The 144179-nt window shown below is 44.4% G+C and overlaps 1 protein-coding gene and 1 pseudogene across 1 annotated transcript; one reads left to right on the top strand and one right to left on the bottom strand.

The window, feature by feature from the left end:
* Positions 1-33106: 33106 nt before the first annotated feature.
* Positions 33107-79000, bottom strand: LOC103260065 (annotated as a pseudogene).
* A 36529-nt stretch (positions 79001-115529) lies between these two features.
* HMGB4 (high mobility group box 4) lies at positions 115530-116233 on the top strand. The gene has a single exon (XM_008057732.1). It carries the CDS (start codon positions 115676-115678, stop codon positions 116231-116233), a length of 558 nt encoding a protein of 185 aa, XP_008055923.1. The 5' UTR covers positions 115530-115675.
* The last annotated feature ends 27946 nt before the right edge of the window (positions 116234-144179 follow it).

The raw sequence follows: 144179 nt of genomic DNA on the forward strand, positions 1-144179 counted from the left end.
GAAGATTGGCAGATGAGTTCATGTGGACCATATTGCAGATACCTTGGAAGTCGGAAAGCAAAGTCTGTTCATGTCATAGTTGGGACAAGCACCTGGAAGAATGGAAACACATCACTTGATCTCCCAAAGTGGAGCAAATACTGATTGGATTGGACCAATGAAGAAATGGTTAAAATCGAGTTAACAGCCAACACTTACTAAATGCTACCTCTTTGCTAGGCACTGTTCTAAGAATGGTGCATGCTCAAGAAAACCCTGCAAGGAGGTTCCCTTTATCAACCTGCATTTCATAGGTTGGGCACTGAGGGACAGGGAGGTTATGTCTGCCCAGGGATGACTTGGCTTATAAGTTGCAGGGTGGAGACAGCAGGCAGCTTGGCAAGAGTCAGGGCTCTGGGGGCCTTTTATTGACATGCTTCCCATTAGGGAGGCTCTAGTCTAGTTAATTGGTCATTCATTCATTCATTCAGTGACTTATCAACCAGGATTGAGCATCTACCAAGTATCAAACAATAACCCAACTGTAAGATATGAGGCCAAGGAAGATTCCCTAACCCCATGGAGCTTACATGACAGCAATCACTTACAGGGACTTAGTGGCTTGCCAGGATTCCAGTCCAGATTCCTGACTGGAAAGCCCATCTGGATCCTTTGTCATGCGTAGTGTGTTCTTGGTGGTCTCTCCTCTCCCATCTACCCACCTGCCAGCTCTGGGAAACACCCTCTCTAAGGATGCTCCCCTCTTCATTCTCCTGTCCTTCCCACTCGTGGCCAGGTTGCCCAGGTTTGGGTTTGGGGACTGGGTAAGTCCAGAGACTTCTTAGGTCTCTACCCTCTTCCCATCACATGAGATAAGAGGAAGAAGCTTCCTGGCTCTCAAAAGGAGAGAACCACAGCCCCTGCCTCCTTAGACACTGTCACTGCCCCCAAGGGGGCCACTGGGATACTCACTATTCATTCATAATTTACAAATACTTATTAAGCACCTATTCAGTGCCAAGCACCATGCTTGGCACACAAATGTGACCTGGTTCCTGCCCTCAAGAAGCTTTATCTGTGTTTTAAATGTCTGCAGCTTGGTGGAACAGATAGATGGTTGGTCTCTAAAATTGAGTTAAAACTGTCCTGTGTGGTGAGGTAGGATGGAAGAGACATCATAATAAACTGTCTGCTTACTTCAAGCTATATTTTTTCTGGCTGGTCTGCCCTAAGCCTCCTGGAGATTGACCACAAGGATATCATGGCAGTGTTTAACAGGGGCACAAAGGCTGAGGCTGGGCGATATCCCAGGGAATTGGAGGAAAAATTAGTATGTAGAGAAGGGAAGAGTGGCAGGCAGCTTGAAAGACTTGGAGACTCACAATACTGCCAGCCTGCTCAGACTGCCGGAGCTCCCCTGGGCAGGAGCTGGCAACAGGGTTCCTAAAGGCTGTGATACTTGAGAGAGCCTCCAGTTGAAAGAATAGGTGTTTTTGATGCCTGACAGTTCAGGGCCAGCATTTCTCCACTTTAATCTCTGGTTACAATTCAAATTCTTATGCAAAGTGGTCCTATAAAGCCCCTGCATGTCCAGTGTGGGGCAAAAGAGTGGCCCTGGGTCATGGGAGAAGAAGAAAGATGGATACAGAAAGGAACCACTGTGTGTGGTCTGGGCCACTTGGTCCCCCACCCCAGCCTCTCTGGCAGATAGTCACTGCCTACAGCCTGCAGGAGGTACCTTCACACCGTAGCACGGCACTGTTCCAGACCACACTGCCCTCCTTCAGGATGCAGGTAATGGTCTCTGAACCTTGAGTCCCAAGAAAGCCTTCATCACAGAGGAAGGAGATAGAGCTGCCCAGTTGGAGGCTGTCCCCAAACCGCTTGCCGTTTACTGGAACGCCAGGATCCGGGCACTCGTTGTGTCGGAAAGCTGTGGGATGGAGGTCAAAGACATAATCAGACAGAACTTGTGTGCAGATAGACCCCCAAAGAAAATAAGTTTCAATAGAATAGCCAGCCTTAGTCCTCCACCATGTTCCCAAGAACCTGCATGTTGGAGGGAGCGCTAGTCACCCCAGGATCTGGGGAGTAGCAGGTGCTTGTTAAAATTGCTCTCCTGACTACCTGAGCACTGAATCCAACTGCATCCTAATGGAGGATCAGGCAGTGAGCTACATGTTTCTCATGTTAGCTCTCTTACACCATGTAATGATTCTGTGAAGTAGATATTGTCACCTTAGTTTACAAACGAGGAAGCTGAGGCTCAGTGTGGTCAAGTGGCAGATCTGTCTATTCAGTGTCAAATCCATTCCATGCTTCCCTAACTTCAGACAGTTATAGGATCATTTATACTTCCGGTGAGCTGGTCTTTAAATCCTGGAACACTCACAGACACAAAGCATCATAAAGGAGGTACCCCAGAATTAACCCTCTCTGAAGCCGTTTCCTTTATTTCCTTGCCTGTGGTCAGGGCTGCCTCTTACTCTGTCCAGGCAATACACACTGTGATGGGGGCGGAGAGGAAGGAGGGAGAACCCTGCAGATGTAATTGTGCTTTTCCTCTTTTTCATTACATGGTTCTGGAAACTTATGGAATCTTGCTGGGCCTCAGTTTCCTGACTGATAATAAGGAAGATCATACTTCACTTACAAGGTCATTCTGAGATAGAAGTAAAATGAAAGTTGATGTGGATATGAGAGTGGCGAACATTTGGTGCAGCGGGTGACAGACAGTAAGTACTCATTGAGTATGAGTTCCCTTCCCCTCTCCCTTCCCTGCACAGAAAGAGACCTTTTCCTACTCCACCTCCCCCAAGCACGTTCTCTGCCCTCCTCCAGCAGAGGTGCCACAGTGCTCACATAAAATGTCTCTGAAGCTGAGCACAGTGGCTCACGCCTGTAATCCCAGCACTTTGGGAGGCAGAGGAAAAGGACTGCCTCTGAGCCCAGGGGTTTGAGACCAGCTTGGGCAAAATATGAGGTCTTGTCTCTAAAAAGAAGAAAGAAAGAAAGAAAGAGAGAGAGAGAAAGAAAAAGAAAGAAAGAAAGAAAGGAAAGAGGAAAGAAAGAAAGAAAAGAGGAAAGAAAGAATGAAAGAAAGAAAGAAAGAAAGAAAGAGAGAAAGAAAGAAAGAAAGAAAGAAAGAAAGAAAGAAAGAAGTCTCTGAATCCAGGCTTTATTTGCATCCACTGGAAAGCTGCCATCGGAGACCAGGACCCATGGCTGCATGAGCATATGCCACTTTGAGGAACCCAGGTTCCAGGCCTCTGAAAGTCCCTGTGATGGGACACTTTGCACACACAGAAACAGCAGCAGTACTGTAGACTGCCGGATCTTCCTAGAGGCACAAGGCCTGCAAACCAGGTGATCCTTCCCATTGAGATGAGCTGTGGGAGCCTCTGATGTGGAGACGATTGTTATGTTTCTGTGCAGGGCCAGGCTGAGTCTCCAATACCCTTCCTTAGAAAGTCTAGCTCAGCCCAGACTTCAGTCTCCTAACATTTCTTCCTTAGGAATTATGACCATGACATTGCCCTGGCTCTTAGAAATCAGGGGCGGGAAGAACCGTGGTGCTTGGGGCTCAGAAGTCCAGGTGTTTTCTGTTCAAAATGCTATCAGTCACACACACACAGAAAGGCACTGATACACGCACACATATGCACACGCAAATGCACATCGCAGGGCCATGGAGCTATTTCCAACAGCTAGGAGCGAAAGTTCTGAGTCAAGGATTTAAATACTGCCTCTTCTACCTGTGTCCCTTTTCAAACACTTTCCTTGGCTTATGGAGTTTTTGTTGTGAGGCTCCCAGCAATGAGTTGAGAGTGCTCAGTGCAGGAATTGGCACACAGCAGGTGCTCAATAAACAATAGCTGCTGTCATTATTGTTCATTATGATCCATGTGGAAGAAGGATTGTTTATTCCCTAGTAAACAGCAGCTACTGTCCTTGTTACAGGAGCACATATTTTGAGTCAACATAAGGAAAAGCTTGCTAGTTATGGGGAGAGCTGTCTGGTGAGGTGAGCTCCCTGACGCTGGGCAAATTCAAACTCAGTTGTAAAAGAGATGGGGTCTTGCTGTGTTGCCCAGACTGGTCTCAAACTCTTAGTCTCAAGCGATCCTTCTGCCTCAGCCTCCTGAAATATTGGGATTACAGGCATGAGCCACTGCTCCTGGCTAGGCTCAATCTATCAATACAGAGTCTATCATCAGTCTATTATCAACTGAGATATGAGAGAAGATTAACATCCTGCAGGGGAGACTAGGCTAATTCCCAAACACTTGTCCACAGACTGTTGTTCCACTGGCTGCATCTGAATCACCTCAGAAACCTGAAAAAATGTAGATTCTGGGGCCTCGTTCCTTTAGAGATTCTGATTCAGCAGGTCTAGGAGAGAGCCCAGATTTTAAATAATTATTTCCATCAATTCATCCAACTGTATATCTGTATATATGCACAGAAAAATATCTGATATCTGTAATAGCATTCACCAAATGTTGGCAAGAATCATTTCTGGCTGGGGGGATTTGGGGCAGAAGTTAACATCTTTTCTTTGATCTGTCCCATTTTTTGTTTTTCTTTCATACTGGATATGTCTCATTTTGACAGTGGTGGAGACACCTTGGAGAGAAAGGCCAGTAAAAACTTAATCCTCAGGTTAGTCTGCTGCCTTCAAAGTGAGGCTGCCCCTCTGGGCTGCCAGCCTCTTCCCCGCAAGGACTCAGCATTTGCTCCTTTCCTAGAAAGTGGGTTCTCACTAGGATCTGGTTTCCTTGGAGACTCAGTACACATTTTTGCCCCTAAGTTCCTACATCTACTTTGAACCAGCGGAGCTCCCAGCCCTCACCATCCTGGATAAGTGTGCTCCTTTGGGATAAACTCTTAGCCTTGTTCTTCCAACTCTCACAAGGGTGAGAAAGATCATTTTGTTATTCATTGATCCTTCCATTCAGTAAGCATTTGCTGATCCTTATCACACATTGGTGTTGGGCAGAAGGGAGAGAAAGGAAGTACTACATACCCACTCCCTTCTATGGGGAAAGTGGGTATGAAAATTGATCAGTTAAGAACCAGTCCTGCCAGTACTAGCCCAGGCAAATTAGGCAAGACAGAACTGGGCTCTCACTCTACTTCTTCCTGTTGATAGATGACGAGAACAGGAATCTTCTGGAGGGGACACACCCTGAGAAGGTCAATTGCTTCCAGCAAGTCTGGTGTCCCGAAGAAGTGTAGTGACAAGAATGGGGCTTTAACTTGGTTGATCCCTTGGAATCTGGGATTCCCCAATGGCTTACCATGTAGCACGTAATATCTTCAGCTCAACTGGGTCCCAGGGACAGGAAGGACAAGAAGACAAGGCCTCTATGCCAAGAGTGGGAGTGGGAGCCAGGAGATCGATTCTGTAAAGGGCACTGAGGGATAAGTCCTACCATATGAGCCTGTGGGTATACGACAGAGCTTGCCTCAGGGAAGTGCCCTTCATAGGCAACCTCTGGGAAAGGACCTGGTTCATTGGTCAGGAAGAACCAGCTCCAGTCCCACTTGACTATTTGTTACTGACCAAGTTCACTGGATTTGTAGATTCTTATGACCTGATAACCACTTCCTGCTATCTTTGGTGGCTTGCTATTTCCAGTCTCCAAGTTTTAGTCCCCCACACCCTCTATAAAATGAGATACAGAAGTAAAACTAATTGCTGCAGAGTGTCAGGCTGCTTCTAGAGAAGGGATCCAGGATGGAAACTGGAGGTGACAACTTTCAGGTAGTGGACCTGAGAGGGACTATGAGGAAATGCTAAGAATTGGCTCCAATAAGCCTCAGAGCCAAACAGAAACGCTGCTCCAAACCTTTATTTCTGATTTGACTATGGGAATGGAAACTGGACAAAGCAAATTGAGCAGCCCCATCAGGAATGCCAGAGGTCAACCGTAAGTAGGTGCTCAGGGATTTGGGGGAGCTCATCAGAATAGGAATCCAAGCTAATGAGAGAATGGCAGTGGCTGTCTTTCCCTGTCTTTGCCTCCCAAAGTTCTGTCTGGGCCCTCTAGGAAGAGAAGAGTGGGAGGCAAAAATGGGGTTCCAGGCTGCTTTTACATTATACATCACACCTATGAGAAATAAAGGAGCCAAAGAGAGTGACTCTCAGCAAAGAGCACCCTGCCCAGCAGCTAGCACTTTATGCTTCTTCCTGGTCATGCTGGGAACTCCACACCTGAGCAGTGCAGCCCAGGGAACTGGCCACCCATATCAACACTCCTTCATGAGAACTGCCTCAGTCATCTCTGGAGGCAGACACTCAGAGGAATGGTCAGCTGGTGACACAGGGAGGACTCACTGGTGAAGGTGATGTTGAAGCCTCTCTTTCCTGTGGAGTGGTCAGTCTGGAACTCAAGTCGGGCCACATGACCACTACTTGTGATGGAGGAGGGGAGCTGGTTTCCTGAGAAGGTGCCCAGGACTGGGGCCTCGGCCGTGGCGCCATCCTTGATGACCAGGAAGTCAAACTGAGGCTCCACGTCAATGTCATTGAAGGCCAGGTGGATGCGGCTCTCAGGCCTGGCCAGGATGAGCCAGACGCAGTGGAGGTGGTTGCCATAGTCCTCTGGGTAGTTGGGAGACAGGACGACCCCAGACGGGCTGGTGAAGTTGAAGAAGCAGGAAACTGCAAGAGAAGAGCAATGAAGGTCAGTAAGCGTCCCCAAAACTCCACCCAGGTCACTTAGGGCTGGCAGGGGGAGCATCTTCTTCATCTAAAGAGCAATAGAAAAAAAGGGTGGCACAAGGATTGGGCTGGATAAGCTGAGCTCTGAGCTGTAGGCAGGAGACATGCTGGGCTTCATGCTGGACTTAGTGCTGGGAAGGGACCCTTTGGCTGGTCTTCTCTTGGCCTGGGTAGCACGCTTATCCAGACAGTATCAGCATGCTTTGGGTCCCTTGGGTGGGGAAAACCAACATTCAAGTCTACATGTAGAGTCACAGTCTCTGACTTCTCTCAGCTTGGTTTGCAGCAGTAGGAAAGGACCTTCACTTAACGACACAGTGGTGGTAATTCCCCAGGCAGTACCGGGGTGGAGACAGTCTGGGTCCATTTGTTTCCCTTAAATGTTTTGATGGGAAAATGATTCTGACTACCTCAAGCTAGCATTCTATGCTAAGGAGGTGCTAGGAGCCCCGTCTTTCAGAGACCAAAGCTTCTGAAGAAACTGGACAAGGGAGGTGACGCCATCTCATCATGATGCCCTGCCCACATCCTGTTATCTCTTCCCTACTTCACCCAAGGGCCCCCCTTTCTAAAATCTCTTATTTTAAACCCTTTTCATGCCAATTACTTGCAGACCTTGGAACAAAGGTGAGGCAAGGAAAGCACTGTAAATGGAAAAACAAACAAGCAAACAAATACAAAACCAAAATTATAAAGGAAAATTATAGGATGAACAAAATAATTGCAACAGCTATGACACAGAGAAAATATCAACACTGAACTAGAGCTTTTACAATTATATAAGAACATCACCAAAATGAGCACAGAGTATGCTTAGAAGATTCATGTGAGAGAAAATAGATTAATATGATAACACAGTCCATTTCACTGGAAAAATAAAGAAAAAATATAAAATCCAATATTGTTGAGACTTCATGGAAACTCACACATGCCTTTATTGTCAGTTGCAGAGTAAAATTGATATAATCCTTCTTGAAGGGAATATATGAGCTCTTATCAAGAGCCACAAAGCTATTCAAATACTCTGACTCAGTAATCTCTAGGAATTAATTCAAAAGGAAAAGAGCCACCTAGACAAAGATGTTTACAGCGACATAATTTTATTACAGAGAAAAAATGCGACCAAACTATATGTCAGCCCAATAATGTGAGGTAAATTATAGCCTTTAATGTGATGCAGTTTGAGCGTAATCATTAAAGTGATAAATATGACCCTGTAGAAGAAATGTTAAACATCATTTTAAGTAAAGCAGTAGATCATAAAATTATATGTGTGCTTTTGATTATAGCTATTAAATATTTGTTTATATATGGATAAAGACTGGACATGAGCCCCCAAATAAAATTGTGTTAGGGTAGTAGGTTTCTGGGTGATATGATTTCAAACATGAAATAACATTTAATTTTTCTGACTGCAGAAATGTTATAGGTTCATTCTAAACACGTTTTAATGCAAAAATTTTACAAAGAAGCTTAAAACAAATTTGGATAAACTTTTAAGTCTCTTTACAACATTTATTTTGAGGTTTGGTGTTAAAATTAATACTTAAGTGAGTACAATATTTGACTTACTAATTATAATGGAGTTAAGATGAGAAATAATAAAATCATGTTTACCAAAGAAAAAATCATACAAAACAAAGGGATTAGGGACTCCTTGTGGTGAGTTCCTTCCTAATTCTCCCTGACCCTACCCATCTCCCTCTTTTCTGCATGAGGTATTTATTTTCCAACCTGCTGTTGCAAATGTCCTTCCATAAAATTCACCAAGGTAAGCCTGGTTTCAAAGGCATATTCAGTCTCATCCCGATAATTCCCATATGTCTTAAGTATAGAAAGAATTTGAGCCAAGGGAAGAAAAATACATGAAAAAGCTTTTACACAATGCAACATATAGTTAACAGTAATGATTATCATACATTGTCAAGAATTTACTAAGTGAATGCACCATTCTAAACACCTCTGTCAATGACTCAATTTAACCGTCACTATAACATTACGAGGTAGGTACTATAATTAACCCCACTTAAAGATAAAGACACTGAGGCACACAGAGGTTAAGTGACTCAGGGCCAGTAAATGGTGGCTCCAAATTCAGATCCATGCAGTTTGGACCAAGCCATGGACCAAGCTCTTAGCCACTCCCCAAGACTGTCTCTCAGTATGAGAACAATACTGGCTGCTGGGCCAAGGTGCGCCAGCAGAGTCCTAGGGGTGTTCCCTGAATCTGCCGAATATCCATTTGTCAACTTCAAACATCATCTCAACGCTGAATGGAGGGGCTCTGGCTGGACATGGGTATCCCTCTACAGCATCCTCTCTTCAGCTGTGAGATCATTCCATTGGGAGCATAATGCAAATAATCAGAAATCATAACCTGAAGGCAACTGTCTTGAAGACAGGAGGAAAATCATGTGGTCTGCAGGAGAAGTCCAAGGTGAACTGAAGACAAAGAGAAGCATTGCAATTTCTGATGTGATAGCTCTGCTTATCATTCTTTGAAATTATCTCACTCACATGTTTAGTTGATGACGGGCAGTCCCTCCCCCTCTCCAACACATACACAAATACTCCATGAGAGCAGAAATCTTGTCTGATTCTGCTAAATCGATAATGGCTCCCATAATGTCTGGCACTTGTAGGTGCTCAGTCAATATTTGCAGAATGACTCAATGAGTATCTAATAGTTGATGCCATCTGAGTATCTAATAGTTGATGCCTCACAACCCCATCCTACTCCAAACCTCAATCAACAGAATCGACTGAGGTCTTAAAAACAGAGTGTTAGTTCTGGAAAACAGGAAAAGTTACTGTGCTGTCAACCTCAGTACACAATATGCAGTACAGACACAATCCACATGTGTCCGTAAGTAATTTAGAGCAGGAGAGGGTGTGACCCAGCCAAGTTTTTGAGCAGAAAGCTGCTCTGAAATATCCAAGGCCTAAAAATATATGTTATTCACATAGTATTCATAAAACACCACGTGAAGATGTTTTCTACTCAACCAAAATATAGATAAAAATGAACTCAAGTATGGGAAAGTTGTAATTAATAAAAAGTAAAAAACAAAAAATAGAAAAAAAAAATTGACAATGATAAAATGAACCAATATAGTAATGAACTTGAATAAGTGCTATAAACATCATTACAAAATGGAACACAACTGTAACAAATACTCCTTGGAAGAGAAGTTATAAGATATGACTCCTGCCAAACCCTAGGGTGAAATATCCCAGATTATACTGATATAAAGAGTAAAGTTGAAGCAAGGAGATATGCTAATTTGCTCATCTTGCAAGAAATTCTGTTTTATAGTTTCTGTGGTTAATTAGAGAAATAGAGGTTGAAGCATGTTTTTAAAAATGTAAGATATAATTAGTAATAGAATATAACATAGCTTATCTTCAAAATTACCAAAAGGGGGGAAAAGCAAAGCAGTCAATTTAGAAAAAAAAGAAAGAAATTCAAAGGAATCAACAAGGAAACATAAGTGGGGAAACTAGAAAGTAAGATGCTTAAAAAAAAGACAAAATGTCATTGGTGACAATAAATGTACACAGGTTAATCTCCTAGTAATATGTAACCCTCACTTTGGGTCAAGACATACTGCTACAATAAAGTGACTCTGTATAGTCAAAAGTTAAAAAAAAAAAAAAGGCCAAGATAGTTTAGACTTTTCATTAGAAGAGGGTTAAATTTTACCAATGCCCAGATCCCAAAGATTCCTACTAAATTGATGAAGTGGACCCAGGGCATCACAGATTTTAGAAGTTCCCCAGGTGATACTCAATTGCAGCCAGGGTCTGAGAACTACTAGTGGACACAAATGTAAACAACAACAAAGGAGTTTTAATATTAATATCTGATCCTTGCACATTGTAATATTACACCTGACACTTAGATGATTCTTTTTTCAGACCAAGAGTCTTCTGGGCAGCTACCAAGAGATGTTTCTTTTTGCACCTGGAAAGAGATGTGGCTGATAAACTGATACTATTAGAACAAGAATGTGGCCCTATGAAGCTCTATCTTCCATCTCAAGAAAGTACTCAGATCTGTTGCAGCAAGGGCAGGAAAAGAAAGCGTGCATTGTCCTACAAGGATCTAGTCTTTCTTGCTGTGAAAAACTATGTATGTATGTTATATCATAATGTTTCTATTAGAGAATAGGAAGAGCCTACCTCTTAGTGTCCCAAAGGAGGGACAAAAGAAAGTTGTAATTGGATCTCATTACTATCGAAAAAGAGAGATCAGCCACCTTTCCCCACTCAGAAGTAGTCACTGGGTTGTGCTCATGGATCTTGACCTTGGATATAGCTTTAAGTCAGAGGGCTTGCACATGGCTCAGATGTTTGAAAAATAATAAAGGTGGAAAAACTCACTGACAAGTGCATGTGTCATTACTCTGTATAATATCAGATTATTATTTAATAAGACCATGAGTAGAAAATAAAAGGGGTTTGTTGAAAAACCTCCCTTCACTATATTTGTCTTTTGGTGTTGTCACCTGCTAGCTTCATTGCTTTCAAAATTATAATTAAGTTATTTGGGACCTGATGAAACAGAGGACGTCTTCACTAATCCTGATAGAAACCTAAAACAAAATCCAAAGATGACATTTAAAACATAGATGATGGCACAATCCAAAATGAAGATATGGCAGTTATGACACTTTATGCCCCAAAGCACTAAAACAGATGAAATAAAATATAAACCCAAAGTCAAGAAGCAAGTAAAAATAAAGAGGATTCCAAAAAAGTATGAGTGTGTGTGTGTGTGTTATATACAATTCTGTAGTCTTTAATCAAGGAACACAATCTTCTGTACAAATGCCATGAAATATTACAAAAATTGACCTTGCATTAGGCTATAAAAGAATCCCCATAAATCCTACCACACACCAATGGGCTACATTTTTGTCATAGTACAAATCAACTAGAGATCAATAAAAAAAGACAAAGAAAAATCCAAAATCACTTAAAAATTTATAAAACTCTTCCCTAAATAAATTCCTGAATTTAACGAGGAAACAAAACTGCCAATACAGACAACTTATAATTATGATAATACTAGGCCAAAGCTGCAGTAAGGAGAAAATTCATAGTTTTGTTCATAATTAAATAATAAAGAAATAAAATGAGTGTTTTTACTCAAGTTACAAATAAAATAACTGGATAAGATTAAGAAGAGAAGAGAGAATAAACTTAGAAAAGATGAAAGCAGAAAAAATAATGGGCTTCTGAAGAGGTCAATAAAAGAGAAATTTCTGATTGGTTTACTCAAGAAATAAAAAAAGAGACAATACATGTACACAGAGATGGGAGGGCATGATGAAATTAAGGATAAACCAGTTATAAAAGAACAGTACGTATAACATGCTAATAGTGTCAATATCTTGACAAAATGGATAATTTCCCAGGCAAATCTGAATTATCAAAATTAATGCAAAGGGAAAAACCTAAGGACACTGGAAAATACTTAGTGGGAAGGTGGTTTCATGGCCAGTGTATTAAAAGTTTAAACAAACTTCTAATAGCCAAGTTATTTAAATTAATCTTGATACAAATACTCCCATAACAATAGTATGTATGGATACATACACAGGATCATATCTACCTACTCACATACTGACACACCTATAGTATACAAAATATATATAACATTCAAAGTACTAGTAAATTAAATTCAGCACTAAAATAACAAACAAACATGACCTATATAACAAAACAACAAAACTTTACTGATAGAAAATTTTAAAATGGAGTGATAAACTATGTTCCTGAATAAAAAGAGTTCATATTTCTAAGATGACAATTATCCTCAGATAACGATACAAATTTAACACAACTCCAAGGAAAGATTCACATCAATTTTTTTTCTGAATGCTTTTTTCTTAAAACCATTTTAAAATTCATCTGTTGGAAAACAGATAAAAATAGTCATTCTCTCTTTGAGACAGACAAGGAATAACAACAGATAAGGTGCTAGCCACATTCTAATAGCATCCTGTATCTTAAATTCATTAGCCATCACAGCAACCTTCTGAGGTGGGTATTATTATTAACCCATCTTACAAAGGCAGAAGCTGAATCCAAGTGTTCAGATAACCTGCCCATAGTCATCAGCCTGTAAGTGATGGGGCTGTGATAATGTCAGGCTGGTTCCAGGACCCAAGCTCTCAACCATGACACCCACTTCCTTTCCAGGGAAGCAAGGATTGCCAGCTCAGATATTAAATATTAAAACATATTATAAAGCTGCAAAATATAATCTGTATTGTATTGGCTTCAAACAAGAAAACAGTGGAACTGAAAAAGAACGTCTAGAACAGACCCAGGAATATAAGAACAGTATGTGAAGAAAGGGGCTTTTCAAATGAGCAGAATGAGGGTTGATCATTCAAAACATGAAGCAGGGAGAAATGGCTAACCAGTTGTTGATAAAATTAGATTTACACCTCAATCTATTTACCAGAGACATACTAGAAGAAAACACAAGGAGTATTTGTATAACCTCAGATGGGGAGGTGCTTTATTAACATGATACCAAGACTAGAAGTCATAAGGGCAACTATTTTAAACTACAGAATGGAAATCTTTTGGGTTTCAAAAATCATAATAATGAAAGTTAAATAGTAGGAAACAAATTGAGAGAAAAATATTTGCAAGTTATTACAGTTAAATATTTACTATGCTTCATTATACAAGGTGGGTACCCCCAAAAACCTCAATTTATTTCTTAAAAACCATGTATTTATTCTTACATGTTTAAACCTTAGTCACCTTCAAAGTACTCTTTGATGCAATACACCTATTGAGACACTTTTTCTACTACTCAAATTAGCTTTTGAAATCCTCAATTTTGATGCCTTTTATTGCTTCTGCTGTTTTTGTTTCACCTCTTCCACATCAGCAAAACGTTTCTCTTTGAGGACTTTTCTCATCCAGAGGAAACAAAAATAAGTTGCTTGGGGAGAGATCGAGTGAATAGGGAGAGTGGGGCACAGGGCCATGCAATTTTTGGTCTAAAACTGCTGAATACTTATCATGGTGTAGGCGAGTGTATCATAAATCACCCATCACGAAATGGGAAAATGCACTGAAAGAATCTCCACCAAAAAAAAAAAAATTCACTGAAACTGCAGCCTCTCACAACAATGCTAACTGGCACACTGATGCTAATGGGTTTCTACCTAGAACACTTACCTATTGGGGAAGCCTGTACTACAAAGGGGCCCACACTCCAAAAAATAATTCCTGGTTTTTTTTGCCATACTCTCCCGTATAAGAAACCGTAATTCAATAAAAAAGATAGGGATAACCCATTTCGGGCCCCTTCTCTTTTTCTAGAGAGCTTTGATGTTTAATAAACTCCTTCTTTCATTCAAAATAAAATAAAAAAGATAAACACTCAAAATATAACTCTTAATCAAGGAAATTAAGAGGCAACTAACAAAAGAATAAAGTTGTTCAATAAAGATGTGGAAAAATGTACAATATTATCAGAAAACAACAGAGTTATTGAGTTGGCAAAGAAAGAAAAAGTAGCATGGAACTTTTCTAGAGAAAGAAGACAAGCTGGCAGGGCAGATTGGAACCAAGTAGTCAAGAGGTAAGAGGATAGTGTCATGCAGACAAAAAAGAAGGGTTTCCAGAGGAGGAAGGGCCACATGTTTGAAAGACTGTATCTTCTGGGCTAAAAATGATCCATTGGGTGTTAGCAACATTAGGCTCGTCAGCCTGCTAGGTTCAGAGCAGGTTCAGAGACGTGGGGGACACAGATGTCAGAGTGAAGTGGAATGGAGTGGCATACTGGGAGGTAAGGGATGGACATAGCAAAGGCAGACAAACATCCTGTCAAAGGAGTTTGAGTATAAAAGAGAGTCTCAGCCCGCAAGATGTGAAGTGTTTAAGATATGAGGGAGACCTGAGAAAATGTCAAAGTTGATGGAAAGCAACTGGCAGAAGGGGAGTGGCTGAAAAGATAGAAGAAGGAGGATGAATGGCACCAGGCATATGTGCTTGACAAGGGGAGAGGTGAGAGAGACTGCAGCAAAATCTATGAAACTGTAGGTTGCAACCTAATTGGGACTGGTCATGGAACTGACACGGTGGGCCATGAGTTTCATGTTAAAAAACAAACCAACAAAAAAAAACAAAAGGAAGAGAAAAGAAAATATCTGAGTTCACTATGGGTAATAAAGGTAAGCACTGTAAAATGTATGTTTCAATTATGTGTGCAACTGTATACAGAGTGGCAAAATAAGCACACATTTCTAATTATGATGTGAAAGGTGTTTGAAGGTTCCTGATCTAAAGTCTAAATGAGGGCATATTAAAAACATGGAACCAACCATGTTGCCCATCGAAGCTGGACTGGATAAAAAAAAATGTGGTACATATACACAATGGAATATTATGCAGCCATAAAGAAGGACAAATATATAGACTTTGCAGCAAGCTGGATGGATTTGGAGTCGAACACACTCTGTGACTTATCACAGAAACAAAGAACAGAGTTCCATATATTCTCACTCATAAGAGGACCTTGAACAATTTTAATGCTATCAGAAAGCGACTGGCAGTAGGGGAAACTGTGTGTGTGTCGGGTGAGGGATTGACAGTTGAGGGAAACTGCTAGGGGAGGGAGGGGCATACCTCATCAACAGGGGTACCTGCATGATCAATGTTTGCATACGCAACCCTGAATTGCACCCCACATCTTTATAATAAAAATTTTTAAAAAAATGAGGGCATATTAAAATTTTTTTCTTGATATGTGATCTATAGAGGATTATTATTATTATTATTATTTTGGAGATAGGGTCTTAAATCTGTCACTCAGGCTGAAGTACAGTGGTGTACTCAGAGGTCACCATGACTTCCAACTCCCAGCTGGCCTCAAGAGATTCTCCCACCTCAGCCTCTTGAGTACCTGGGACTACAGGCATGTGCCACCACACCTGGCTAATTTTAAAAAACATTTTGTAGGATGGGGTCTCATTATGCTGCTCAGGTTGGTCCCAAACTCCTGACCTCAAGTGATCCTCTTGCCTTGGCCTGTCAAAGCACTGGGATTACAGGTGTGAGCCACCACACCCAGCCATGGAATAGGACTTTGATGGGAGAAATGGTTGATCATCTTTCTGTTATAAATGATGGGAAGATTAGAGGAAGGGAGAGAATGGGCATGGGTCTGCAGGCTTGGTATCATTGGTATCTGAAAATTCTGGACATTGCTTGTGAGGTGGAAGCCAAGATCATTCTTGAGAGCAAGATTAGAGGAGTTGAAATTGTTTGGGATAAACTCCATGCAGAGGTGGAGATGACATTGACTTGAGAAACGCAGATGGATTGCCAGGCCCTGTTGCAGGCCTGATTGAGATCGGTGTCCATGAAGTTATAGCAGCACCAATTTCTGGTTGAGCAATTTTCTCCAGCAATGCTCACCCAAGTAGAAATGGCCCAATCAGATTGTTCTTGCTTCATTGTATGTTTCTGATCAGTAAACTGAGGCAGTGTTGCTGATTAATTCTATATAAGAGCTAGAAGCAGAGGCTTTACAAATCCACACTTGAATTTCTTTTGCCTCTTTGTGCTCAGCTCGGTGTATGTCAAATTTCATGTCAGTTATCTTAACATTGTTTTTGGCGCTGGAGTTGGCGAAAGTTGTCACCTAGCTTTCTTGGTCCAAGGAGGCTGTGTGAGGTTCTCAGGGTCACCTGTATCAGGGGTGAAGCTGGTCATGGGGCAAGGCTCATCCTTATCATAAACAAGATTAAGCTAACTTTAGGTTCTGCTCTAAGGAGAATACTGAATGAAGGTACCTTCTCGAAGCTCGCACATATTCCAAAAGGATAATTGGATAATACACACACACACACACACACACACACACACACACACACACACACACACACACATTTCCTGAGCACATGGGATGAAATATATATCTCTTGAGCACATGGAATATCTTCTTAAATTAATATTTGATGTAATCCAGTCCAAAAACTATGAATTTTGCTCATTTATTCATTTTAGAGACAAGGTCTTGTTCTATTGCCCAGGCTGGAGTGCAGTGATGCAATCATAGCTCACTGCAGCCTCAGTCTCCTGGGCTTAAGCTATCCTCCAAACTCAGCCTCCCAAGTAGCTGGGACTATAGGAGCAAGCCACTGTGCCTAGTTGACATTTTTGTTTTTTAGAGACAGGGCCCTGCTACGTAGCCCAGGCTGGTCTCAAACTCTTGGTGTGTGCTCAAGTTTTTGTGTTTCTTTTTTTCTGTTCAATCTCCATATCTTGAACCAGTAGGACTATTTGGTCATTGGTGTCCTGAGACTAATTAATTAGCAAGGCAATTAACAGAGCAAGCCCTCTCTCATTCTGGAAATTCTTTTATTCTGTCTTCCATGACACGCTTACTGGGCTTTTCACCTCTAGCTCAGACTGTCCTGTGACAGTCTTTTGAAAGCCTTCCTCTTCTGCTTGATGTTTACATTTTGAGACATGAAAGAATTGTCTTCTGAATGAAGAAGGACAGACTTCTTTTGTGAGCTCCAGACCTGTGTATCCAAAGGTCTCTGAAATGTCTCCACTTAGCTTGAGTACTGAGGGAGTGATAGAGCACCTACTGTGTGCCCGTCGGTGTTCTAGGTATGGGCTCAGCAGCCACCAAGACAGATAGACAATTCCTCAATTCTCACAAGGTTTACATAGAAAAAGAAAAGAATGAGTGAAATGAGGGGTCACAGATGACCTGTCTGAGGAGGTGGCCTCTGGATTGCGGCCTGATGATAAGGAGCCCACCATCCTAAGGGAAGATCACTCCAGGCAGAAAGAATTGCAAGTGCAAAGGCTCTGGGGTGGGAATGAGCTTGGTGTATGTGAGGGACAAAAGGGAGGCCAGCATGGCAGAGCATGGAGATGGATGAAGCAGGAACACAAGGTGAGCTGAAGAGAATGGCAAAGGACTTTTAGACCATGAGAAGCAGTTTGAATTTTATCACAGCAATTTCAGCTAAATATGCCCCAAACTGAACTCCTGGTCTTTTCCCCCAAATTCGGTTCTCCTAGGGAGGACCAGGGTTCTCTAGGACCTAGAATGTTCCCTGGCATTAACATACGATTCAGCCTTGCCATCACCTGGGAATGGGCTTTCCCTAAGCCCTCTTCTCACTCCCCTCCCTCGCATACTTTATGCCATTCCCTTGCAAATAAATACAAGTATCCCAGACCCTCCTGCCACACTCCAGACTTGATACAAAACGTCTGATGTACATCTCTCCTGGAGAGCCTGCTGACACCTCGAATGCATGTCCAAAATCGAACTCTATTTTCCTAAGCTTCCTTCATTCCTTATCTCCATGAATGACAACACCCAGTTGCCTAAGCAAAATATATCAACCCCTTCTTCCTCACTCTCATATCCAAACAGTAACTAACTTCTGTTGACTCTATCTCCTCAGTATCTCTTGTACTTGTCACATCCTCTTCACACCCCTATTACATGGAGGCCCTCTTCCTATTGCAAGTCTACCAATCTCCCACTTTAAATCTCACTCCTTTTGAATCCATCTTCCATATTGGCTCCAGGGTCAATTTTGAAAATCACAAATTCTTGTGCTGTTACATCCTCACTTGAGACTATTTAAAGACTCCCTGCTGCACAGAGAATAAAGTCTAGACTCCTCAAAGGGGTACAAAAGACTCTCAATGACCTAAGACCCTTGCCAATCTCTTTTATCTTCATCCCCCCTCCATTGCACCCCACATTCCAGTCAGATTAGATTACTTGCAGTTCTACAAATGCGCCAGGCTAACCCCAAGTCTATACTTTTGCCTAGACAATTTCTTTTTTCTAGAATGTTCTCTTCTCTCCACCTGCAAGACTTTGTTGAGTATCATTTCTGTTGAGCCATGTGGGTCCCTCCTGCCCCCATTTATCCTTCCTAGCTGTAGTCATAGAGTCTGTTTAATAGGCTTACCCCACCCAGAGCCTAAGCCACCCTTGGCTACAACTCCACCAGCTTGAGGGCTGTGGAATAAATCCTGCTGCTAATAGGCCCTGGATGGCCAAACATCTTCCAGAATAACTCTCCCACCCGTACCATGCTGCCTTTGTCTATATAATAGCATAAATACTAATACTACTAACAATAAGTACAACAAAAATAGGAAATTAGTACTTACTAAGAATCTGCCACACAACTGGCACCAGAGATACAACAATGAAAAAGACATATACAGGTCTGCCCTTAGAAGGTTTATAGCCTAGTGAGGGGCCAGGCAATCAACAGATATGTGTCACTTATTGTGGTAGATGACACCATAACTGGGTAGATTAATTGTTCACAATCATTTGTTCTTTCCCTGTCCTTGCTTTATATCCCATTAGGCCTCTTCCCTACCCCTATTGACCTTGACTTGGTCTTGTGACTAGCTTTAGCCCATGGAATTGTGAGTGGACATGACATAGGCATTTCCAAGCAGAGGCTTTAAATGTATTTGGGTGGTTTGGCTCTGTCCTCTGGTGCTTTTGGCTTCTGCTTTGAGAACAGGATGCCCTAGACATAGGTTAGTCTTTCAGCCTAGGTCCCAGACTGGGATGTTATGTTGAGCCCAGCAGAGTCCTGCAGAGCTGGAACTGACTTATAGCCCTCATGGAATATGAGCAAGAAATAAATATTTATTGTTGCAAGCCATTGAGACTTTCGGGCTGTTGATGCCAAAGCAAAAACTGAATAATACACTTATGAAAAGAGGTATGAAGAAAAATTTTTAAAATGAAGAACTGGCCATGCTTAGTGGCTCAGCCTGTAATCCCAGTACTTTGGGAGGCCGAGGTGAGTGGATTACCTGAGCTTGCAGGTTCAAGACCAGCCAGGCAACTTAGTGAGACCTTGTCTCTACAATAAATAGAAAAAAAATTAGCCAGGTATGGTAGCATGTGCCTGTAGTTCTGGCTACTTAGAAGGCTGAGGTGGAAGGATCACTGGAGCCCAGTAGGTCAACGCTGGGGGGGCTGTGAGCATGCCACTGCACTCCAGCCTGGGGAACAAGAGTGAGACTTCAACTCAAAAAAAAAAAAAAGGATTGCTCTTCTGGATAAGGTGGCTAGAGATGGCCGCTCTGGGGAGGTGCGTGCTAAGGAATGATAAGAAGGAGCCATCCTTGTGAGGGACAATCCAACATGGAGAACCAAAAGTGCAAAGGCACTGAGGTAGGAAAGAGTTTCAAGTAAAGAGTGACATGGAATGAAAGCAGAGAGGTAGGAAGGGGTTAATTATATAGAGCCTCATGAACCTTTTGCTAAAGGATCTCCTTCAGCATCCAAATCACTCACCGAGGCCCAATCCCTTTCTTGGCATGAAGTCTGGAGGGTCATGGTTAGGGTGGCCACATAATATAATTGCCCAAACTGGACACTTTTGAGAATTAAATGTGGCACTATTAATAATTACCTACAGTAAAAGATTTAAACTAGGATTGTCCTAAGCAAATCAGAATATATGGTCACCATACTCATGGTAGTAGCTACTCATGAAAGTGGCTTCCGCTTCAAGTTCCTCACTTACAGCCTGGTCCCCTCTGGAAATGGAATCCTAAAGTGAAACTCATTGGTAGGGGTCTGACAATTGCTAGTTCTTGCTCTCTATGGCTGGACCCTTTTCTCTGTATCCCACAGAGGTTGGGTAGGTTCTTGGTATGAATTACTTGACAGCTTATCAGCACAACCTCTGGGAATTATCTACAGCCTAGAGTTACCCAGCAGCCATTGATTCTTGCTACACCTCTAGAAGGATGCCTACTCAAACCAATCCTGGTGCTTATCCCTGCCTTTAGACCCTCTGCATCAAGATGCTCAGAAGTCCTTGCTAAGGCCAGGCTCTGAACTGGGCTACCCATGTATTCCTCAGCTTCTCATGGCACCAGCTTACAGGACAGATTCTGATACCTTATGGAACAAAGTATGAAGAAGGAAAGCCCCCTGCTCTGTGCTCAGGAAGTAGCTAAGTCCACACTCCTAGGGATCAGCTTTTACCTTGACAACAGACCATTCTTTCTATGGAGTCAAACCATGCCAAAATTGGAGAAAATGTGAATCCTTTAAAAAAAAAAGTGGGTTTGTATGGATTTTTCACTTACTAGCTGTACTCTTTGGCAGGGGAAGGGAAGCTACTTTATGTCATTGACTCTTTTTCTATGTATATAAAAATTGGTTGAATAACTTCTAAGTTATAGCTTTGTTGTGAAGACTCAGCACAATGAAGCCTATGAAGCCTGTGCCAGGTGGGTGTGAGGTAGACATTCCGTCTTGACTGATTTCGAAATAAGAGGCATGTATGTCCCCACTCTGTTGCTGATGGCTGTGTCTCCCTCCTGCTTCTGCTCGGTGTATCTCCTAGTCTAAACCAGCTTACTGAGGCAGCAAGAATGGTGTCTCCCAACTCTTACCCCAGCATTCCCTCAACCAAGCAAGACCCCGGACCAAAGGATTTGTTTTCTGGTCCTCAGTCCCTCTTTTCCCCAAGGAATGAACAGATAACTCCAATTCCAGAAGATTCTGACAAAACTCCTCACTGACTGACTGGTTGCCAACTGTGACTTGGTGTACCACCTTCTGTAGGCAGATCAACATGGGAAAGAAGATGCAAGGGCATCAGCTGTGAGGAAGTATCTGGTATTGAACAGTCCTTGAGTGTTGGGTAGACTGTCAGGCTTGGGTCTTGCTGTGGGATTCTGCTGAACTGTGACATATGGGTAAGAGATGGCAGCCCTGATGACGCAGTCTTTCCATGTCTCAAGCAAAATGCCTCTTGCTCCTGTGAGAACTGCCTGTTCCAAGTCCCCAGGATCCCTGAGTGATACTGATAGGGTCCTATCCTTGCTGTATGAATATATCCTACCTGGTCTCTGTACCCAGCTGGGGGTAGCTTCAGCTGCTGTTATTAACCTGGTAAACCAGACACAGGAGAAAAGTATCTGGGCATGATGTAATCCAAGAGCCCAAGTCTTCCTATTAGCCCAGAGTAATTCCAGAGAGGGTATGAACCATATCTTCAAAGGCTGGAAAGAGTGCCCAGGACTACAGCCCAGGCCACTGGGTGTTTGAGACCCTCAGGGTCCATTCTCTTCACCTGGGCCCCTGAGCTCCTTCAGAGAACTTCACTTTTCTAAGCCTGTTTCATCAGATCTCCTTCACTCAGGGAGTCTAGAGCCAGCCATGGTCCAGTCATGCCTCAGACCACCACCCACTGAAGACTGGGAAAGAATACTTGGTGGCTGTTTGCTTTGATCATAAGGAATTATATTGGGGGAATCACAATAATCCAAGGGAGTTTACAGTTAGCCTGAGAGAGCTCCCTTCAAGGCAAGGGTTCCAGGGCAAGATAAGAGTCGATCAGGTAGCCACAGCCAGCAGCTCTGCTCCTGAACCCACTTCCCCAGTGTACTCAGAAGATTGCCTTTGGACATAAGAACTGGAGGAAGGACCAGTAACCCAAGAGCAGTAGCCCAAGTCTCTACTAGAAAGCCAAGCCCTGGAAAAATACACAGTGTCTTCCCTGAGAGCCATAGAGTCTGAGGATACCCACAACACTGAGAGCTGACAGCGATGTCCAAGTGGGATGACAAATCTGCCAAGAGGCTCAAAGGATGGGGCAGGGATACTGGTAGAACTTCAAGCTCTGGCTCCTAAACCAGCAGCTGGGAAAACAGACTCTGGTTGGTGAAACTCTGTGTCTGCCTCCACAGCTTTCTGAGTCAGACAAGACAGAGCACAGTGGGGAAGGCACACATTTACAGAGAAAACAGACCCTGTTGGCTTGAACCCAAAGATGTAAGCTTAAGTGAGAATGACAGAGATACTATACTCCCCCACAAGCAGAGGTCACAGGATCCAGTCTAATCATGGGATTAGACTGATAAAGTGTGGCCAATTTTTCCAGCCTCCATTCTACCCAGGTAGCTGTGGTCCTAATATACCTTGGCCTGGAGACTCTTAGTTACTGGAATTGGCCTTTGGACTGGGCCTCGGATTAAGCTGTGTTTGCAGTTTGGTTTTGGACAGATTCCTGGGTTGGACTGGACTAAAATTTTGCCTGTGCTACAATCTTCCAAGAAGACTTCTGAGAATCTGCCAAATAGAATACATTTTTCTTCCTCTACATTCTGGTAGCTCTTTGTGACCACATCTATTACTGCAATAATTCAGAAACTGCTTTATAACAGAAGTATGTGTTTATCTCACTCATTAGACTATGAGTTTTTGGGAGGCAGAAACCATGTTAGAGTCATCCCCATTCCTCAACCAGTGCTGAGTGCAATGTATAAGTAGCCACGCCCCTCCACATTTTGCTGCATTTAAATTAAAGGAAAAGCATCAAATTGCAATGTTAGAGTATTAGACCATGGATCCCATTTCTTGTTGGGATGTCAACATGGGGGTCAACATTCCACAGACCCCAGGAAACTACGATCATCAGAATGACTGGGTTATGGCAGCCTCCGCCTGGCTAGCTTCATAGCAACAACATATGATCACAACATACCACTACGTGCATCATAGTCCCATGCCTCATGGGGCTCCATCTTGTCAAGGGACCAAACTTCACAGAATGACACAAACTCCCCCTCCTCAGGCAAGTAGCACACAATAGGTATTCCATACTAGTGGTTCATAAATATGGCCTATCATCTAGATCAACTAGGAATGTTTTGGAACTACAACTCCTAGGTCCCATCCTGGACCTACTGAATTGGAATTTGTGGAGGAAAAGGCCAGGGATTCTGTGCATTAAAAGGCTTTCGTGTGATTCTAATGATTAACTGGGCTATGGTCCATCTTAGACTGGGCAGGGCAACCACAGACATCTCCTTCTCCTATAAATTATCTGCTTATTTAAGCATAAAGGTAAAAAGTAATGTTGACTCTACCTCCTTGGACGTTGACAGGAAATGCTGGGAGCCTCCTTTGTGAGCCATACCTTCATCCAGGCTTTGCCTGTTCTGACCCTGGCCAGGTACACTGAAGACAAGTATTCCATGGGCTTAGTTCTTTTTTATTGAAAAATAAAACGGACTTCTTTATTTACACATTTTCAATAATTAATTATATTCATAGCATAAGAGTGATGACTAAATGCAATGGAATGTTGTCTGTGGGCTCAGTTCTTAAGGTCAGATCCTGAGCCAAGTCCAGCTAAGCATGAGGGGACCCTGAGAAGTTCCATCCCCACAAACCAGTGGGGTGAGGTATGAGTGTGGCTCCACAGGGACACAGTCACTGGGGGGCTTGTGAGAGGCTCCGTATACCCACAGGCCCACTGACTCAGGATCCTCCCCTCCTGCTGACCCTCCTTCTTCAACATGTGTGTCCCAGCCCAAGGACTGGGCTTTTGCTCTGGTTCTTGGTTTCTTCTCTAGTCCCTGCCGTAAGTAAAGCCTTTTCTGAAATAATAGCCTCTGACTGGGGCAAACAATAGCCTCACCCAAGCCCTGGGTGAGGACTTGATTCAACCCAGAAGCCTCCTTCCCCCATGAAGTATCTGCTTCTTTAAAAATGAAGGTATCAAGTTATGTCTGTGACCCACACTGGTAGCACAAGCGTCAACTCTACTTCCTTGGATATTCTGATAGGCAACGTTACCATGACATCTTCCTTTGAGACATCCCTTCATCCGGGGTCAGTTCTCTTAGCCCTAGACTCCTTCAACTCTGGCTGACCCTTCCCAAGCTACCACTGTGGCCCTGGGACGCTTCACAGCCATGACTGGAGAGTCCATTCTCCAGGACAGGTGCACATACAGACCCCCACACTTCCTGCTACCACATGGACTTTCTGTTCAAGGCAGTGATCCCTTCTAATTACAGGAACTTCATCTGAAGAGCTGGCCACCCCAGCTCTGCATATGACTAGCAAAGTGAGTCTTCAGTGTCTAGGTACTTGAGAACTGGGTAACAGAGGGAGATGGCGGACACCCCAAGTTCCCTGCTTATTTCCTGGCTATCTGTGGGTCAATGGGACCTTGAAGGAAGACTAGAGAAATGAGGAGGACATTATGTCAAGCAGAGGAAGCTCTTATCATGGTCATATCAGCCCTTATCATGGTCCTTGACCTGATCACAGACAGTTGCCAGGAATATTATCCCCTACACTGAGGCTGATGATTTCAAACCTTTGCAGATCCCAATTCTGCCTTTGAACATTTGAAAAAGGCAATTTCCAAGGACTCTAGCTATTGTGATCATATTTTTTGGGCCAAAGAAAATGATGTTTGAAATTGCATTTGTCCTGGAAAATCTGGGATTATATGTTTACAGGGAATATGAGGTTTCAGCCATGGAGAGGAGGGAAAACAGGGCATGCTTCACCTGTGCACAGGGCACTGAGGTCAAGGTGGGAGGGGAAATGACAAAAGTACCTGCTTATTTAAGAATAAAGGTAGCAAGCAATGTATGTGACCTATATGAGGAAAACCACAGAGCTGTTATATTTAGAAAAATGGAAGTAGACGAACAAAAAGAAGATGCCATGTATCTGGATAGGAAGACTATGTATTATAAAAATGCCTATTTTCTCCAAGCTAATTTATAGTTTAATAGGAGTGCACATACAAAATCCCGATAGGATTTTTTTTTTCCACTCTGACAAAATGATTCTAAAATTAATCTTGAACAACAAACAGATGAGAATAACAATGAATATTCTGAAAGAGAAAATAATTAAGGGAGGAAGGAGTTGTTTCTAGCTCTGCCAGATATTAGAACATATTATAAAACAACAATTAAAATTATTCAATACCGGTGCTAAGATAGAAATAGAGCAGCAGAACAAAGTGATGACTCAAGAAATAGACTTAACTACATTTGAGGATTCAGTATGTAATAAAACAATTCATTTCCCTCAAATCAAAAGGGAAATGAATTACTTAATAAATTGTGTTGGAAAACTGCATAATAGTTTGGACAATATTATACATTCATCTAAATAAACTCCAGATGGATTAACAAATTATATTTTAAAAAATCAAATTACTGACAAATAACCAAAAATAGAATGAACTGTTTCTCAGATCTGTGGCAGAATGATAACTTTGTCAGCTTTGAAAAGAAATCACAAATATTGAGAGATTTGTGTATATAAAAATGTAAAGCAACTGTACAATGAAAAATAGCAAGAAAAGGAAAATGAGACTGGGGAAAATATCAGATACCACAAAGAGTTTCTATCCACAGTACAGAAAGAGCACCTTCAAATTGGAAAAAAAACAAAACACCAACACCCTGGTAGCCGCGTGTCAGTACAGACAGTCGCTATACAGGGTCTGCAAACAGCAAATGCTCCATGTCCCTGCTAGACAGGGCTGGACCCAAGTTGGCAGGAAAAGGCCAGGACTGAAATCCCCATCCAGTGTCCTGTGTTGGAAATCCTGGCATTCCTGCTCTATACCTCTTGTCCCAACAGGGACTTGCCTCTGGCTCGTGACTACCCAGCAGTCTCTCTCCAGACTGGACTCCCATGGATCCACCTCCCTTCTTCACTCACATCCATTTGGCAGCAACCAACCCCTGCAGGAACCACTGCAAACCCAAGTACTAAGATTGGCAGTACAGGCGTGCATGTGTGTGTATGCGCATATGTATGCATCAATGTATCCAAGGAACATCTCCCTTTTGCATAGGAACAAACCGTATGGCTTCTCCCAGAACCCACTACTGTCACTTGGATGTCTTCTCTTCCAGCAGAGCCCCAACTTTGACCTCCCATCTTTCAGGTCCAATTATTCTAACAGAGACGACGTCAAGTCCATGTTCTATGAGAAGCAGGGCTGTTGCTTTTCTGCCCAGCACTGCCTGCCACACTGCAGGTGCTCAATAAATATGTGCTAATAAAAGAATGAACCCAAATGTATCTGTATCACCACTGCTTTCTCACTTCAAAATGAAATTGTAAATCACAAGAGACCACTTTAATTTACATACTGCACCTATCTCCTCATGGAGAGAGCTTCTTGAGGTCAAGGACTGTGCTCAATTCATGTCTAGATTCGGAGCACTTATCATAACATTTGGAACTTTATAGTAGTCAACAAGGGTGTGCTGTAGAGATAAATTCAACTTATACCTATTAAATTAGCAATTTTTAAAAGGTCACACAAACACTTGAGGTTTAATGAAACTGATGAAGGTTACAAGCAATATATGTGACCTATATGAAAAAAAAAAAACCCACAAAGTTATCTTTAGAAAAGTGAAAGTAGATAAACATAAAAGAGACATATATTATGTCTCTGGGTGGGAAATTCTCACATTATATGACTCAATCTTAAAGGTTTCACTATTGGCGTTATGAACGAATACAACATTTTGGGGGGACCATTTCAGTATGTATCAAGAGTTACAAAAATGTTCATGTTTTGTCCTGATAGCATCACTCCTGATTTATTATTTTTTTTGAGAAAGCAGGATTTATTGAGAAGACAGAAAAGCTTCCACTGTAGGAAGGGACCTGAGGGGGTTACCCAAAAATTTATCCTAGGAAAAAATTAAAGGGAAGAAAAAAGAAGCCATATATATGAGGATGTTCAGTATAGCCTTATATAAAATAATTGAACTTAATTGGTTGAATAAGTCAGGGTCCATTCACTAAATAGTTTATCCCATAGGTCTTAAGAGTGATAACTATGAAAGACGGATAGCAACATCATAAGATACATAACAGAATAAGAATTTTAAAACACAAAATGCAAAGTGGTACATTCACTTTGATTAAGACCCCCATGAAATATATGCGTACATGAGTAAGAATCAAAAAAGAATAGACAAATTTGAAATCTGTTTTGGTTTAAGGGAGGGAGAATAAGAGTATTTGATTTATTTAAACTTTTAAATTTATTTAAGTCATTAATTTAAACTTTTAAGATACTAGAAAATACCAAATTTCTGTTTTGAGTATTGGCCCTTGAGTGCCAGACACTTATTGACATAGAGTTATACCATATTAACAAATAAATCAAGATTGACAGGTAAATGGATAGGTAGAAAGAACGAATAGAAGTAAAGGTTAGGAAAAGATTTCAACAACAGTATATTGCATATTGACACAGTTCCAGTAAAGATCATAGATCTATCCTTCGTGAATTTACCTAACTCCTGTCAACCTTTGTTACTTAATGAAGGCAACTCAGTCAACAGTTTGCTTCTGTACTCTGGTCTGTATTTTTGTCCTAAGTCTTCCTTGTCCTTACTTCTGCAGATGACCCCTCAGATTCTGGAAATCTGTAATGAAGAGAGTGTAGGACATGCTGTAGAAACTCAGGTTCAAATTGTTGCCCTGTCAATTAACAGTTCAAATTCTGGACCACCATTGATTTAATGGTTCTATAGCCTTTGCATTAGTTATCTTATCTCTTGGAACTTGTTTTCATCTATAAATTGAGAGAATTAATACTCCATAAAATTGTAGGGAGGATTCATATCTTCCCAGTGATGTAAAACAGCTAATGAATATTAGAAATATCAGCATCTCTTCTACCCCATGCTGTCTCACTGCCATAATGCTATAGACTTTAATCATAGCCTTACTTAAAATGCAAATCCACAGGATTCCTTATATTTGGCATTTGACAAAACTAAGTTATCGTGGACAAGTGGCCATTAATATGGGAAGGTTTCCTCCCCCCAGGAATAATTGGCAATGTCTAGAGATATTGTTGGTTGTCACAACTGGTGCGGGGACAGATGCTACTGGCATTTAGTGGGTAGAGGTTAGGGGTGCTGTTAAACATCTTACAATGCACAAGAAAAAAAGATTTATCTGGGTTGAAAAATCAATAGTGCTGAGGTTGAGAAACTGTACTCTAGAGTAAGAGTCCATGGCAGAGACCAGCTTCCTGAGGACCCTATGACTCAATTCATTCTTTTGTCCAGAATTTAGGGGGAGAGGACAGGATGGCACTAGGAGAGGGCCATTTCCTGTAGTATCCCTGTTTAGTACGTCCTCCTTTCCCTCCCAACCCTTAAAAGCCCAGTTCAAGCACTGTATCCTCTGGGACATTTCCTGGGGCATCCAAGGATCCAATTCTCCCTTCCTTGACCTCTCGAGATTAGATTGTTGATTTGTAACTTCAACTGTGTATATCCCAGTAGGCTCCGCCCTCACATTTCACATATGCCATATATATTAAGAACCAAGCAATTAGGCTTCACACCTTCTTATGGTGGTTTACAAAATGGCGAAGGAAAGCGTGCATTTGCTCAGTCTTGGCATATCTCTGGTGAAACCTGTTTTGAAACTTCTATTGAAAGTGGCTGCTAATGGACTGATAATTGGTTTTCTGGCTTCCTTAGAAAGTGTGAAACATTCTGCTAGCCTGTTGACAAAGCATCAAGTATTATACAAACCACCATCAGAGTTATTTGTATCTTCCTTCTCATTGTTTGTCTTGTGGAGGAATAACTAGATACAGTTGTATGGGAAAGGCTCTCCAATCTTTTGCAAGGAAGGGGGTTAATCAGGCAGAGCTTATGGAAGGTAAAGAATATGTGCAACTTGGTTAAAGTCTTCTCACCAGGACACCCAGGTTAATCAAATTTCCCAGGCAGAAACTGAACAACTCTGAATCCAATGCATGGTGTTTGGCACAGGGAAAACACTCAGTCAATATCTTGAATGATGGGAAGTGGTACTACTTCCTGCTGACTTTGAGCAGGGGTCCCTGGAGATGTGAATTAACCAAGGTGGACCAGAGAGTAGAGAACAGAAGCTGGCTCCATCTTTTCTTTCAAAACACTTTTCATTGTGAGATATATCATCTTCTTAAAAACCTAAATAAAAAAGACTATCTACTGAGCATCCACTACTGTGAGGGCAGCTCAAAGCCAATGAAATGATTCTGATGAACTTCTGGTCTCAGGCACACAATAGGTTAAATCATCTTCAAAGGAGTATAAAACCAATTGACAAATGTGGACACGTTTTGTCCAACTCAAAAAAGGAAAACAAAATGACTGAAATGTGGAGAAAATATTTCACTGAGGCCTGGTGCAGTGGCTCATACCTGAAATCCCAACACTTACGGAAGCTGAGGTAGAAGGATTGCCTGAATCCAGAAGTTTGAGACCAGCCCAGGTAAAACCTTATCTCTACAAAAATGAAAAGAATTATCTGGGCATGGTGGTGCACACCTGTAGCCTCAGCTATTCAGGAAACGAGGCAGAAGGATTGCTTGAGCGCAGAAGTCTGGGACTGTGGTGAGCTATAATTGTGATTGTGCCACTGCACTCTAGCCCAGGTAACAGAGTGAGAGCCCAACTCAAAAAAAAAAAAAAAAAAAAAAAGATTTCACTGAAAGAAAACAGCTTGTACTGAACTTGGAAATGGTTATGGGGATAGGGAAAGAAAAACAACTTTGGGGAGAAAATTTACTGTAAATTTTAATAAAGAGATTTTTAAAACTCAAAAAAAAAAAAAAGAAATGATTCTGAAGTCTCTACTTGCTACAGAAAATGTTCTGGAACGTCAAGGAAGAGTGTATTTGTGTAGTCTTGGCAGGGTAATGTTTTAAGAGAATGATGCACTGTTCTGCACTTCTTCAGACAAGTGTTCAAAGAAATTTGAGCCATCAAAATAATGTCTCCAATCCCCTTCTAACTCAGAATAAGCAAAGAGCAGTATTGTTTGCTAAGTATTATATTAATATTTATTGTGACTAATGTGTTACAAAATTTAGGACACTTATACTGACCTTTGCTAGAAGAACTTTTTTAATGTACATTTATGAACATTTTATAAAACATGAAGACCCCTTACTATTTTATATTTTTTAGATGAATATAGATATTGTCCCTTTTCTATTGATCACACACTATGATATATTTGATCTAGAGTCAGGAGCAGAATACCAAAATTTAACACTGTTTCTCAGTCAAAGTATGACCTACTCTGTAATAATTCACTTTAGAAGTAGCTTCCAAGCATTCATTGTGGTAAATGTGAAGACTGTTCATGTCACAGTGATCTTTTTCTATAAATATGATAGTAGAGGCTTAGAATTTTCTAAGTCACACTGGAGTGTTGCCCTGCTAGATAGATCAGTAATGAAAATCCAGAGAGCAGATGCCCTGGCCTCTGTCACAAAGCTGAGCTAGGGCCAAGAATCAGGTCTCCAGTTTTGAGTCCAAAGTTATCTCAGTGTACCAGGCTTTCTTATTACCATCCTCTAACTACCAATTAGACTGTGAGCTCCCTGAGGGCAAAGCCCAGGACCTGTAAAGACAACAACTTATGTGCTGGGTACTCAGAAGAGAGTGGGCAGATGGCAGCCCCTCGTCTGCATGAAACACAAATGCGACCTTGCTACGTGGTGCACAGGCATGGTGCCATTTGGCTCTCTCTGGCCTTCTCCGCAGAAGCCAGCATCCTTGAGACTCATGCTGTGTTCTGTTACACTCTAATGTCCAGACACACTTGAGTGATGGAAGTGCCTGGGGATGACATCCTTCTCTACCCTAGAATTGTCTAGAAGAAGAAGTGCCACAGACCCCCAGAGTGCCTGCTTCCCAGTTCTCATCAATAAGCCCCAGGCCCCTTGTCCTTGTTTTAAACCACAGGGAGCAATGATCCATGCTTGCTGCGATGACTCTGTCCTCTTTCCTTCTCAGCAGTGTCCCGCTCGCTGGAGGCTGCCAGCACTGCTTGTGGACACCAAGAGTCTGTTGAGCAGCACCTCAAGGTCTTCTGCCCTTAGTGAAGGCTTTACAAAGACATTCTAAAACTACTACTAAGATCCAAAGGATCAAGTCAATTCTTGGAAGACTCAAGTGACAGCCCCTCAGGTACCATTCTGCTATCTGTCCATCTCAGCTGGGGCGGGCAACCATATCATGGCTGGTTCTGCTTCCCTCTTCAATCCTACCAGCTCTCTGCCCCAGAAGCGGGCCCTTCTCCATTTTAACCTGTTTTGTTCAGATGAATTTCAGAGATTAAGCCCCTATAGTGCCCGAGGTTCCACAGTCAGTGCCTTTATCTTCTCAGGCTTTGCCTCCAGCCTGCCCCTGCCGAGCCCTGCTCTGTGCACCCCTGCCTGGGCTTGGTCTCTCCAACGGGCTGAGTCTTTGTGTTTGCTTGCCCTGAGCTGCTCCCAGCTAACCGTCCCTGCTCCTTCCCATTCTCATGGCTCCCAGCATACTATGAGGCTAATGCGATTGGGCTCTGTATTCTAACCACACTGGGGAGCAGAGATAGACAGATATCATGCGATTTAATTTTTATTTAATAAGAATGATTTGTTCAATGTGTATCTAAGAGTGATTTGATCTTTAAACCTCTGAAGAATTTTTACATAAACTCAAAAGTCATAAAAAATGCTTTGTCAGACAAAGTGATTTTTTTTTCCCATTTGAAAAGTACTGTGGTATGACCCAACTCACCAACTCATACACCAAACTTTCAGTCATCACAGAGACCCTGACAGCCTCCCAAGGTACTCCTCCCCAAGCTCCAAGGGACCATCATTCTTTAGTGTGCAGAACTCAGATGCCATGAGTAGTTCACCAAGGTGGGTAAAGGATCTGAGGGTCAGGCTGTCCACCTTTCCGTAAGATAAGCAAGTTGAAGAGATGGAGGAGGTGGGATGGCAAGGAATGGGAGAAGAACATGTGACAGCCCAGAGAAGCTGGAACCTTTGATTTCCCAACATAGGCCACGCCTGGGCCTCCTTTGACTACACACAGACCCTCACCCTTGCCAATACCACAAAGACTGAAGACTTAAGATGTCATTTGCGTCGCAAAGTATGGTCAGGCCATCCAAGAGGAAGGAAGAAGGTTTCCTTGTTATTGCCACTGAACAGACCACTCAACTCCAACCCCTTCCCCAAAACATCAACAATCCAAAGACAGCTTGATTCCCTATCCCTCCCTAAAGGAAGAAGAAGCAATATAAGAAGAAGCAATTTTAGGAAACTTTTTATATCCTGGCAGGGCCATGGTTTCCCATAGTACCAAAGGCTGGTACAGAGTCTATAGTCTTACACTCTTGCCAATACCTTCCACCCTGCTTGATTGGATGGTGTCAATGAGAGTGAGAAGGAAATGTCTGAGTCTGAGCCTGATGGGCTAAACCCCAGTGGTCTCTACTTTGTTCTTAAGGATCATCAGTGGAGGGTAAGACGGCATTGACAAAGGTCCCCAAATGTCAAGAGAAATCATTCTCAGTACTGAAGTCTACATTACTGACAGAAATGAGGACCCAACCAGCAACGTTCCCAGGAATAGGAGAAATCAACCAGAGTGAAAGTTCTGCGGCAACCTGCAAGGTTCTGGGATGGGGCCCCAGGGCTAGCTAGGAAATGGGCCCCCTGCCTCTTGGTGAAGACCCTGGTGTGGCCTCCTTCCTGCTCACTTACACACGCAGCCTGGCTTCTTAGCCGACCACTGGTTATTCTTTTGGCACGTGATTGCCTTCTGCCCCACCAGCTCAAAGGCGGGCTGGCACTCAAACTTGAGTGTGTCACCGTGGCGAAACCGCGAGCCTTCCCTCCGGCCATAGGCAGGTATGCCAGGATCACCGCAACTGCCCTGCTCGATCTCTGAAAGAAAGGAAGATGAGAAAACAGAGACAAAACATGACTTTATACACTCTTGGAGTTGGAGGACCACATGACATGTTCTGCTGCCCTTCCGCCATGAGTCAGTGCCCAGAGTGCATGGAAGGACTCTTAATGTTCTAATAGGGGATGAGATTAATGAGCAATCCCGCAATGTAGTTTCAACATTTCATCCCAGGTTGAATGGGCCTTCCAGCTGTCAAGTGACTGAGTCTTTCTGTCCACATGGTATACTAGATGCTTGGATATTTTCATTCCAGAAGGTAGGTCCACATTCCTTGTGGGTTACTTGTCTCAGGAACTAACAAGGCCCAAAGTTTGGAGACTTCCTCACTGAACTTGATTCTGAATCTGATTGCAAATGTCAATTTGACAGTCTTGAGCACAGCCTATTCCTGAGTAGCACAGGCAAGCACAAGATGACAGGCAGTTGAGGCTTTGCTGCCTGCCTTTGTCCCAAACCAGAGATTAAATGAAAATAAATATTTGCTGCGTTCTGATGTGGAAGCACTTTCATGAAGATATTTTTTAAATTCAACTTGAGACGGTAGCAGGTAAAATGAAACAAATGACTCATTAAGTATGCATTTAAAATTCACCAGTCAACAGTGGTGAGTCAGACACAGAGTAGCTTCCCTGAGATTGCTCTAGGGGCCTGGACTCAGCAGACATGATGGGCTGGCTGCCTCACCAGAGAGTCAGTTGGGACTTAGGTGCTTCTGGGAAGGAGTCTACCCTGGCTAAGTCCCTGGAATTTCCTCTGGAGTCTCCCTACTTCCGGCCATGTGGTGCTTAGTGTTGTGAGGGATGAAGAAGGATATGGGTTGGGGTGGGGGTGGAGAGGAGGAGGAGGAAGAGGGAAAGGGGAGGTGCTCTGTTCCCAAGGAGGAAGGCATCCTGCAGGAAAGACAGGAAGTCATGAAGGAAGTGCCAGATGGTGAGGTGAGGACTGTAAGAATCCTGTGATTTGGGAGAGAGGGGCCTGGAGTCAACAGGGAAGGTTTTGGACACCTTCCCAGGATTCTCAGGACAAAGGGACCCTGCCTTTTCTGCAGATACCATTATGAGCTGTCAGGAGCCACAGTCCCTGAAGTCGGTGTGTGTGATTCTGATAGGGATAATTCTGCAAAAGCTTTCCTCCCACAACCATGGGGCTTCTGTGGGCTGATCGGGGTCCTATATGCTAGTCCCTAGTCCCATGGGGGCTCTTGACTTCATATTATCCCAAAACCCAGGGACCCCCAGTCTTCTGCTGAGAGCTGGCAGGACAAGGCATTCTGTGGCTGGGATTGTGTGCATATGTTTGCGTGTGTGTGTGTGTGTGTGTGTGTGTGTGTGTGTGTGTGTATCTAACTCAAACATGAAGGGTCTTGGAGCATGGGAGTCTGTGTGACCATGTACCAGGTCTGAGGATAAGCCAGCCACCTACCTTTCACCTCACACATCCCCTTGGCCTCACCCTTTACACATACATCTGCTGAAATCATCTGAACCCCCTTTGAAGCTGGCTTTGTTCATGCTCAGGGATGTGGGAGGAGATACATGGAGGCAGTCCGGGGGAGGTGGCTCCTTTGCTCCAGGGCATCTGAAGGAAAGGAAGCAGGTGCCCCTGTGACGAGTCAACCTGAAGATGCAAGCAGTAGGACCCTCCTTCTTCCAGATGTCCCCAGATGGGCCCTCTGGAATGTGAGGGCCATCACTGCGGTCATTCCAAGACCTGATTAAAGTTACACGGTATTTGGAGACTAAGTTGAATCCTGCGGCTGGAGCGCAGGACCCAGGTGAAGCCCCTCCCTGATGTAGAGGATGTATATATGGGTTACGTCTGTTGTGCTCCTGCCTACAGCAGCTGGTCTGAGGTTGTGAAGGGCTCAAGAGAACAAGTGTCCTGAGAGGGAGGAGGGAATCTGCTCAGTCCTCCCGTCATGTGGGCACAGCTCTGCCCAGAGTAAATTGGTTCCCTTACCCTAGCCCCAGCCCTGAGTCAGGGAAGGCTTCTTGGAGGAGGTGATGTCTGCGATAAGGCCTGAAAGCTGTGGAGGAGCCAGCAAGGTGAAAAGAGCAGTGAGTGGGAAGCAGAGGAAGGGCCCTCCGTGTGGAAGAAAGAACCCATGCCAAGTTCTGGAGGCAAGACTATTTATAGGACTGCAACATAACACTGACAACAGCGACCTAACAGTTACTACCACAACTATGACTAGCATCCCTTGCCCTGACTGTGTGTTGGCAGCCATTCTGAGTGTTTTACATGTATCAGCTCACTTCACCTTACAGTAACCTTGTGAGCTAGGTAATACTTCTCCCACCTTAAAGGTGAGGAAGCTGAGACACAGAGACATCTTGTAATTATCCAAGGCCACAAGGCTAGATAGTGGTGGATCAGAGATCCCAACTTGGGTTGTGGGACTCCAGGGTCCTTAATCAAGGTGCCACACTGCCTTTCTACAAGTAAAAGTACTTTTTACAAGATGACAGAGGCGAGGCTAGAGAAGCACCCGTGGGCAGGACCAGTCCATGAAAGGGCCTGTGCAATCTGCTAAGGAGACTGAACTTCAGACAGTAGGCAGTGCGGAGTCGATAAAGGGTTGCATTCTACTCAGCATTGAATGTTTTTTGTTTGCAATAGATCACTCTGACTGCTGTCTGGAGAATGGTCTGAGGGCAGCAAGTTGGAGGCAAGGAGACCATTCAAGCAACCAACAAATATTTGAATGCTTAGTGTGAGCCACCATGTGGGGGCACGACGGAGACCAAAGTGGATGCAAGCTCTGCCTCCATGGAGCCTCCTCTCTAGGGAGAGGCTCACAATATGGGAGATGTTCTGATGCCATCCTGAACTGGGCACAGGCAGAAGAGACAGAGAGAGGCAGGAAGATGGGGGAAGTCTAAGGCAGGAAATAACCATAGGCTATGCTGGGACTGAGGGCTAGGGGTAAAGGAAAGGCAGGTGTCTACAGTGCCTGAAGGGTTTGGCCTGGGCACACGTGTGTGTGCTTTCACTGAAGTGAGAGTGCAGGATGAGGAAAGGTATAAATGGAGGGTTATCGGTATGGCATGCTGAGTTTTAAAGGTCCCAGTGTGACTGGTGAAATATCTAGTAGCAAAAAGCTACATGGTCTTAAGTTCAGATAGAAATCTAGTGTCAAAATTACGCTCGTAGATCACACAAGAAGCCAGGAGAAGGATGAGGCCACTCAAGGAGAGTGAGAAGAGTTGTTGGTCAGGACAGTTAAGGACATTGTAGAGACCAGCAGAATGCTAGACTAAAATCCTGGGGAGAGCAGGGTCATAGAAGCTTAGAGAATGAGTTTCAAGATCAACAGCCTCAGTTGCTGCAGGGAAGTTGAGATACGATTGAAAAGCAGGTTGCAAAAAGAGGTCAGATGGGTACTGGTGGGAGTAGATGGAATGTACTCATGGAAGAGGAAGGTGGCCCAGGGAAAGGAGATGAAGGAAAGGAAAGAGATGAGGTAGCAAGTCATGCAGGATATGGCTGGGGTGGTTAACATATTTTTAAGATGAGAGAAACTTGACCATATTTAAATGTTAGGGAAGAACAAAGGGGGGGGGGAGGGAGAGAGAGAGAGAGAGAGAGAGAGAGAGAGAGAGAGAGAATGAATGGTTAACTGAAGACACAGAGGAGAATTGAGGACTTGAGGACTATCCTCCCACTCTGAAGCACGAGGTACCAGAGAAGGCAGGAGGCAGGGGATCTGAGAACAAACATTGCGGGGATAGCCTAGAGACCAGGAGGGGCACTCCTTCCCTTGCGATGGGAGTGAAGAGAAAGGTGGCAGCAATGAGTTTCCAAGGTGGGGTGGCAGGAGGTCACGGGGGCGGGGGTCCTGTAATGACATGGGCTCTATTTTCTAAGTGGAGCAGGAGGAGAAGGAGGAGGTCATGGTCTTTTCTGAAGGTGAGGGATTAACTGTGAATAAAGGATTTGAGAATGACAAGAATGTCTGAAGTCATCACTCTGGAGAAGAAATTGTGGCTCGGTGGATTGCCAGACATCTTTGGATGCATGCTTCTCCACCCAGGGTGGAGATGACTCATTTGTAGGGTTACCACCTAGCAGGGCTGTGTGGCTTGTCCCAACAACCCTTCATAATTTGGTTCCTGCAGAAATGGAGAAAGGGGCAGCAGGATTGATTGAGGGTTGGGATTGGGTTTAGAGACATGGAAGGACAATGCGGCAAAGAAACTGAGGATGCTGTTAAAAGGATGGCTGAAATGTTACCAAAGGGGCTTAGGCTAAAGAAGGGAAGAGGCGGAAAGAGCAGAGAAGTTAGAGACTTATAAAGAAGTCAAGGAAAGGATGAGGAGCAGGAGTAGAAGGAGGGATGTGCGAAAGAGCTGAGTGCATGGAGCTGAGATTTCAGAGGGACTGGACAACCCAGTCAAAGTGGAGCACACTGGAAGGAAGTGGGAAGGTCAAGGCCCGAGAGACAAGGTGTAGCAAGACTTGGAACAGAGAGGAGGAGACTGGTGATAGTGAGAAGGAGAGGTAGAAAGTGGCAGAACTTAGCAAAAACATGGAACCAACTGTGTTGCTCATCAAAGCTGGACTGGATTAAAAAGATGTGGTACATATATAAAATGGAATATTATGCAGCCATAAAGAAGGACAAATATATGGATTTTGTAGCAACTTGGATGGATTTGGAGTCAATCATACCCAGTGATTTATCACAGAAACATAGAACTGAGTTACATATGTTCTCAGTAATAAGCTGACCTTGAACAATTACAATGCGATAAGAAAGCAACTGGCTAGCCGGGCTCAGTGGCTCAGCCTGTAATCCCGCGCCTTTGGGAGGTTGAGGTGAGTGGATTGCCTGAGCCCACGGGTTCGAGACCCGCCTGGGCAACTTGGCGAGATGTCATCTCTACAATAAATCAAAAATTAGCCGGGCGTGGTAGCATGCGCCTATAGTTCCAGCTACTTGGAAGGCTGAGGCGAAAGGATTGCTGGAACCCAGCAGGTCGAGGCTGCGGTGGCTGGGAGCGGCCACTGCACTCCAGTCTGGGTGACAGAGTGAGACTGCAACTCAAAAAAAAAATTAAAAAATTAAAAAAAAAAGAAAGTGGCAGAGCTGAAGACAGAATCAGGTTAGGGGGGCAGGGGTTTACTTGTGAGTAGAATGGCATTGGTCAATGACCACACCAGCCCCTGTCAAAGTGGAGTTCATGAGGGGTAGGGAATGAGCTGGAGAGGGCTACCAGGTCATGGTGGCCTCAAGGGGAAGCAGGTTCAAGGGAACATTTGGCAAAGAGGTCCACGGCATGGGGGGCATGGGGGGCACCAAGACTGGGTGGAAGGGAGAGGAAGAACAGAGCATCAGATGAGGGTTCCGGAGCTCATTCCAGGAAGGCAGAGGCTGGCTTCCATCCCTCTGACACCGCCTGTCCTGGCCTGAGTTTCCCACAGAGCCCAGAGTCAACTCCTGCTGGGAACACAGGAACCTATGGCCCTGTCTTCCTGCAAAGGGTTTCCTGTGTTCCACAGCCCTGCCTGAAAGACTCTTGACCTTGGTACTTCTGGTCAGCTGCTGATCAGAATTGCAAATAGATAAATGAAATTCTGACTTGGAGGAAAATCACATATGCAATTTCCTGTTATCTGGTTTAATATGTCCATTTTATTAAGTGTTTCTCTTCTGTCTCTCCCCACTCCCACACCGCTCTTGCCTATCAAAAGCCAACTGGGAGATGGGAAACGTGAGATGATCTTTGCTAAAGGCTTCAGAATGACTTCATGCCTGGGCCCTGCCACTCAGCACATATGCCTTCTCTTTTCTTGCTGTTTCATCCCTGTCATCTGTGATCAACCTCACTGTCTTCTCCCTAGGTTTTTCCATTCCGAATACCAAATTGGAATCCTCTTTCAGGACAATGCTGTATGGAAGGGACTGCGTCATGTGTCCCTGTAAATTCATTGACTATCTGATTGCTCCACTAAAGGAGTCACCGCTTGGGGGAAGACAGGGATTAGCTGCCTTTCAGATGGGAGTACCTCACTCATCCCCTCACTGACTCATTGCTCCCTCAGCCCTCTCTTCCCTCCATCATATGGCTGACTCCTCATGTCAACAGACTTCAGCTTAAAATGTCACCTCCCCCAAGATGCTGTCCCTGGCACACATCTCAGATATTTCCCTTTTTTGCTTCTTTCTTGGCACCCCATTCTTCCCTTCATAGCACTGACCGCCCCTTGAAATCACTCATTTATTCATTCAACAAGCACTTTATTGGCTGGTATAGTAGTAGAAAAGAAGGGTAAATGTGTGTCCTCTGGAGGCTTGCTGTCTACTTGGGCACCAGGGACAATGTGATTCACCAACCTGGACCCTCGTGCCTAGCTGCCTGCCAAGTAGGCCTGTTTCCTGTCTTCCCACCTCCTAGACTGTAAGCCCTGGGAAGGCAGCATCCACTACATATTGTTGATTGTGGTATACCTAGCACTTATTCTGTGCCTGGAACACAGAGAATATTCTGTGCCTGGAACACAGAGAATATTCTGTTTAATGCATGAGTTCAGCTAATATTTTTGCACAGAAACTGCCAAATGCCATGCTAAGTACTAAAAATATAGAGTGGCCTGGCCCCTGCCCCTGTCCCTGGAGAATGCACAGTCAGGGGTGTGGAGAGGATTCTAACATGAGTGATGAGGGCACTGGAGGAGGTGTAGACCTGATCACACAACTTGGGGGACAACAGAGGAAGCAGCTGTGGCCTGTGGCTGGGAGCACTGGCAGGCTTCATGGAGGTTGTCCAAATCTGGGAATTTGCCTGGTCTCTGCTCTGTCCTTCCCCTTCCACGGCTCTCACTAGTCCCTCTCCTGTTGGCTCCTCTTACTGAACACCTACCCTCTGCTCTCCATCCCACTCTCCCTGCCCAAGTTTAGCCCTTGCAATTTTTCACCTGGATGGCAGTAGTGGTCCAGTGGGTCCCCTGCCTCTTTTCCCATTCCATACTCCACAAAGAAGCACAAGATTGATCAGAAATAAAAATCTGATGATGACTGTGCCCATTCATTAATTCTTCCTTGGCTTCCTAAAATCCACAGATTAAAACCCTGACTCTTCAGCATGGCAGGACTCTCGCCCACCCCTCCCACCCCAGCCTCCTCTTTGGCCTGAGATTGATATGCCACAACACGGAGTGGTCTGCAGGAAGGTGGAATAGTGCAGTGGTGACCAGCAAGAGTTCTGACATCAGGATCTAAATCCTGGCGCTGACACTAAGGGATAGGTCTTGGACATATTACTTATTTCTCTGAGCCTTAGTTTCACCATCTGTAAAATTGAGATGTCAATAATAACAAGGTTGTTGCGAGGATTAAATGAGCTCACATACATAAGATGATTGTCAAAATGTCCAGCATGTGAGGTGTCACCAGTCACTAACCAGTTGGTGTTTCCTCATTGTTATTATTACTGCTGCTGTTTGCAGAGCCTAGCTGGCTCTCACATGGCTCTAACTTGCCACTTACAATCTTCTCTTCCTCAAATGAACACCTCCTGTGTCAGTGCAAATGCATCCTGGTCTGGGACCCTCCCTCAACTTGCCCAGGCAGACTTAGGAGTTCTTTCTCTCCTGCTCCCAGCCCCCTTGGACAGGTCCGTTGTTGTAGTAACAGTGTTGGGCACATAATTCTCCCCGTTAAATGGTAAGCTTCTTGAGGACCAAGACAGTGAATTTCTGAATTGGGGCATTCGATAAAAAGGATGGAGGAAAGGATGGAAGGAAAGCAGCAGGAAAGGAGAAATGGAGGTTGAGAGCACACAGAGTCTGGAGGAGAGCTGGAAACTCATTGTAGTCAGAGGCTCAAGTGATGGTGAAGAGAGAAAAGGCCAGAGAGACGGTTAGAGGGAGACCGTGAAGGGCCTGTCTGAATGAGTGATAAGTCATTTAAGCTCTGTCCTGAAGGCTGTCAGCTCCTCAGAGCCAGGGGTCTCTCCCTTCTGTTCCTCATATCTCCAGACTCGTTGTTCAAACTCTTCAACTAGAGAGTGAAGAGGATGTCTTTGGTTCCTTAGGATGACTCCTTGAGTACACCAAGACCATTTGGATTTCCTCAGAACCACATCTCATTCCACTTTTCTACTTCTGATGACAAGAAAGGCACCAGGAGGTGAGAGACCATGCATCTCTAGGTATCCCTCTGAGGACTGATGCATCTCTCTGCCCATGATCTCCACAAGTGGGATGGATGAGGTGGGTGACATCTTTCCTTCCCAATCTCCTTCCTCCACTGTACTGTCATGGGTTTTGTCACTGGCTGAAAGAGGTTGGGAACAGAGGTGAATATGAACTGTAGTGCATTTAGGTAGCCCCCAAGCTCTCTGTGTTAGCCCCAGACTGGAGCTTACTAGTTGAAAAAGCCCATATATTTAGCTCATATATTTGTCTCATTGATGAATTACTTCCTGCCACATTTTAATGTTGTAGCATCCTCTGCTGTTTGCCAGCCCAGCTCTAAGGGCCAAAACATACTGGATTTCACTGGGTTTTTCTGAGAGGAGACAGCTGCTGTTTGTATCTAGCTAGACTTGGGCTCCCAGTGCTTGAAAAACCTTTAAAGGTATCATGGAAACTCAATGAGTGCCTTAGGAATATGCCTGGTATTATTCCTGGCCAAAGTTGGAATGTTCAGGCTTCCCAGGTTATGAAGTCCAAACAAGAAATAGAAGTGCACCAAAAATAACAGAAAAGAGGCTGAAGATAGACCAGTGCTTGGTGTCCGACAAGAGGAAAGGCAGTGTCTGGGAAGGTGTGATGTCAATCATCCTCTCAGCTGCCCTTGTTTTCCTTTCAAGCCTGGCTCCAACACCAACTTTTTCTGGAGGCTCAGCAGTGCCCCCCACTGGAGTGAAGTTCTAGAGAAGGGATGTGGCACTACCTGCCGAGGGCAAGTCTAGGTCCTCTTCTCCCCACTTGCTTTCTTTTTTTTTTTTTTTTTGAGTTGGAGTCTCACTCTGTCGCCCAGACTGGAGTGCAGTGGCTGCTTGCTTTCAAACTTCAATCCTATGGAGGTTTTGGCCTCAACCTTTTCCCCATGTCAGCTTTCTAAGCCAACCAGTCCTTTCTCAAGGATTTCCAAAAAACTCCTTTTCATCCTTCAAGCAAATCTTAGTTTCAGATACCAGCTCCTCCAGGGAGCCTTCCCCGATGTCCTCAAGCAAGATTAACTACCACTCCTTTATATTTCCCATCTGCTAGCACTTACTCTATGCTACTGAAAATGGCCTGTGAATTAGGTGAAGGCAGAGATCTTCTTGCTGTCCTTGTAGCCTCAGTGTCCTGAACAATCTGCAACTGTCACAGGCACTGAAAAATGTTGACCAAACAGATGAGCTCATTTCTAACATGAGTTCCCTGGACTTTTGGGCAACCTTTCTGCATAATCTCTTGCTCTGCTCCTCCATGTCTCCAGGGCCCAGGCCCCAGCTCCTTCCTCCCCTGGGCCAGTCTCCCAGACCTAGTATTCACAGCCAGGTTCCAGACTCTGGTGAGGAAGCAAGGAGACTTCCAGATTGATGCTAAAACTTGTTAGCAAGTTGTGTGTAATTTTATAATGTTTCTGGTAAGTGCTAATTGCCTGTTCCTTAAATATTTCTTGTTCTACTGGGAAGCAAAGCAATTGCAACTATGAATGCATTTCCCACAGCTGGGCGCCCCCATGGAGGGAGACTAGCTCAGAGTGCTCAGATATTGATAGATCATGAGTTCCCTCCCCCAGCCTGACCTGGGATTGTGACAAGCAGAACTGGAAGGATTTCTGGGAAGTAAATGTCCCAATTTTCCCACTGGGACTCATACTTTTAAGGAGGAGTTGGGGTGATACTGGAGTGCCACTCATCTGTCACAAGGAAGACTCTCTTTCCCTGAACTGGGGCAGAGAGGGTAATGGTGATGTTGTAGCCAGATGTGCCAGGGTAGGGGTGGAAATAATGGATGTAGGAGGTCTTTGCCCTTGGATGCCTCATGCCATCCTGCAGAACAACTGCATCCCAGCTACCCTTCCATCCCTAAGCCAAGATGACTATCCTATATGGAGCTGGAATAACAGGGGGTTAAGATGAAGGCAGAGGTAATCCTGCAGCTTCAGGCAATGGTGCAGGCTGGAGAAAAGCTACAGGCCTTGGGCAACTGAGAAGGGAGCAAGCTTCCAACTGAGTGTGTATGAAATGCCAGGCCCTAAGCTTTCATTGCAGAATCCTCATGAGACCCTGGAGAGATAAACACCCACCAGTTCCTCTTCACAGTTGAGGAAGCTCAGGCTCATTGGTGAGGAAGCACCAGCACACAGGGAGTCAAAGGGAGAGTCTGATTTTAAACTGGGCTTGCCCAACACCTGAAGCTCATGGGAACAGTGGAGAATGCATGCGCTCTTGGCACCTGAGCACTGGGAGGTGGTAAAGTGGACCAGAAGGGAATTGAAAGGGTGCCAAGGAGGGCACATGATTGTGCCTGTGTAAAGCATTAATTAACCCCCTGTTATTCCAGTTCCATATAGAATAGAAATCTTGGCTCAGGGATGGGAGAGTAGCTGGGATGCAGGTGTTCCGCAGGATGGCATGAGGCATCCAAGGGCAGAGTTTTCCCACATCCATTATTTCCACCCCTCCCCCAGGCACACCTTGCCACAACATCATCGATACCCTCTCTGCCCCAGTTTAGGCAGTTTAATTCTGGAAACTTTTCTGAGCATATCCTTTGTGTCAAGCACTGGGCTATGCCCTGTAGGACTAGAGAGATTAATAAAACTGTAATTTCTGCCTTAAATGGATTCACAGAAGCCAGAACTTGGTTTAGAATTATTATGATGGAGAACTTTGGATGTCATGTGAAAAATTTTGTATTTTATCTGCTGCCCCAGGCCTGTAGCTCTTCTCCAGTCAGCACCATTGCTCAAAGCTTCAGAATTACCTCTGTCTTCATCTTAACCCCCTTGTTATTTGAGCTCCTAGGGAATTCCATACAGGATACACATCTTGGCTCAGGGATAGGAGGGTAGCTGGGATGCAGGTGCCCCATAGGATATCAATGAGAAGTTGTCATTTAAGGATTGGTGTTTTTAATTTTTTTGTTTTTGAGTTGGAGTCTTACTCTGTCACCCAGGCTGGAGTGCAGTGGCATGCTCATGGCCACCCCAGTGTCAACCTACTGGGCTCTGGTGATCCTTCCGCCTCAGTCTTTCAAATAGCCGGAACTATAGGCGTGTACTACCATGCCTGGCTAATTTTTTGATTTATTATAGAGATGAAGTCTCACCACATTACCCAGGCTGGTCTCAAACCCATGGGCTCAGGCAATCCTCTCACCTTGGCCTCCCAAAGTGCTGGGATTATAGGCTTGAGCCATCATGCCCGGCCTGTTTGTTTTTAAGTAGGTGAGGATTGTGCCATATTTGGATTCTGGGGAGAGCACTGTGTTCCATGTGGCAGATGGGTGGGGGAAGGTAGGAAGAGGACTAGAGCCAGGGATGCCAGTTAGGAGGACTGTGCTATCATTCAAGTGAGAGGTGATGAAGAAGGGACTCAACAACAGCAGTGATGCTGACAGAATCTGGGAATGGAGTTAGAGATGGGGAGAGGGATAAGGAGGAGGGAGAGATGAGGCCTAGTTATGGGGTGGATGGTGATGCTGTTTGCTAAGACAGAGGATACCAGTGCAGGTCGTGGGCGTGGGGCAGAGGTGGTGAGTTTGGCTTTGGATGGTATTATGGACTGAAGATATGTGTTCCCCAAATTCATGTGTTGAGGCTGTTAATACTCAGTGTGACTGTATTTAGAAATAGGGCCTCTAAGGAAGTACTTTGGGTTAAATGTGGTCATAGAGTGGGCCCTGATGTCATAGGATTGGTGTCTTTAGAAGAAGAAACACCACAGAACTTGTGCACTCATATACACATTTTTTTTCTCTCTCTCTCTTTCTCTCTCCCCTCCCCTCATGTGCCTGCATCAAGGACAGGACATGAGAGGACATGGTGACAAGATGGCTGTCTGCAAGCCAGGAAGAGAGCCCTCACCAGAAATCAAATTGACCAGAACCTTGCTCTTGGACTTTTAACTTCCATAACCATGGGAAAATAAATTTCTGTTGTTTAAACCACCCAGTCTGTGGTATTTTGTTATGACAGTTGACTGTACAGGTGGGTTGGGTTTGAGATGTCTGAGTGGGAAGCCATATATGAATTTGTAACAGATAGACTAAAATGAAAATGGGAAACAGATGCAGAAGCCACCAGAATTTAGGTCGAAGTTGAAGTCATGGAGTAGATGTGCTCAATTGCCGAAGGTTCTAGAATAATGGAACTGAAAGCTAAGGACAGACCCTGGGGGGGGGGGGCAGTGAGAAACCATACGGGAGCTGTGAAGGAACATCCAGAAAGGTGGAGGAGATCCAGTAGAAGGAAACTCAATCTACCTACCTTTTTACAGCAGAGAGAGCTCCTCACCATGTAGGTGTGAGAACGACAGACTTGAACCCTCAAATAAAAAACCAAAGGTGAAGGGACAAGAATGAAAAGGTGGCCTACCCGATTCAACCCTTCAAAGAGTCTTCTTCCCAAGAGACCACGTTCCAATGCTCTGTGAGGTGTCCAGGCTACCTGTGAGCTAGATTCTTCTCTTGCCATTTCTGCCTCTACACTCCGCACTGCAGTCACAGGGAGCCACCACATCTCTCAGCCAGTCTGAGAGTGGGAGTGCCATTGTAAGGCAGGGATCTAAACCAGGGCCTATAAGAGCAAGCACAGGCCACCTGGAGGTAGGCTCAGGCCTGGCTTGGAGAACAGGAATGGTGGAGAGGAATTTTGGTGACCCCCAGGGGGGAAGGTGCTGTTTCTATGCCAGGCAGTGTACAAGGAACCTTCTGAGATCTCATTTCATTGCCATGACAGTGCTATAAGGTCAGCATTATTATTTCCATTGTATAAGTGGGGAAACTGAGGCTCAGGGGTACCACATGACTTTCCCAAGGTCACTCAGCTGGAGCCACACTGGATTCACCAGGTCTGGTCCAATACCAGAGTCCCTTCTATCTTCACAGAACCTGCTGCCTCTGTGCTCAGAGCCTGATGTAGCCCCTGTGGGTTAGCTATGTCTCTAAGCACCAGACTCTCCTTCCTAATTTGTCACAGCTCCAAGGAGAAGTGCTGGGGCACCCAGTCTGTGACTTGCATTCACACAGTGGCTTTTACATCACATCCAGGTTGCTCGCTGTTATAATCATAGCATCCAGTATTGGTCACATAGCAAGAGCTTAATCAATACTGGCCGAATGAAATGGATAAGTGAACTAGTGGACAAAAATCCCAACCTCTATTGACATGGAATCCAAGCTCATGACATATGGTCCATTTGACTGGGGCAAAGCATTGCTTCTACACAGATTTTATAAGGAGCTGAAATTTCTGTAACCTAGGAGGCTCTCAATATAGGGGAAAAATCATGGGGCTTAGAAGTCAGAGAGACACAGGCTCAAATCCTAGCTCTGCAACGTCTCACATTTCTGTGTGACCTCGGGCAGGTTACTTCACCCCTCTGAGTCTCAGAGTCTTCATCTATAAAACAGCAGCCATCATAGAGTGTAAGCACTGAATGAGATGAAGTAATGTTTTTCAAGCAATGTTTAGCTATGAATCCCTCTTAAAAGAAGGCTTACCCAGAGTAAAAGAGAAGAAAGGAGAAGAAACGGAGGCAGGGTCAGAGCTCTCCTTCCTAGGCATTTTCTACTTCACCTTGGAGGTTCCTGGGGAGTACCAGAACACTATTTGAAAACCTGTGGTGCTGGGCACAGTGGCTCATGCCGGTAATCACAGCATTTTGGGAGGCAGAGGCAAGATGACTGCCTGAGCTCAGGGGTTCAAGACCTGCCTGGGCAACTTGGCGAGACCTCAACTCTATGATAAATACAAAAATCAGCAGAGTATGGCAGTGCATATGTGCATGTGTACCTCCGTACTTGGAAGGCTGAGGCAGAAGGATTGCCTGAGCCTAGCAGGTTGAGGCTGCGGTGGCTGTGATTGTGTCACTGCACTCCAGTCTGGGTGACAGAGTGAGACTCATGAAGCTTCTGGCACATAGTAGGCTTTCAGCAATTATTATGTCCTTTTCTTTTCCAGTGAAATCACACCAAACAAATCTAATTCTTCTCTTCCACATGACAGCCCTTCAAATATTTGGACACAGCTCTCAAGTCTCCCGAGTTCACTTTTTCCCTGAATAAACATTCAGGGGTCATCAGCATTTCTCACAAGGACTGTCTTAAATCCTCTCCTTATTTATGTCAAGCTGAGGTCTCACATTTAAGCTCAATTCGTTGATGCCTGATCAAGGAAGAAGAAAGCACAACGAACTCCCTAAGATAAATTCTAGTAGTTAATTTTTTGAATCTTAAAACATGACTTGATATTTATTCTCACTTCATCTTATCCTACTAATTTAGCCAACAGCTCTACCCCATTCAGCTCTTTCTCACTCTCTTTGATGATGGGTATTGTCATCCCTTTCAAGTTCATGCTAATTATGTCATCTCCAAACTATTGGCAAAATATGGACAGATTAAGGGCATGCAGATGACATTGGATCATTCCTCCCCACTTCTTGGAACATTCACTGCTGAATATCCAGAGAACTTCAGAAATGGAGGGAAACTTAGAAACTCTGCATCCAACTCCACTTCCCTTTTCTAAGTGGTGAGTGACAGAGCTTGGACCTGAGTCAGGGTCTCTTGATTTCTTGTCTGCTCCTCCTGTTCTCCACAGTCGCTTATGCATGACTTCATGCACCATGACAGCCCAATCACTGAACTGCCTATGTCCTGGCTCATTAGTTACTCACTCACTGCTTTGCAATTTGCTACATTTCTTATATTCACATTTTTAATCTAACAATTTTCACAGGACCGCCATGACCTAGGTTGTATTATTATCTCCATTTCACAGACAAGGAAACAGAAAAGTTCCACAACCTGCCATGGAGCAAGAAAAGGACAGAAGCAGGCTCAATACTCAGTATTTGTCACCCTGTAAGTGTTCTCTGTCTGCTGTTCTGCCTCACCTAGACACATGCATCCTATTCTTAGAGCAGTACATCCATCTTTACCCCAGAGGCCATTGTGGCAGGAAAGTGTTTGTGTAAGAAATATGAGTTAGCCTCTCATTATGTGCTGACTTGTGCCCCACCCCCACAAAGTTATGTTGAAGTTCTGACTCCTCATATCTATAAATATGAACTTACTTGGACATGGAGTCTTTGCAGATGTAGCCAAGTTAAGATGAGACTATACTGGAATAGAGTAGGTCTTAAGCCAGTGTGCTGGTGCCCTTATAGAAAGAGGAGAGAGACACACACCCAGGAATGTGGATGATGAAAAAGGCAAAGATTGGAGTAATGTGGCCACAGCCAAGGAACACTAAGGACTGATAGCCACCATTAGAGGCTAGGAAGACCAAAGGAAGGATTATATCCAGAGTCTCAGAGAAAGCATGGTCCTGCTTACACAGCTTCCAGACTGTGAGAGAATAAATTTGCACGGCTTTAAGCCAGCCATCCCTAATACACTAACACATATACTGTATTTGGAAACAACAGTGGTCCTGGAGCAAGAGGGACCTATGGTACACTGGAGGCAGGGGGAGCAAGTGTGTGAGTCACACGAAAGGCATGCTTTCTCCCTCTTGTGCCTCCTGTCTCCCTAGTAGCCACCTAGTTATTTTGAGAACTTAAGACTCACTTTCTTGATAAAGCTTTTCTTGGTCCCCTAGAAAGGACAACAGCGCTCTTCCCTGTGCTCCCTTTGGCTCTGAGTAGCCATCTTGTTGTAGCACCTTGTTTGTTTCCCCTTCTCTCTCACTGCTAGAGTGTAAGTCCTTTGAGGGGAAACCTAGACTTGATGTATTTGTCCCCCTCATGCTGGTCTAGTATCTGATCCCTAACAAGGCTTAACTTGTGGAGTGGCTTAGCAGTCATTGGTCAACAGGAGGTTTGGAAGTACACAGAAGGGTGATGATGGGAGTATCTCTTGGGGTCCAGAGTTTGCAGTTCCCTTAATGCCTGTTCCCAGCAAAAGGTGAAGACACTTGTCTGCATCCTCCTCAGGCCACCAACGATGGCATGTGCCCATTCCTAGCTCTATGAACAGTCACTCACTCATCACCATGACACCCAGTAAGGTAGCTTGGAAAGCTATTGTCCCCAGTCTAAATATTTTCAAAATAAACGAGGCCTCTTAAAAGTCTACATGAGTCAGGTATGAACTGGGATTGGAACTGATGTGTATACCTGATACTGGATGTCTAGCACTGTAAGTGATTTATCCCAGATAATTCTCGAAACAACCAGGGAGTCCCACTGAACAAAGAAGGAGGCTGGGGCTCAGAGAAGTAAATAATGTGCCTAAGGGGAGGAATTTAGTGTAGGGCAGGACCAGGATTCAAACCCAGGGCTTTCTGACTCCAAATTCAGACCCCAAGTCTCGAACTCCAGGATGAATTTCATCTGGCTCCCTAAGAGCAATTACCTTCATAAGAAGCCTTGAATCCCAGGGAGCTGCCACTGCCATCGGTCTGGAAGAGGAGCCACATTTGATGGTTGGTGCTGACAATGAGATCTGGGACAGATGTACCTGTGAGGCTGGCAGAAGAGAGAGATTTAGAGGCCTGCACCCCACCATGGCACCCGAATAGAACAACTGCTTGGCTAATGACATCTAAAGGACTATCTAGGAGTCAGGTCCACACAGGGGCAAATTCTGGGCCCCATGTATTTCTGATCATGGGCAGAGCTTGAATCTTACCTTTGGCTCCTTATCCTAGACTCCTGCACTCACAAGGGACATCTGTGTCCTTGCTTGCTCAGGCATAGGAACAGCTGGAGCCAAATCTAATCAAGGGGGTGTCTACACCCTCACAATCTTTGATCTTTCATGTGAATTGTATTGCAGAAAAGATACTCCTACAGCTGTCTTTTTGGGTTTCCCATTACAGAAATTCACTTCCCCAATTAGAATCCAAGCCATTCCTTTTAAGGAGATGTCTCCCTCCATTCCAGTAGGAGAAGCAAGACTGAAAGTGTGGCCATCATCTGAGGGCTGCATTCCTTCTGAAGAAGAGCATTTAAGCATGGGGAGAATTCTGATTCAACTCACTTTACCAAACACCTACTCAAGTCAGACACTGCGCTGACCAACTTCTCACACATTATCTCATTTAGTGCCCTCATCACCAGTGAAGTAGGTGATGTCACCTCACGGTATAGGTAAGAAGACAGAGGTGCAGAATGGAAGGTGACTTTCCTAAGGTCAACCTGATGGAGCGGCAGAGCCAAAAGTCTCCTGTGCAGACCAGGGTTTCCAGAAGAAACCTGGCTCTACCCTTCTGTGGAGAACAGACAAATCGCCAGCACAGATCATGGGGTGAGGAGGTGCAGAGGGAGTGACTGAATTAATGGGTTCTAATCTCTGCTTCACTCTGGGATCTCAAAGCTTGGGGGGGCTGTTGAGATGGTAGTAGTGAGAGGAACATCATACCATGAGTGTCATAGGGGTAGAGCTAGGACAGACCACCTGGGATACAACAGCCTGGTCATGTGATGTCCCTGAGCTTTGACATTCTGTGAAGAGTAAGGACTGAGGCCAGACCTATGCTGACTTCTGCCTCTGGGACTCTGGTGAGCAAGGGAGAAAGCTGAGATCTGTGTTTTTTCTCTCTTTGACTCAAAAAGCCCATCCATTTTGCATGCATTTCCCTGAAGGTCTGAAATCTATATTGGTGTAAAGAGATCTGGGGGTGGTGGGAGAGCTGAGGGCTGCTAGGGAACAGTAGGGAGATCATTCAAACTATACTGATCCAGAGATCTGGGTACAATCCCTAGCTCTGCCACTCATTTGCAGTGGGACATTGGGTAAGTGGTTGAGCCTCCCTGGGTTTTTTTTACTCCATGGTAGATGAGGGGATTGTGTTGTTTTGTGATTCCCAAAAGTCTTTTCAGCTCTGATATCCTAAGGTCCTCACTATGTCAAAGCACAGTGGGATTGTGGGAGGAAAGAGAGCTGGGATCCGGGCCTCTTGGGCATACTGAGTTGATGTCCCATACAGGGCAGCAAACTAGGGCAGAATATGAGTGATGGGGAAGCACCAAGAGAAGGGGAGAAATGGGTGTGATGGTTACTTTTATGTGTCAGCCTGGCTAGACCACTGGGTGCCCAAATATTTGGTCAAACACTATGCTGGATATTTCTGCAAGAGTGTTTTGGATGAGATTAATATTCCAAAAAGCAGATGGTCCTCCCCAGTGTGGGTGAACCTCATCCAATCAGTTGAAGGACCAAAGAGAACAAGACAAAGACCCTTCCTTGAGTAAGATAATTCTTCCTCCCTGACTGTCTTTGAACTGGGACATCAGCTTATTTCCTACTTTTGAACTTAAACTGAATTACCACTCTTCCTGGGTCTTGAGCCTACTGGCCTTCAGACTGGCACTACATTGACTCTCCTGGGTCTCCAGCTTGCCAACTCTCTCTGCAGATCTTGGGCCTGTCAGCCTCCAAAATCACACAAGCCAATTCCTTACAACAAATCTATCTATCTATCTATCTATCTATCTATCTATCTATCTATCTATCTATCTATCTATCTAATCTACCTACCTACTTACATATGTATGTATCTATCCATCTTGCTCTATCTATCTATCTATCTATCTATCTATCTATCTATCTATCGTCTATCTATCTATCTATCTATCATCTCCTAGTGGCTCTGTTTCTCTGGAGAACTTTGACTCATACAGTGGAGGAGGTGGAGGGGAAGAATGCTTTTTGGCCCCATAGTCCACTCCTTTGTCTTGAGAGATCCTAAGTCCCAGCCATGTCACCTGACTCAGCAGGTACCACTGGATGAGATGAGTCTTATAACTGCTTGGATACATCATCTTCAGGTAGGTGTGAGAAGCTCCCACAATAGTACAGCCTCTAGATAAGTCAGCTGTTAATCAGCATCAGCACCAGAGGGTCACAGCCTGGAGCTAGCCTGGTTGGGGGAGGGAGGGTGGCATGGGACACAGTCCTTGACTGAAATCAAAAGACATAAACTTGAGTGCAGGTTCTACTACCAGCCTTCTCTGAAAGCTTTGCGCCTCAGTCTCCCTACCTGCTCATAGGGGATATTAACACCTTTCTCACAGGGTTGCTGTGGGGCTTAAGTGAGATAACTGAGGCAAAAGTTCCCATCACAGTGCTTGAGGGCATAGCAGATGGTCAACATCGATGACTTCCCACCTCTCTCTTGGAAAGGAGAGGGACATGGTCAGGTTTGTCTGTCTCTGAAGCTGGGACACATGTACCCATTTACCAAATGGAAACATTTCCAGGTTCTCACGTCAGGTTACTGGTGGTGGGCAAAGTAGAAACTAAATGGACCTCGAAAGCACAGGACCAACTTAGTGGAATCCCAGGATGGTCTCATATTTCCCTCTCTTTTGACTAGACCACTTCATGCTGGCCATTCTCAGCTCAGAAAGTATGATCACTATGTCTATATGGTCCTGATTCTATGAAACTATCCATTTCCCAGATAGTTCTAAGCAAGCAGGAAGGTTCACAACACACTTCTAATGTCTCTGACTGAGGTCAGGCTGCCATGGACAGACGTGGCCTGAAGTTAGAACTGTCCGGTGGCAGATGCAGGGTCTGCATGGAAGCAGCCAGGCAGTGGATAGCTCCAGGCTCATATGCAAAACTGCCATCTCCTCTGCCTCCTAAGAGACTGCTTATTCTGCTCACTTTCCATATGAATTCCCAGTGAGAATCTGCCCAGTGCTCTTTTCCCCTTGGTTGGAGTAGAGAGAGGTGGAGGGATTGTTGCTGAAACAAGGAAGGCTGCAGGACACTGTCCTTGCTGCAGTGTGGTCTAGGGACCATGCAGGATTTGGCAAGCCCACCCTTTCACCCCCCCGCCATTGTCCACACGCCATGCCACCCTCCAGACCACATGTTTCACTTACATGTAGAGAACTGTCTTCTGGTCCCCATCCTGCCCACCGTCCCCAACCGTCAAGGTGTCATAGCCCCTCTCCAAATCAAACTCCTCAAAGGCAAGCTTGATCACCTGTGGAGGAAGCACAGGGTTAGGAGCAGGCAGGAGTTAAGAGGAAGACTTCTAAAGCCTTGAGGAGACGAAGCATTTTCTTTGTTAGGACCCAATCCTCAGAGTCACTGGTGATACCATCCTACACAAACTGACCATTTCTGTGCCACTTTAATGAGTGTGAGCTGTTTTTCTCCAGGATGTGTAGTCTCCAGGTCCCCCTGATGTTTCTGAAGATGTTCATGACACATCTGGCCAATTCAGGGGGCCGTCACAGCAACCAGGCACATCTGGCCAACTGCGAGATGATTAGGCTCTTTTTTCATGCCTTAGTGCACAGAAATCCCCATGGGCTTGGTGGCAATTTTTCAGACCACATGTGGAATCTCAGCTTTCTTGCCCCCAGGGACCTACAAAAGTTTCTCTCAGCTTCTCCTCTGCCTGGTTTCCCCATGCCTTTTTATTGTTTATTTGTTGAAGAAATGAATGTTCTCAGAAGGAGATTTTGACAAGATTCCTTCCTCTTGTTTTAATCCTGCCTTCCACAAATATTTACTAAGCACTCACCATATGCCGGGCTGGGAGGTGGGGTTTCAACAGTGAGCATGGCACAGTACCTGCTCTCAGAGAGAAGGGGACACAGAAAAGTAAACTGATAACCACAGCACTAGGGGGTGAGAGATGCTACAGCAGGGCTGTGGGAGCAGAGAGGAGTCTGTGGTTCCCCCAGCCTGGGTAAGAGGGCTACTTGAGGTGGTGTTGTCTGAGGAAATACTGAAGGCTGCAGCAGACTCTGAAAGGCCAAAGGGGGATGCTGGGAGAGGGAGGGGGACATTCTTAGAAGGAGTCAGGAGCACAGGATCTGAGCTGTGGCAGAGATGAAACATCCCAGAACAAGTTGTTTCGTGTCTGTGGATAGCAGATCCACAAAATGAGCATATCTGCTAGCTGCCTGACTCTGGGAGACAACATGTCTGGGCCCTCAGTGCAAGTGACTCAGGAAGGTCTAGAACGTGAAAAGTTTGCCAGAAACTTGGTCTAAGAGGTCTCATGTCCCTACTCCAAGGAACTGAGGTTTATTCTGAGGGAGAAGCAGCAGAGGAGTTTAAAATAGTGAGTGACAGGGACACATGGGTGATTGAAAAAAGATCAGTGTGGCTACTTGTGTGGAAGTGATTGGCAAGAGTAAGGTTGGGTAGTGAGGACACTGGCAGACTTTTACAGTAGAGCAGGTGAACAATGGAGGGTAGCAACAACAGAGACAGAGAAGAGGGCAGGTCTTATGACATTTAGGGCTTTGTGACTGGATAGATAAGGAGCTGAGGAGAGGGTGGGATCTAGAGTGAGCTGCAGGTTTCTGGCTTGGGCAACTGGGTGGGCAAAGGATGTTGCCATTCATAAGGACAGGACACACAGAGGCACCTGTTCCTAATGTCTAATGTGAGTCTCTATTTGTCCATTTTAATCTGGTTTTAATCTGATGTGATTTTCATTCCCTCTGCAATGGAGAGGCTGAAGTCAGTCCTTTGTTTTCTATTCTACAATCCTAGGAGTAGAGAATGCCTGTGGATATTTTTTCCTAGTTGTTGTGACTGCCACCTTCTGCAGGTTTCCATCCAATCAACCAACCTAACACCCATATCCTGCCAGAAGCCTGCAGAGCCTCACCCGAGGTGCTTCCTCAGGTATCTCAGAAGCAAATGGAATCTGCCCTCATTCTTAGGCCTGGATACCATCTATATAGGGGCCCCATGCATGGGCATGGGATTCACAGAGCGGAGTATTTCTGGATAATAACACCTGTGAAGAGGTGAGTGGGTCTGTAGATAGACACAGAGGAGGAGGAAGTGGCTGCTAGTGGCTGGGAGAAAGGGTAAAGGAGGCTTCCTGGAGGAAATGAAGCCCAGGTTACATTTGGAAAATGAACTGGAGTTCAACCAATGGATCTGGAAGGGAAAGCAATACAGGCAGAGGAAAGAGCAGAGGCGTGGAACAGTGTGACTTGTCCAGAGACTTCTAATGACTGCAGAGTTAAGTGATAGGGAAGCAGAGGGTGGTGATGTGAGAGACATAGGAGGAGCCAGATTATGGAAGGCTTCCGGTCATGGTGAGAATGTTGAGCTTTGTCCTGAAGTCAACAGGGAGTTATGGAAAGAGTTCTAAGTAAAGGCATAATGTAAGAGTTCAGTTCTAGGAGCAGTGGCACTGAGTGTCAGTTGAAACCAGTAGCCCAATGACTGAACTGAAGCAACAGTCTAGGCGAGGGAAGATGGGGACCTGCAGCAAGAAGTGGTTGGGGTGGGTTAGCAAATAGGAGTTGGAATTTAACTCAAGAATGAGTGGGGATTCCCTGGCCCTTCTAGGTTTTCCATCCAGAATGTTCCCTGTTAGATAATGGCATCTTTGTGGGGTCATCCTTCCCATCTCTCTCTCTCTCTTTCGTCCTGACACACAGAACATTTCCTGGAGTCTCACTTCCTAACCTGACACATAAGGAGGAGACCTCCACATCTGCTCCCTGCTGACCTGCCTCCCACCACACCCCCACACAGCCTGTGCGACCACTTGCGCTCCTGGGCAACCTGTCATGGCAGTCTGCTCACAACTCCCATTTGCATAGGCTCTTCCCTCTCTTGGTCCCTGCTCTAGTGCATTCCTCCTCATCCCTGAGCTAATCCTAAACTCTGACTAACTTTGACAAGGAGAGGCTCCCTGCCTGCCTCCTCCCTCTCACCACTGTTTCAGTACTTACCTGTCAGACCGGGATTGATCTGTTTACTGTTCACTACACCGTGAACTTCTGGAGGGCAGGGGTCAGGTCTCACAGCCTCTGTGCCGCCAGTGCCTGTTGGTTTGCCAGGCACATGCCAGGGCTCAGAGAGTGTTGAGTGGGAGGACACTTTGCAAATCTCCTGCTTCTCCAGCAGAGATGGGTTGCTAGACTCTCAGATCCCTCTCAGCAGCTACCATTTAGAACAAAGGATGACCAACTTTTTCTGTGAATGGCCAGATAGCAAATATTTTCCCCTTTGTGCACCATATGATGTCTGTCAACTACTCAATTCTTTTGGTGTAGCATGAACATGGCCATATACAACATGTACATGAGTGGGCATGGCTATGTTCCAATAAAACTTTATTTACAAAACAAGCAATGAGCAGCATTTGGCCCACAGGCCATTGCTTGCTGATCCTTGGTTTAGAAGATTCTTGGCGACACTTAATCATAGTCTTTGGTCCTTTTCTCTTATGAGATTTTGTCACTATGAGTGTTGACACCTGCGATGTGCTCAACTGTGTTCTTTGCGCTTTACACATATCCACTCATGTAAAACTCACAACAATAGTTACTGTGATTACCTCCATTTTACAAATGGGAAATCCTGGGCACAGAGTTCAGGCAACTTTCCTGGGGTCACACACCTAAGTCTAAGACAGGGACTCATAGCAGGCAGCCTGAGGCCAGGCTCTTTGTCACTCTGCTCTATTGCCTTATGCCATCCCAGCAGGGTCTCAGATCCACAAGCTCAGGACTCTGACTTAAACCTCTTTTTTCCTCTCAAGCCTTCCTCAGCTCTTTTTCTGGATCCCAGGAGGGGTTCAGCAAACACTTGCTGCACATAAAATACCACAAGGCTGGCGGTGCCTTCTATAGGAGGGAACTGGGCTGTGCAGAGACCAAGGGTCCTGGCCACACATTCTCTCCACATCAGGCCCTTCCAGTCAGCCCCAGGACAGAGGACACTCCTCACCCAGCCACCTCCAAAAAAGGTAACATATGATTATTAGGTCTGAAATGGGAAGATATTGCTTTGGAGGTCAGAACCCAGAGCCATAAAACGATTCACATCACTGGTTAGAGCCGCCATTGATGAGAAGCACATTTGAGCATGCCGACCCTGATGTAGAAGCTAATTACACCGCGAGGACTATTCACTGTACACAACACTGTGGCTGCGGGACGGGTCCCCAGTGCACAATGCACTGACACGTTCCTTTTTCCTTTTCTTTTTTTTTCTTCCTCTGCTTTGGCCTTTGTTTAAAGATAGGCTCCTATAATGACTCATTAACTAACATGCAGATCAATCAAGCTCACAAAGCGGCTTTCAGAGGCAGGAGCAATGGCAGCACATGAAATAGGCATGATCAAAGAGGCACATTTGTATACAGCTCAGTCACCCAATTTAAACCCATTAGATAAATGAATAAACAAACCCATCATCTAGGACATAATTACTGAGCACCTGCCATGTGCCAAGTACTGAGCTAGCTGCTTCCCATATGTTATCTTGCTTGCCTGACAATTTAGAGCACAATCTAAATGCCAAGGACATGACACTGATGGTGGGTGCTGAAGGATTGCAGAGAAGAGAGAGTAGGAAGGACGGCCTGTGGAGGGATGGAGAAGGCTGTGGGTTCGGTCCAGGTAATGCTGTGAGCAGTGAAGGGCTGGGAACAACAGCCTGGCCAAGTCTGTAGTTGATTTTGCCTGCAGCCTGAGCAGTCAGTCTGGCCTTTACAGTCAAATTGATGGAAAGCTATCATTCAGCATGAAGGGAGGACTGGAGGTAGAGAGACCAGCAGGAGGCTGTTGCAGGGTCCCAACAGCTCAAGGAGGAATTAGGGGGATCCTGAGTGTGTATTCATGGTAGAGGTTGGGGGGAGTCCAAGTGAGTAGATCCCTTAGAACACATGAGACTCTTGGTGAGAGGGACCAAGGAGGAAGCCCATCTAAGGCCCTGGAGAACATTCCTCACTTGCCAAGCACCGTCCAGGATCAACAAAAGGACTGGGCTCCTGGACCTGCCAGCCTGTGCTCAAGGTCTGGGTAAGGCTGAAGAGGATCCGCCAGCTCAGGGGAGTATGTGGGAAGCTGGAGTCCCAAGAGATCTAAACTGAGGCTGTTTGTCTAATGACTACTTTGCTACAACACCCTCTTGATCAGACTCTCTGCCTCAGTTGCCCATCCTTCACTCTGTACCAAATACTCTCAGTACCTCCATATCTCCTAGAGCAGGGTTCAAAAACTATGCTCTCAGGCCAAATCTAGTCCAAAGCCTGTTTTTATATGGCCCCTAGAACTGAAAAACGTTTTTACATTTTTAAAAGAGTAAAAACCAAAAACAAATAAAAAAATCCTGCAACAAAGACCTTCCTACATGGTTTTCAAAGTCTAAAATATGTATTACCTGGCTCTTTACAGAAAACACTTATTGACCTCTACCCTAGAGCAATGGTTTCCAAACTGGATTCTCAGGCACCCTAGGGTTCCATAAAGGTAGTTCGAAGACCACCAATAAAAATGGAAGAGGAGCCAGAGTGGGCAAGGTCCTGCTTCAACCAAAACAGTCCCATATTCCTCCTCAGAGCACTTCTCTGAGCTCCCAAGGGCTGACCTTGACCCATTCAGCCTGTTTACTAATGTTGCCTCCAGGGTGAATATTAGCTTCATGAAAGAAAGGGAACTCACTTTTCCTGGGCACAGCCTGAATGGTGATTTCTTCCCTGGGTCTTGCTGAGGCCCCCAGGCAGGGCCAGAGAATTAGTTCCTTGAGTGGGGAGGAGGGGAGGCTGGTGAAAAGGCTGGTGGGACAGCTGGAGACCTGAACCCTCAGGAGTTCAAGAAGAGAAACTTCTGGCATCTCTGGTGAAGGCTTCTGAGGAAGTTGAGAAACAAAGTCTGGAGAAGGGACTGAGAACATTCAGAAGGTCTGGAACTTTGGTCACAATGTGAGGTTTGATTTTGGTGGTTCTGAGAGCAGTGCACCCTTTCAATTGTTCATTGACTCATTGATTCATTGATGGACTCATTTGCTCACATGTTCACCTATTCATTCAACACTTAATATGCAGTTGTCAAGTGCTGGAATGCTGGGCTTTGGAGAGGCATGGGCAGGTAAGGTAACATGGCTGCTGCCCTCAACCCCTCACAGCTTCCAGAGGGGCCTCAGCAGCCCTGAGTACATAGAAAACAATATAGCTACAGCATGATGTATGCTTAAACCAGGCCAGCACAGGCAGAGCACAAAATCCTGGCTTAGGAGGGCAGGGTCTGTCTTCAACAATAAAGGTGTACAGGGATGCCAAGGCTATGGCCAGTTCCAGGGGTGGATGAATGCCAACATATGCCATGAAATGAAGATAAGAGTAAAAGGGAAAGGAATCAGGCTTTGGACTTGGAGACGGCCATTAAAGGGTCCCTTGGGAGCCACCCAGTCATGAGAAACAGGATGTGGAGGTACACAGGGAAAGCCTGACTACCAGCATCTTGCTCAGGGCCCTGCACAGAGAGGGTGTGAGAAAATGTTTGCTGAATGAATATGTGAGTGAACAAAGGTTCCCACAAATGCATCCCTGACATTTGTACTGGCTGGTTATCACTTGCCTAGAGAGCGATTTCTCAATTTTTCATTTCTACAAAGGGAAGGGTGACACTGATAATCCCCAAGGAGTGAAGAATCAAAACGCTGTTATCTTTGGCTTTGAAGTTCATGAAATAAGCTTTCCTTTCCCTCTTCCTTCCATGACCCTCCCCCACCCTCATTCTCTCTACTGCCTAGCTTTTTCTTCTTTTCTAGCAAAGGTGGATTAACTTTTCTGATCAAATCAAGCGAGGCTCATATGCAAATTGGATCATATGTCTTGTGTTCATGCTGAGAAGCTGCAAAAGGAAGACAGATGTGAACAGGTAGGAGGCACCGGGGCGGGTCTGGGTTGCACCCTGACTGTGTCTTCTTCCCTGAGGCTGAGCTGAATGGGCCTAACAGGACAAAAGGCTGAACCCCAACCCCAATGCAGGCAGAGACGCACCAGAGGAGCAAATCCTCCATCAATTACTGACATATTCAAGCATTGCTGAGCTCCTCTGTGCCCAGCACTGTGCTAACTGTGGGAGAAGTCAACAAAATGCCATCCCAGCATTCAGGGCATTCAGGTGCTATGGGGGAGATAGACTCTAAACAGAGCACAGTATGATACGTGTATAAACAAAAGGTGTTGATAAAGTGCTGTGGGAAGGAGGAAGGAGCCAGACCTGGTGGACTGAGGAAGCCTTCTCAGAAGAGATTGTATGGACTGTGTCTCAAAGGGGGATAGGAATTTGCCTGGAGAAGAAAAAGCATACTGGGACTAGAAGTGCCTAGACAGAGGCTTTAAAAGGCCAGATGTGTCTGTGAGCCTGAAGGAAAGGATGGGGGTGGGCTCTGTCTACTTTGCTGGGGGAGAGGGTTGTTATTTATCACATAAGCTTTGCTGTTCAGAACCACCAGGGTGCTCTTTAAAAATAAGTTCCAGGCACCCACCCTAGACCCACTGAAACAGATATCTGGGGAAAGAGCTTAAGAAACTGTTTAAAGTCTCTCCAGACATTTCTGATGGAACTTGGGAAATACTATTGTAGGCAGATATTATATTAATATTAGATTAATATTATAAGGATTATGACAGCCCAGATTTCCCAGGTGAGGTTAGCTCTGCCCAGGGCCGTCCCCATTCAGGCAGGGTATGGAGGCTGCATATGGTTAGGCTGCATCACTCGCTCTGAGCCTTCTTTTCTCTGTTCCTTGACTCTGCTAAGAGTCCAGGAGTGTTTTCATTTGTTTATTATTATTTTACTGAGTAGAGATATACTCTAACCTCTCTCTCCAACAAGACTATAGGTTCTTACTGTTCCTACAGTGGAGAGGTGCAACCTACAAGTGCTCAGTTAATGCTGATGTCTTGACGTAGGTTCTTGGCCAGTCCCACCCCAGAGCATCTCTGCTTCTCTTTGGGCCTTCTTTGTATCTTTGGAAAGGTCCTAGTCACTGGGACATTCCTAGCTCCCTCCCAAGCACAGCTAGCAGAGGCTCTACAAGAAGGATGGGATTCCAGGAAGGGTCCTCATGTCAAACACATCCAGGTGACTGGGATGCATAATCATTTCATGATTATGATTAGATAAAGGGGACACGTGTCCTCTCTATGCTCCTGTTGGCACATCTCTTGACCCCTCTCTCTTTCTCCACCTGCTCCTTGCAAAGGGAGCCTGGCGTTCTCAATGTCATTGCTTGCTCTCTCACTCTGGAATCTCCCACCTCTTACCAGCCTCTTCCTCCTATTTCTCCTCTCTCTCCATCTGCCTGCTTCACTCTCAGTTCTCACACACACTTTGGTTTCCAATATTTAAACACACGCCCAGAGTAGCCCCCAAACTTTCCCTCCATCGTATGCATCCACACTCCTTCCTTTGCATCATCATGAAACCTACAATAGGGCTGTCGGCACTCTTGGACTCCATAGCCTCACCTCCCATCTGTTTGCCCCACCCACTGCAGTCTGTTGCTGCCCCAGCGTTCCACTGAAAGGTCTTCTTCCAGGGTCAAAGCCAGTGGTCTCTTTTCAGCACTTTTCCAATAAGACATTTTCATTACTACTGTGATCAGACACATCCTACTTGGAATGTACTCTTGCATCATGACTCTCCCCCTGCCTCTCAGACTGCTCCTACTCTGTTTCTTTCTCTGGTCTTGCTCTTTCACTTAAAGGATGACTTTCCCATTCTAAATCTTCTTATCCTCTTCACTCTTTTCAAGAAATACTATCTGTTTCTTAGGCTTCTATTCTTACCCATGGGCTGATAAGCTAGCATCCAAATATCTCTCTGGAACCCAGATTTATCAGAAGTTTCCAACCAGTATATCTAAATGCCATTGAATGGATCACAGACACTTCCAATGCATCATGTTTCCCTCTTGAGGGAAGCTTAGTGCTTGGCACAGGATAGGCATACAAGAGCTAATATTGTTAACAATAGTCTAACATTTCTGGTCTTAAAAGCCTCTGTTTTAAGATAACACCCAAACATCTTTGCCAAGCAGGCGGACTCATCATGACCTGAATCCTGCTTACCTGTCCGTCCTTACCTGGATCAGGCATATTAAATTACTTTCAGTTCTAAGAGGCTGTTCCAAATCGCATTGTCTTTGCACGTGTCCACTCTGATTTCCGAGGTTACCCATCCTTCAAGATCCTGCTCAAATATTACCTCCTTTGTGGAAACTTCCTGACCCCTAAGTTAGTACTTCCTTCATGGGTTTTCCCATGGCCCTCTGAAAAACCTCCGTCAACACTTATCTGTATTCCAGTTTTCTATTTACATGCCTGTTTTCACTCCCATGCACACATTCCTCAAAAGTGGGGCCATACCTACAGTCAGTGAATGAATGAATGCTCATCCCATAAAACATAATGTGAGTTGAGAGAGACTGTGCTTTTCAGAGAGCACTAAGATCTGAAAGTGAGGCCTGGGACACACCTGACTCTCACCTGTGGACCAGTTCTACAAATAGGGCTAGGAACATAGCACCCATTTCCCTGCTGTTTGCTGGAAGACAGCATCTATTCCTCAGTCTTAGACTTTGAGCCTTCACACTTAAACTCCCCTTGTTGCATTGCTGTATTGTATGTTCCCTGGCTCTCCTCCCACCTGGTTCCAGGGCAGAACTCTCTTCGGCCTTTCAGGGCTTCCTCAGCACTACCTAAAGCCCACCAAGGACCCATGGAGATGTTGGGAATACCCTTTACACACCATAAGGGGGTGTTCTTCAAAGGGGTTCTCTTTAGGAACCCAGGCTGGTATAACTTTTTTCAGGACATGTGGGGGAGTGATCATATGGGGTCACCGACCTCCACATACTGGCCAAGGCTGGGCCTTTCTGGAGATGAATCTAATTGTTTTTGTAGAAAATCTCAGGCCTCACCTACACTTCTCCCTATACGCCAACTTCAAGTTAAAAAAAAAAGGCAAAACAAAACAAAACAAAAATGGAGATAAGCATCTTTAACAATGTCCAAGAAAGAGCCTTCTAGTTAACAACTTAATATAATCTCATAGTAGTAAGTCCTTCTTCTGGTCTAGCTTCCATCCTTACCCCATGTGGCTGAATCATCCTTCCCCATTGACTAGTTCATCATGAAATGGTGTAATCAAATGAATAAAATATAAATCTCTCTTTGTAAAATGCTGTGCAGAGAAAATATGCTTTCAGTGATTCCAGCACTGTGACTGTAGGCACTTAGGCCAAACAATTTTAAAGCGTTGGCTAAAATTTAAAGAGAAAAATAAGAAGCTTTTCACAAGTTAGTAAGTATTATGGGCTGAATTATACTTCCCCCAAATTCATATGTTGAAACCCCAATGTGACTGTATTTGAAGATGGGGTTTTTAGGGAGGTAATTAAGGTTAAGGGTGGAATTAGTGTCATTTTAAGAGAAGGAGACATCGAATGCTTGGAGAGCTTACTCTCTTTGTGTTCATAGGGGAAAAACCATATGAAGATACAGTGAGAAGGTAGCCATCTACAAGCCAAGATGAGAGCCCTCACTGGAAAACAAATTTGCGAGCACCTTTGTCATGGACTTCTAGCCTCCTGTACTGTGATAAAATAAGTGTTTGTTGTCTATGCTGTCCAGTCTGTTTATAAGTCCACAACACAGTAAATGTAGGGATTCAAAATATGACTTAGAACATGAAGTTGACTGTGGCCTTCAGTGCATTTTTCAAATTTGGTAAAGTATAGCTTTGGCTTTCAGGGACTCATGGAGAAGAGAAAACAAGAGACAAAGGTCAGGGCTCACCAAGGCAAGGACTCTAATATGAACTCCTGCATAGAGCTGGGCTAATTAATGCTGCATTCGTAGTGTGAGGGTGAACTAGATATAAATCTTTCTTTCTTCTCACCTGCAACTACCACTCTTTGGGTGAATCTAGGGGCTGATTGTTTATCTCAGACCTTTGCACTAAGATAAAAGCTAAACATTTTCCCAAGCTAATGAAAGATACAATCCATAGATTCAAGAAACTTAATTAATTCAAGCAGTATGAGTTCAAAAATATTTATGCCTAGACACATAAGAGTGAAACTGGAGAACACTACAGACAGGGAAAAGACTATACAAGAAAGAAAAAACTTCCACTAAGAACCCATAACTATAAGTTAGCCTTCACATGGGTTTGCAGCCTTCATATTGCTTGTGTGGTTAGAAACTTTCATACTGAAAATTTAGTGTGAAGGACTTTCTAGCTGGTAACAACCCTAGCACCAGGTGGAGGCAAATGCAAACCCACTCTGAAAGAAACCATTTCCATCCAGGTCTCAAAGAATTCCCAGAGACAAAATTTATCCTTATAACCATATAGCTTAAAAATTATAAAACAAAGAAGGAAATATGGTTCTGGGAGCAAGAACTGAGAAACAAACAACAGAATCAAACTTGCAAAAAGACTTCAGATATTATCATTAACAGACACAGAATATAAAATCAGGATGTTTAATATATTTAAAGAATTTAAGTAGAATCTAAACATCAGAGTGAGCAGCAAGAGACTATACAATGTGACCAAGAATGTTTGAAAAAGAACCAAGTAGGACTTCATAAAACCAAAATCATATTTGAAATTTTAAAAAATGTTCCATTTATTAGAGATTAGACATAGCTAAACAGAATTAGTGAACAGAATGAGAGAACGTATGAGAGAGGTTAGGAAACATAGAAGATAGAGTGAGAAAGATGAACATGTCTTGTTAGACTTCTAAAAGAAAAAAGGAGAGGTAATAGTTGAAAAGATAATGACTAAACATTTTCTCAAGCTGATGAAAGACACAATTCATAGATTCAAGAAACTTAATTAATTCAAGCAGTATGCATTCAATAATATTCACCCCTCGACACATAAAAGTGAAACTGGAGAATGCTAAAGACAAGGAAAAGACCATACAAGCAGTCAGAAGAATGCCAAGCAAAGGAATGCCAATAAACTGACAGTAACAATGGAAGCCAGAAGACTTTGGACACTATCTCCCTGTGCAGAGAGAGAATATAACTATCAACTGAGAATCAAATGTCCAATACCAGAGTTCTTTCATGAACAGATGGAAACAGACATTTTAAGACAGACAAGAAGAAAATTTGTCATCAACAAGAAAATAAATTTTAAAGCATGTATTTTGAACAGAAAGAAATTACAAAGAGAAGGACTGATATACAAGAAGGAGTGGTGAACAAAGAAGTGATAAATATATGAATAAATCTACATAAACATTGGCTTTATTAAAAATAACAATAATGACTTGTGAGAAAAAATAAGGTAACATGAAAATAGAGTATGAATTGGGAGGGGATAATTAAAGTCACAGTGTCCTAAGACCCTTGACTTTTCAAGAGAAACAGAAAATTATTATTTAATGCTAAACTTTATTAAGTACAAATATTAATATTTCTAGAGTATTTTGGGGTAACCTTAAATAATAAAAATTATTGTATAATTAAATGGTCTAAATTCCCTAGTTAAAAGATAGTTAGACTGGATTTTTAAAAATCCAGCTATACACAAAACACATAAAAAGCACAGAAAGGTAGAAAGGTTGATAGTAAGAGAATAGAAAAGACTTGTTAGACAAAGACCAAAAGAAAGCCAATGTAATAGCTGGGGGGTGGAAACTTTAAGGTCAAAAATATTACTACAGATAGTCACTACACAATGATCTTTTAAACAGTTCAGTTCACCAGAAAAATAAATTATTTTCAACTTTCAAGCTCTCAAAACATAGTCTGAAAATATATAAAGCAAAACTTGAAAGAACTTTAAAGAACAATAAACAAATGCACCATCACAGTGAGAGATTTTAATGTTTCTCCCTCTGCTGTTGACTGATCAAGAAGACAAAAAAAATCAATGAAGATATAAAAGATGTAAACAAAATTAACAAGCTTTATGCAACAGACATATGAGAACACAAAAGCTGCAAAATACATAGTTTATTTTTTCAAGTTGACACAGATTATATGTGAAAAATGACCACTTCTAGTCTAAAAAGTATAAATTTTAAATAATTCAAATACAGACCAATGTACTCTGATTGCAAGATTTAGAATCAGTAACAAAAAGACAGTCATAAAAAAATTATTTGTTTGAAAATTAAGAAATATTTCTAAATAACTCATGGTTGAAAGATGAAACAAGTAATAGAAATTAGAAAATATTCAGAATGAAAATATAACAGAAATGCACACAAAAACCTGTAGGAATGTATCCAAAGTAGCCCTTAGAGGAAAATTTATAGCCTTTGATGCTTAAATAAGATAGAAAAATATTTGACTAAGCATCAAAAGTAAGATGCTAGAAAAAGAACCGGAATATACTCAAGTATAATCAAAGGAAGGACATAATAAAGATAAAAGCAGAAATTGATGAATTAGAAAATAAATATATTAAAAAGAGTATTAACAGAACCAAAATTGGTTCTTTGAAAAAACTAACAAATGTGAACCCTCTGGCAATACTGATAAAAATATGATACAAGTTAGAAACATGAAAAAGAAGAGAAACACAATAATAGGTATCATAAAACAATAAATATTATGCACAACTTTATATCCAATAAATGTAAAATTTTAATAAAATGGATTCAAGGGAAAAAAAAGATGACCTAAACAATCCTTTAGTTACTACAGATATTAAATCTGTAGTCTAAAATCTTCCAACAAAGTAATACCAAACTCAGTTTTGCTGAACAATTCCAGCAAACTTTCGAAGCAAAAGTTATTAAACCCTTCCCCCTATAACCCCAAAGGATAGAAAGAGAGGAAACACTTCTCAAATCATTTTATGAGACTAGCAATACTGTTATACAAAAACTCTGGCAAAGGCAATATGAAAAAACATCAATCTCACTAACAAAATAGAAGCAAATTACCAGCTTAAATGTTAGCAAATCAAATATAGGCATGTACAAAAATGGCAATACTAAGTGACCAATTTAATTTTATTCTAGGAATGTAAGGTATAATATTAAAAAAAAATCAACCAGTGTAATTCACTACACTAAGAGAAAGAGGAGAAAAATAATATGATTGCATCAATAGATATAGAAAGTATTACATAAAATCTAATCTATTCTTGAAAAAGGCTCTTAGTAAACTAGATTTTGAAGGGAACTTCCCCAGTCCAAAAAGAAATATCTGTAAATTAAAAATAAACAAACTTCTGCTAATATTATACTTAATAGTGAAAAAATTAAAACATTTTATTTAACATCAGACAATGATCTGAGAATCCACCATCATCACAATAATTTGACATTATACTGGAGGTCCTAACCAGAACATTAAGGCAAGAAAAAGAAAGAAAAAAAAGATATAAGAATTGGAAGAAGCAAAAGCATCCTTTTCTGCGGATGATGACAGTCCATGTAGAAAACTCTAAAGACTTCAGATAAATTATTACAAGATAGTTGCTATATATACAAAATCAATTGCATTTCTAAACAGGTAGAAAATGCAATTAATCAGAAAGGTACAAAAATCAGTTACATTTCTAAACAGGTAGAATATGCAATCAATAAAAAAGGTATAACTTATAATAGCAACAAATATAAACTACCCAGGAGTAACTATATTAAGAAATGTAGAAGATCCATACTGTAAAAAATTATTTAAGTTTACTGAAAGCAATTAAAGAGGGCAGAAGTAAATAGAGAGGTATACCATACTCATGGACTAGAAGACTCAGTATTAAAAAGATATCAGTTCTCCAATTGATCTATAGTTTTGATGTAATTAAAATAAAGATTCCAAAAGGTTATTTTGTGGATGTGCAAGAAAACAAACGGTACAGAAAAAAAAAATAAATAAAAACAACTAAACAGAAAATAAACATATAAAAAAGATGGACATAGTAGCATAAAGCAACATACAATAACATAGATAAATCTTAAGGACATAATTTTGAATGAAATTGATTAAGAATATATACAACATGATTACACTTAAATGAAGTTCAAATGTTGGCATACTAACCAACATAGGGATACATATTTAAGAGCTAAGTATAAAAAAAAAGCAAAGGAATAAATAGACACACAATTGAGGTCATGATTCTTCTGAGGGTGTAGGAAATGGAATGGGATTGGCGACGAATGCATGCTAGTAAGGTAATTGATTTTTTTTTCTTAAACTGCAGTTTGGCTGCTCAGATGTTTGTTGTATTGGTGTTCTTTATCTCTTGCTCATATTTTATAAATTTGCTTTTTAGATACTCTGTATTAATAAAAATAATTTAAAAGAATTGCCTGAAGAGAATCTATCGCCAGCAAATTCTGAATTTGAAGCCCCTTGCAGACCAACTGTTCCTAACCAGGCCCTCCCACAGGATACCATCCCCTTCCCCAAGAGCCTTACCTTGGCAGGGTTGAGTGCTGTGATGATCCACACACAGTGTGCATTGTTGTCATACTGAATGGGGAAATTGGGGGAAGTGATGATGCCCGAGGGGCCTCGAAGGTGGGCATCACACATGCGGGCTGCAGAGAGGAGATGAAAGACAAGCTTTTGAGTTTAGATCAAGTCCAGTTTCCCTTCCTGCCTCCTACTCTCAGCCCTGAAGACACTGAATCTGTGCAGTCCCACTCCAGACATAAGCTTCTGTTTTTTGTTTCCTTCCCCCACAGTTCTTAGCAGGCTCAAAGGGAAGTCACAATGGCCAGATCACTGGGGTATGGGAAGACCCCACATGCCCCTGTCCTGCTGCTTTGTAGGCAATAAAGAACTTCCAAGGCAGGCTAGGCAATCCCCCTGCACACTCCCACACCAGACTCCACCATGATCAAGCAGCTACTCTTCACCAAGAGGGTGTGGGCTAGTGGCACTCATGTTGACCTAAAGCTAGGCGAGTTCTGGGCACCTATGGACACACTTAAACAGTCCACCCTTTGCTCTAGTGACCTGTTTGTGTTTCCCTACTTGCACTCTAGTTCTCCAAACCAACTGAGTGTGCTGCAGACCCAAGGCTGCTTAACTAGGAGTCTGACCTCATTCAGGTTCTGCTGGCCCTCAAGTCCTCCCTCTGAGATCCCTCTACATCTCCTGAAGTGATGTCTCAGGATATCCTTGTCAAAGCCACCCCATTCGGTTTCAGAGTGTCTATAACCAAGCACTCTGGCAAGGCCCTTGACTCAGCTCAGTGCCAGGCACCCGGGGTGACTTCAGTGCTTCCCAAAACCTTCTCCATACTCAGCTCATGCCTGAAACAGGATTTGACTGGAAGCATAAAGATTCAAGGTGAATTAGAAGAAGTGCTCTACTCAAGTAGATATAAAGTGTTATCAATCACAGCTTAATCTAATTAAGCTCTTTAAAATAGCTTCTAAACTAATTAGATTAAGTAGTGATTGATAACAGTTAAGATACTACATTGTACCTAGGTGTTTGCTTTCTTTAAAAACGTGCGCTTTAGTTTTAGCCACTTCATTCTTTAACGTTAGTGCTCAGCTATTTTAACGGGTTCTATGAGCCCGTTCTGTGGCTGCCCACATGGCAATTTATCCTAATTGCAGGCAAAGTGCCTCACAGTAAAGAAATAGTGAACAAACTCAACAAGCCTAACTGTACAAAATGAAAGTGGTGTCAAACTTGGTTTCCTCTGATGTGGCCAAATATCCTAGAGTCCCTCACCATGTGTGTGGAAAGGGCCATGATGAACTTGACCCAGGACGCCCTTCCTGGGAGTGTCTGGGAAGCAGGTTCCATAGCTCCTGGACAAATGCATCTCTTCTCATTTCATGCACTCATTCCTGTGCTCATTCATTCTGACATTTCTTGAGTACCTATTATGGGCCAGCCAGGGTGAGGGGAGAGAAAAATGTCTGATACTACCCCTTCTCTCTGAAGGACCACGGCAAGTGGTAGGAACAGGCGGGTGTGAACACAGTCACAATCCAGCAGAGCAGGTGTTGTCAGGGGGTTATCTGCAAGGGCTGTAGGGTCAGAACTGCTCCCTCCTTCCTGCTGGCTCATCACCTCCTGGGGGGAAGTTTCTTCCGAAGGCTCACCCCAGCCCTGCACCTGAAGGATCTGCTTTTCCCTCATCCTGAGCTCAGCTATCAGTTGAATCAAGTTTGCACAGATCCCTAGAGGACCTCCCCCACCCCAGCTCCTCTCGTGTGCATCTGATTTTTCCTTTCATTCTGTGCTAAGAAACACTTAGGTTCACAGATTGTATTTGCTACAAGAGGTCTTGAGGCAAAGATGCATGGTTGAGGCTCCGGGTGGAAGTCAGGCTCTGGGGCTTACCAACTTAGTCTTCAGGATCTAAACCCATTTTAGGCCTGAATAAGTCAGAAGACTAGAAAACCTCTCAGATTTTGTCTCTTCACCTATAAAATGGGGCAAACAATACACCTCACTGAGATACGATGAGTATGAAATTCTATGAGATGATGAATGTGAAGATTCAGCCCAAGGCCTGGGACACTGTTAATATTCCCAATGCCATGTTCATTCTCTCTCTATGCCCAGATTTTTTCTCAAGGCTGAAGATCTTTTGTCGAATTTTCTTGAAGTTTCTTGACATAGGCTCCCCCTGCCAACTGACAGCATTACTAAACAAATTAGAGTAAGATAATCAGAACCAAAACTTTGATCCAAGTCCATCTTTGCAAAGAGGACCTGTAGATTCAGAGTCTCATCCTGCAGAGAACCCTCACAAATCTCCATCAGCACCATCTTATGCCTCTTCCGGAAAGTCAGATTTTGCTGCCAAAAGCCCTCAGCTTCAGACTCAATTTATCTTGCACTTGTTTCCAAGAATTAGATGGTATTTACAGTCTGTTGAAACATGCTGAAGGTAATGAGAGAGAACAGGCCAAAAAGGCATTTACCATTTTAAGGGCTTAGAGGGTTTTAATTAAAATATTACAATCTGCAGATAATTAGCACGGAGAACCTTCAACTAGGTTCAAAACGGAGCATTAGCTACTTTTTCCTTTGCTGTCTGGGCAAGGTCAGGGATTCTGCAGACAGAAAGACTGCCCTCTGAGCAGCCAGTTCCTAGGATTCTACCAACAGATGGAGAGCTCATCACAGCGACCCAGATGGGCAGGCAAAATGGTAGGTGCTCAGACAACGTCTCAATAAATGAATGAACTTCTGTTACATTATGCTTCTCTATTTGTCTTTCCCATCAAATGCTCTTTGGATCATTTTTAGGAGGAACTTCTCTGAGACCTTCCATGCCTAGCTCTGCAGTCACTCCCATTTTTCCTCCAGACAACACTATAGCCTATAACAGGGAATAGTGTCCCAAGGGATGATAGGGAGACAGCACTTGGACCCACAGTTGGTTTCAGTTCCAGCACTGAAACAACTTGCCACCAAAGAAGGAACTGCTCCATATGCAAGTGCCCTTGGTCTTCTATCTTCCCCTCAAATCTTATGCCTACCCTGTTCCACACTGCTTTCCCTTGCTTTTCCTCCTACTGACATCCCTTGCTGCCCTTTCCATAGTTCTCTGGAACCACCTCCTACCGTCAATTCTAAAGCAAACAAACCTCTGCTTGTAGCTGTGACACCTTTCTGAACCTTCTGCTCCCACTGCCTTGACTGGAGCCTGGTTCCTCCTCCCAGGCCATCACTTCTGCAGCTTTCTGTACTGAAGTTCTTGCTCCCACCCTCTAGGTGGGTGTTTGCTGAACCCTGACAAGGACACAACTTGCTCTATTGAGACCTCCACCCTGTTGACACTAATATTTTCTCTCTAACCACCATCCTTTCCTGTCTTTTCTTCTGTTCTTACCCAACTTAGTTCCCATGGACCACCATTAGGGTCTTTTTTCAAATTTGTCCAAGTCCCTTGCTTCTTTTTCTTTTACTCAGTTGCCTAGAAGACATGAATTGTCTTTCTACCTACATTCTTCATACCTGTCCCCATATGGCTGAGCTTTGCTGGAAAAAAATCTCATAACTAGCAAGGTCTCATGGTGTCCTTATGAACTCAAGATTACCTATCTCAAAGAAATCCTAGCTACTGCCCAGAGACTCTGCTGTTTAGCTCTGTTAGCTCACACTCCCATTCTCCCTGCATTCTACATGCCCCTCAACCTTTCACCCTTCCACTTACCTCCCCTTACTCTCAGTTGATTACCTCGCCTCACTCTTTGGAGAAAACCAAAGCCACCTGGCAGACACATCCTTTCTCCCACTTTCTCAAAGAACAATCCTGTCTGCTTATGTGTTCGATTTCTTCTTCCCTCCTGTTCCAGCAGAGAGATGTTCCTTCTTTTGGAGGCTAACTTGCCCTTCTCATGAGAGCTGGCACCCCACCCTTCTTTAATCCAAAGGCCAACCATGTCCATGGCTACACATAGGACTCTGCTGACCTAGGAATCAGGAAAGTCTAGCCCTCAGATCTTACACCCAATCATTCCATTCCTTCCCTAACTGCCTATGCTCTCAGCAGAGTGACTTTGGTCTCGATGCACCTATGGTCCTACCTCATAGGCCTGTCCAGCTCTTCCCCTCTACCAACCCCTTCCTGACCCTTCTTTCACCACCCACTCTGGGCCTCAGACAACACACCAATACCTTGAGCTCCCTCAATACTCTCATATCTGTTGGCGAAATGCCTATCTTTGGTCAATTCTACCATTCACCTTTTCTATTCCTAATCTTGGAGGCCTGGGAGCTGCCAGGAGAAGTTGATTCATGGTTTGCCATGATAATTGAAGCTTCAGTCCAAGTCAGTCATCTCCCCTGTCTTTTTTCAGTTCCTTTGCCAATTTCTTGCAAAGATAACTTTAAAGTTTCAATCCTTGGTTGAGCCACAAAGTACCCCAAAGGTTACTTTTCAGTCATGAGTATACGTTTCCTCTCTGGAGTATTCGACCCTACTGACCCTCTTCATATTCTTTGGCTTCAATGATGCCTCTTGGCTTTTCTCCTATCTCTCTGACTGACTCTTCTCAGATTCCTTCTTCTCCAGTAACTTCTTAAAAGTAGTTGTTTTAAAGGGTGTGTGGGAGTTCTTTGTACATGAATTTCCACTTTTCTGTAGATTGAAAATTATACCAAAATCAAAAGTTACCCCAAAAAGTGGGGAGTGGAGGGTGAAGGGGGAGTTGGTCCACATGGTTGACTCTGAAGAATGTCCAGATGCATTTTCAAGTAGAAGTAGGATACAGCCTTTGGAGTCAGGGTGTGACACTCAGCTCAACAGATTAGCTTTGTACCCTTGGGCAAGTTGGCTGACCACTCTAAGCTCCAGTGAAACATAAAATACGGTTATTGCCACTTTCCTCATAAAGGAATTATGAAAAATGCCTAGTGCGATGCTTTATACAAGTATAAATAGTTTAATAAATGGGAGCTTTATCATGAGGCACATGTAGGTAAGGGATTCAGGAACATGCTCAAGGCTGGAGCAATGGGGCATGTATCCTTGCACAGTCAGTGGGCATCATCAGGGAGAATAAGTGCAGAGGAGAAGACAGGAAACAGAAGACAGGAGAAGAGAGAAGAGAGAGGAGAGTGATGAAAACAGAACTCTGGACAATAGTGTTTAAGGGGTATTCCCAAGAAATTGATCCAATGAAGGCCACCAAGGAGACAGCCACCTGTAATTTTCATTGCATTGAATTCAACCTGGGTTGTGCTGTACTTCTCAAGGCTCACTCCCATTTTACAGACAAGGGAAACGATTCAAAACATTTCAGTGATTTCCCCTGTGACATATGGTTTGTTAACAGCAAAGTTGAAAGTTGAACTTGGTCTCTGAGTCCCAAGTCTGGTGTTCTATCCACCAAAAAGGCTTTTATTCTAGGTAGCTATATAGCAATAGATGTAGACACAAAGGAAAAACAATATATGGTTTTTTTTGTTAATTATGAGAGTCTTATCGGGGGTTGTACTCAGTCCCTCTCCCCCATCTACACTAATCTGTGCTCACAGGAAACCAGGTCTCCCGGTTTTTTTGTTTTTTTGTTTTTTAGTTGGAGTCTCACTCCGTTGCCCAGACTGGAGGCCACCGCAGCCTCAACTGCTGGGCTCCAGCGATCCTTCCGCCTCAGTCTTCCAAGTAGCTGGAACTACAGGCGCACGCTACCATGCCCGGCTGGTTTTTATTTACTGTAGAGATGAGGTCTCGCCAAATTGCCCAGGCGAACCCGCGGACTCAGGCAATCCACTCACCTCAGCCTCCCAAGGCGCGGGATTACAGGCTGAGCCACCGAGCACGGCTTCCTGGTTGTTAATCTGGTCTTCTTCATTATACCAGTGGTGTACAGTGTTCCCTGGAGTCCTGGGAGTACCAGGGCTCAGGGCTGCTGAGAGTGGTGAGGGAATGGGCAACTCTAAATCCTCTGCCCCCACTTTAATCAGAGAAATTCCATTTGTATCTATTTTATTTATTGGGGTTCTGAAAAAGACTTATTTTTAAATATTGGGCTCCATATAGAAAATAAGTCTAACAAGCCCTATGTTAAATCCTCCTGCCTATACCTGGGGCTGAACAGACTTAGTTTAACAGTGTTTCACGTTGCCTTCAATCTCCTTTGCATGATCAAAATTTTCTGGGAGTCGTATGAGAAGCTTATTTCTTTTGGTGGGAGGGAAATAAAAGAAAGACTTGTGAATACCTCATTTCAAATTCCAAAATGAGGGCACAGTCCCATATTGTTCATTCATTTCAATCACTGAGTCATTCAGGTGGTCCTCAAACATTTGTCGGGAACCTATTATTTGTCAGGTACCGTGTTTTAGTAGAATTAATTGTGTGGAAAAATGAATATTTCAAATCAAATCATATTTTAAATGTATTAAAGGAAAAATAATACCATTATGTATGGTGGCAAATCCATTTTAGAATGTGATCTTTTGGTAACCTGCTTATTAGTGGAACTTCTTGGAATTGAAAGAGTTTTGCTCTTTTTTATCCTTAAAGTGGGGTTCACCTAAACTCTCCTAAAAATTGCAATTAGAATAGTAATTGCAATTCATTGAAAAAAAGTCTTAAAAAAAAATTCTTAAAAACTTCCAAAATAAAGAGACTCAAATCTAACATCTGCCTCAGATCTTGGCCTTTAGGGAAGCCAAGGACAGATCACTCAAGTTCAGGAGACTTAGCTGTCTCTCTTTCTCCCTCGCAATGGTCTATGGGAGAAGAAAAAAAAGAGGGGGAAAAAGGTAGGACGGCTAACCAGTGCTGAGAATCCACCACCATCAGTGCTGATCACTTTCTATAAAACTAATTGTTTAAATTTCCAGCCAGTAGGCAGGGAAGGTTTTGTTTTCCCTGTTCACAAATGAGGGCCCTGCAGCTAAAAAAGATAAAGGAACCCGCCCAGGGCCAGCAAGCTAATAGGTATCAGAGTTGTGATGTAGATCAAAGTCTATGTGACTCCCAAACTGTGTGATTGCAATAAGATTGGACAAGACAGCGAGGAAAGAGGCTTCTAAAAGAAACTGCAACATCTGGAGGCTGAGGTTTGCTCCAGGGCTTAGGGAAGCTATAGGGAGACTGCCCAGCAGGTTAAGCTAAACATGTGTGCACATAAGTCTCACAGATGCCCTGGCATCACTTCTAGAAAGCACTGCCTCATCAAGTCCTCAAAGTGATGTCATGAAGCCATGTTCTCTTATCACCACCTTTGGGTAGGAAAAAAAAAAAAAAAGATCCTGAGAGGTGAAGAAACTGGCTCAAGGACACCCAGCTAAAAAGTGATAATTGTTGGATTTGACTTCCCCATTTTCACAATGGTGAGGATGGAATGAGTGGAAACGACCCGGAGAGATCAGATCCCCCCACTGCCTACAGGCATTATTATGCTGGTTTCTCAAAAGAAATTCTGAAACGAAAAATTGGCAAGGGTCCCTGATCCTCAGACTTGATAATTCTGTGCCTCTCTGCACAGCTGGTGTCTTGGCTCCCTGGAACTGGAATAGTGTGCTATTCAATGATTCATTCATTCCACCAGCCATTCAACATGTGTTATTGAGCACCTACTATGCACCAGGCCCTGTTTTAGGCGGTGAACAAAACAGAAGTCCTTCCCCTATACACTCTTATTCTACTAACAGGAGAATTTTTGTTTCCTTTTAGCACTGTCCATTTCATAAAGTGTTTACACATCCATGACTCCATTTGATCTCCACATTAAATGCAAGAAGGGAAAGGTAGATACTATGAGCTACATTTACAGGTAAGAAAAGCTTAGGGAAATAGGTGATTTTCCTAATTGCTGGGAGTTATAACAAGAATTCTTTTTGTTGTTTGATTTTTAGAAAACCTAATAACTATGTAGAATCTTTGAAATAATATAGCTAAAATCAGTGGAAATTCAAAGCACATTATAAGTTGTAGGTCATGGCTGCCTCAAATTTGAGTGCGGATGAATAAATCTAAGGCTTAGTTGAAAGATGTTTTCATGACCCTCTTGTAGATTACTCCATTTTTGAAAATGGAGTGGTTTCAGCTCCAACTTTATCCCGTCCCCAGTATAATAATAATCTAAATTATTTTTTCTAGATGCCTCTTACTCTGCATGAATTTCATCTTGATGCATATACTTAGAGAGAGAGAGGCAAAGAATCTCCTTCTTAGATCAGAAGGACCTAGAATGTAACTTTATAGTGGGAAACATACCTTCTCTTCCAAAGGGGCACTCAAAAGGGTACCTGATGGCTTTTATTTTATTTGTTTATTTTTAACCAGAATGAAATTTTGTTGTGTGAAGTTTAAGAAGTATGGCTAGTATTTCTCTGTACAAAGAATACAACAAACATTTTAAAGATAACAGAGAAATACGAGTCCTGTGACAACATTTGATACAAGTTGAACCATTTACAGACACACTGAATTTTTTTTTGTAAAGTTGTGGGGTACTATTTTTATTTATTTAAATTTTATTTATTTTAAAGATGTGGGGTACTCTTCAGGTTTAGGTATTCAAATGTTCATTATGCTGGTACCCTTGTTGACAAGGTGTCCCCCCCCCGGGCAGTTTTCCACTACTGCCAATCCCACCCCCGCCTCCCCTGGCAGTTTTCCAAACTATAACTTTATAGTGGGCAACATACCTTCTCTTCCAAAGGGGCACTCAAAAGGGCACCTGATGGCTTTTAAAGGCTATCAAACAACTTAGTGCCCAGGGCCTGTCTTTGCTGGTATCCTGAGGAATAAGGTCAGAGACTTTGCTACTACAAAACCAGCTGGTGCCCTGCCCCATGCAGGAGTACATTCAGCTCTGATATTTTAAGATTATCTGGGGGCTGTGGCTAGGCCAGGCCAGCCTTGGCTCATGTGATGCCTGGGAATGTGGGCGGCAGGGCCCTTGAAAATCAGATGACCAGGCGTGAAGTTAGGAGAATCCCACAGAGTAGCCTTTTGATACCATGGTCCATGTCTCTTCTGCATAGCTGAGTGACAGGTGTGGGAAAGAAACAAGGGCCTGGGATTGAGGGTTCTGGATGTACATGTGTTATGATGGAGGGATTCAAGGTGACTGTATAAAAGATGACTTCCTTTCCTATCTATGTGTGGTTGTAATAGCTAGCAATCTGTTTCATACTTGCCTCTCCCTTTAGAGTATAAGATCCATGCAGGACAAGGACCATGCCTATCTTCCCTACCTTTGTATCTCTGATCCTAGTATAGGCCTTCATACTGAGAAAGTGCTGATTAAGTGTGTTAATTAATGAACAAATGCAGGGAAGGAGGGGAACCAGTCTGTATGAAAGCCTGGGCCTCAGATATGGTGAGTAGGGCTTGTCCTTCAGGTCCAGCACAGCTCTCTGGCCAGCCTCCCTTCCCTGGGGCACCCTCACCTCTGCAGACAGGCCTGTGGTCACTCCAGGCTGCAAACATGTCGCTCACTTTCATACAGGTGATCCGCTTGGACCCTTGCAGGTCATAGCCCTCGTTGCAGGTGAACTGGACGCTGGATCCTAACCTGGGAGACAAGTTGTGTCTGTAAGCTCAATCTCTGGGTCTGCCAAGCCCCGCCTGGAGTCCTTCCTGGTTCCATGAAGAAGCACCACACTTAACATCATTCTCCGTCTGGCCCTTACTCTCCACTCCACTGTTTTATCTCTTAAAATCTCCACTGGAAGAAAAATCTGCTCTTCGTTTTCTTTTTTTTTCTCTCTCTCTTTTTTTTTTGGACCATGTAATGGTTTTAGGATTGAGGTAAAAGGTGACTTTGTGAGCAAAACAGCAATCCTCTGAGATAAGTATCAGGGCAGCTGAGAGTGGGTAGAGGACACCCATAAACTTTAAGGAAAATAGATAATTATGGGAGGATGCCTGAATAGTCAGAAACTTTGCAAAACATACGGTCTCAGGGCCCTAGGGTCTCCTAGATTGTCACAGGTGTGAGTTGCCTCCAGGCATGTCATTACTGAGATGCCAGTCCATTGCACCCTGGGGACATAGGCTTGCTGGCTAATACCAGGAGTCTACAGCAGCCCCCTAAGGCAGGGCACCACTCTAAGGACTGGACCAGGAGAGAATGTTAAAGGCCAAGCTCTTCTCCAGAAAGTGTCTATTTCTGTAACCATGCCATCCCCCCATTTCCACCTCCATGAAGGCCAGCCTTGCCTTTGCCTCAGCCAGGTCACCCACCCTTCCTGCAATCAGAAATTTCCCAATTCATTCTTACCTGAAATCCGAGCCTAGTCTTTTGCCCCTTTCGGGTATGCCAGGGTCTGGGCACATATTATGTCCTTGGGACACACCAACCTGAGTTACTACAAGGCAAAAACAACAACAACAACAAAAAACAAAACAGCACATACAGAGATGGAAAGTCACAGCAAGGCACCAGTTGGGGTGGTGTCTCAGGGTGGTAGGTGGAGGCAGAGACAGAATGAGACCCTGCTTTGCTGGGGCTGTTGGGTGGCTGAAGGAGTCTGCTGGCCTGGGGTTTCCTGTGTGTGCAAGGGGGAGAGTTGCTTTTGGCAAATTCCTTTGCCAGCAAAGTCATCAAGAGCATGTGGGCTCAGAGACAGCCCCCCACCAAAAACCATCCAGTTCCCCCACCCCACCCCAGCGGCCGGAGGTGGACTGTCCACAGCCCCCAGTGTCCTCCCCACCCTGTGTTTCAGACCTGGGCATGGAGAATTTAAATGAGATGACCCCCAACCTCAGCCCCCGATGAATACATGACTCAAAGAAAGTTAAATAAAAGGTGGATGCATGATCGGAAACGGTAAAGAATGTAAGAGAAAGCTGCAGTCTGAAGTTCAAACCCGGGACTTTAGCTCAATTACAGACATTTATTCTGAGAAACCTCATCCCATCAGACACTTCTCAAGTCAGAGTGGGCAGCAATCAGAGCACCCCTACCCAATGCCACTGGTCAAGGGTACAGAGCAGAGATGGCACCTGTGATGGCTCTGGCAGGTGGTGTAGTGCTCTGACACTTGCCAATGCCACAGTTCTGTTTACAAAAACCGTATATACAATTGTGTTGGCTCAAGGAGAAGCTTAGTCAGCGGGTGGCGGATAGACACATGATGGAGAGGGTAGGCAACCCTCTGGCCCCTGCCTGTTACTTGCTCTCAGGATGCTAATACTAATGAGACTGGATTCCTGGCTTTGAGGATGACCAGGAGCTGGGGCCAGGCAGACAGCCTGCTCAGAGGAGTTCTGTTCAAGGACTCACCAGTCTCACGATCCCAACAGCAACTCCTAGACAAGGGATTAGAGGGCATCTGAGCAATATTTTCCAAGCTTGCACACTTCCCTCTCATCCCACTCAATGTCTCACAATGTGAGCAAAGTGCTTTATTACCCACCCCCTCACATAAGTACTTAACACGCATTTATTGAGTACCCATTGTGTACAAGGCTTTATTTTGGTTCCATGAGAAATGCCAAGGGTAGTTAGATATGACCACTGTCCTCAAGGAGCGTCCAGTTGAGTGAAGACAGGAAAAATGGAAACAAACTGTGAAACCACATGGGGAGAGATGACAATGTACCACAGGGATGTTCTGGGGAGGACTAGTTTCATGTTGCCGGGAGAAGTGTGAAAGACTGCCTGAAAGAGATGGCCTTGAACGTGGACCTTTTGAGGCAGCAGAATTTGGAGGCATGGCAACGGAGATGGCAAAGGCAGACAGGCAAGCATGAGGAGTGAAGTGAGACTGGAGGCTGCCCAGTGTGCTGCCGAGGAGCGAGGGTGAGGAGTGGCAAGGAAGAGTGGAAGGTGAGGTTTCAGAGACCAGACTTTCTGGGGTTCGAGGCTGGTCCTGAAAATGATGGGGGAATGAAACCGCTGAAGAGTTCTGAGCAGGAGAAGGTTGTGGTGAGGTCTGGCTTTCTCAGGGATAGGCCAGTGACTCAGAGACAAGTTAGGAAGTTTTGTGATCATCCAGGTTGAGGACAACAAAAGTCTGGTAGTGGGGCTGGATATGAGACATGGGAATGGATGTGGCAAAGGAAGAATCACCGGGGCTCCTGGAGGACCAGGACATGGGAAGGCAGCAGATTTCCAGAACCTGGGGACCTGCAAGGATGTAGGTGGTCTGATGGAGGTAGGGAAGATGGGGAGCCTGTTTTAGACTCCCTGAGTCTGATGCTTATTGCTGCAGTTAGAGGCCTGGTGTAGACCATGCTCAAACCTCCAGGTAGCCTAGGGAATGGCTGCATGTGGAACCTGAGGTTTGGACAGACAGCATGCTCAAGCCAGACACCAGGTATCCTCTTGGTTGTATGCAAGGCCTCCTGGGTAGCTTCCCTTTCTTCAACATTCCACACTGCCAGGTTAAAGCCAGTCACCTCCACTAGACACTTGTCCCCCAGCCCCATCCTCTTCCTTGCCGAGCCTCTACCTCCAAAGCATTCATATCCTGAACTTAACAAAGTCACCGTTCCCACCAGTCCAGACACCTCTGGCTAGGATGGTAAGATGGAAGTGCCTCAGTGTTTTGCAAGTAATGGAGGAAAAAAGATAAGTAGGGTGGGGAGTAGGTGTTTAGGGTACCCAGGGAGGGGAGGAAAGAATTCTGAGGTGTACTTGCTGGTTTATCTGTTGGTAAGCTGGCCCCTGATATAGCCTCACAGTGATTCATTCCTACTGTAGACTTCCCAGCTAAGCACCCACCTTCTTTAGGTCCCGCCTAATCAACCCTGCCCTCAGACTGCACCCATCCCAAAGGTACCGACCACCCCATGGGAAGAACACAGCATCCTTTAGCACATGAGGAATACACAGCTATTCCCTTTTCCCTCCTCTCATCCTCTTATTCAGTACTGATACCACCCAGGGAGCAGAGACAGAGTAGAAGGATGCCTCATGAGAAGAGAGACCACAGCAAAGCCCACCCACTGAGCCACAGCCCCAACAAACAGAGCAAAACCCACCATATCCCAGTTCATCAGCCAGCCCCATATGAAACTCAGGCCCACCCAGGAAGTCATGAACCCAGTGGTGACACAGTTCACACCCGGCCAGTGTCCTCTTTCAGGGAAGACTGAACAGGTGACGGCAGTCCCACAAGGACTTTTGAGCTTCCCCAAGAAACAAGCAAACTTAAGTCTCAGCAAACAGTTAACTGTCTGAATTATGGAGGCAAGGGGCACTCCCCGCCTTCTTTTCAAAATTCTAGACTTCTCTGCCTATTTCAAATGAGCCGCTTGTGTTTACAGCATTGATTTCCTATTGGCTAGCGAGGGACAAGAATGGAGGGCATCCCTTACTCCACCCAGGAGGGCCACTATGGTAAGAAAGAAACCACAACATGGGAAAGGCAATGCTTTCTACCCAAAGAGTAGGGAGACACACAGGTGGGTGGTCAGAACCCATGGCCCACCTACCCAGGGACTATCTGGTAAAGGCAGAAGGCCGGGTCCACTCCTCCCCTGTACTTCAGGACAGCTGTCTACAGGGATTTGGGGCAGAACACAAGTGCCAGACACCTGCAGATATGTGGCTATCTGGCTCAGAGGCAGCTTGAGTCACACACCCATCTCTTCTGAGGAACTCTTAGAACGGAGACTAATACCTTCTTGGTAGAGACATGTATGTGTTTTTTACAGTATTTGCATTATTTCATTAGAACAGGGTTTCTTCATCCTTCGTGGGGAGTCTTGGACATCTCTGAGTAGCTAATGAAAACCATAGAAAAAAGGCACTCACAACATCACATGTAATGTTCTGGCTAGTTCATGGGCCTCCCTAAGTCCTAGGTCAAGAAGGTCCATCTTAGGTCCAACAGAACCCCTGGGAGAAGGCAGTGTAGGGTTTTGCATCCCCGTTTGATAGATGGGAAAACTGAGACATTGGTGCCTGGGGTAACATGAATACTGGAGGACACAATTAGGATACACATTTGGTCTCCAAATTAGGGCCATTTCCTTAAGTTTGCCTAGAATTTGGCTCCAAGGCAAACTCTGAAATTAATCTTATCTGCCTCAGTTCATCTGGCCTCCTGTGGCTACAGAACGAAAGAGTCTATAGGGTCAGGGTCATGGCTGGAGCCTTCTCTAAGAACTGGGGTCTCCTAGCTTCTTGTTCCTCCCCCTGAATCTCCTGGCTGCCCTCTGCATCCAGCCCCATTGGGAAGGTGACCAGAGACATTGGTGCCCAACAGCCAGTGGCATCCTGACTTGAAAGATCAGAAAAAATTCCCACATCTGGGCTCAGTTCTTTAGGGCCAGAGACCAAGCTGCTTCCTCCCCAACCTTCTCCCAGCCACACACATTAGCACAGGAATCACCAGTGCTGCTCTGTACCCATCTCTCCTCAGGAGGAACTAGCATCTCAAGGCCAGTGAGCACACAGAGGTGAGATGGAAGAAGGAGACAGGGAGGGTGGGAGGAATGAGTCAGGCATAGGAGGAGGAGCAGGGGGAGAAAGAAGGGGCTGCAGAGAGGATAAGAAGGATGATGTAGAAAGTAGGAAGAGGAAGAAGTGGAGGGAGAAGGGACACAGGATGCAGGAGGGGCAAAGGAGGAAAGGAGAGGGAAGACCAGAAGGCCAGGCATTTGGAAGACCAAGGAAGGCTCCTACGCTTGCCCCAGAAGGAAAATGAGGGTTTCTGGAAAATCCTCCTCTGCTTTCAAGTCCAGCCTTGTGGGATGCCCAGAACCTTTTCCAACCCTTGCTGTGCTCTAGCTCAAATGCCTCTTAGAACAGGCCCCAACCAGATGTTTCTGGGGTCGACATTCCAGACCATTCCCCCACCCTGGACCTCTTTAGTTTTCCAAACACCAGTAGCAGGAACATGTTCTCAAAGATGTCATCCTCCCCGTGCCCAAGCAGAGATCCCCCAGCACTTCCCCAACTGCCTGAGAGGCAGGATGCCCCCTCCCCAGTTCTCTCTTTGCCCATCCAGGTCCAGGGACACTTGGAGGAAGTTTCTAGGCATTTTCCTCCCACCCCTTCCCAATCTGGCCTTGGGAGCTCAAACTGGGGCTCTGCAGCACCCAAGATCTCAGCTTAAAGTTACCCTAGAAAAGGAGCCAGAAGGAAGACTGTCTTAGCAGGTGGAAGTGATTGAAAAGGAAAAAATAAAGAGAGAAATGTAGCAGTAATGACTCCCTGGACTGCAGTTCAAATGGGAAGTGAGGGAAAAAGAGGAAAGAGGAGGGAAATGGGAGGAGGAGAAGGCGAGGACAGGCCCCGGGCTGCTTGCCGGCTGCCGGGTCAATGTGTCCAAGCGCAGAGCCTCGGGATGGAGGGAAGCAGGGTTGAAGGGAAGTCATTCCAGCATCATCTGGCTTCCTGCGGTCACAGTGCCTGCGGGTCTGAACTCGAGCAAGAGCCCAGCAGGCGAGCGGCGGGCGGACACTTACACACAGATGTCTTCTGGTTGTTGTCTTTGCTGGGCATCAGTTTCACGCCTCGAGACTTCAACTCAATCTGCTTCTTGACTAGAGAGGAGGGAAGAGGAAAAAGAGTTTGAGTTGTGGTCTGTGGCAAGGATAGGGGGTCCCTCGAAAATGATCTCCTCTCATGGTTGGAACATGGGGAGTCAAAGCCAGGATCTTCTGTGGTCTGGGACATACCGAGGGCAATGTTCAAGTGCAGAAGGGCTTCAGACATGGAGGAGGAGCTGCTCTCAAGCCTGGCCCTCTGGGAGAGGAAGAAAAAGTGGTCTCCTGCCTGGTGGGCTTCAAGGGCCTTTGGGACTCCCACAGTGGCCTCTCACAGATGTCTGAGATTTCACTAGAACTACTGAACGTAATCTATTCCTTAGCAAACTTCTCACGAGAATCTACATGTGCAGCCTTGGAGCCTACCCTCTGCCCTTCTGTTTCTCTGAAGACCCTGCCCTACCTCGTTTCTGAGTCAGCCCTAACAGGGTATAAAAGGCTGAACTATAGGTCCACATTGTCACCACTCCCTGTATTCACACCCTTTGCAATGTGATTTGTAGCTCCTCCCATTATAGAGGTGGAGTATATTTATCCCTTGACTTTGGCTTTGTCCATGTGACTCGCATTGACCATTGAAAACTCGGAGGCTTTGACATGCCCAAAGGCTAGGTTAGACTTGTATTTGCCATCATTGTATTTGTATTTGCCATCATTGTAAGGAGACATGGCTGATCCCAGGAGGATGGAGACACATGGGGCAGAGCCAATCAGCCTAGCGAAGCCCAGCCTTCATCAATGGGAAGTGAGAGAAAAAGCTATGGGCAGGGGAAGCTGAGTCCTGGAGGTCGCTAGGGGATGGTGCCTGGCTCAGGTGGGTGCCTGATGGATTAAATATGGCTTTGACCCTGTCACTAATTCTGGACCTCACAACATCAGAAATTTGCCCACTTGCACACAAAGGGTACCAGAGCCAGAACTCCACAATTCCAGAGGCCATTCCTCTGTACCCATCAGCCTCCTTTGGTCTGAATGCCCTTTGTTCCCCAAGGTCTTCTACTGGCCTCCAAGGGCTTCATCCTGTCTCTGTTTACACACCTTGGTATATCTGCCCAATCTCTGATCCCCTATGTCATCCTCCAGCTGGCCCTTGCCTGCTGACTTAGCCCTACTTAGACTGATACCCTGCAGTGGTGACAACCATGACCAGGGTGCTTTCAAGTTCTTTACTTAAATAAGCATCCTTGACTCCTCTCTCTCACACCCACACATGATCCATCAGCAAATCCTTCCAAATATATTTCAAATGCAACCACGTCTCACAACTTCCATGTCTATCACCCTGGTTCAAGTCTGTAACACCTCTCTCCTTGATACCATGGTCTCCCATCTTCCACCTTGGCTCCCGTATTGTCTGTTCTTGGTACAAGAGCCACAGGGATCCAGTTAAAATGTAAATCAAACCATATTACATCACTTAGCAGAACTCTTCTCCCTTAGAGTAAAAGCCAAAGTCTTTAAAATATCCCACAAGGACCAATCTGCTCTCTGCATGACCCCATCTTTGCCTTCCCTCACTCTTCTCCAGTCTCATGGGACCCCTGATGTGCCTACAGTATGCCAGGCATTCTTCCATTTTAGCCTGCCAGTTCTCCAGAATGCCTTCCCCCGGATACTTTTATGGTTTGCTCTATTTTTTCTCTTGAACTGTTTGTGTAAACACCACTTCTTCACCAAGGCCATCCTTGATGATGTCATTAAAATGATAGATACCTCCAATCCCAGTTCTCTTTGCCCCCTTCCCCACTTGATTTTCCCAACTGTCTAACATAAATAATTTAGTTATTTTTGCCACCTCGCATTGCAGTATAAGCTCCACAAAGGTGGGTTTTTCATTCATTACTGTATCCTCAATGCCTAGGGTAGTACTTGCTGGACTCAGTAGTCATCTCAGTGGTCCTTATACTTTCAGCAACCTCGACCAGAAGTTATTATACCTACTTGATAGATAATGCAATCAGTGTTCAAAGTGGCTTAGGTGACTTGCTGTAGGTCTCACAGCCAGGAAGCAGCTCTGCTCTCGCCAGAGCCTTGGCTTCTTTCCTTGTGACCTATCCCAAAAGCAATCCCAGGGGCATTGTCAACCTCCCCCCTCCTGAGCTCAGACCCTGAACACTCAGGTATTTGCTCTGGCCTTGAGGTAACATGACAGTCCCCAAACCGAAGCCCATAGTCCACAGTAATCAGATGTGCAAGAGGGCCATCTCCCAGACCCCCCATCTGGCTACATCAAAAACTTCCCCAAGAGTTTGCCCTCTGGCAAGTCTCTAAGCTGAATGTCTGACAAAATGCAGTTATTACCACAGAGTCATAGTCTCCCAACATGCATTCAAACCCTTTTTATAAATGTGCATTACTCTCCGTGTGTATCCAGCAGGAAAATTTCCAATGAACACTAACGTGGGCCCATTATCAAACAGAGGGCATTAGTAGGGAAACATACATTATTCAAGCCTAGCTAATACGGTGCAGCAGGGGAAAATCTCTGATTCACCATCCCCAGGAGAACAGGAGCGGTCCCAGCACTGGGAGAACAGTTAGAGCCTGATGCCCTTGATGCCCCAGCCCTGGGGCTGCAGTGGTATGAGGGGTCTCTGTGACCTGACCCCACTTGAGGTCGTGTCTTCACAGTCTCCTCATCTCAGGTTCTAGTGTCACTGGAGGAAGGGGAATGAGGAAAAGGACTGGAGCACTGTGGAAGCCATTCCAAGGAGCAATGCTGCTCGGGTTTTCCTTGTAGCTGCAGATGGGGGACCATGAGATGCAGGTAGTCAGGCGGGAGGCCCTGCTAACAGAGAAAGAGCTCCTCTTTCTCTCTTTTTAAGGTTGCATTGAGGAAAAGTCTCCTGCTCCTTGCTACTCTCAAGGGCCCAGAAGGAACTTTTCTAATTTCTGTGCCTACCCTCTCCACTTGCCCCTTCCCAAGGAAGGACTGTCTAACCTGTGGGTCCAGGCTTTATATTCACTGGGCTGCTTCTAGTAGTGGATGATATAAGCATGCCTCCTGAACTGGAACTAACTTCTGTTCTTCCTCTTTTACTTCCTGCTACTTAGCATAGAATAGAGTTTGTCAAAGTGATGAGAATTGAATGAGAAGGAACTTGAAAAGTCACAGGGGGCTCCTTAATGTCCATATAACATTGTGACTGTTCACTCCTTTGAGCAGAGTCTGAGAGATTACATTATCCATGTGGCCATCACATGGTCATTGGATGAGCATTTGAATCCACAGACAGAGTCTTTGTACTCCTCATGGTAGCCTGGAAAATGCAGGAACTGCAGCTCTTTGGGCAGGGGTTCCTCATACCCACAATATAACCTCTAAAATATATACCTCCAGGTCTGCTGGCCAGGGCCCAGGCTCTGGAGAGGTGGATGCTACAGTTGACCCACACCACATGGGAACTGATGGCTAGTTCATGTAAGTTCTGTGGCCAGGGGGTAAGCTCTAAGATGAGATCATCACTAAGGATGTTAGCATTAAGAAACCACCTCCAGATGCTGGGGCCTCAGTTTCTGAGCCATCTCAGGGTAGCAGGAATTAAATATAGCTAACTTGTTTTTTTAACAATCTGCCTAGGTGGGTGGTGAGCGATTATGGAATGTGGAGCACCATGGGAAATAAGCTGCAAAACGAGCTCACTGTAGAGCTAGCTCGGCAGACAGAGTAGAACAGGGTGTGAAGGGTCAGCGGACAAGGGCAGGCCCCCTTCTAGACCTCCAGAGTGCATGGCTGGCAGACCCAGTCAGAAAGGAAGGTCGCACTCAGGAAGTGTCAGTTCTCAGTAAATAGTGAGAGCCAAGAGAATTTCTGGGATATATTCATCCATGTTGTTTTTACAGTCATTCATTCATTCATGGAGGGCACACTAGCCTTGTGCCTACAATAACACACTGAACCACTGGTCTCTAAAACAAGGAGTATATGACTATCAGTACAGTGGAGATAAAATGGAGCCTGGGGTTGACTCTACGGTTCTGGCTACACTCGAATGCACATCCCACTTACCCATGTGTGTTCACATATCCATGCACACGTCGTACATTCCTGTTGACAACAAGCACACTCACAAGGACATATCCAAGCCATGTAAACACATGGCTGCAAATATTCATATACAAATACAAGTCACACACATATATTGTACATGCCTTTCCACTGCATGTGAACAAAGTCAGGAATCCCAAGAGAAAAGTGCTGGCTTTAACTGGTTGATGGAAATCTTACTAGGTACATTCATCTCCTCAGAATGATAATGACTACAGGAGACTGCCAGGCTGCTCCATTCATCCTTTATATTCTGGTTAATTACAAGACATTTCCCCGCTGTTGTAAAGGTTAGCGGGACACATGGTACACATTTAGCTAGAAAAATCTGGCAATACAAATGCCTCTTTAGTCTGCAGCATAAGTTATTGGGCCAAGCTAGTGGGAGACAAGGGCCTGTTAGGGGAGGAGAGAGAAGAGGGAGGTCTAACTTGTCTCCAAGGCAGTCAAGAGGTATACGGAATCTGCAGCTTCTTTTCATCCTATGATTCAGACTTCCCTCCATGAGGGTGAGCCCATTCACTAACCTTGATCACTCCCCTTGCCCTGCCTCCTCGCTGTCCTGCTGGCTGCACCATTTTTCCTCTCCCTCTATACACACTCCTACAACAAATCCAGAAAATTTCTCCAATGTATATCCTTCTTTCAATGTTCTAAGCACTCCTGCCCAAGATCATCCTCTTTTGCCTGAATTTTGTCCACAGATTCAACCCCTCTAACTCATCTTTTTTTTTTGAGTCAGAGTCTCACTCTGTCACCCAGGCTGGAGTGTAGCGGCATGCTCACGGCCACCCCAGTATCGACCTGCTGGACTCAGGCAATCCTTCTGTCTCAGCCTTCCAATAGCCAGAACTACAGGTGTGCTACCCTGTCCAGCTAATTTTTTTGATATAGTGTAGAGACGATGTCTCACCAAATTGCCCAGGATGGTATCGAATCCCTGGACTCAGGCAGTCCTCTTGCCTTAACTCATCTTTTAAAAAGTTGCAGAAGGTGATCTTTCAGAAACTGAAATCTGATCTCCCCTTTTTCCTACTTGAGAAATTGTTGGGTGTGTATCCTCTATTCTGCCCATTTCTTGTTGCTGGGGGGCTGCCTCACTACCTGGCCACCTACCCTGCAGAAATGCTTCAATAATCCACAGTCCTTTCCAAGATGAGGCCAGAATCTGGCATGCTGGCTCTTCACCTCACTCATATTTATACCAAAGATGTCAAATCTGGTGCAGATGCCTAAGATCTAATGCTTCAAGATGTAGACCTGCTAGCAGACGCTATAGCCATGACTATAAAGCCAAAGGGAAGAACAGTGATTCCCAAATAGAGCTAGGAAAGCCTCAAAGTCATAAAAGATGTTGCACCTATTGCAGGTCAATTGACTTACAGGATAAATATAAAATCATTGGCATCAGGCTTAATCAGGATGCCACCAACACACAGATGAAGAGACTGGAGTGGCACCACCACCGCTACTGTGCTGGCAAGCTCAGTCACTGTGAAAGGCTTAGTGAAGATCAGCAAAGGTGTTAATCCAGTGAAAACCAGGAAAGGTGTGATGCTGTGCATTGATGCTGTAATTACTAAACTTAAGAAGCAGCCTAAACCTGTGACAACTCCTGAAGAGATTTCTCAATTTGCACAATGTCTGCAAATGGAGATAGAGAAGTCAATAACATCATTTCTGATGTAATCACCAAGGTTGGAGGGTGTCATCACAGTAAAGGACAGAAAAACACTGAATGAAACTGAAAGCACCCAGATTGACCAAGATTGTATCTCTTCCCACTTGAATAACACACAAGTATCTAAATTCAGAAAGGTGAAGTCTAGGATGCTTAGAATTTCCAGTGTCCAGTCCATTGTACCCACTCTTAAAATTGCTAATGTCCACTGAAAATCTTGGTCATAATTGCTGAAGACTCTCCTTTTTTTGCACCATACTCAGAGATTTGGGGTTACAGCACTCAAGCTCAGTCAAAGCTGTTACTACTGACGATAAAGTGTTCAGAAAAGAGAACTTGACCCTAAATCCTGAAGATGTTCAACTTCATGACTTAGGAAACATTAGAGAAGTCATTGTAATTAAAGATGATGCCATGATCTTGCAAGGAAAAGGTGACAAGACTTAAACTGAGAAACATATGTAAGAAATCATTGAGCAGTTAGATGCTACTATTAGCATCTATGAAGAAGGAAAACTAGATGAACATCTGGCAAAACTTCAGATGGAGTAGCTATGCTGAAGATTGATGGGAAAAGTGACGTGGAAGAGAATGAAAAGAAATAAACCTAGACACACTGGAATGCTGCAGGAGCTGCTGTTGAAAAAGATATCATCTGGGTGCTTTGTTTTGGTGTATTTCATCCTTGAATTCACTGCTCCAGCTAATGAAGCATAAAAAATTAGTATAGAAATAATTAAAAGAACACTCAAAATTCTGGCAATAACCATTGCTAAGAATGCAGGTGTTGAAGGATCACTGATAGCTGAGAAAATTACGCAAAGCGCCTCAGAAGCTGGTTATGCACCATACTCCGAGATTTTTTTTTTTTAATATGGCAGAAAAAATAACCATCGACCCATCTGAGGTTTTAGGAAGTGCTTTGTTGGATGCTGTTGCTGTGGAACAGCAGAACTTGTAACCACAGCAGAACTTTTAGCCACTGGAATTCCTAAAAAGAGAAGGACCCAGCACTGCAGATGGAAGGCTATGTTGGGGGTGGCATGTTGCCATTATTAATGGGTGTGCAGTGCTTGTCACTAACAACTCCAGTGAACTCAGCTAGAGAAAAAGGCTAGAGGAAAGATGTTTAAGGGAATCACTGTAGCCATTGCTTACTGATTTCAGTGGTCTGTGCAGTCTCTGCAGTGCTGTTCTCTCTACTTGGAACATTATTTTCCCCCTTCTCTGCCTGGCTACCTCTTACTGTCAGGCAGCCAGGACCCCACTTGAATGTTACCACCTTCCTGGGGCTGTCTACATCTCTCAGGTAGAAGTCATTGCCCTCCTTAAGACTTTCTTCAGATCCCCTGTTGAAGTCCTTATCACACTGCAACATCATGTCTTGTTCTCCTAGCTACTGTGCCATGAGCTCATGTGACTACATCCTGTGACTGACACAGAGCCAGACGCACAGAAGCGTCCCGATAACAGTTTGATGACTGAATGGATGAATGACTGTTATTGGAATGTGTGCATTAAATTCATTTCCTGGCAGAAGGAGTGGGTTACATTTGAAGGCTGGTGAGGTGAAGGGTGCTACATCTTGTGTTCATGTGTCAGTGACAGACTCACTTTTGACTGAACTTATAAGCTTAGCTTTGTGGGACTTGGACTCCTGAACCAGGTAGCAACAACTATGTAATTTTTGTAGAGACCACTGGAGGTCCAGAACCTGGAAATGAGGCTAGAAAAAGTATGGCAGCTTAGCAGGCCAACAAGAATAGGACCAAAAAGTCAAAGGACCAAAGGATGCCTGAGGTTCTATCATTCTGGCCTGAGACTGCAGGGTAAGTCACAAGCAAGAACACAACTTGTTCAGTGGAAATCAGAAGCTTCAGCTTGTTACTATAGAAAGTCTCAAGCATCTCAGTAAATGCAAATTGTTTTCAAATGAATAAGTTTATCTGCAGGCAATTGAAATTCAATGCAGGATTTCTAGAAGGCAGAGGAGCCAATGGTTTTCACTGTGGAATATCTTCTACCTCGCAGTCACCAGGGCAGACTTGGCAAGAGAGGCAATGAGGGGGCCAGCAGCACCACGTTGGTATTTGGTTGAAGCAAGGGACAGGCACCGGAAGATGACCATCAGGTCAGAGTAGACAGCAAAGGGCAGGCATCAGAGGAGGAGCAAAGGCCCCAGCTCTTTCTCTCTCACTGTACAAGGTTTCACCATCATAGCAGGGAGTTAAGGTGTTTGGTGCATATGAGGGTTGAGGGTCCCATTTCCTGAGCACCTCCCAACCACCAGGTATTTTACCAGGGTCTCCTTTCATTTCCAGTAGCCCTATGGGGTGAATAATAGTCCCTTTCTACAGATGAGGAGGGTACTAATGAGGGTGCTGTTCTCCCTGCTGGGGGAGCCCCTCACCAGTTGTGATGATCAGCCACTGTGTGCATTAAGAAAGGCTCTTCTCGCCGCCACTCTTTGTGTCTTGAAAAAAACACCAAGAAAGCAATGTACATCCTGAGAAGGACTGGGAACATTACGCACCTGAAGGCAGAGGGATTGATTACACAACCTCAGTGGGGAAGGAAGCTCAAGGAACTTTTAAAGTCCTGTGGTTGCCAAATGTTCCAGCTACAAGATCTTACCATTTTAACAAACTCTTTGGTAAATACCCATGATACAAAATACTGCAGATCAAAGAGAAACTGCTCAGGTTGAAGTATGGATGGAAACCTGGAGTCCCACCCACTCTGTCCCTATATACCAGCTGTTGGGAGATGGCTTCCAAGGAACCCATTTTGAAACCCACTCTTTTGGCCCTATCCTCTTGAGTTCTACACATGGGGAAGAGAAAGGTGGTCTCAGCCTCTAATTTGGCTCAAACTTTTCACATCTCTGTCTCCATCCCAAACCCTCTTCCCTGAGCTACAGACCTATGGAATAGTTGATTGCCTACCAGATAGTCCCCAACCTCCGAAATCTCAGTACTACCCCAAGATCAATGTGTACCAAGCAAGGTTCATTCCCCTTCTGTCTCTGCCCCAGACGTCCCTGGTTTGTGTGTGCACGTATATAATTTTTTTATTTTTATTATTATTTTTTTGCCCACTTAAGCTAGAAACCTAAGATTCATTTATGGCACTTTCATCTCCTTCACCCCCTTCCCCTCCCACTCCAACCAAATCTTACCAGTCACGAGCCAGTGTGGTTTACCAGGAACTAACTCTTTGGTCTGTCTCTTGCTCTCCATATCCGCTCCTGCTTAAACGCTGGTCCTCGTCATCTAATTCTCCAAAATGCTTAGCTATCTCCCAGTTTTGATTCTAGAACCAAGACCTTCCTAAAATAAAAATGTGATTGTGATCACATCTCCCCTCTTGTTAGACTCCTGCTCACCTCTCATCTATGACGCATGGGATCAAGTCCAATTTTACCAAGGCTTTCCACAACTAGACCCCTGCCCCACTCTCCAGTTTCAGAAAAAAACACCAAGAAAGCAGTGTACACCTTGGGAAGAACTGGGAACATTCTGCACCTGAAGGCAGAGGGATTACTGCTCCCCCATTCCTCTACCGCCTGTCTTTGCTCTAGGTGACAGACTTGTCTCCAAGTTGGCAAATTTCTTCCGTAAAGGGCCTGTTAGTAAATATGTTAAGGCTGTGATCACCCATCTCAGTCAGCTCAGCTCTACCTTGGAAGTGCTAAGGCAGCCATAGACTTGCAAACGAGTGAGTGCAACTGTGTTCCAATAAACCTTTATCTATGGACACTGCAATTTAAATTTCATACAATTTTCATATGTCATGAAAGAGTTTTTTCCTTGATTTCTTTTCTTCGGCTGTTTAAAAATGCAAAACCCATTCTTTGCTGGAGGGTCTTGCAAGCAGGTGGAGGGCTGGACCTCGCGTGTACCCCTGCTTTAGACACAAGGAAATGCCTGTGGTTCCTTAGACTTTGCAGCGTCATTCTTTTGTGCCTTTGCCTAACCTGGCACACTTCTTCCTAGTGTCTGTCTGGTATGTTTCTGAGAGCCACATTTAAGTCCCTGCCTCTTTTTTTTTTTTTTTTTTGGCTTTCCTTAAGTCCCTTAGCAAAACAAATTGCCCTTTTATCTCTAGCCCTGGAAGTCTTAATCAGGCCTCCGTTACAGCGCTTATCATGCGGTACAGAAGTTACAGATTTACGACTGTGCCTCTCTTTAACCTGTTCTCCTTGAGAGCGGAGATTGGCCTAGTCGTGTTCATCTTCCTTTGCTGTCACATGGTAATGTCACACTGAAAATGCTTGTGAAATGGAACTCAGAGGCCCACCTTCCCACAGTCAGTCTAAGGCAGAGCTCAACTAGAACTCAGACCTTCTGATACCTAACAGTATTAAACTTGTGTCTGCTGTGAATATCCCTAAGTTCTGATTGGACGGAGACAAAAATTAAATGTGTTTTGTTGTAGGTTATTTTTTATTTAAATTTACTTTTGTTTCCCTGGGAAAAAAATATGTATCAGTACAATTAGGGATTGGTAATTATTAGCTCTGAAGTGCCACAGATCACTTGAGACACAAATGTCATAAAGCCCAGTGTGGGTGAAGCTGATCCTAGGCTGATGATTCTTCCCCTGCCCTTCCAGGTCCATCCCTCAGACTTCTCTGCTCTGTTCTGCGCCCCAGGAGACTGACCTCTTGGACTGCTAGAGAATAAGGGAACCTGCTGGTAATGCCAATCAGCTTCCCAGGGCACAGAGTAGGAGACAGCAGGTCCTCTGTTCCCCTGCTCCTGGCTTCCTGTTGAGCTGGCAGATGGGAGGCACAGCAGATGGGAGGGAGGAAGAGAGAGGTCAGTCAACTGACTCCCCTGGCCCCTCCTCCTGCACTGTGGGTTGGCAACGGTCTTCTTGGCTCCAGCTCTTGCCACCACCTTCCCTGGCCCCTTTGAGCACCTAGTGGTGGTAAAGGCCACCCTGCTGCTTAGTCCCCGGGGACCCCACCATTCCTGTGGGTCCCTTTAATTCCACCCTCACCTCTGTACATTGTCCCTTCACTAAACCCTCTTCTGTTAAAACCATTCAGGATGCCTTCTGTCTCCTGCTGAATGCCAAACTGAAATCTGTCTCTGCTACTGTTTCAGACTCTACTTGCAACGGCAGAACTTAGGTTAGTCTTTAGTGGTTCCAAAATTTTCATTCCTTTAGAGCAATAGTTCTCAACTGGGGTTGCTTGTGCACACAGGGGACACTTGGCAATGTCTGAAGGCTTTTCTTCACTGTCATGACTGTGTGTGGGTGACAGGTGTTACTGGTGAGACCGGTTACCGGTTTCTGTGTCCCTCCTCCTGCACTGCACCTAGCAACTAGTGGGTAGAGGCCAACATCCTATGATGCACAAGACAGTCCTTCACAACAGAATTATCCAGGCCACAATACAGTAGTGCTGAGGATGAGAAACCTTGCTTTATGGCATCACCAACTGAGTTACTAAAGGATCACTGTGGATTCTTTCACTATGCACCTGCAGTCTGGAAAGCACTGGAAAAAGTGAGTTTCAGGGAAGAATCACTTATTAACACAATCACAGGAATTAAGCATGCAGACCCAAATTAATCTTGCTGGGCATCCAGTCCGCCCAGCTGCAATACACTATTAATGAGACCTGAGCCAGCTATGAGCCCTCTCTGTGGCTCTTTCCTCATCTGTAAAATGGACTAATAATAGTACATACTCCACACAATTACTGTGAGGATTGAATGAAGTAATAAGTGCCAAGTGTCTAAAGTCTAAAAAGTTCTCCATAAACACTGACAAGCATTACTAATATGTAAAACTCTGTTCTGGGCTGTGCTAAGGATGAGAGAGAGAGAGAGAGAGAGAGAGAGAGAGAGAGAGAGAGAGAGAGAGAGAGAGAGAAAGAGAGAGAGAGAAAGAGATAGGGCCTGTTTTCAAGAAGTTCACAACTAAAACTATTTTTCTGACTGTGAGTTGTTCCCTGCTATAGACTTCTGAAACCAATTAATTTAGAGGTTACAACTAGCATTAAATAATAAAAAAGGAATTTTTAGGGTATATCATATTCAATAAGGGTAAATACCACTTGGTGACATTTTCCTTCCTTCTATAGATGTATGTATATTGTAGGTTATGATTAATAAATATATATTTTTTACAGGAGGGGTGAGATGAACAAAACAAAGTTTAAAAGCTACTGATTCAATAGGAAAGGAAAAACACCCAAAGCACAGTAAGAGGAGGAGAGGAGGCCCTGGGACTTGGCAGAAAAACTTACAGAGGCCTGTGAAAGAATTTGAGCTTCACCACATACAGGCTGTGTGTCCCTGGGCTAGTTACACATGCTCTTTGAGCCTCAGCCTCCCCAGCTGAAAACATGGGATTAAAAACACACATATCACTGTAGGGAGGACTATGTGCAGTCATTCACACACAGTGTCTAGTACAAGGCCTTGTGTGCAGTAGGTTTGCAATTGACAGGTGGATCTGTGTTCCTGCTGCCCACTGCTGGCATCAGATCTTAACCTATTACAATGGCAAATGGGTTCTCAGTAATTTGAAATATCAGAAATACCCAGCACTTATTTAATCAAATAAAATGATTACATTCATCTCTGCTTTCTCTTTGGAAAAACACAGCAGGAAGATTTATACAGTCATTCTGCTCACACAAAGAGCCCACCTCAGCAGTGGAAAAAAAAGTTTCCAGGAAAGCTTTCAGGCAAGGCTTTGCTGAGTTAGTCAAGCCAAGGTGGTTTCTTGTTCACGTTCTAGATATTTCAAATGCGTCTGGCTACCCAAGCCTAAGTGAGACCATTCGTGAAAGGTTCAGATTTTGAAGGTAACACTTCTGCCTCCAGGCATGATTTTTATCCCGGTTTCCAGTCACACAGCCTGGCCTAGGGACCTCACCTCTGCCCCGTGTTACCTCTAGGTGGACCAGGAGGCACTTGGTCGCAGAGCCCCAGGGTTTCAAACAGGGACCTATACTTCCTAGGTGTGCAGTATAAGTTTGCTGTCAATCCATTAAAACCAACATCACTTTAGGAGTGGTAACAGTTAAAGGCTTAATGAGCAAGTCATGAGGCCAACCGTTGGTGTTGGTGTAAATTTTGAGTACTTCAAATAAACCCAGTGTTGGAAAGGAGTGTCCTCATCCACTCCTATCCGTCCGCTGGATATTTGGATCTTCTCCATTTGCAGAGAGCTCCCCGCTTCTGGGTTAACTCACTCCTTTATAGAGGCAGCTCTTGGGGTTAGGAAGTTCTTCATTACTGCGGCAGAAATCTGCTTACCTGCAATTTCCACCTGCCATTCCTGGTCTGATCTGCTGCCACTTGACAGTTCTTCACTGATCGAGCATCAAAGCTACCATGCTCCCTAAAGTGATTCTACCTATGTTTGTAAAGTACTCATGTTCTAGATAAAATGAAAAAGAGTGGGAATGTGGACTATGGAGGTTAGCTAATGGAGGGTGGTTACGAGGGTGGGTTCTAGACTCAAAAATACAGGCACTCACATGTTCTCGCTCATGAGCAGGGTAAACACTGGGTACATGAGCACAAAGGCAGAACAGTTGACCTTGGGTACTGCAAATGGGGAGAGGGGGGATGGGGGACAAGGGGCACATAACCACACACTGGGTACTATGTCCACTACCGGGGGAGAGAGAGTTCACCAGAATTTACTTATGTAGTACATCCTCACACGTACCCTACAACTCTAAAATAAGAATATGGATAAATTTTAAAAAATTAAAAAGGCAGGTAGGCACTCACATGGCTTTGGAAATTGGCTCAATTTTTCTAAGCCTCAGTTTCCTTGTCCATAAAAATGGGGTGGGAAGGGACAGTATTTTCTTCACAAAGTCATAATGAAGATTAAATGACATGCTACTTGTCAAGTGCCAGTACTGTGCCTAGCTCTTAGCAGGTATTGGGGCTACACAATTGGGGAGATGTCACTCTTACCAGGGTAGGTGCAGAGATGTAGATGTGTAGACCACTGGTCTGCGAATAGCAACAGACAAGAGAGGTAGGGATGCCCTGAAGCCACACTGGACCCAGTCAAGGGACAGGACGAGTCCTCTAGCTGTTATCTGCCACCCACTGAGGAAGCCCCCAGTCCTGGACCCCGCTTACCTTGGTACTGGGCGCTGAAGCCGCGCTGCCGGTGGTTGCCATCGGACGTGAAGTGCAGCCGCAGCCAGTTCTTGCTGCTGATCACAGGGGCTGGGAGGCTGGATCCGGTGAACCTGTAGGGACAGGAAGCAGGTGGGATCAGAAACCAGAGCCAGGTGGGACAGGGGCATGGGCATCCAGGAGATGCCCCACTTCCTTGCATGTGAGGGCTTTAGCACAGCCCTGGAGCAGAAGGGAGGGCTGAGCTGCCCTAGGCACTCCAGCGGCCAGGGACTGGGCAGCTCCTCCAGGGCCTTGTCCCACTGCTGGGCTTCCCACAGATGCTGAGAGGAGGGGAATGTCCCTTTAGGCCAGCAACGCTGGTTAAGCATCCCCGACTTGCATCTCCTAAGCCTTCCATCATGTTTTTCTCTTTTTCTAGGTCTTTGTCTTTTTGCCTGGACTGTATCTATCTGTGATCCTTTCTCCTGCACCATTCATGTCACCCAAGATATCTTCGGGCAGCCCTTCAAGTATCACGTTCCCGGGAAAGCCTTCCCTAGTCTCCTTGGCTTTGAAGCCACCCAGATTTGGGTTCAGATCCAGATTTCACCAGTATGAACTTGGAACTGTTACTTAACCTTTCTGAGAATGAGAATATCAGCCATATGAGTTTGTGGAACTAAATAAGAAGTCTTACAGGCAAAGACCATCTCAGGATATGGCACATATTAGCTCAATAAACAACTTTCCTTTCCCTTCCTCTGTGATGCCTTTCCCTTCAAATTATAATCCAGTTGTCTAGGGGTGTGTCTCCCTAAGATAGCTCCTAAAAGGGGCAGTGTAGTCTAGTGGCGAAGAAACTTGAGCTCTGGAGGGATCAACTGTGTGGTCTTAGGAAAATTACCTAATGCCTCCAAGACTCAGTGACCATATCTGTAAAATGCGAGTAATAATAACTCCTCTCTCAAAGGGTTGCAAGGATTAAATGAGATAATACACAAAAAAGACATTAGCACAGTCCCTGGCCATAGCAAACCCTCCATGATGGCAGCTGCTGTTTTATTCTTCATCTTGGCTCCCAGCACCTAGCATTATACTTGGTACAAAGTAGCATGTCAGCAGCAAACAGGTGGCACAGTCTTAAAAGAATAATTCCAGGAGTTTGATGAATTACTCTTTACAAAGGTTAGTGCAGCTGTGGGGAAACCACCAAAGAGTGGGTAGTGTCCTGGGGCACTACCCTATATAGCTATTTCTAGACAGGGAGCTGCATCGGAAAAGCCACCATACAAGACCCAGATCTTCAGTGGGGCTGTAGCCAGTTTGTAAAAATTCCATTACTTCCATTGCAAGAAGCAAAAAATGAATACCCAGCATTCACTCTCTTCTTCCCCTCCTTCCCTCTCCTGCTAATGCTCCTGTAGACTGAGCCCAGTTGGAAGCCAGAGGGCAAGGGAGGATATTGATGCAGCCCCACAGGTAAGTCTTCTCAGGCATGGAGCAGGGAGGAGGCAGCAAGGAAGAGGATCTTGAGGTGCAAATGAAAGAGATCCAGCATAGTGGGTCTTCATAAATATGTATGAAACAAAAGAACTACGCAAGGAGCTTCACATACTGCAAAACGGAATTCTTACTGTAATGAAAATGCTGACACACACCAACTTTAGGAATATAACCCATATTGCTAGGGTAAGAACTATTATAAAAACCAATTACTGTATTTCACCAGATCCCATTTAAAATAGTTTATTACAGACTGAGTCATTTAAGTTTTCTAAGGAGCCACAATGTATTGTGGGTTTTTTTTTTCTCCAGGCCAAATTCAATTCTATCTCAATGACAAAGCTTGGAGGCTATTTACATAAGGAAAGTAGAAATAGGGAGAATTTACCTGAATAATTCAGAACCAAAGACTCCTTCTTGCAAGATGGAACGAGGGGAGGGTGCTGAGGTAGGGTGAGATTACCCATCAAGACTGGAACCAGAGTCAGAGAGCTTCCCCAGCCCGTGAGATCAGGGGAAGACTTATGGCTTTAACCTCTGCTTGTACAGTCTGGAGAGGCCCTGAGGGACATCTCCCACCTCCCATCCCTCCCACACCTTTACCCTCTCCCAGAAATCCTGTTCATTGTTAGTTTCCAAGGCTTAAGCTCTCTGGGCCTTTGTTGTCCAGGCATCTTTATTCTGTTCTGCCCCTGCCTCTCTGGGCAAATGTTGGGCATTTGAGAGTTTTCTTGACATCTACCAAAGAATTGGCCTACATGGCAGAATCCTCACATCAAACTCTGCCACTGTGATGGCACCATGACTTGTTTAAAACCCTCAAATAAAAGGAGAAAACTACCAATATGTGCAACAACATGGTAGACTCTCAGAAGCATTATGCTGAGCCCTGAAAAAGTATATACCGTAAGTTCCTTACATAGGAATCCTCAGGTTGTGAACTTTCAAAGTTGCGAATATGCATTCACATGTCCAATCATGTGCATTATTTCATGTGTCTGGCTTACATTGTCACATGTGTGCATCCTCTACAAGTGGTTGTACTTTTGTGTACTTTATTGTACAGTACTGTACATTTGTTTTTTATATGTTATTTGTGTGAAATGCATTAGAAACCTATTAGGGTACAGTACTATATAGTTGATTGTGTTAGTTGGGTATCTAAGCTAACTTTGTTGGACTAGCAAACAAATTAGATTTATGAATGTTCTTGGAACAGAACTCGTTCATATGTAGGGGACTAATTGTACTGTGAGTATACACTGAACAATTCCATTCACATGTAACTCTGGAAGAGGGTCTAGGGAGGGAAATAGATTAGCTGTTGTCAGGGGTGGGGGTGAGAGTCAAAGGTAGGCTGGCCTGGCTGGGAGGGAGTACAATGGAACCTTCAGGGGTGAGGGAAATGTTTTATATCTTGAATGAGATGTTGATTAGATGAGATGTACGCATTCGTCAATGCTCCAAAGAGCTATATGTTTAAAGTGGGTAATTCACAGCCGAACATAGTGGCTCATGCCTATGATCCCAGTGCTTTGGGAGGCCAAGGTGGGTAGATTGCTTGAGACTAGGAGTTGAAGATCAGCCTGGGTAACATACTGGAACCTCATCTCTAAAATAAATAAATAAAATGGATAATTCTATTTTATGCAAATTATACCATAATAGAGTTAATTAAAAACAAATCAAAACAAAATAAACATTAAATGACTCCAATCCTTGCTGTGGCTGCCAAGGTCTTAAAAAAGTCAGTGCACCTTCACCTTTTCTGCCTCCTTCTCTTTGTTCTTTGTGCTCCAGCCACATGGGTCTCCCTGCTGTTCAAAACTGGGCAGGCCTGCTCCCGCCTCAGGGCCTTTGCACTGGACAGTCCCTCTGCCTGCTAAGCTGGCTCTCCTCCCAGATCTCAACTTGGCTCAGTCCCTGGCTTCTAGACTTTGATCAGATGTCACCTTCTTAGTGAAGCCTTCCTGGTGTGACTTCTGCCTGCCTTTTCACCCTGAGGGCACACATGCGTGCAGGCACACACACACACACACACACACACACACACACACACAAACACACACACACACACACACCGCTCTCCAGTAAAACAGAAAAGCTTGCAGGTACTGAGGCACACACTGCTCTTTTGTGCTTCTCTGCCTTTGCACTTTCTGCTCTTACTGCCCTTTCCCATTACATCACTTGACTGCACAGAGAGGTAAAGAAACTTGCTCATGGTCACATAGCTATTAAGTGGCAGAGGTGGGATTTAAGTCCAGGCCATACCATTTCAGAGCCTGTGTACTCAGTCACTGCATTATACTGACATACACATGCAAGAGAAGGCAGTGGCCCGGTTTAGGCTGAATTCCATTCTGTTCCTTTCCCCCTCCATCCCCCGCCTCCCCCCAGGATCCTCTTTAATTTTGTTCCCTCTTAGAATCATAATTAAAGGAGAGTAACACAAAGAGAGATTCTCCCCTTCAAACCTTTCTGTCCACATTAACTTCACTATGGGGGGCCTGGGGAATTCCAAGTTTGCCCAGAAAATTGCTATTGCAGTACAACATAAAATGTATTTAAGCAATTACACTCCATTTTTTTTCTTTTTGGTAAATTGACTTCTGTTAAATGGGGCTTCATTAATGGAATCTGGCTTGAGGAGAAAAAAAAATCACTCCCTTGAATGCATGTAGTTGATTATAGAAAAAGTAGCTTTGAGTTCCTGTGCAGGAAGCTCTGAGCCCTTCTCTTGGTAATAGGAGTGCTCAGAGCAGACATCGTGGAAAGCATTTCTTCTTAAGAAGCATCTTGTGCAGGCAGGATTTTGGGGAGCTGAGAGACACCCCCCCCAGATGACAGCAGTGACTGTAAGGATTGCTGCCTAGTTGTAAGTTGAGGGGGAGGAGTGTTAGGAGAGCTTGGTTTAAATCCCAGCATCCTGAAAATGGACATCTTCAGAACATTCATTCATGCACTCACTAAGCACATGCCGTGTGCAAGGCACTGTCTTGCCAGTAGGGGCCACTCCCTCTGTGGCTCCCTAGACATGGGGAGTCTCTGAAGCCTGTCATCTGTAAGATCCAGCTGCAGTGTCTTCTTCCCTGCATGGCTTCAACTTCTCAACAGTATCTAGCCTCTATGTTCCCAGAGCACCTCCTGTGGGCATTATCTTTTAACTAAGCTATGCACATGGCCCGGGCCTGATTCAGAGGTGCAGCATGCCAGTAGCAAATATGACCCATCCCCCCATCTTCAAGGCTGAGGAGGAGAATGTGAAATAGATGAAGTGCTCACCACCTCACCCCGCTCCCAAGCCCTCCTCCCTCCCCACCTGCTGTCCGCTCTCCTCCCTGAGGGATGGAGAGGACATTATGACACAACCAGGGAAAATGTCTTGGTCAAAGGTGGGCAAATGGCCCGAGGCCCCTGTTGGAGGCCAATTCTTGCTCACCCTATTCTAAGCTACTTCTCATCCCTGAAGCAAGCCTTTGTTGACTCAGCCTTAGCACCCAGCCTCACCACAAGACTTTCTGTAATCAGTTTTCCTTCAGCCAAATTCCTAGGACACTTGCTTTTTCCAAGTCCCATGAGGTAATACATTCACCAGGAACCAGGCGGATGCTGGGGACAAATGCAGGTCTCTTTTGGAGATGAGTCCCTCCAGTCTCCAGCCCTATCTTTGAGAAGAGACCCCTTGGCCTTGAAAGGCTTTCTTCCCAGCAGTTCCCAGGATTGGTCTGTAGAGATTCAACTCCCAGCTATACAGTACAGGTTGGTTACCGTGCTCTGAACAGACCAAAGCTTCCCCCAAATCATTCATGCTCTTCACCGTACCTTCTCCCCTTCTTCTGCATATCCTCCCAGTCACTCAATCCAGGCACCATCCTCAACTCCTCCCTCCTTTGCTCCCACAGTCAACTGTGCCCTAGTCTTCTCCACCTCATGACCTCACCATTTCTCACCTGGGATATGAACACAGCCTTCTGACTTGCCCTCTGCCTTCATCCATCTTCCAGACTCCATGGGGAGATTTAACCTGGTCCCTGCTTTGCTGAAAACCCAACAGTGAAGGGTGAACCCACTGGCTCCGGAATAAAGTCCAAACTTTTCAATGTTCTTCTGCTGCCGTGACATGCACTTTGAGTTCCAGCTCCACAGAGTGGTTTACGCATCCTGACATGTGGGGAGTATTTCATATCTCCACGCCTTTGCATATGCTGTTCCCTCTACCTGGAATGCCCTTGCCTCTTGCCCTACCTGACTCCCTGGGAAAATATCACTGATTCTATAAGCCTAGCCCAATGCTTCCTTTCGCCATCTCCCCCTCTCCCTGTCCCCATGTGTCCCCTTTGCAGCAGGAACCTGCCCCTGTCATTGTCCTGGGCATATCCAACTGTAGTCATCTTTTGATCTGACCATCTCTCCAGTTAAAAGGCAAACTCCATGGGAGCTGGGATGGAATCTTCTCTGTCTCAGTGTCTCCAGCAACACAGCACAGTGCCTGGCACACAGGACAAGTCGGTTCTCTAGCATAGGGATGGCAAACTATGGCTTGCTGCCTGCTTTGCAATAAATTTTCCCTAAATCACAGCCATGCCCATTTATTTATTTTCATATTGTTTGGCTGCTTCAACATTACAACAGAGCTGAATGCTTGTGCCAGAGATGATGGCTTGCAAGGCCAAAAATATTTATTTTCGGACTCTTTACAGAAAAAAGTTTGTTGACCCTTATCATAGAAGCCTCACAGATGATGTACTTGGTTGGTAAATTAAATTTTAATTTCTATGCAAAGAATTATAAAAGGACACACACATAGCTTCAACATTTCATCATAATGTAAAATACTTAAGCAGGCATTTATTTGCCAATCAGTTTAATGCAGGATCAAGGCCCTTCCTTTGACCACAAGTTTGCTCTCCACATTGTCTATCTTATGTAAACTACAACCACAGGGTATCAGTCACCATTTCCAATCTTGCTACAGATCACCCAGCCAACAAATATTGATTGAGCATCTACTATGTGCCAGGTACTGTGTGAGGCACTAGGGAAGCTGTGCCCCATGCTCCTTGTCCCCACATAACTTACCCAGCAGGGAGCAGCTGTCTCAGCCACTCACACCTAATATTTAGTAAGCAACTCTTTGTAGAGACTCTCCTTTGTGGAGTCATTCCAAAGCATTCCATTTAGTTTCCATAGATGCAACTGTATTTCCTTTCACACTCATATTTCATCAGTTTATGTGATATTTAATCTAAATCACATAATTACAATAACAAGTATGACTGGCATTGGGAGACTTGGCAACAAACCCAATCAAATTTCAGAAAGTGCAAGACTCAGTGGAAGAAGGGTACCAGTGTCAAGGGTGGGGGTGGAGGCAGCCTGGGTCTACTGAGGCCATGGGGTGCCAGATGACCCAGGGAGCTGCTTTGGTGGAGATGAGTGAAGGGCACTTTCATTATTTATATCTTCTAAGTCTGTTTCCCAGCTATGTGTGAATCCCATTCTGGACAAATAGCTGGTTACAGTCTGTTCTGAATGTTTCCAACAATCTAGTACATAGCTCCTGGCCAAACTCACCTCCCTGCCAATCTTGGTCCCCCCCATTCCTTTCCTCACTGCTTCCTACCCATCCTGCAGGCGTATCAGCCCTTGCTCCAGGCGACCTGTCTGGTTGTTTTCTCCCAGGTCCCCCTGGGCTCCCTGCACATGTCCTACCACAGTACTTGTCTCACCATGCACTGCTGAACTGTGAGCTCCCTGAAAACAGGAGTTGTTTCTTGTTCACAATTCTTTCCTCAGCACCTTGCAAAGCACCTGACACAGGAAAGGGCTCAGTAAGTATTACCCAGTGGAAGAAGGAATGATTGATTGAATAAATGAACAACTGAGAGCCTACTGGTAAAAGCAGAGGGAGCGTGCGTGGAAAAGCAGAAGAAGATGCAGTGAGCAGGTGAGCCAGGGGACCATAGAAAGGGTCTCTAACCATGCTGGCTTCACCCAGGTTTCCACTAACCACTCCTGTCAGGAAGACATGTTTCCTTACTCCTAGGCCCTCAGCTCTGGCTGTGTACCACTCCCCCTTCACTTAGCAGCTGCTGGAATCTTCCTGTGGGACTCTTTCTATGCTACCCATCCCCAAAGCAGCAAGAATAGGGTCTGGTAATCAGTGTGGGCAAATGTTCCTTCTTTCCCAGAAGCAACTCAATAAACTCAACAAATTATCAGAGCTCTTTCCTGCTCAGCTAATTGTTAGCTCCAGGGAACCCACACAAACCACATCAGGTAAATGTTTTTCCTCCAGATGCACGGCCCTCTGGAGGACATGTGTCTGAGCCTGGGATTATTGAGGGGCAGAACTCCTGGATGTGTTTGCCATTGGAATGAGGGCTTCATTACTGACAGCCTGGGTGCTGCACATTGGGTAGTCGCACATTGAGAAGGTCTTGGAGGCAGCTTGGGGTGTCAGTTTCCTTCCACTCCCAGCTCAGCCACTAAGTAGGCAGGGCTGATGGGTGAAATGTTTCCTGCCTCTAGGGAGAGGATGCACCCCTTATGCCAAAGTGACAGAACAGGGGTTGGGTCTGATGATGGAGATTCATGCTGGGTGCCAAGCTCTCAGTGAGGGGACTTGTGGTGAATTCCAGAAAGCTTTCTGTGGTGCCCAACTATCTCCTTTTCTATCTTCATGTCTAAATGAGGCAGTTCCTCTTTTTCTGAGCACTAGAAGCTTTTGGAGATCAGTCTCTCTCCTTCAACCCACAGTTTCTGAAAGGGGCAGCCGTGTGCATCATGTGACCTGCAAGCCACAGCTGATTGGATCATGGTGGACAAGTGACACAAGCTGGATCAATCAGCTGATGGGGCTCCTATAGCCTGGATTTGAGGTAACTTGGCAAAGACAAGGGCTGAGCACTAATTTGATGAAAATAAGGCCCCACAGGTTTGGCTCTCCAGGGAAGAGTTGGGAAAGGGTGTCCCAGCAACATTTCTTCCGCTTCTCACTTCTGTTGCTGCCTTTTCACTCTGCCCCCATCACTCTTATACAATGTCCTGCACCTTGTACATTTGTCTTCCTCCAGGTCCTGACTATGACAGCATCTAAGAGCAGTTTCTATCCTGACCAGCTGTTGGGCCCTTGACTGGCTGTCCCCTGTCCCCAGCCCTAGCAAGTTAAATCTGAGCTTCAAGATGACAGCCTGTAGGATGTTAAAGCCTACCCCCATAAGGTTGGCCCAGAAACAGGGTACAGGCCTTGAGAGCCTGGCGAGCATGGCATACCCATTCTACTCAGACCTCTTCCCCTTCCTGGTTAAGGTCTCTGCCTAAGTGGAGATGCCACCCATCTGGTTCATCACCTGTTAGGTTCCCTACAGAGACAATAGGTTTAAGAAGTTTAAGAGTTATGGGTCAGGCATCTGAAACCAGACAGTCGTGTATTTGAATTCATGCTCCAATGTTTCCTAATTGTATGAATGCGGGCATGTGACATAGCTTCGCTGAGCCTCAGTTTCCTCATCTGTGCAAAGGGATTCCTGTGAAAGGCTGTGCTTATGCATACAGTGTCCAAGACTGTGCCTGACACTCAGTAGATGTCTCACAAATGTAAGATATTTTCCTCCCTTGCTTGGGAATGAGAAGAGCGGGTGGGATCTTATCAGTGCCTTGACCCTCTGAAGGACACAAGGATTAAGCAGACCCTAGAGCAGCCTGGCTTGGTTTTTCCCAGGGAAATGAGGCACCCACTCTGGAGACAGAACAGTGCAGGGGTGAAAGGACAGAGCATCCTATGGCACCCAGAGTAGCCAGCACTCTTGGCCATCACCCTCCCTCTTTCCCTCGGGCTACTCCAGCCTGGTGTCCCCCAGCTTCTGCTTCCTCAGCCTAGCCCATCTTCTGTCCATTACTGGCAGACATGACTCGAAGAAGGCTGCTCCCTGCCATGGAGAGTGGCACTGATTGCCTTGCAGAGGCCTCTGGAGCTTACCTTTGGATATTACTTCTTATCCAGAGGAATAATGGCAGATGGCTTGTCAAAGAGTTGCCCATGGCTGTGTGTGTTGCCACTTGATGGCCAATCGAGGTCTAAGCATCATCGATGCTCCCTGTCCCTTCAGGAGGCAGCTAGCCAGTCCTGCCTGAGGTCAGCAGCTCTGATGCCGGGGTAAAGGAGCCTCCCGGTGGCTGAAGAATGGATAGGCTAAATATCTTGGGCAAACTGGGACCCAGTGAGCAATGAGCAGTGGCCTAGAGTTCCACAGAGCTGAATTCTGATCCTGCCTCCATGTGATCTTGGGGAGATGGCTACACCTCTCTGAGCCCCTTTCCCAGTTTATATCTCATAGTGCAATTGTGAGGATTAAAGGTGAGGCAGTGATATTCACAAAGCTCCCACAAAGTCATCAAGACACAACAGTTACAATTCTTGACTACACCATGTCTCAGTGTAGCAAGGGAAACTTGTGGGCAAAGGGACTAACATTTAATAAGTAGAAAGCAATTTGAGGTAGCAATTTAGCACTTGGGCCCTAGAGGATACTGCCAGGGTTCAAGTCTCATCTTGAAACTTGCTAGCTGTCTCACTTTGGGCAATTATCTGACCTGCTTTGGGCCTCAGTTTTTCTATCTAATAAGGATAACAATAGCACCCACTTGTTGTTAAAGGTTTAAGTGAGATGATGCATACAAAAGCTCTCGGCAAACTGCCTGGCACATAGCAAGTGTCCAAAAAGCATCAAGAAATGGGAGAGAGGAGAGTTCCTGTGTTCTCATATGGCTCACCTCCATCCCACTGGGTAAATATCTGATACTTTTAGTTTCAAGCACCAGAAATCCAGATCACAACAGCCTAGAAAAGGAATGATTGGCTGCTGTAGCCAAACCATAGGAAGAGTGGGGTTGTAGCTGGCTTCAAGGATAACCAGAATCAGAAACACGGATGCCACAGAACCCTACTCTCTGTGTCCCATCTCTGTCTTCTGGCTCCCTACTGAACATGGCGGTTGTTTGAGGCTGGAAGCAAGGCCACTCTTAGTAGCCCCCTGATTCAACCTCTCACTTTCTTCACCAGAGAGAAGATGAAGATCTCTTCCCTTGGTTCTAATTCAACAAAGCCCATGGGAGGCCTCTGATTAGTTCAGCTGGGGGATGTGCTCACTCTTGGGGCCAAGGATATGGTCCCCTCTAGAGCCCCTTGACTAGTTTGGGGACAGATCTCCAAGAGAAGGAATGGCTCACAAGAAGGGAGGAGTGTAGGCAGACAAGACAAAAGATGTTGACTGTGGGTGAAAGAGTCAGGGATTGCACTGAATCATCAGGGCCACTCTCCGGCTGTGTGGTGTAAGGGATGTGTTTGTTAAGTCCTGTGAGGGGAATTCACAGATCACTGTGCAGGGCATCCCCCAGGGTCAGTCTTGTTCTAGATCTGTCCCACATCCTGTTGGAGGTAGCCATGCATGCCTGTCCCATACCATGCTGATCCCATTCTTGTGCCCAATCATCTGGCCCATTTCCTGCTCATCTGTTCATTGAGCTGGGTGCTGATACTTCACCCAGCTTCAACCAGCCTCTACCCTCGAGAGTGGACCCAGGCTCTGTGAGTACCTTCAGATACTGAAGTCCTGTGTGCCATCCTGAACAGTTGACCTTTTGAATTCAGAACATCCCATGACCTGGAGATAAATTGACTAGCTCTGTCTGGAATGAGGATCAGCCCAGATTAGAAAAGACTCACCTGCATTCCTTTAAATGTCAAGATCTAGACAACTTATTATCCTTCTACCTTCTTTCCTCCTGAGGCATTTGGCCTTGCTCCTTCCCAGTTCCTTCCTTTCCCTGAACCCAGCCAAGGGAGTTCCTGAACTACCAGCAGAGGCTAAACGCATGAACTGGGGAGTCAAACAAGCCTGAGTTTGAAGCCTGGTTCTGCCGCCCATTGCTGTGTGGCCTTGGACAAATTAATCTCACTCTCAGTCTTCCACAGATGAGGTAACTATGGCATGATCATCATTTTTATTAAAATATCTTGGTCACTTCTGATTGGATAACAGTTCCCGGCATGAGGTCAGTGCTAAAGAAGCCTTGTTGGCTGTCCGTGGCCTGGCCTTTCCCCTCCTGCCTGAAGAGTTCAGATGCTGCCCTTGATTACCCCTCCTTCCCAAGACATATCTGTACCCCAAATTCTGCTCACCACTGGCCATCAAAGCAGCCATGTTGCTTCTGCAACTCAACAACTATTTATGGAGATGTATGCGTGTGTACATCAGCAACTGAATACACTGAGAGAGCATGAGAGTGAATTAATTGGTAAACGAATGAGTGAATTAGTGACTTAATGAGTCAGCAAGTCAGTGAAGAAGAATGTATAGTATCACATAGATCATATGCTCTCCCCTCAACTAATCTAATATGTGGGGATTTAAACATTTCATCTTTAATTATTTTATCTTTATTAACTCTAGAGGGGTTAACAGCGGTGCAGGAAAAGTTACAGACCACCAGCTGGATAAGAAAGCTAATCTGTTAGTTTCCCATTGCTGCTTTAACACATAACTGTAAATTTCATAGCTTCAAGAAAACAAACTTACTATCTTACAATCCTGAAGGTAAGAAGTCTACAGTGGGTTTCAGTGGGACAAGATCAAGGTGTCAGGAGGGTTGCACCCCTCTGGGGGCTCTGGGAAGCATCTTTTTGCTTGCCTTTTCCAGCCTCTAGTGGCCGCTTGCATTTCTTGGCTTGTGGCCTCTTTCTCAATCTTCAAAGCCGGCAGTGTAGCATCTTCAAATTTCTCTCTGTCTCTGATTGTCTGCTTCTGTCATCACGTCACCTCTGACTCTGACACTCCTGCCCTCCACTTATAAGGACTGTGTGATTAGATCAGGTCCATCCGGATAATCCAGGATAATCTCCCCATCTGAAAATCCTTTGAGTAATCTCATCTACGAAGTCTCCTTTGCCAAGTAAGGTAACAAGTTCACAGGTTTCAGGGTTTAGGATGCTCTTGGAGAGTCATTAATCTGCCTACCACAGACACCTTGCTCAGAGGGCAAATACAACCCATGAGTCCCACTCCACAGAAAAAGAGGCAGGAGGGGGACAGAGGAAGTTTCAAAGCATCTATCAAATAAATGCCTCTGCCAGGTAGTTTTGCTCTTGTTGTGGCCTGAGCACTGGGATTTTTAAAAGCTTAGATGATTCCAGCATGCCCCAATGTCTGAGAAACATATTGCCAGGTTGACAGAGATATACCAGGAGCATATGCTGCTGCAATTGAGGGTAAAATCTGGTCCTGTGATTCTTGGAGGTGACGGACTAAGAGCAGGTGTCCCAGACCTGATGCACATTGCTGTGGGCTGGGAAGATTTTCTTTTCTGAGAAAGGATTTATTGAGAGGACAGAAAAGCTCCCACATTGGGAAGGGACCCGGGCGGGTTGTCCAAGATGTTTTTTTAAAAACTTTTTATTTTGAAATAAGAATAGAAGCCGAGTGTGGTAGCTCACGCCTCTGATCTCAGCACTTTGGAAGGCCAAGGCAGGAAGATTGCTTGAGCCCAGGAGTTTGAGACCAGCCTAAGTAATACAGGGAGGCCTCATCTCTACAAAAAAAACATTAGCTGGGCATGGCGGCATGTGCCTGTGGTCCCAGATACAGGAGGCTGAGGCAGAAGAATCACCTGAGCCCAGGACATTGAGGTTGCGGTAAGCTGTGATCATGCCATTGCATTCCAGCCTGAGTGACAGAGACTCCCAACTCAAAAAACAACAACAACAACAACAACAACAAACAGAATAGAGTTGCATAGATGGTACAACAATGTTCTGTAGAGCCCTCACCCAGCTTTCCAAATGCTAGCATCTTACATAATCATGGTCCATGCATCAAAACTAAGAACTCAGCAGTGGTAAAATACTGTTAACTAAATGAAGCACTTTATTCAGATCTCCCCAGTTTCCCACTCTGCCCTTTTTTCGAGTCCAAGGATTCGATTTAGCATCTCTCATTGCATTTAGTAGTCATATCTCTTTAGTTTCTTCCAATCTTTGTCACTTTCTTAGACTTTCCTTAGGTTTTCAAGACCTTGACATGGTTGAAGAGTACTGATCAAGTATTTTGTAGAATGCCCCTTGATTTGGGTTTGTTCAGTGTTTTCTCATGAGTAGACCTGGGCTGTGGCTTTTTGGGAAGAATGCCAATGAGAGGTTCTCATTATGGCATCATAAAAAGGGAGGTGTGAGATCAACACGACCTGTTACTGGTAACATTTTCTCAATTGGTTGCCAGTTTTCTTCACTATAAAGATACTATTTGTCCTTTTCCATGTTCTATTCATTAGTACTGATTTGCTAAGTCCAGCCCATGCTGTCAGGGAGGGAGAGCGCCAGCTGTTTCTGTTCCCATTATTTCAATTTGGTTAATCCTCATGGCTTTATTATCACCTCACTACTTTTCGTGGTTGTAGTTGTAATGAGCTACACTTGCCCAATGTTACCTAGCTAGTGAATGGCGAAGCTGGAATTTGAACTTAAATGTGTCTGGCTCCAAAGGCCACAATCTTTCCATGTCATGCTATTGCCACCAAGTAAAGAGGATCTCACAGTCTCCAAGGTGGGACCTCTCTTCCAGCCTGCCTGATAGTATTTTTTCAAATCAATCCATGGAGTGTGATCCATCAGTGGGTCAGGGTATCAGTCTGTGGGCTGCATTTTAAAACACAAAATAAAGTAGAGGCAACTATAACAATAGAAGAGTATGTCACACACACACGACACTTTTTATCTCTAACCTTTCTGTATTTTTCTACCTCTATCCTTGCAATGGGGAATAAAAAGAAAACACCCCCTGTAGGATTGTTATGAGGATTGAATGAATTGACATACGGGATGCTAAAAAAACCCGTATATACACTTAAATATGATGTTTTCTCAAAAGATGGCATTAATCAAATGAATACTAGTGTCACCATGCAACAGGCAGGGCAGTCACAGAAAATGGCAGATGCACGGTTGAGTGAATATCATACTACACAATGCTACCATAATTTAATTCAACTTTGAAAAATAATACATAGATAACATCTCTTAAAATATGTATACATTTTTTGGCACCCCATACGTAAAGTGCTTAGAACAGAGGCTGTATTAAACATTATATAAATGCTACATATGTATGTGTATAAATGAGTAATGATGTAAAATGTATTTTTTATTGTAGACTGCAATTGAAATGTATGAAAATACTGTACTCACATCTCTAGACCATGAGTCAGCGATTTATGACCCCCAGCCTATGGCCTGTTTTTGTAAATATATTGGAATTAGAACCTAGCCACAGGCATTCATTGACGTATTGTCTATGGCTACTTTTGAGCTACAATGGAAGAGTTGGGTTCTTGCAACAGAAACTCTGTGATCCATAAAGACTAACATATTTCCTATCTGGCCCTCTCAACCAACACCCTGCTAGAGGTCATCTCATAACCCAAGGAAGATTAGATGCCTCCTCTAGGCATGTGGTCTTGTCGTGTACTGTCCTCCTGGGCATGCTTGTCTCTGCAGACCACTCTAGGTTGTGTGACTTCTGGGTCTCCAGAAGCTCATTACCCTTCTCCTTTGAACTGATGCCTACATGATGGAAGGCTGGAAAATGGTACTTTGGTCAGGGTTCCAGCAGGAAACAGATGGCTGCTCAAATTAGTATAATTCAAGGAGTGTTTAATAAAAAGACTATTGACAAAGGTGAGGGCAGAGTGTAGCAAGGTCACAGATTATAGGAAAGCAGCATAGAATTCAAAGGCTAATAAAAGCAGAGATCTTACCACCTGAGCCAGGAGGGGAAGGGGAGCAATGTCTGAACCTAGATGGAGCAATGTCTGAACCTAGAAGGAGAAGGTCATTTAGAGAGAGGATACCTCAAGAGAAGCAGTGGCCTTTAGTCCAGGGACAAAGAGCCAAGTGACCCTGCAGGGAGGGAGCCAGGAGAATAAACGCTCCATCTTACCTTCTTCCATCCTTGATCTCCTGCTGAGGGTCCCCAGTGGACAAACAGAAATGGAAGCCAGAGGATGTGGGACTCATTGATATGGCCCATACAGGTCAGCTTCCCAGTCAGAGAAGGTTGAAAAGAGAAAGCTGGAGGAAGGATCTGGAAGGGCAAACCTTAGATACCCAGCATACAGTACTGGCTCAGAAAGCCAGGTTTAGGAATAAGCTCCCCTAAACAAGGAATTCCCCTGCTTCTTCTTCAAAGTTGGGAGTTTGACCCAAACACCAAAAGGTTGACATAGCATTTACCTTTAACTGCCTTCTCTTCCTGTATCTGCTTGCCTCTGGATGGTTATCACAGGGTTAATCTTCCTGAATCTTATCATCTGGGAAGGGCAGAAGGTTATGGACAGAGGCAGATAAGCTGCTGTGTGTGCGTGCGTGCTTGTGTGTGTATGTGTGTATGCGGGGGGGTACCTGAGCCAGTCTGATTAATAAGTGTAGACTTAGTTAAAGTTCTTCCTCATGCCCCATCTTTTGATCTCAGGAAGGAGTTGTGTTCCATTCATCTCTGCAACCCAGCTCATGTCCAACAAAACAGGAAGCCAACCTCTGACCCCTTGGGAGAAAGACCCAGAGTGAGAAAAGCTACCTAGGCTAGAGTAATTTGTCCCCATTGCCAGACTCCCCTACTAGCCAAGACTTTCTTGATCAGCATCTGATGTCTTATAGGCCCCCCAAATCTAGCTACAGAACTTCAGCTTGTTAACTGGAGGGGCTTCTCTGACTAGTCTAAAATGCTCAATTTATGAGAAATTACAGTTTCACTAGGAGGAAGAGGATGGCTTAGACTGCCCAGCCACCTCATAGCAGAGGTGGGGCTAGAATTCAGGATTGGAGACACTAATCCGTTTCCATATTTCTTTCACAGAAGGTAAAAGTTGAAGTCAGACTTAGAGGCCTGGGAATAGAATTGGCAAAAAAATCAAAATGTGGTCTAGTCTTAGGCAAGTTTCCTTGTTGGGCTCAGTTGCTGAGATGACACATATGAACCCTTGGCCCCACCCAGGAAACAGTTCTATGTAGGCAGAATGAAGCATAGGCTTAAGTCAGGCAATCGGGGCTCAAAGCCTGCAATTCAACATGTTAGCAGTTGTTTGACCATGAACATGTTACTTTTTATGTTCATGAAACTCAGTTTCCTAGTCCTATAAACTTGAAGTTATCACCAACCACTAAGTTATGTTAAATCCAGTGCCATATAAGCAAGAACCTTGTAGTATCTGAAGGCCAAATAAACATTTTTCTTTTCTTTTCTTTTCCTTCCAGTTGGAAGACTAGTGGAATATTTGCAACAACTTCTACAAAAAGCTAGAAGCCAACTAGTTTGTAGCTGTTTATAGTTTTGTGCTTTAACCCTCAGAAACCGGGACCCTTCCCATGAGAGTGGGAAGGTCTCCTCATGTGCTAAGAATTCAATCTCATTTTCATGAACTCAAGTGTAATTAACAAAATCTCAAAGTTCTCATCTCTCTTTCTCCTCAAATTTCTACAGAGAAATGAAGAGTTCAGACTCATAGCCCAAGTGCTCTGGTTTTAAATTAGACAACTTTGTCCTGACAGGAATCAAGTTGCAGCTGTCATACCTGATTACTTTTAGAGTTACTACTAAACCCTTTGTATGGCATGAGCTGCCACTGTTCAAGGCAAACAGAAAGACTTCACATTTTATCATGACAGCCCTGGAGCCAGCCGCCTCCTCGTGTTCATTATTTCCAGCCTGTCTTTGGAAGGGATGATGCGGCATCCTGACAATCCTATAGTGAGGAAGGCAGACCCCATGGCTTGTTACTACACCTGAAAGATTTAAAGCCCCCAGAGCTGAGAAAAACCCACTGCCTCTAGGAAGCCAAGGAGAGCTATTTCCCAGAGGGGAAAAGGTGCTTCATGGCCTTCTGTGGATGAACCATCATCTCTCATGAAAGGCAAAAATTGACCTCAAGCAACCAACCAATAAGAGTATCTGTATGCAAATACACACAGGTGTTGGCCACTGGATTGGCCAACTTGTGGATGATGTCACAATTTCCTTCCTCTGACCACACAATGCCACCACTACTGAAAAGGTTGACTCCTAACTACAGTTCTTGCAGAGAGAAAAATTCACCACAAGTAGAGCACCTTCTAGATTGCTCCTCGAGTGCGAGGACAACAGTCTGCTGTCTAAGTTACTGCATCCAGAAAAAAATGACCTCATGAACATGGGAAAAGAAATCCAGCCAAGGCCCAAGGCAAATGTCTCTTCTTACATCCACTTTTTTCTGAATTACAGAAACAAATTTAAGGAACAGCAGCCAAATACCTACATTGACTTTAAAGAGTTCTCTAGAAAGTGTTCAGAAAAATGGAGATCCATCCCAAAGCATGAAAAGGCCAAATATGAAGTCCTAGCCAAGCTCGACAAAGTCCGATACCAGGAAGAAATGATGAATTACATGGGCAAGAAGAAGAAACGGAGAAAGCGGGACCCCCAGGCACCCAGACGGCCTCCATCGTCCTTTCTACTCTTCTGCCAAGACCACTATGCCCAGCTGAAGGGGGAGCACCCAAATTGGTCAGTGGTGGAGGTGGCCAAGGCCACAGGGAAGATGTGGTCTTCAACGATGGACATGGAGAAGCAGTCGTATAAACAGAGAGCAGCTGTCCTGAGAGCTAAGTACCAAGAAGAACTCATGGCCTACCATAAACATCGCAGAGCTAGAAAGAAGTGCCAAATGTTGGCTAGGAACCAGCACAGAGGGAATTCTGTGTAAGTCAAAAGCTGATGGATACAACTGGAAAAAATAAAATGCCATTCAACTGTATTGCCTGTCCCTGGTCTCATGTGTGGTGTTAGAGGAGTGTAGCTACTGCTTTGGAGAAGTGAGTGGCCAAATGGAGGAAGAGTGGAGCAGGGAAACTGATCCTAAGGAGGGGAAGGGAGAGGAGGAGAGGGGAGGAGCTGGCTTTAAGAGATGCTGGCAGCAGTGTCCAAATGATATGGTTTGGGCCAGTGGGTGGGAATCTCCAGTCATGGAGGTATAGTGGTGATTAGGTTGGAGGACCCTACTTGGATCAGGTGCAGCAACACAAGGCCTGGCTCTGGTGAGAAGGGTGGCAAGACTGAGCAGACTGCTGGGACCAGAAGTCCTAGAGTTTATTTAGTTCAGGCTCCCATCTTAGGTCCTAGTGGAGAAACATGACAAAACACTTAGTCAGGAGCTTGTCTATGATTTTACAAAAAGAAAAAAGAAAAGAAGTGGGCAGTTCTGACTAGCTCCCAGGCTTGGAGTATTCAGTCATTTTTCAGTGGATGTAAGCATGACATACAAACTTATAGCCACCTGGCATCCATTCTTCCTCTTGGTCACAGCACCCTGACTCCCTTTGGTGACTGATGCTCACTCAGAGGACAGAATCTTCCTGACTACAGTAATTAACTCAGTGACGGGCATGTGACCCAAAATGGTTCTAGTCAGATCTCAGGATTTGTGTAAGGAGTCTAGGGGAGAGTGCAGCCCAGGGGCCTGTTGATAGCCCTCTGCCATCTCACAGAGCCTGAGAATGAGCCAAGATGGTGGAGTCCCTGTGGCATCAGAGCATTCTTCTAAACTTTTCATTGAAGATGAGCTGCCTGTTTCATTTTTTACCTAAGATGATTTGACTTAGTTTTTCTGCTACTTGACTATAATTTGACATAAATGGAATTGTGCTATAAGTGTCTGTACAGTAACTGGATTTTTCAGGTAACAATATACTGCGGGCAACATTTCATATTAATCAATAAAGGCTGAAATGGAATATTTTGAAATAGTTCTTTTGACTTCTTGACATCAAAAAGATCGGGCTAAAATGCAAAGCTGCTTTTTTATCATCAGGTTATGCATGCAATAGTCCTCCCTGACTCCACCTCCTAGGACCCCATTCAATGATGGAAGATGTACACATTCTACTCTACTGCACTATTTGAACTTTTACTTTAAAAAACAAAAGTAAAAATACATATTTTTGAACAGCTCTAGAATTGTGTGAGCCTTTAGGGGATGAGAGGTATATAATGGAGTGGTTTAGAAATTCAGGGTCTGGAATCAGGTGATTTATAGGGGATTCTCATTTGCTACACTCTGTTCTGGGTATGGGGAGGGACATCACGGACTACTGTTAAGCTCCTGCCCTGTAAGAACTTTCCTTCTGATGGGCAAGATGGACTTGGGCACAAATCACAGCACTATAAGGAATGGTGATGAAAGTGAATACATAAAGTGCTGAAGGAGGGAGCGGGGTCACCCACCAGGCCCATCGCTGCAGGCTTCATGAAGGAAGCAGCCTCATTCCACTTGACAACCTTGTATGTGTGCTGGCAAAATTCCCATTTCCCATTCCCCACAGCTGCTATTCCAACTTGGCTCTGCTTCCCTTCCAGCCCAACCTCCACCCTCTCAGGAGACGCCCTCATTTTCTGCTTCATTGAGAAAATAGAGATCATCAGACATAAGTGCTCTCGGTTTCCTTCATTCTCAAAATGCAATCCGTGCCCATCCTCTCTTGATCGTGCCATGTCTTGACGGGGAGCATATCCCCCTCTTCCTCTTGCTACCCTCTCCCTGCTTCCCTCAGGCCCTTGCTCCTTACAACAAGGATGCTGGTTCTTTAGTCTCAAAGCCTGTGCAAGTTAATTTGATGGTGGTTCCCATGTCAACCTTGGCAGGACCTAGGGCAGGTTATCATTCCTTTGAGCCTCAGGTTCTCATCTGTGCAATGGGATAATGCCTATCTTACAGGTTGTTTTAGCAATTAAATGAAGTAACATATGGCAAAGTATTGTGCACAGTCTTGAACACCTAAAAAGTACAGTGGTAGACATCCTCTGGAGTGGCTGTTCCATATCCTCTCCCCTTTCCTGGTGTTCATAACCTTGTATAATTCCCTCCCATTAAATGTGGGTTGAATCTGTCACTTTCTTCTAACCAACAGAATTTGATAAAGGAGGTGGGATGTCACTTCTGTGATTATGATTATGTAATAATATATAATACTCCATCTTGCTAGCCATTTGCTCTAGAGATTCTCCTTGCTGCTTGATGAAGTCAGCAGCCAAGTTTGAGAAGCCCATGTGGCAAGGAATGGCAAGGAACTGCAGGAACTCTCTAGCACAGGGTAGCCTCAGACCAACAGCCAGCATAAAACAGAAGCACTCAGTCCTACAACCACAAGGAACTGAATGCTGCAGCAGCCACATAAGTGAGGAAATGAATCCTTCCCCAATTGAGCCACCAGGTAAGAACTCAACTCTGGCTGACACCCTGATTGCAGTCTTGCAAGACCTCAAGTGATGTACCCAGCAAAGCTGTTACTGGACTCCTGGTCCGTGGAAACTGTATTAACATATGTTTAAATGTATAAACATTTCAAATGTAGAAATGTATGTTGCTGTAACTGTATAAATGAATGTTTAAATGTATACATGTTTAAAGTATATAAATGTAAGTTGTTTTAAGGCACTAAGTCTGTGGTAATTTGTTACAGAGCAATAGAGAGCTAATACATTACTCAATAAATGCCAGCTTCCTTATAATTTTAAAAAGAGGCTGTCATTAACCTTGTTTCTACCTTAGCCTCTACCCTCCTATTTAATTTCCTTTCCTTTGATACCAACCACTTATTACCAACCTCTGGAAGGTGGAGGAGCCCCCTCCCACCCTCCAGTGGTAATTAGATCCTGACTTATACTACTCTGTAGTGGCTCCATTTGGGTTGTCTTGTTTCCAGCCTCAACTGCAGGCTCTTGGTGGGCAGCAGCTGTGTGATGTGCCACACTCCTCTCTTGGAAGAGGGCCCCCACACAGCCTGGCCCCAGCCCTCATGCCACCTCTTTCTGGTTTCCTGTGTGATTAATTATGTGAATGTGGGTGGCCAAGACAGAATTTTGACAACAGTTTGCAGTGCTCCTGCTGAAAACTAACTCCATTAACAGTCTTTTATGAAAAAGACAACAGGAGGGTGTGAATCTGCTGGCTTCTAATGACTGCAGCGTAATGATAGTGGAGGGAGAGGGAGGAAAGAAGTAGGAGAAGTTGGGGGGAGACTGGACCTAAGATAATAGATGACAGAAAAAGGAGGCAGAAACCTGGTGTGGTGCCAGTCTTCCAGGTCCAGTTGGCCTCAGGTGCCCCTGTCCTTGAGAAGAGGATGGAAGGCCCATCACTGTCTTGGTGACTGAGTCACCCTCTCTGATCCTTCTCTCCTAGAACATTTTCCTGTATTCATGTATCCATTAATTAATTTATTCATTCATTTAACAAATATTTATGTAAATTTCATGCCTGCAATATAGCAATAACTGTTCTGGTGCCAGGGATACAACAAGGTCTCTCATCTCTCCCATTCCAATGAAGGGGAGACGGTTAATAAACAAGCCGACAAATAAACACAGCAGATCACTTTTTGATAGTGTCAAGTGCTCAGAGTAAAATAAACCTAGGTAATAAGATAAGCAATGACAGGTAGGATAGAGGGCATTTAGAATGGGTGGTCAGAGGCTCTCTGTGGAAACAGCATTTGGGTTTAGATTAAAGAACAGAAGGAACCAAGCCTGCCAAGGTCTGGGAGAAGTCCTCCAAACAGCAAGTGCAAAGGTCCTGAGGCAGGAATGCTTGATATGTTAGAGGGAAAAATGGGAAGCCAGAATGACTGGAGGTGTGAACAAATGGGGCAGGGGGAGGGGGAGACGCTGGAAAGGTATAGGCCTTGGCAAGGGGTTGTACTGAAATCTAAGAACAACGGAGAACCGCTGAGTTTTCAGTAGGGAGAGCTGTTGCTTCCATCTTTGACTTCTTGTCACTGCTCATTTTAGAGTCTTAAGAAATTACCTGATATCAAGAAGGGGATGCCCTTTTCCCCGAGGGCTGCTAGAAAGAGAGACAAGCCTAGAAGACCAAGCACATGACATCTTTCCCTTCTGGAGGAGAGAAAGGCACCTCCACTCAGTGTTCCCTGGAGCAGTTGTAAGCTAAAAACCAAATGTGAAAACCACCTGTGATTCCTTTTCCCAGAAATGGAGGGAATAGGGGGGCATGGGAGGCAGAATATTCCAGGGGAACCCCTCTTCCTAGGTCTCATGTTCCCATGGGGAATAACTTCTGCTAAGCCAGTGATTCTCAACTCTGAGCTTGTGTTACAATCACCTGCAAGGCTTATGAAAACAGATTGCTGAGCCCCACTCCCAGAATCTGATTTATAATTTCTTGGAGTTGGGCCAATAATTTGCATGTCATACTGATGCTGATGGACTCAGGACCACAGAAGAATTCTTCTTCTTTTAGCCACTCATTCACTCTGCAGAGGCCTGACTCGTCTGACTGGGGAGTTTGGGAGGAGGAGCTGACCATGCTCAGTTCTCCCTCTCTCTCCCTCTCTTTATCTCTCTCTCCTCCCACCCCCAACTGCATAACATACCCAAGTAGCTCTCTAATCCATTCATCAGTAATAAAGGTGACGTGCTGATCCTCATCTGTCTTTCTCTTGCATTGGCCAATTGATTCTTCACCTGAGAGGGGAATAAGTATATGTATTGGCTTTCCCTCAAACCCCAAGGGAGAAGTTGATCCCAGTTGCAAAACAATCAACTGGCATCTGGGTCACACAGCAGCACTGGGATCTTATAGTTGGTTTCAGCCCCCACTAAAGCATCTATTTTTGGGGGGCAAAAAGGTCCAGTTCCTGGGCCTTTATGACTGGAGGTCAGGTCCATGAAAAGGATGAGGTGATCAGGATGAAGTCACAAAGGTATTGTCACACCTTTGTCCTGTCATGTGACCTCTTGTCACACTTTCACACACAATACCTGTCCTACAGATGTGCTAGGGAATAAATGAAATACCTGGGGCATCTTTGTAAATGTCTGGTATATAAGGAATAGGGATGCCTGCCCTGCCTCTAAAGGATAGGTTAGAAACACATGAACAACACACAAAAAGGCAGTTTCAAGTAGGAGAAACAGCTTTGCCAAAGGCTCAGCGAGGGCCATGTGACCCTTCAGCCTGGTCTTGACCTCTGGGTTAGATGACAGTGACACAATGAACACTGTGTTACTGAGATCATCCCTTGGAGCAGTGGCCTTGGAACAGTTCTCCCAACCCAGTGTTCCATCTCTAATCCTTCCTCTGCTCTGGCTGGCTGAGAGATATTTCTGATATTCCCATCAACAGTGAAATGTTTCAGTGGTTGCCCATCAACTATGGGTGTCTGGCATGGCATAATCAGGCCACCGGGCCTCACTGTGATAGGGTCCTTCAGAAATGGCTCCAGGGATCCCCACCTCCTGATATTCATACCCTTTTGTAATTCCCTTCCTTTGAGTGTGGGCTGGACCTGGTGCCTCACTTCTAATGAACAGAATGGGGCCAAAGTGATGGAATGTCACTTCTGATGTTAGGTTATAACAGGCTGTGTGTGACCTCTCTCTCTCTCTCTCTCTCTCTCTCTCTGGTTCTTCTCTCTCACTGGCTTGACACAAAGTGACATGTTGAAAGCTTCCCTATGGAGAAGCTCATGTGGCAAGGAACTGAGGGTGGCTTCCGGCCAATGCTCAGTGAGGATCTGAGGCCCTCAGTTAAACAGCCTGTGAGGAACTGAACCCTGCCGATAAGTAAATAAGCTTGGAAGTAGATCACTCCCCAGCTAAGCTTGGAAGTAGATCAGTCCCTAGCTCCTTCACTGTACCCTTGGGACAGACCCAGCTAAGCCATGCCTGAACCTTGACCCAAGGAAACTAATAAATGCTGTTTCATGCCACTCAGGCCTCAGGCTATCTGTTACAAACTGAATGATGCACCTGAGAGGGGAATATACAGACTTTGGTATCAAGAGTGAGATAGTACCATGACATATACCTACACATGTGAGGTATCTCTGGACCTGACAGTTGGAAGAAGCTGGAAGTGTTTTGAGGAGCTAATAAGAGATCTTCAATGCCTCAAAGAGACTGTAGAAATCTGGACTTTGAGGATGCTGCTGGTGGGAGCGCACAAGGAAATGTGAAACATTTTATTGGCAACTGGAGTATCTTAGTTTGTTTTCTTTTGCTTATAATGGAATACCTGAAAATGGGTAATTTATAAAGAAAAGAAATTTGTTTCTTAAAGTAGCAAAGGCTGAAAAGTCTGAGGCTGAGGGGATGCATCTAGTGAAGGTCTTCCTTCTGGCAAGAATGCTATGGAGGCTGCAGGTAGCACAGAGTCACATGGCGAGGGGGCTGAGTGTCAACACGCTATAATCAGGTCTCTATTTCTTGTCATATAAAGCTGCCAGTTCCACTCCCATGATAACCTAGTAGTCTATTAATCTATGAATGGATTATTCCATTCATGAGGGCAAAACCCTTGTGATCCAATCACCTCTGAAAGGCCTTACCTTTCAATGTGGCCACATTGGGGATTAAGTTTCCAATGCATCAAATTTTGGAGACATTCAAACCATAGCATGGAGGAAAGAGATTCTAGTTAAGTAATGGTAACAATACCATTGCTGTCTTCAATTACATGGGCCACAGAGCACAGGCCTAATAAACCTCGTGATTTAGCTATGGAAATGTCCACACAAAGTGTTGGAAATGATTTTTTTCTTACTGCTTACATGAGAAAAGAGGTAAAACATCTAAGCAAAAGGAGACAGGATTTGATAGCTTTGAAAATTATCAGCCTCCAACACAGAAAAAGAAGTTAAAATTAGGAAATGGCTTTAGAGCACTGTCAAGAAAAGGTAGTCTGGAGATGAAGCTGAAGGTGTGACTATGTAACCTTTGTTTAGGACCTGAGAAAGATCAAATGATTATGGTATTATTCTGTCACACAAAGGTCCTTTAAGGAGATCAGTGTAGGCCTCACAGATGCACTAGCTCAAACAGTAGTGACTCTGGGAAGCATAAGGGCTATCTCTTGGCCATCTTAGCAAGAGGCTCTGGTTAAGAAGGGATTAGTTCAAAGAAATTTGTGGGTTTGGCTTTGTGTAATAGTGAGATTTATAGATGACCCATATGTTTTTGAGAAAACTTTTATTAGAAGAAACACAGCTGGGACAGAAAGGGACAGAGATAGTATAAAATGAAAAGAGTCATTCAACCCCCAAAATTCTCAGCAGGAAGTAGGCTGAGAAAACAAGTCAGTTTCAAACAAGTGTCCTTTCACCAAAGAGGACGACTCAGACAGAAGAACCAAGAGCTTAGAAGGTAGAGATAAGAGTCAAGGAGAAGTATTCCCAGGCTTTGAAACCTAATCTAGAAACTTTCGGCATTCTCCTGGCTTGATTTCAAAATTGTTGTGGACCAGTGACTCCTTTGCACCTCACATTTTCCCCCTTTCGAGTAGGAACGTCTGTTCCATTACCCTGTGCCTATCCAACCATTGTATGTTAGGCATGCAAGCCAGACGGATGGGGGGGAGGCAGGGATATATAGCTTATCTCTTTAGTTTTGCAGAACACCAGCTCCAGAGTAGCAGTATTCTAGAACTTGTACTTAAGGAACTATATACCCAAGAGCCTTAATCAAACCTGGACTTGATTTCAGTGATAAGATTCTGGGCTTTTGGTTGATGCCATCATGGGATGAGATGTTTGGAGACCTTGGGAAGGAGTGATTGTATTTTACATGTGGAAGAGACATGAATCATTGGGGACTAGGGGGCAGATTGTGGTAGGCAGCTTCAGAAATGACTATAAATCTTCTATTTCTCCTGGCATTCACGTCCTGTGCAATCTCCTCCCCTTGTGTGTGGGCTGGACCTAGTGACTTGCATCTAATGAATAGAATACAGCAAAAGCCATGGGATGTCACTTCTGATATCAGGTTATAAAAGAGTGTTGCTGATGTCTTATCCTCTCTCGGTGTCTCTTTTCTCTGGCCGGCTCTGATGAAGCAAAGCAGGCAGCTGTGTTGAAAGCCACCCCATGGAAAGGAGCTGAGGGCTGTCTCTAGTCAATAGCACCGGAAAACCAAATACTACAAACAACCATGTAAATAAGCTTGGAAGCCAATCCTTTCCCCTAGCTGAGCTTTGAGATGACTGCAGCCCTGATGGACACCTTGACCACAGCCTTATGAGAAATCTTAAGTCAGAGAACCCAGCTGTCACACCTAGATTCCTAACACTCAGACAATATGAGCTAATCAATGTTTCAAGCCATAATGATTTGGGGTGGTATATGACACAGTAATAGATACCTAATGCACTCACCCTAAGGTCCTGCTATGCTGTATCCCCCTGGAAACACTATGCTTTCCCCCATTCCCCAGGACCTCGGCATATGCTACTCCTGCTGGGATCATCCTTCCTACCTTTAGTTCTGGTAAACTTCCACCTGTCCTATAGTACTTCAGTCAGGTATTCCTTACTCCAGGAAGCTCTCTCTGACCCTCTCACCCCCTCTGTGTTTCCATCACAGCTTATGTAAGTCCATACATTGCCATCCTAACATGCAGCACATTATAGCCATGTTCTTCCCAACTGGTAGGGGAGGGCAGGGACCTTGCCTTATTTATCTTGGTGCCCTAATCTAACACAGCACTTCACATGGAGTAAAATCACAGCAGCAAACTTTTATCAAATATCTATTCTATGCCTAGTCTGCTTGAAGCAATTTAATGTAATTATCTTGATTTGAAAATCCAGTGAGGTATTTACTTTGAACACACATTTTACAGACTTGACTTAAACATCAGATGAGGTGCTAGTTCATGCTTGTTGGAACACGAACAATGAAATCATGAGCGTACCTATTTCTCCTGTCCTGTGCCTGGCAGTGGTTGGTCCTTCCTTCTCTCAGGAACTATTCTGAAACCTCAGGTTGGCCCAGAAGACCTTCTGGGCACCTGAACACACACTCTGTGCTTGACTGGTTATGGAGTCTGGTATCTCCAGAGAAATACCTGGACCTATCCCTTGGTGCCTCCCAGGAAGGGCTTGGTTGGCACCAAGAGAGTCTGATGGGCACCAGAAACCATACCTCTAGCTCTTTGCTCACAGCTGTGCCTGTGATTCACAGTCAGAATGAGCATTTTCCTCTCCACAACCCCTGTCATTATGAGCCACGTAAATTCCTCGATACCCATGTTATGACGAACAGATGTGGCTCTGTGTTTTTAATGCATTATCTGCAGTGAGCAGCAGTGGCATGGAAGAACTCTGTGGTCCCTGGGGCTGATCCTCACTGATGCAGCTGCGAGTACATTCATGCTGAAGAATCTGACCAGGCTCCTCTGGCCTCCACAGCTCTGGCAAGGGGGTGAGGGAATTTCCATGTACAGAGTGTCTACACTGCCAGGGAGTGGGAAGGGGCTGCTAAAGCTGGATTGTTACTGTCCTGCTAATCTGGCTCCCTTAAGCCCCTCTGTGTTGTCTAAACACCCTTAGAGGATGTTCTCCATGAGGGGCCCAAAGACAGGGCAAATAGCAATCCCTAATATCATGGGCAAAATGGTCTTCCTAGGTTGGAGGTTTGTGGTGTTTAGTAAATATTGGTGACTTGCACAAGGGAATGCTACAGTGCTCAGGAAAAACATAAGAGGGTATCTGCATGGACTTCAGAAAAGCAGGGGACTGGCTAGTGCAAGTTAATAGGTGCTCCCCAGCTCTGTCCAAAAAGGAAGGGCACTTCTTGTAATAAACATAATGCTAATAATGAGCACGCAGTGGGCACTTACTATGTGCCCTATTTCTAAGTTCTCTCCAGCCATCATCACATATAACTTCAGAGGTAGTGTCAGCTTCCAGCCTAAGACCATCAGGATCAACCTGTACTTGAACAAAATTGGGTTCATTGGTGGCAGTGAGGGAAAATTCACATTGCAGGAAGCTGTGGAGTGTCTCAGTCAGAAGGTGCTGGAAAGAATTTATTGTAGGATTTGGGCTTGTGTTGGGTGATTTTGGGCAGGGTTCAAGGAAGCAGAGCTCTGCCCTGGATTGGATACTGTCCAGAAGTAGGTGTGATTCTATGATTGGGTACTTAGTACATTTTATGTAGAAGGTGGGAGGAAGGAAGTAAGCCTCAAGTTGTAATTGGTAAAGAAGCAGCCATCACTCACATTAGCCAAGAGGTGGAGGGATGGGGTTATTAGATCATTTTGTATTTTGAGTAATGTTCTTGTTTTCATCTGAGCTCAGACATGATTTTGAAATGGGCTTGTTTTGTCTTAATCCATCACGGCCCTAGAGTGGCCTCGTCTGGCACTGACATTCAGTGAAATAGTTTATAGTCAGCAGGAGAACCCCAAGGCCTAGGCCTGGGTGCCAGGTCAGCTCCTGGTAGAACAAGGCCTAACTGATACTGCCAGGCTAGCTTCCAGCCATCAGAGGCTGCTGTTCTCCTTCTCAGTAGGCTCTATTATTGTGCTCCTTTATAGAAGTAAAGAAATTGAGGCTCGGGGAGATTAAGAAACTGGCCTGAGTTGTCTCACAGCTGGGAAGTGACGCTGAGATTTCAGGGTCTCTGAAACTCAAGTGGATACCAAGAGACTTGGCAGGGAGACTGGAGGGGAGAGGCTGTGATTATGGGAAGCCAGGCTGACCATGCAGGATAAAGAATACAGGATTTGGAGTCAGACATCTGCACTTTGGGAAAGTGTCCCTGCCACCTACCGGCTTTATAGCCCTCGAAAATTTTTTAAACATCAGAGATTCAGTTTCTTCTTCTGCATAATGGGAACACTAAAAGCTGTTTCCCAGGGTTATTGTCAGAATAAAATGAGTAGACATAAAGCACCTATGCAGCACCTGGGAAACAGATGCCACTCTGAACACTTACTGCATGCCAGGCGATGATCTAAGTACTTCACATGTACTAACTCATCTAATACAGTAACCCCATGAGATAGATGCTGTTATAACTTCCATCTTGTAGGTGAGAAGATGGAGGCATAGAAAGGTTAAGCAACTTATCTGAGGTCACACAGCTATCAAGTAGCAGAACCCAGGCATCCTGGCTCCAGCACTTTCCTCTACCACCTCTCATGGTAGTTTGGGGTCACTGCTCCATGCCTTCCCTGGCTGCCCCAAATCACAAGCTTCAAGAGGCTAGTCATATTCTGATGGTGATTTAATGCCCTGGAACTCCCCAGGCCCCAGACTTTTGCTTGTGAAAGGGTCTAAGCTGCATGCTTGGCTCTGGTTCGGAGAGCATTCATTTCATTGTAGAAGGTCAACACATTCTTGGCATGACAGATAATATAGATTCAGGTTGCTACAGTCAATAGATAAAATAAAACACAGTATTGCCTTATTGGTATTTCCTCACCTTCAGTAAGTACTCAAGTCCGAGGAAAACACTGGAAAATGTGTAGAGACTAAAGAGGGTTGGGGAATGGCCCAGTGCTGCAGCACAATCCCTCTTTTGGCAAGACTGATGCGTGGGCAGAAGGCAAATGGCTGCCCAAGGGGAAATGGGCCAGACTTGGCCCGTCTCCTTCAGTCCCGTAGCAGTGGAAAGCTGTTGAGGGTGGCCATGGCACCCAGCCCAAGGCTGACTCCACACTGCCTCTTCCTAACCTGTTGAGTGGGTGTGTAGGCTGTGCCACAAATTCTGGGATAATGACAAGCCAGGACTGCTAGGCCTAGAGACTCCAGTAATCGAGGTCCTGAATGCCAATGACCCCCTCCGGTCCTCGTCCCACTACCATTTGGGGGAGGTGAAGACCTAAAACATACATCAAAATTCTCTTTGCTGCTTGATGCAATCCCAGATCCTCACCATCAACCTTTGTGAGGCTCATCTGGTCTTAATTATATCTCTAAATCCCAAGGCATTACAACTCTGAGAATTTGGGAAATTTAGCTGCTTAGAGGACTCATAATAATCACAAAATCCCTGGTATTTACAGAGCTCCTTTTTGCAGACTGAAAGCCAGAGAGACAACACTGTAGTGATGAAGACACCCTGAAATTGCTCTCAAGTTCTCTTCACCAAGTGCCAGGCCCTAAGTCTGTATTATTTTGTTTAGCTCAAGGAGGTGAATGAAAAGAATACTTTTCTCTATTACCTCTTGAGGGAGACCAAAGAGAAGAGAGAGCAGTTAAGCCAGTGTATAAGATGTGCCTTGGGTTGCTTGCCAAGACCTACCCTGTTCTCAGGACTGCCCTGCTGGGGGAATGGGCTCCTGCAGCTGTGCTGGTACCAGCTTGACAGGCCCTTTCATAGCTTCTGCTGATTAGACAAGAAATGGACACTTGACCAATGAGAATCAAATTCTCTCTCGATAAATTAAGAGATATAGAAACTGGGATTCAGTCAACTGAGTCCCTAGAGTTAGAAGGTTGGGCAGACTCAGGGGCTGAGTGGCCATTTAGGACTTTGTGTACTGACTGACAGGTACAGAGAAGGGGAAAAGACCATGTAATACACACATAAAAGTTGCTCTCCAGAATTTCCTGTTCCGTGTGTTTTTTCGATAAATCCTCTGCTTTCTAAGCCAAGAGCCACCCTATGAGGCCAGACTGCATGAAGGCAAGGCATTGGAAATAACCTGAAATCCTGCTTTCTTTTCTCAGACACAACACACTTTCCAGTGGGAGATGACGCCAGCACCCCATGGGCTCCATGTAAGCAAGAAGTGAGCAACCATACTTCCCTCTAATGTGGACAGGCAATTTCACAGAGAAATGGGAGGCCAGTACGTGGTCCATTCCAGAGACCCCTGCTGACTTGGATCAGAAGCCAACAAGGGCTTCCCCCTGGGCTGCTGGGGTGTTGGGCACAGCTTCTTCTGACCATCCCAGCTTAAAGGAGAAGGACTGAGCAAAATCTCTTCAAAGGAGCCATTGTTATGACATGGCACAGCCACCTGCTTCCCCCATTGATCTGACAGTGGCAGCAGGGGTTGAAAGCAGCATACAGAGGCCCAGGGAGCACGGTTCAATGAACAGCCCTCATTGATTGGTTTACCTGCTTGATGGCTGGCCAAATTCTCTGTGTTTGAAAGACACCCATGGAAGGTCAGAGCTGGAAGGACACCTTAGGGAGGCCCCGGGACAGCCTGGGATTGTCACCAATGGGAAAAGCAAGTTCCAAAGACATTATTGAGAAGTGACCTTTCCAATTTCGATCAAGGGAATCCAAATAGCTCCCATTGTCTATGGGACAGGCTTGGGGAGGGGGGAGAAGTATTGTTGTGCTTTGTGGTCCGTTTACCACAGGGAGGAAAGCAAAGAGAATATATATTTATGTGAGTCCACAAGCCTGAATCATAAGCTCTTGAACTAAAAGAAAGAGCACATTCTTACCACCAAGGTAACAATGTGTTGTCACTAATTCAGAACCCCCATTGTCCCTGCTCCATGGAACATAGACCAGCACAATCAGAGTTGTCTCAGTTGGAAGTTACAAACGGAGTGTGTGCGACAGCAGCTTCTGTGATACCAGCTTTTTCCCAGCCTTTGCTTAGCCACATATTCAGGGTACACATGCCCTGCCCTAGTGACAATGAGTCTCCTACAGACACTTTCATCATGAGCCCCGTTCCCTCTTGTCAAGTGGATTTCGGAAATCTCCCCTCCCCAGTCTAAGGTGATATGAACCAAGCCTGAATCCCTGCAGCCTTGGTCGTTAACCACCCCACCTGAGTGTGGTCTATCTGCCTGACTGGTCTGTTCCAGTCTCTGGTCTCTATTCTTACTTCCTCCTGGACTGAGTGCCTGGTGAAACTCTTTCCGGATGGCTAGGCTTTGGGCCTACTCTCCCAAGGGTTAGGATTTATCCTCTGCATTTCCAGCGACCCACAAGTGCCTTTGACTTAAAAGTCACAAGCACCTGAGTCATTAGCTCACCTCATTCCCTTAGACTTTGCCTTCTCAAAAATGCCAGTGCAGATGAAAGTGGATTTTGTCTTACTACTTGGAAAGTTGATATGGAGGGTTGGTCTATCCCCAATGCCTGCTCTAGCCAGCATCACCGTAATTATGAGCACTGGCTTTAGAGGAAGAAATAACTGGCTTTGAACTCTGTCTACACTAACTGTATGGATATGGGCAAGCTGGATTACCCCATTCTCCTGAGCCCCATTGTCTTCGCCTGTGTAAAGGGTACATTAAAACTACTCAATGCGACAGGTATAGAATAAATCAGAAAATAAATGAGATCATAAATATAAAAAACATAGCATAGTACATCACACCTGATACTAATATGTAATATTCACTGAGAGCTTAGAGTGTGTTAAGTTCTGTGCAAGGTGCTTTGCAAGTATTACCTTATCTAATCTGCACAAGAATGTTGTGAGATTCTACTATCTGAAATTGTAAAATGAGAAACCTGAGACTTGGAAGGTTAAGTAAATTGCTCAAGGTCAACAGCTGGTCAGTGGTTGGGCAAGCACTGATTGTGACCTCATGGAGACCAAAGATGATGATTTCTCTAAGGTCTTAGCATAATGCCTATTATACACTGGGCACTCAAAAATGTGTGTTAAATAAATGCATGGCTCCTAAGGCAGTGCACCTTTGCATAACTGAGTTGAGAGCTCAGTTCCACTAATCTGCTGTTTCACCCTCTCTCCTTTTTTGAGAAGTGGGGGCACTAAACTGTTGTTTTATTTCTATCATTATTTGTGTTCTTATTCCTAGTATGGCTATTACCAAATCTTTAACATTTTAACTTTCTATCTGAATGGATACGTTTTCATACCACCTACTCTTTAATCAGAGATTAAGAGATCTTAACTCACACATTCAGCACTTGGATAGAGCTAGGATTTTTGAGCTAATGTGTAGTCAGTATTGGATTTGCATTTAAAAACTATTTACATTAAATGTGTGACCCACATATGAGAAAAAACTGCATTCTCTACTTCTAGCTCAGTGGTTCTGACTTTCTCTTTCTTCTCATAGTCTATGAGATGAGAAAAGATTTCCATAAAGATTTTATGAGTCCAAGAGAAACATTACTCAAACAGGATTTATTTCAAAGGCATCATTCTGAAAGCATGGCATGTTGTTTAAAGGGAAAGCAAAGCCCATATTGGTGGAATTCTTATACTCAAATAAAGTCCAAATTTTGCAGAATATCCTCTTAGGCCTACCAAGTGAACAAATTCTTCAATTTGGTTCAAATCAGCAGACTATAAAGTACCTTCGGCATCTCTGGGCTCACACTTGAAACCAGTGGCAAGGACAACAAGAATATGATCTCTTCCCCAGCTGCACCAAGACAAGGAGAAAGGGAATTACTGTATCTGTGCTTTCAGACCTTCGTACTAGGGGACAAAAATGTCTTTCTCATGCTCATTGTGTGCCAGGCAGTGTGTCGAACACTGCAAGACAAATAAGGCACATTGTCTTATGTGTGCCCTTGATGACCTCACTGTCTGGCAGGGGAGAGGCATGCACCTACATGTAACACACTCTGCAGTGAGATAAGGGTGACGAGAGCAACAGACATGAGGGCCTGCCAGCTGGGGACTCACTCCAGAATTGCATGGAATGTCTACTGTCTTTTGTCTAGTGGACACACTCCCTTTTTTTCAGAAACTCTCCTCTGTGAATCCATTCCTAACTTTCTGAGACAGAGTTAGTCTTTCCTCCTTGAGGTCCCCATGAAATCTTGGAGAAAGGTAAAGTTAGAATGACAGACAGGCAATAAGTAATTATTAAGTCTATAGCAAGCGTTCTATAGGGGGAAAGGGGCAGAAAACAATGAACTGTCAAGGGTGAGGTGAGATGCCTGAATTGGTTCCTGACAAATGTGGGGAAGGTCCTTTTGGCTGGGGATGGCAGATAAATGGTTATGATGTGTTTACAGAATGGCAAATGGCTTGGGTTGGCTAGAGCAAGGCAGGAGGGAACGGTGTGGGGACCTGGTGATGACAGGGGGAAGTAGCAGAAGAGGAAGGTGCTGAGCTAGGATGGGTTAGGAACCTTGTTTCTCACCCTATAGGCAGTGGGAGCTCTCAGAATACATTTTAATGGCCAGGTGCAGTGACTCATGCCTGTAACCCCAGCACTTTGGGAGGTCAGGACAAAAGGATTTCTTGAGCCAGGACCAGTCAGAGCAATATAGTAAGACTTTGTCTCTACAGAAAAAAATAAAAATAAAAATAAAAAATTAGCTGAGTGTGGTGGCACATGTCTGTAGTCCTAGTTCCTCGGGAGGCTGAGGCAGAAGGGTTACCTGAGCCTAGGAGGTTGAGGCTGTGGTGAGCTGTGATTGTGCTATCGCACACCAACTTGGGCAACAGAGTGAGACTCTGACAATAAACAAACAAATAAATAAATAAATAAATAAATAAATGACTTTTACTGATTTTTCTGTTTCCAGAAAGGAATATATGCTTGTTGTAAACTTTTAGAAAGCACAAAAGAACATAAAAAATGCATTAGTACTATATTTTCCATTTTCAGTATGTATTTAGTTTTGTATATTAACTTTTCCACTTAATATATTAAGCATTTTCCAATGTCTTTGAATATTCTCTGAAAGTATAATTTTAATTGCCACATGTTGTATCAGCCACAGGCACCGGTTTATTGAATCATTAGTACTGAACATATACTGTTTCCTTTTTCCACTATACTAAATAACACTGCAATGAACATCCCCACACATATCATTTTGCACTAACCTCTATTTCCTAGGCATAAGTTCCTAAAAATGATACCTACACTTTACATTTTAATCATTACTGTGAAATTACCTTCCAAAAAGGTGCCAATTTGTAATCCCACCAACAGGGCATGAGGCTCAAAGAGGTTCAATGACTTGCCTAAGATTAAACAGCTGTGAGTGGAGGGTTGAGCTCAAATACAGGCCCTGGTATCCACAGGGCTATGGCAGAACTTCGATGGGGAGATGGGGAGTGCAGTGGTCGGAGGTAATTGAGTTTGGAGGACTGAAATGGACTTGGATGAAGATGTATGGTCTAATGAGATAGCTTCAAAGGACAGCTGTTAGTGGACAACACTTGTAATTTTGTACTCTCTCTAAAGCTGCCTATGTCACGATTCTCCCCACTTGAGAGTACTCAGACCAAAGAGAAATGAAAAGTATCTATCTTTCTCTTGACTGTTATTCCTTTGTAGACTCGGGCATTAGGTTGGCATTTGCAGGAAAGGCACATGTGAAAACTTGTCTGCTCTTCTGAAATTTAGTTCAAGGGGGATTCCCCATTAGTGCCCTGGGTTCACTGAAGAGGTAAACCCAGGCATATGCTTCAATCAGATATAAAGGAAATTGGAGGTACTCATCTCACTGAAGTCACAACAGGTTGTCTCATAATTAAGAAGTGATTTAGTAAAGAATAAAATCTTCAGGATCCATAACTCTCTCAATTCTCACACATTGACCTACTAGCTAACATCCCCCCCCTTTCCTTCCTTCCATTCTCCCCTCTTCTTTCCTTCTTCTTTCCTTCCTTCATGGCCACAAATGCAATAACTAAGTTTAGAACCAACATGAGGACCAAACTCAGAGAATCAACTCACAAAAACCCCACATCTTAGACGACACAGGCTTGAAAAAGATTCCAAGTCAAGCGTCCGGCAACCCCATAAATCCCCTTGATCACATTGTCAACTAGTGTTTGTCCAACCTCTACTTGACACTTCCAGTGGTTTCCCCCGGGGAAGCTCTTCTATTCTGTTAGAAAGATCTTTGTGCTTAGTCAAGGTTTGATGCCTGCAACTCCCCAATGGTTCAGTTTCTGATAATGATCTAAACCTTCTTACACAGACTGGACAATTAACTACATGAAAACAGGTGCCATTTTCCTCTAAGTAGGTGATGTGTTGGTATATAAATGTCTTAGACTTTGGAGCTAGAAAAACATGGTGTTCCAAATTTGAATCTGATAGTAACCAGCTGTGTGTAGTTGGGCAAGTTGCTAAACACTCCGAGTCTCAGATTATTTCCTGGACAAGAAAGGATGATACATTTACCTCACTGGAGAGTAGTGAGGAATAAATGAAATGTCAATAGTATGGCAAATGGTTAGATGTTGGGTTTTCTCACAATTGTCTTTTTTCTAAGTCAATATTTCTCAAAGGTAGTTTCTGACTCATTACATCAAGATGGCCTAGGGTAAGTATTTAAAATGTAGATTTCTGGGTCATATCCCTAATCCACTGAGTTAAATTCTGTAAGAGTGGGATCTAGAAATTTTGTTTAGTTCAGAGCAGTACCCACAGTGACAAGAAATTGGAAGACCTTAACACATAGAGAAACTTTCCGAAGCTTCTCAGGATGTTCATGATCATAGACCCATATGATCCCTGGGACACATGCCTCTGACCTGGGAAACAAGACCCCATTTCAAGGTGTCTCACTCTTTTGCTCACTTTCAGACAGATGCCTTCCCTCCTTATGGAATTTGGAATGTGGAACTGGGAGGGGAGAGTGAAAGGACAATGCAGGCCAGGGCTCTTCAATATACAGACAGAGAGGATCAGCTCTTGGGAGGGGATGAAGCAGGGCAGGGTAGGGGCTGATGTGCCAGTTCAGCAGATTGGAATTCAGGACACAATTCAGGCCAGGCAGAAAAGTGGAGGCCCCCTCTCCTGCCATGACCACAGCAGACACACAGTGGACAATACAATGTCCAGGCCTCTCTCTGACACCCTTGGTGTCAGCACAACCAACTCCAGGCCCACTCTTGAGTGGGTGAAGCTGAGGCTCCCAGAAGTTCTAACACTAATTTACCCTGTGTGTCCTCTTGTCTTCTCATTTGCCTACTGTCTCCTTGCTTTCTCCTTGCATGCAATTTTATGCTGATAGTTCCCAAACATCTATTTTCAACCCATACTCCTCCTCAAAACTTCAGATACTTACAGTCCTTTACTTCAGGGGTCCCGTGGGCATTTGAAAACTAAGATGCCATCACTTCCTTTGCCACCTCCTGCCATCCCACATACCAGAAATGCAAACCAAGAATAGCAGCCATCTTCTCCCTTCTCCACCTTTGCCCCTCAGACTTGCTGAATCACCAACCAAATGATGTTCTTTGTAAGTCTCTTAAATCTCTCCCCCTCTTGGTCTCCACCAATGTGTTTATATTGATCCAGGCCTCACCACCTCTCACCCAGCGACTGCAACAAGCGGCTCATGTCTGTGCCTGCATCCATCTTTTCATCCTCTTCTTCAGCAGTGGCCAAGGTGGTCTTTCAGAAATTCAAAGCTGATTGTGCCACTCCCCAGCTATAGGCCTTTCAGTGGCTCCCTACTGCCCTCAGCTTGAAATACAAAGAATCAGCTGGGCTCGGTGGCTCAGCCTGTAATCTCAGTGCTTTGGGAGGCCGAGGTGAGTGGATTGCCTGAGCCCGCGGGTTCGAGACCCGCCCGGGCAACTTGGCGAGACCTCATCTCTACAATAAATCAAAATGAGCCGGGCGTGGTAGTGCGCGCCTGTAGTTCCAGCTACTTGGAAGGCTGAGGAGGAAGGATCGCTGAATCTGGGTGACAGAGTGAGAGTCCAACTCAAAAAAAAAAAAAAAAAAGAAAAGAAAAGAAATACAAAGAATCTGGCTTTCTTCTACCTCTCCTGGTTCATCCCCTTTCAATTTTCCACATCCTTCAGCTACTTTCCCAAGCATAGAACCTGAGGATGTCCCCTTTTCCAGGTCCTGGACTAACCAACCCCCTGAAGACCACACTTTCTGATTTCTGCCCCTGACCTTTCCCTATTGCCTCTGCTCCCAATCCTCCTCACTGTCCAATTCAGCACGGACAAGAGAAACAAGAACAATTGTCAACACTTCTGTGCTCTCACTATGCATTGTGCATGGGAATAATTTACATTAAATTTCTCCTTTTAATTCACACCATATCCTGATGGGATAGACAGATGAAGAATTAGAGACCCAGCGAGGTTAAGTAACTAGCCCAAGGTCATGCAGCAGTATAAGCAATATGGATGATTCTTAAGCCCAGATTGTTTGCCTTCTGAGACATATCAGAAAAATACATCAAAGAACATGCATAACTCAGATCGGTTTCCAGTGGTCTATGCAGAAAAGCTACCCTGCCCGCACAGAAACCCCTTAAGATACACTGTCCTCCAAAACCTAAGTGCTTAGCCTGGCTTACGGAAAAAGCAATGCTGTCTACCACAAGATGATTAGGATAACAATGAACTTAAATCCCAGCCACGGCTGGAGAAGATCTCTGCTTCTGAATTCAATTTGGTTCAATGCAATCCGACTTAATTCAGTGCAGTTATCAAGTGCCCCCCATGTACCCCACAAGGGCTGTCTATGGAAGGCCCATAGGGAAAGGTATAACCATAACTAATCCAGGCATGAGGTACCATATGAGGAGGCAGGAATGGGGGTGCTGGAAACCAGGTTCAAGACAGGAATCTTGGGTTGGCCCTGGAGCACTTAGAAGAATTTGCCAAATTCTTATGCTAGTCCCTGGTCAGCACCAAGTTTTGTAATTTTGCTAATTAGAATTGTCAATTCTATACCTATATTTTTACATGATATACATACAGAGAAAGATGTCATTGGTTTAATCTAATAGGTATTCTTAAGCCTAATATATATGAAAGAAATTGGGACTGATGAGTGTTTAAAAGTTTGGGCTCTGGTGACAGAGAACTAGGCTCTACTTCTTCCCAGTTGAGTCACAGTCAGTAGGTTATGTTAACCTTTTTTTTTTTTTTTGAGTTGGAGTCTCACTCTGTCACCCAGACTGGAGTGCAGTGGCCGCTCCCGGCCACTGCAGTCTCGACCTGCTGGGCTCCGGCGATCCTTCCGCCTCAGCCTTCCAAGTAGCTGGAACTACAGGCACGCGCTACCACCCCCGGTTCATTTTGATTTATTGTAGAGATGAGGTCTTGTCAAGTTGCCCAGGCGGGTCTCGAACCCCTGGGCTCAGGCAATCCACTCACCTCAGCCTCCCAAAGGCACGGGATTACAGGCTGAGCCACTGAGCCTGGCTATGTTAACCTTCTGAGCCTCAGTTTCCTCATCCATAAAAGGGGAATGAGAAAAACACCAACTTCCTGGGGTTATTGAATGGGTTAAGAGAAATTATGCATATTGAGTGCTTAGCATAGTCCCAAGTGATTAGAAAGGGTCCAAAAAGTATTAGCTAATACTCTTTTTATTCTGAACTGGTTAGCTTGAAACAAATCATAATTATAACTCCAATACCTAGCCTGATCACTGATACTTAATGAATGTCTCTTGATCAAAGTAGTACACAATCTAGGAGTGACAGCCAGCTGAAAGGCCTTGGATGCTAAGCTAAGGGTTTGGACTCTCCCCCATGGGTGACAGGAGCCATTGTGGGTTTTCAGCAGGGAAATGGCATGGCTAGATCACACTGGGTCAGAATAGGGGATGGACAGGAGGGAGAAATTCTTGAGACCAGAATGTTCCAGATGTGAGAGCACCTAAACAAGGCTGGGTTCCTGGTGTTGCAGAAAAAAGGACAAACTGGAAAGATATTTAGGAGGTAGAACTGGCAGACTTGGCAACCAACAGATGGGAGCAGATGATAACTGCCCTGCTCCATGTACTGTTCACAAAAAAGAGAATCCAGTTAGGGAGTCAGGGGAGAAGCCAATGGCCTCTCTGAAAGGCCTGGCACTGCTTCCACTGGGAACACTGAGCGAATGCTCTTTCCTCCTCCCCAGTATGGAGCAGAGGTCCATCTGTAGGGTTCGTAAGTGGCCTGTGTGCAGAGCAGCACAGCGGGCAGCCCATGGGAAGTTCTTCCACATAACAGGCCTCTGAGCTTACAGCTGGGGCCAGCAGCCAGCTGCGGGAAAGGGCTTCCCCTTGGCAGACAGGCCTCGGCCAAGGGACAGAAGTCATTCCTAATTGCAGCATGTTTTTCAGGGGAAGTCTCCAAAGCTGTTTAGAAAATAGAAACCTCTGAAAACAGTCCAAATACAGGGAAAGTGACTCCCATTTGTTTTTAGCTACTTTTTGCTAAGCACCATCACCAATGTGTTCTCATTCAACCTTCAGCATGACTGCAGATAAATTAGCTGCATGCTTTATAGATAGGGTAACTGAGGCCCACACAGATTAAAAAAAAATATATATATATACACACATATATATGTATATATATATGACCATTTTCCAGCGAAGAAACCAATAATTCAAACCCTCAACTCCCTGACTGCAAAATCCATTCTCTTTCCTCTATGACATATTTCATAATCCTTAATTTAAAAAGTTCCCATTTCTTCAGACATTCACATACTGTGGCAGTGTAAAATGATCGAATGCTTTTAGAAAGCAATTTGGCAATAAGAATCAAGAGTCTTAAAAAATATTCATTCTGGGAATCGCTCCTAAAGAAATAATCATAAATTCAGAAAAAAAAAAGGTTTACACACAAAAATGTTCTTTATAGCAATATTTATAACATAAACAACCAGAAACAATCTAAATGTCTACAGAAAGAGGAATGGTTAAGTAAACTGTGATATATCCACTTAATGGAGTACTTTGAGGCCAAGGGTTTATAATAACAGAGAAAATATTAATGTTATAAGTACAAAATAATCAGGATACAACATTGTACTTAGTATCATCAAGTGATGGTGTTACAGCACTTTGGGGGTTTCTGTTTTGTGCGCTTTCTCCCCCAGCCCCTTCCAAATCACTCCAGATTTTAAAAAAGTAACATTATTCAATATGGACAGCATAATAATTTCTCCATTTTATATAATGTGATAATTAAAACATCTCTAGAGCGAATTTTGCTGTTTTTATTGATCTGCAATACAGAATTTAGAAAAAAAACATGCTTGCCTTTAAATCCCACTTACTCAGAAATGCTAGAGCTGCCAAACCTATCACATCTCTTTGCTATAATAAAGATCTAGAGGCACTAGCCATGTAAGACGCCAAAAAAAAAAAAAAAGGAAAAAAAGAAAAAGCACACATATGGGAGAAGAAGAAACAAAACTACATTACTTGCAGCTAATATGATTGTCTAATCCAGAAAATCTAAAATAATCAACTTTAAAACTATTAGAGCCACTGAAAGAGTTTAGTAAGATGACTGGTTACAAAAGAAATGTATAAAAATCAATAGCTTCCTTATTTATCAGCAATAAGCAATTAGAAAAAAGGAATGACAAAATGATTCTATTCACAAAAACAAAAAATATATATAAAAATACCTAGGAGAAAGCCTAATGAGAAATTGACTAGACCTATATGATCAAAAATATAAAATTTTACTAAAGATCATAAATAAGGCCTAGAAAATGAAAGGCATATCATTGCCCAGAATAGGAAGATTTACGATTGTAAATATGTCAGTTCTTTCCAAGTTAATCTACAAATACAGCGAAATTCCTATCAAAATCACAATGGAATTTCTTTAGGGGGAAATCTGAAAAACTTATTCTAAAATTCGTCTGGAAAAGTAAATGTGCAAGAATTGCTAATAAATATTTTTAAAGTAATAATAATGAAGGTCCTTTCCCACTAGAAAACAAAAGTTATTACAAAGCGATGGCAAAGTTCAAATGGTCCAATTACGACAAAGAAATAGAATCATAGAGAAATGAAATAGAGGAGAAAGTCCTGATACAGATCCATGCACAGAGTTGAACTTAGTTTTTGATAAAAGAACTATTTCAAATCAGAAAGGACAGGTTTGGGGAGAGTTCGTTATCCATTTGGAACTAAAATAAAGCTAGATCTATAACACATCTGGAACAAAAATATAATTCAGACAGATTAAAAAGCTAAGTGTAAAATATAAAACTCTGAGAGTTCTAGAATATAGAGAAGACTATTTTTATAATCTCCAAGTAGGGAGGTCTTCCTAACCAAGATACAAAACTCAGGAGTTTTACTGTGATCCAATCAGGAGATTAACTGATTGCATCATATAAAAATTTAAAATTTCTACTATGAGGAAGAATAAAACAAGGTTAAAAGACAAGTTACTTCCTGATAAAACATTTTTTAAAAATATATTAATTCAAATATGAATATACAAAGTATACAAAGAGTTCTTATCAATCCATAGGAAAAACACATATAACTAAATAAAAAATTGGGTAACAAATATGAGCATAAATATTTGTTACTCAAAAATATCAGAGAATAAAATGAAAATGACCATAGCGTATAAAGAGACAACTAGTTGCACTAATAGTTGTAGAAATGGAAGTCAAAAGAAGAATGAGCTGTTATTTTTCGCTCATTGAAATGGAAAAAAACAGCAAAACTTTAATTTGGGAAGGATGTGGGGAAATAGCCAGTCTCATACATGGTTGATGGAAATGTTAAATTGACACAGTCTTTTTGGAGTACATTTTAGCAGAATCTAAATTTAAAAATAACATACTTTGACCCAGAAATTCCACTTTAAGGAGGCTATCCTATTACTGCTCCAATATGCACCAAGATACAAGCATGATGATGTAAACTGTAGCATTGTTTGAAATGGTGAAAAATGCAATTAGTAGGCTGTTGCTAAAAAATAATGAGGGAGATATATATCCTAATGTTGAAAAATATCTAACATATACATCAAAAAGAACAAAAACAAGCTGTAGAATAATATGTTTATGTCCAACCCCTAATCTGTGTGTGTGTGTGTGTGTGTGTGTGTGTGTGTGTGTGTGTGTGTGCATGCATATGTAAATGCATAGGGATACAGGTCTACAAGGCTATATACCAACTTGTTAATGTTTGCCCCTGGGGAGGACAGTGGAATTAGGGTTGGGTTTGACAAATAGAAGATGTTAACATTTTATTCTGTACTCTTGGTACGTTTTGAAATTTTTACAATGAGCACAAATTGCTTTTGTAAATAACAAAAATGGATACACACACACATACACATGCACTCTATGAACTCAGCTCTTTAAATTAAAATCAAAACAAGGCCATACCTAGAAAAAATGGGAGGAAGTGCATCAAAATGTTCATGCATGAGAGTTTCTTTATCTAGCTTTACTCAATTTTCTACATTTTCTCTAATGACCATGCCATATGTTTACAATGGAAATGAAAAAATAATACTCTTTGTTCTTCTTAAGTTCTGTTTCCTTTTGGCTGTAAATCAGTTTGGTACAATAATTGTACTTTCCTTCTCTTCTGCTGAAGCTGGTCAGGTGATCTAGAAGCAGGAAGTGGGGGCTGGCACCCCTGGGCCCTCAGCCTCACCTGCATCTGTAGGAGGGGAATGCCACAAGCAAGCGGGCACAAGAGCAAAGGGGTCTGGTAAAAGAGCTCATGTTATCCCATTACAAATGATTAATGGGCTGTTCCCAGCATAATAGTGTGTGTGTGTGTGTGTGTGTGTGTGTGTGTGTGTGTGTGTGTGTATGTGTGTAATAAATTGATGATACTTGATTATGACTGAATGGATCACCACACTCTCTATCCATCCAAACACCACTCAGTGGAAACATCTGGGTCACACCTCAGTCTGGTACAACCTGAATGGCTAAGGAAGGGAAAGCAGTTAACACATAGAACTAAAATTACTTGTAAGAAAGGAGGGGAGAGTGACTTATTGAGCACTTACTATGTGCCACTTGTCTCTTGAGCACCATCATTGGCACTGTTATACCTGCTTTGCAGATGGGAGCACTGAGGGATGAGTCACTTGTCTAAGGTTGCTCACTGGAACTCGGTTGATCTGGGTCTAGATCGCAGGCTCTTCTCACTGGCCTCCCAGGCAGGGGACAGGAAAGGAGAAAGGATGAGAAAGTGAAGCACAAAGGAGTTTTTTCACCCACGTATGTTGGAAAATAATGTGTCTGAACTCTGAGCCCCTTTTTTTTCCTCCCCTGCTGAGTTCTGAAACTTCTCATGGTGGTTCAAGAAAGTGATGAAGGGAATGCTGGGGCATGTCTAAATAAAACCCCCAAGTGGGCGTTCCTGCTCAACTATGCATGAGCTCTTTGTGACTTCACCCCCAGAGCCTACAACTTGTGAAATAAGAACTTCACTCATGCACAGCCCAAAAAATACAATCTTTCCCAAAATATTTCAATGTTGACAGCAGACTCTCTTGCATTCCAGTGAATAATTGGTTTGTGCGAGTGTGTGTGTATGTGTGAGTTTGTGTGTGTGACCTAAATCCACAGAATTTACCATTCTGTGGCTATACAAAATAAGTTTCACATCCCTGATTTTCCAGATCTCCATAGCTAATTGCCAAGCAAGCAGGCGGCCTCGCCTTCTCCAGGCATCTTCAGAGTGGCTGATACTGGTCCCCGAGGCAGTACTCTTGCTTGCTGGCTGCAACCTGCTGGAAGGGCAGGAGATCAAACACACCCTGCCCCCTTCTCCTGTCCTAGGAGATCACCAGGACTGTTGTCTGACAGAGGTGATGGGGGAAGGAGACTTACTGTCACAGTAATAGGGCTACCTGGACAATGGCTTCTTCTGGTTTTCTGTTCATGATCACCAGAGCCACTGCCCCCACTACAGTTTTCTGTGGATTTGCCCAAATCTCAGTGGCTCCCTAAGATTGAAGGGAAGATACTCCCTCCCAGGGTCATGTTCAGTGAACTGGGTCTTATCACACAGCTGCTGAGGTCCCGTGTGCTACAGCTCTGTTGGGTCACCTCTGCATTGCCCTTTTATATATGCGTACTTATAGCTGGTGCTGCTAGTGCCCTGCCTGTAGTACTTGATCTTTTAGAATGGCAGCTGACTTCCAGCTCCTGGCATCTGCATCCCTGTGCTTGAGGGCTCCCCCTACCTCCACACTAGGCCACTTTCCCAAGTGCATAGCAGACTAGGAGGGCTGGGGAATTCATAATCATTCATAACCCTCATTCAGTGACTCTCAGGAACTGGTGTATAAGTACCCCAGCTCCCTCGTTCCTTGGGTGGGTAATTCTAAGACCTGGGTTCTGCAGACCTGGGTTTCCCAGAGTCTCATTCTGCCATTATGGCCCAGGCCCCCACTCTGGTAGCTGGCATGACAACACACTGCTTATTGGCTGCTGTTCCTGTATTATTATATCCCCCTTCTCTGCTGGTGTTACCTGCAGTTCACAATAAAACACTTACACTTGAACCTTTGTTTCAGGCCTGCTGTTGGGAAACCCAAACTAGGACAATGTCCTGGTTCCAGGGGACAAGAACTCCAGCATCAGACATGTAATGTGCCTAGAAGCAGTCATCTGCTGGGACTTCTGTCTTGCTGGGACATCCAGGTTACTGATTACTGACTGGGTCCCCATCTCCTGCAGGGCAAGCCTCCTCTTAGGCATCCCGTCTTTTGCAGAATCCCAAATCCTTTTCTCCCAAGAGGTTGCAAGTATCTCTGTGCAGATGAGGGTCCGCCTTGCTCCCCTCAGCCATATCCTAACCCCAACATCTTTGAGCTTCCACTTCCGCATCAGAAAAATAGGAGCAATCCTTGTCTACCTCAGTCAGTTGCTGTGAGGATGAAATACAACAATAGCTCCATTATTACCTATGTGCCATATGTTAGACACTCTGCTTAGTGCTAATTTGAAATTCACAGCAGTTTACCTAAGAAGTATAAATCATTATGCCTGATTTTAAAGCTAAAGATACAGAGACTCAGAGAGGTTAAACACCTCGCCCAACCCTGAAGCTGAGGTTTCAATCCATGCATGACACTAGAGCCCTCTAGGCAAATAGCCCCTTACGATATCAGCAGCCAGGACAACTGGTGTGAACACTGTGGGGTATGTGGGTGTGTGTATGGGTTTGCAGGTCAGGGGTGAGAGAGGTGGGCATTAGCTGATGGGGGGAGACCCGGGCAACAATCTGAGTC

Source organism: Carlito syrichta, unplaced genomic scaffold (assembly GCF_000164805.1).
Source record: "Carlito syrichta isolate Samal-C Ts95f unplaced genomic scaffold, Tarsius_syrichta-2.0.1 Scaffold87996, whole genome shotgun sequence".
In the NCBI taxonomy this organism is placed as follows: Eukaryota; Metazoa; Chordata; class Mammalia; order Primates; family Tarsiidae; genus Carlito; species Carlito syrichta.

What these genes read in the sequence shown, in the direction of transcription:
- HMGB4 (XM_008057732.1), top strand. Translation starts at nt 115,676, where the DNA reads ATGAACATGGGAAAAGAAATCCAGCCAAGGCCCAAGGCAAATGTCTCT.